This window comes from Selaginella moellendorffii, unplaced genomic scaffold (genome assembly GCF_000143415.4).
Source record: "Selaginella moellendorffii unplaced genomic scaffold, v1.0 SELMOscaffold_9, whole genome shotgun sequence".
Taxonomy (NCBI): domain Eukaryota; kingdom Viridiplantae; phylum Streptophyta; class Lycopodiopsida; order Selaginellales; family Selaginellaceae; genus Selaginella; species Selaginella moellendorffii.
Genome location: NW_003314270.1, coordinates 1,365,689 through 1,488,317, shown reverse-complemented (window position 1 = coordinate 1,488,317; position 122,629 = coordinate 1,365,689). Strand labels below are relative to the sequence as shown.

The following is a 122,629-nucleotide window of genomic DNA, read 5'->3' as shown; positions in this document are numbered from 1 at the left end:
GCAAAGACCTAAACACTAATAAGTAGTGTCATAAGGGTAGGCTCGTGGGGCTGATGGTGTGGAGACACCAAATGTGCCAAGGTGTGATACCTTGAGGTTATGATGGTGGGTTCATAAGAACCCCTTGCCAAGGGAATCCTAACGGAAGCAGAAATGGCATGGCCTAAGCTAGAAGGCATGTGGTTAGAGTATGGTGACCCAAATAATGATGGAGGTGTGGAAGCACCAAGTAATGAGTTGTAGGACTTGACAACTATGGGGCAACTAAGCAAGAGGTGTGAAGATAATTGGTTAAACAGGTAGAAGATAGATACTCAAGACTTCTTAATGGCATAAAGAAGTTAGATATACCCTTACAGGGGATAAATTGCTTATGTTGCGATATAGTGAGTTAATGTCGTAAAAGGAAATATTCATTGTCAAGGAGACCATCATTGGGACACCCAAACACTCTGGAACACCAGGAGGTGGTATTTAGTGTCGCGAGGGCAATAGATAATGCCCAAGGGACTAAATCCTTAGCGAATGATGGATAGAAGGTGCTATCCAAATGTCCAAGGTTGCAGAGACGGGAGAAAACTGTCTACCCGAATTGGATAAAACCAAAAATGGAATTTTGGCAAGGCTAGTGAAGGCCCATGAGCAACAACGTTAATCCCGGTGTGTGGGATTATAAAATGAGTATACCTGGATTGAGGAACCACTCCTTAGGCTATCAGGTAGGTTCATCCCTAAGAATACTTGCTAAAGCATGATAAAAAGTGCGAAGCTATCCTCCTAGTCTGGAGGAGAATGACCGAAGGAAAGGTGTGAAGCCAAAAGCAAGTAGTAAGGGGATAGAACCGAACCGTAGGAATCGAAGGGCATGACCAAGGTTGGTTATGCCAGCTGGGAGTGGAGAATCAAGTGGGGGCTCGAGGGTATTGTTGTTAGCAACCTTGATGCTATAGAGAGTCTAAAATATGGAATTGTCCATGTTAGACTATATAGCAACTAGAAAGCTTGCAAAAAGGGAGGCCTAGGCAAGCTAAGGGATAGAGTCCCTTTAAGGTAACCTTGATAGCCTTGCCTCCTGGCAAGTTTCAAGACCACACTTTTGCTGCGCTACTTTGGTTTCATGCGTTCCATGAACCATTTACACTTGGCCTTTCTAGGTACTAAGCTACCTAGAATCGTCTTTGGGAAGGGAAGTAGTTCCTGAGTGTTCAAAGAGAGGGCTTTGAATGAAAGTCGATGGTCAAGGACTTTCACGCTTATGCAAGAACCATGTTACGGTGGTTGAAGGACTTGCCAAGCGAGATTGGCAAGTCGGGGGAACAAATACCCTAATTGAAAGTGATAACTTCATAAAGGGGGGCCATGGGGCCAAGTGTGGAGGAGTCCATGCATGATCACAAACGTGTCAAGTGAGAGGACTTAGCAGTGTGGAGGAATTAAGTTCCTAAGCTGTGATCTATAGCGCGCTTTAAGTATAAGTTGGTGCACCGGCGTGGGGAGTCACGCCAGGCATCCTGGGTGATGCCGTCCGTAGATGCATATACAGAGTGTAAGCAACCAAAGGGAACGACTTGAGAGACGATCCATAGGGGTTCAAATATAGAGGGAAAGGGCCTATGAATAAAAGTGCACCCCCTTTTCCAATCAGTTAAGGGTCTTGGGATAGTTGGAGTTAAGCGTCCTTGGGTTTGAATAGTACTGGGTTGGGTGACCTCCCGGGAAGTCCAAACTCAGGAGCTTACACAGAGGTTGGGTTCGAGTCCCGACCCTTTAGTGCTTGGGTTCGAGTCCCAAATCACTAGGGTGTGGTGATGGTTTGGAATATGAGGACACTCATATTTCGGTGGTCATGGACTCTCAGTGAAGAGATTGGCTTGGGCACACCGCCAAGCGGGGGATGCTCCGGAGTCATGATGCACAGTTAGATTGCTTAGTGTGGCTCAGCATATCTAACTTGAACACTTTGGTGCGAGTAACACTGAGGACGTGGTGAATGAGATGGGGACACCCAGTCTTAGTTGCTATGGATCCTTGGCCAGAAGGGCTGGCTTGGGTGCACCGCCAAATGTGGGGGATGCCCCCAGGGTCATGGTCAACAAGTTAAAGGTCTAGAAGACCTAGTACCTATTGGCAAACTTGTTAAGGTGTCAAGATTAAATCACTAGGTGATCGTACGGCTAAACAAGGACGAGGTCCTTGTGAGGCTAAGGAACAAAGTTCCTAGTTCAAAACGTTGATTTGAACTATTGATAATGGTGTGGCTTGGTCAAGATGACCAAGTGGGAAGGACACCTAAGGGAAATGAACTATGACGATACAATGGTATTGTGAGTTCAAGAAAGTAGTCTCTAGAAAGGACCTATGGGAGGGTCACAATGTTGGGCCGTGGAAGGGGCCCATTGCAGAAGTTGCTAAAGAGACCTACTAGGGGTGAGCACCCTCTAGACTTGGTGAAGTGGAGCTTTGCCATGGAACTAAAAGAATACCTCAAGGAGGGAGGTATGTTGCTTGATGCAACAATCAATGAATAGGAGCAAAAGACTAGTGGCCAAGTTTGGGCCATGGAATTTAATGGGAGGAATCCAAATGGCAAGGTTAGCCAAGGAACACTAATGTGTTTGATGTTAATGGATTGCGGGAAAGGAAGTGGACTTCTAAGGATAGATTCCCAAGTGCTCCAATTTGGCAAAGTAAAAGTTCCATGTGAGGAGCAACAAAGTAACCAAAGGATAGGGCTGTGGACAGCTCTGGCACAAATGATGATAATTGGAACATAGTGCCAAGGGTGGCACAAAACAGAAAAGAAGATGATGGTGCCCTCAAGTAAAAAACTTCCTAGGATAGGGAAGTGGACTTGCACAATATGTGCAATGCAAGGTGTCGGAGACACCTAGGAAATTGACTTCAAGAAGTCAAAAGTAAATGTTCCAAAGTGCAAAGGTTATGTCGATGGAAACTGAGACTACTTGAGAAGTAGCAGGATTGAGATATAGACGATATCTTTAACAGGTTTAGCGAGAACTAAACCAATAAAAGGAGAGAACCACTACAAGTGGTCTAATCAGTCTCTAAGTTGGAGAGACTATCCTCCTTAGAGGATGGGCAAGGCATGGCAAGCCTTCAATATCAAACCATTGACGAATATTGGTGAGGGGCCAAGGATGGAAATGGTAATACAAGTTGATATTACTTTATAAAATAGTTTATCGTTCGATGAGGACATCGAACTTCGTCTATGGGTGGTGGATTTGTGAGACACAAAATCCCTAGGCCCCAAAGTGGAGCCAGAAAGGGTGCCACATGGTAGTGGCTGAAGCAAAAGCCAAATGAGCGTAACACGTTTGGACTAAAAGCTCTGACTTAGAAGGTCGAGAGCGGGAGTGGAACTCCCAACAAAGTGCTCGACAAGCGAGCATGAGGCAACCAATAAGCAAGGCTCCAAAAAGGGACCCAAAAAGGACCAACACATGACACGTGGAAGTGTCTGAGATGGATCCGAGATAGACCCAAGACAGAGTCCAAAATGGAGTCCGAGATGGAGTCCGAGATGGAGTCCGAGATGGACCCGAGATGGAGTCTAAGATGGAGTCCGAAATGGAGTCTGAGATGGACCCGGGATGGAGTCCGAGATGGACCCGAGATGGAGTCCGAGATGAAACCCGAGATGGAGTCCGAGATGGAACCAAGACCGAGATTGAGACTGAGATCGAGACCGAGTCTGAGTCCGAGTCCGAAACCGGGATTGAGACCGAGTTCGAGTTCGAGTTTGAATACTAATACAAGCAGTTGGGTGAATGCCCAAAGCGATCGTCCCTTGGGCAGGGGAGGGGGGGGGGGCGGCTGTAGGGGGTTCCAAAAGTATAGTAGGGAGAGTGTGGGGGTTGGAGCCCAGTGGAGTCAGTTTGGCCAGAAAAGGCTAGTTTGGCCCAGGAAAGGCTAGTTTGGCCCAGGAAAGGCTAGTTTGGCCTAGGAAGGCCATACCTAGTGTTGGGTGATGAACTGACCATTGGGAAGTCCAAGACTAAAGTGAATACGGACCAACAAGCGGGGTAGCTTGGTGCAGTGTTCAAGAGCCGACTCTAGTTTCTTTGGGAGATCGACTGGCCGATGCTCCCAGTCCAAGTGTGGGTGGCACTACCTACTTGGATACCTGGCGTGGCTCAACAAAACCTCGCTCTAAGCCCATGGCTAGAGCACCCAAAGGCAGAAGGCGGGGAGAGTACCCATGAGGCCCGCGTAGGGCCACAGTATTCCGAAATGTTGTCCCAAAGGCCCAGATTGTGGAAAGGAAGAGGAGTAATCCTCTAGTGTAGTGACTAAGGATACAGTCAAGTGGTGAGGAAGTCCCAGAGGACCGTGGGACTTAGTGGTCGGGCCTGTGGGCCTCGATCCAGTGGCAGTGTTGGCAAACATGGCTATGGCGAACATGGCTAGGTTTTAATGTTCTTACAATCAATAAATACACTGATTTAGATCAATAGTGAATGCTCTCCATAAAGATTGGACAGAAGTAACCATTCTCAATGATATATGGGAGAGGATTTCTTGAATCATGTTATTTGTCTTCTTCATGCAATTTTGGGCATGGATTTGCTTGGACATCTCCCAGATCATGCTTGCTCTCGTCCTATCAAACTTTTACTTGAATAGCATGCAAAAGTTTTTGCCTTCTTTGATTTGAACCCCATACCAGACCTTGTCTCCCGTGCATCTTCTAGAGTTGCAAAGGTCCTCGAGTTGCCTCATCATGTAGCATTTTGTCCCGCCAATCACCACCAAGAGCTGAGCATTCCTCTCATCATCATCGTCGCGATCTCTTCTCTCTTGGATGCAGTAGAGCTCCAGCACAGTGGAGGTAGTCTGGTGTCAATAGCTTGGACATCGGTCGTGGCCAGAAGTTATAGAAATCTTGATGCTAAGTGATATCTAACTCATCAATCTCCTTGCTGCTCAGACTTTTCTTTGGGATGGCTATTACTTCCTACTTGTCCCTCCTCCTCTTGCTGCCACTTTGTGTTCTTTCCCTTCTTGATCACGTTACTGTTACCTTTAGCCTTCTCTCCAATCTTTTCACCAATTAAACCCACAGTTTAAGCTTAAATTAACAAACCAAAGCCACTGACCTTTTCAAAGTCACCGAGAGAAAAGAAATACATGGTACTTGGCTATCTCTCACTTGCAAGGGATGGGCTCACCTTCTTTGTCTGTGAGAGCTTTATAAGCGGCTTGGATCCTCGCGACGTGAGCTTCCAATTCGTCGGCCATCGATCTCTATGACCTAGATCATCAGGAGTTTTGCAAATTCACACATGAAAGGATATGGAAAGCTAGTAAATACCAGTGTGAGCTCTCCCATTGTTCCCGTTGTCCACACCTATAGCGTTGGAAGAACACAACTCTTAAGTCAATCTAGATGATGACGGGTTTACTAAAGCTACCTCGTCTGCTGTGTGAAACTCTGTCAATGAAATCCTTCTCTCGATCATTGCGATTTTTTCTTGTTTCACGAGCTCAATAACCTGGACAAGGAGAGTCAAGGAGTTAGTGAGATGAGAAGCTCAGTTGGAAAGTTGTTACGGTTTCTCGTGTGATTCCTGGTAAGCAGTAATCCGCCGAGGGCGTCAAAACACGTCCCTTTTTCACCATGAACTGTCAAACAGAAGAAACGATAAGAATCTAGAATCGCAAATCGTTTTCCCAGCTTAACTTTTTAACTTATGTTGCGTCCCTTTGTTGTAAACAGTGCCTAGATTCGAAGATTCACCATAACAATCTCATCAACAACATACTTGCGAAGGTCTGTTTTTCTGTGATGTCCTTACTTACGTTTGGAGAGTTTCTACGGGTTGAAGCAGTGTGCCTCTCCGGGTGGGATCGTCGAATTTTTGGAAAGGTAACGAGCTCCGGGGGTCGTCGTTGCTGCTGCAGCTGTTGTGGGCGGCGAGCATTGCGCTCCAGAGCACTAGATCTTGATCTGGGCTCGTGTCAAATTGGAGAAGAAAGCAACCACCATTCACTACACTCACTCAAATCACTCCTCCACTACTGCTGGCTGGGGAGATCTTTGCTTCTTCTTCTTCTTCTTCTTTTTTTTCTCCTTTTTTTTCTTTCTTCCAAGAAGGACAAACTTGCAATTAAAACCATGGCCTTCACAGTGTCCAAAGAGGCCACAGAGCTTTGTTGGCTGCCTGGCCCTTGAGCTGGGGCTGGGGCTGGGGATGCTCTTGCTCTACTGCTATTCTACTACTCCTGAGCTCTCTGGCCTCTTTGTTGGCGCTGGACTGTGAGGAAATCTCTGTGAGCGAGAGATTTTTAAAGGCTGTAAAGAGATTTTACAAATCTTCTCTAGACCACCACAAGCTTTGAATGGTCGATCATGAAATGCGTAGCAAGGACCACCCACACACAGGGGGCTGTAAAGCAAAATGTTTTGTATGGTGCTATGATTGACTTAAAGCTCTAAGTTTTATTCTCTAGGACTTCTAAGTTTCTTCTCTAGAGCTTGGAGTGCTCTAGATATAACTTTGAAAGTTTATCTTTTCTAAGTTCTGAGTATACTTTCTTTTGACAGGTTAAGGTGAAGTCTGCCATGAAATCCCAGAGCATGACAGGTTAAGGTGAAGTCTGCCATGAAATCCCAGAGCAAGACGCGCTTGATCGGACCAAACTGCCCTGGGATCATCAAGCCTGGAGAGTGTAAGATCGGAATCATGCCGGGATACATCCACAAGCCGGGTCGCATTGGCATTGTTTCTCGGTCCGGTACACTGACTTACGAAGCGGTACTGAAACATTTTCTCGTTTTATCAGAGTTAGCTTATGTGACATCCTTTGCTTTTCTCTTTTCTTCTTTTGCAGGTTTTTCAAACGACTGCTGTTGGTCTGGGCCAGTCGACCTGCGTTGGGATCGGAGGCGATCCATTCAACGGAACGAATTTCGTGGACTGTTTGGAGCGTTTTGTCCAGGACTCACAAACGGAAGGTATTACGCTCTCTTATTTACGCTGCGAGTGTCGGTTCAAGTCCTTTCCGCTTTGCCAGGCATTATTTTGATTGGAGAGATCGGTGGAACCGCGGAAGAGGATGCTGCGCAATTTATCAAGGTGAAACTCGATCTCTTAATTTGTATAACGCCTTGGACATAACTTGAGGAGGAAACTCTTGCAGGAGAGTGGGACGGAAAAGCCTGTAGTGTCCTTCATTGCAGGATTGACAGCCCCGCCTGGGCGTCGAATGGGTCACGCTGGAGGTAAGCTTGAAATCTCAAGCATAAAAGATAAATGGTGTGTTCCTTGCAGCTATAATCTCGGGAGGCAAAGGCACGGCCCAGGACAAAATCAAAACACTGAAAGCTGCGGGAGTCACGGTTGTAGAATCACCAGCCAAGATTGGTGAAGCGATGCACCAGGAATTTAAGAAGCGAAACATGCTTTGACAATGTCGATCGATCGAGAGAGAGAGAGACGAGAAATAACACACTATTTTTTGTTCTCCATTTTGATAGTCATTAAATACACTGTTTTAGATCAATGGTGGACGCTTTCCACACGGATTGGAGAGAAGTAACCATTCCCCGTGATATGGGACAGGATCTCTTGGATTGTGTTGTTTGTCTTCTTCACGCAGTTTTGGGCATGGATTTCCTTGGACATCTCCCGGATCATTCTCGCTCTCATCCCATCAAACTTGTACTTGAATAGCGTGCAAAAGTTTCCACCTTCTTTGATTTGAACCCCATACCAGACCTTTTCTTCCCTGCATCTTTTAGAGTTACACAGGTCCTCAAGTCGCCTCATCATGTGGCATTTCGTCCCGCCAATTACCACCAAGAGCTGGGCGTTCCTCTTGTCATGATCGTTGCAATCTCTTCTCTCCTGGATGCAGTAGAGCTCCTGGGTGAGGAGCCTGTAAAGCTCTTGAGCTCCAGCGCAGTGGAGGTAGTCCGGTGTCAGTAGCTTGGACGTTGGTCGCGGCCAGAAGTCATGGAAATCTTGATGCCAAGTGATATCTAACCCATCAATGTTACATGCTACCTGATTTTTCTTTGGGATCCCAAGGCGCTTTCTCTTTGGGGCCCTGGCCGCTTGTCCTTCCTCCTCTCGCTGCCTCTTCGTGTTCTTTACCTTCTTGATCGCGTCGCTGTTACCTTTGGCGCTCTCCATCGCTGCCACGCTATGAGCTTTGGCCTTCTTGTCCAGCTGATAATCCTTTTCGTCAAACCTAAAGGGTCTATTTAGATAAAGCAAGAAAAGGCAATTCACGGAACCCATGGTTTAAGCCTTTTCAAGAAATTATGTGATGGCAAAACTCACCAAGAACCAGTGTGAGCTCTCCCATTGTTCCCGTTGTCCACACCTATAGCATTGGAAGAATGTTCCATCTAGATGATACGTCATCTGCTGTGTGAAACTCTGTTAATGAAGATGTTATGGTCAGCAGTAATCTGGCGAGGGTGTCAAAACACGTCCCTTTTTCACCATGAACTGTCAAACAGGAGAAATGATGTAAATCTAGATTCACAAATCGGTTTGCCATCTTAAATATTTTTGTAGCATTTTTCTGTGCGATCTCTTTGTCCTTCCTTGCCTTGGTCTTTCTTTGCCACTTTGGCAGCCCTTGAGTCTGCTATGCTGAAAGACAAATCATTGAAAAGGACATCACAGAGAAAACAGCTTTGCTTAAGTTTCTGAAGTATCTTGTTTATGAGATTGTTATGGTGAATCTTCAAATCTATTCATTGTTTATAACAAGGGACACAATATAAGTTAAAAAACCAAAAATTACACAAATGTGATTATGGGTATCAAAAGTTAATTGTATATAATTTTTTTTTTAGATATTCTTTTTTTACTGTCACAATGGCAAAAGATCAATATTGTTTAACCCTTTATTAGTTTCTGAACCATTCAGCAACTAAAAATATCTTTTGTCATTCACACTATTTTTTATTCTCCATTTTGATACATTCTGTTATGTTAGTTTCAATTATAGGATTGTTGTGTTCTTATAATCAATGGTAAACACTCTTGGAATACTTAATTACTATATCAACCAACCCAACTTTGGACATTACATTCTTAAGTGACACCCTTTCAACTTGCTTTAATCCCAATGGATCCCTTGCTAGAGTTCATATTGATACTAACATTGGGTAGGCAAGAATAACTTCTATAAAAATTACAAATTTTCTCTTTAAAAAATTTATCATTTTTTCAATTAATTATAAAACGGTATTATATAAAATAATAATATAATATATTCTCATTAAAATAAATAAATTTTTAATTATCCATGAATTTTTTTTATAAAGTTCAAAGTAATCACTTTTTTGAGAAGGTTGCCAATTATACTCAATTTGTTTACCAATTGTTTATTTGCCTGGAACACCTGATCATACCAAATTGATTAGTGCCTTCCACAGCAAACCAGATTTCATTGACATTATAAAGGTATTATAATTACCAGACCATTTACAAAGGTGCCATGCACAGAAAGCTCATTATCAATTATCCATTACTGACAGACAGAGTTTCAAGTTTGAGCTCCTATACAAAGATATCTAAAATGAGCTCTAGCAAAATCTATACACTTGACAATCTTACCTTTGTAACTGTTCGACTTAGCCAGGAAGAACAGAATAAATGGGAAAATAGAGGTGAGATTAGGTGAGTTTTTTTTCCATATTTTAATCTAGCTTTAATCTAGGGACCCTTTCCTTACAATGGATTGGCATTCACTAGCTTTCACTTTTGACGTAAGAAACTTCATATTTTCTTTTCATTTGGGCATGCAAGAGGATCACATCATTTTAGAATAGAAGATAGGGGAACTCCAAAGAATCAAACTTGTAACCTCTGGCAACTAAAGCAAGAATCATAGCACTAGACTAAATGTCTATTTTGACCAAAAGGATCAATTAGCTACACTAGCTAATTAGAAACAATTATAACTTTTAATTAATGACAAAGCAGGAAACTACTTACATTGCTCAAAGGAGCCATTTGTTATAGCATGGTCCTTTTAGTTGAAGGTAAGATTAAAAAGCAAAACACAGAAAGATAGAGATGAGGAAATTTCATACTCTCCATTTTGATACATTGAAAGGTTTGTATTACAAAGGTTCTAATGTTCTTACAATCAATAAATACACTAATTTAGATCAATAGTGATTGCTCTTCAGAAGGATTGGAGAGAAGTAACCATTCCCAGTGATATATAGGAGAGGGTCTCTTGAATCATGTTATTTGTCTTCCTCATGCAATTTTGGGCATGGATCTCCTTGGACATCTCCCAGATCGTGCTCACTCTCGTCTTATCAAACTTGTACTTGAATAGAATGCAAAAGTTTTTGCCTTCTTTGACTTGAACCCTATATCAGACCTTGTCTCCCGTGCATCTTCTAGAGCTGCAAAAGTCCTTGAGTTACCTTATCATGTGGCATTTTGTCTTGCCAATCACCACCAAGAGCTGGGCGTTCCTCTCATCATGATCGTAGCAATTTATTCTTTCCTGGATGCAGTAGAGCTCTTGGGTGAGCCTGTAAAGCTCTTGAGCTCTAGCGCAGTGGAGGTAGTCCCGTATCAATAGCTTGGATGTCGGTCGCGGCCAGAAGTTATAGAAATCTTGATGCTAAGTGATATCTAACTCATCAATTTTACATGCTACCTTGCTGCTCAGACTTTTCTTTGGGATGGCCATTACTTCCTGCTTGTCCCTCCTCCTCTCACTGCCTCTTCGTGTTCTTTCCCTTCTTGATCACGTTACTGTTACCTTTAGCCTTCTTGGGCACGCTCTCCATCGCTGCCAATCTTTTCAGTCGAGGCTTAAAAGGTCTATTTATATGGAACAAGAAAAGGCAATTAAACCCACAGTTTAAGCTTAGATTAACAAACCAAAGCCACTGAGGAAGTGGCCTTTTCAGACGGTGAGAAGCGAGACTAAAGTCACCGAGAAGGTGGCTTGAGAAAAGAAATACATGGTACTTGGCTATCTCTCACTTGCAAGGGATGGGCTCGCCTTCTTTGTCTGTGAGAGCTTTATAAGCGGCTTGGATCCTCGAGGTAATGCGACGTGAGCTTCCAATTTGTCGGCCATCGATCTCTATGACCTGGATCATCAGGAGTTTTGCAAATTCACACATGAAAGGATATGGAAAGCTAGCAAAATACCGGTGTGATCTCTCCCATTGTTCCTGTTGTCCACACCTATAGCGTTGGAAGAACACAACTCTTAAGTCCATCTAGATGATGACGGGTTTACTAAAGCTACCTCGTCTGCTGTGTGAAACTCTGTCAATGAAATCCTTCTCTCGATCATTGCGATTTTTTCTTGTTTCACGAGCTCAATAACCTGGACAAGGAGAGTCAACGAGTTAATGAGATGGGAAGCTCAGTTGGAAAGTTGTTACGGTTTCTCGTGTGATTCCTGGTAAGCAGTAATCCACCGAGGGCGTCAAAACACGTCCCTTTTTCACCATGAACTGTCAAACAGAAACGATAAGAATCTAGAATCGCAAATCGTTTTCCCAGCTTAACTATGTTTGTAGCATTTGTTTCAGACACAAAGCCGTCGCAGTCGAGCATTATAGCATCGTCCACACCAGCAGTGTTTCCCTCCACCTATGAAAAACGCTATGCGTGAATCTTCGAAAAGGACATCACAGAGAAACAGACCTTCGCAAGTATGTTGTTGATGAGATTGTTATGGTGAATCTTCGAATCTAGGCACTGTTTACAACAAGGGACGCAACAGAAGTTAAAAAAACCAAAACCCGACGACCTTACTTACGTTTGGAGAGTTTCTACGGGTTGAAGCAGTGATTAATCGAATGCCTCCACTATTGTCATACACCGGTGGCTTCCATTCAGCGACAACTGGAAGAATCTCCTGTCAATTAAGTATTTGTATGTCGAGAAAATTCGTACCTAGAAGTGTGCAGCCATACAAGTTGAATGCAGGACTCATTCCAGACGTAACCTATACAAAAGCACTGCGTACGTGTTTACAGCCTCCTAATATTTCAAAAGCAAGAAAAAAAACCTTCATTCCTCTTGTCAGTGTGAGACGAACGTGAGCGTTGTCAAACATCCCGTTTATAATCAATGTCGAAAACAAGGCTCGTTTCACCTGCAAACTCACGCGTTAGTAATCCGAGTCTCGAACAAGGTTTCTTACAAAGTCACGGCTCGGAAGGTTTGTGAATGCCATCGCCTTGGCCGAATCAAACAACCTGTTCAAGCATGGATGTCAAATTCGAAAGAAAAAGAAATTCTCTAACCTGTCTAAATGCTCCCCCAGCTTGAAAACCTTCCCTTTGTAAATGCGGAGCCCTTCCCAGACACCGTCTCCACCTTGCACGATAGAATCAAACACAGAAACCTGATAGGACGAGAATCTAAACAAAAGAAGCTCCAGGTTAGAAAAGAGGTTTGTACCTTAGCGTCATCTCGGGGAACTATCTCGTCTCCGACCCAGGCAAAGATATTCTTGTTGGACGGCACCGGCAATGGTGGAGCCTCGGGTGCCTGTGGCTGCAAAGCATGCCGCTTAAGCATCTTATAAATTGGTCGGCATTCCTCCAAGAGTGTATATAAAGCCTTTGGGAAAGGCTGCAAAAGAACGAAGAAATATCCAGTATACTTAGACAGGATCTCTCAAAGGTAAATACAGACCTTTCGTGGATGGAGCGGCAATGGCGAGAATTCCGTAGACCTGTGAACAGAGCTATACCACCACTTTGCCCACATCCCATCCTCTGGTTTGGGACCAGCATTCCACCTAAAAGTTTCACAGTTTGAGTCAACCAAAAGAAAAAACTAGAGAAAAGAAAGATCCAAGTTACTTGAGCATGGCATGTTGGAAGTCCATGCCAAGTGCCGCGCACAAAGCTCGTAGAACGCCCTGTAGATAGAAAAGCAAAAGAGAGCACCAATAGTAATCTGTGAGAAGCGTGGAAGATAGAAAAGAAAAAGAGAGCACCAATGATAATCTGTGAGAAACGTGGAAGTCATACCTCGGGATCCTTTTGAAGGTCTGACGCGTCAATCACGGGTGGACTTTCTCCAATGCTTTGGAGGTCACTGTACATACTGAGAAGCGACGACCATTGGAGATCCTTGAGAGTCGCGGGAACAACATCATCGAAAGAAGGCTGTACACAAACACGAAGCGTGAGACACCGACCTCAAACATTCATTGTACGAGGAACTTACGAGAATCGCCAGCGGATCTCTGATAAGAATGACATGCTTCCCCTTGAGAATGTCATCTGTGAGACAAGGTGTCCGGAATTTGGCCATTTGCTGCAAGAAACTCGAGCGAATTGGATCGGTGGATGCTCACAAGGAGTGAGCTTTCTCGTACCTTGCAGAAGCGATACTTCATCTTGCATGGACCGAAGATCGCCTCCACGACTTTGCTCCCATCCGACTCCTACTCACACCAAACTTCGAAATAAGGGGCTCCAAGAAGAAAGAAGAGGCGAACTTCTCACCATTTCCGTCAAGAGCTCGTCCCGATATGGCCTCTCCGCGCCGCTGACGCGCAGGTAATGCGCATAGAGCGGCTCATCCAGCACCTCGGTATCGTCTCGCTGGCATCACAGCGATGATAAATATCGCGAAATTACTCACGGGAGCAAAGCAAGCTCAAGAAATCTAGATCTCCACCTGCGCGAAGGAGTACATGAGGCTTGTACTCAGCGATCTCGGCCCCGTCCATAGCTGGATCACCTCCACGGGCTTGGCATTCATCTCGCCCCCATTTCCTTCCATCGCCGCGAATGTATTGCCTTAGCCTAGAAAAAAAGAAATACCAAAAACTTTGTCGTCATGCCCGGGACAACCAAAGTAAAAGTTTTTGTAGATAAACTTAGTCTAGGTCATGTTTAAAGATAATAGCACGAATCTACTATTATCTTAATCCTTGGAACGTTTATACATTGATTAACAAAGCATGCTACTCCAATTGCTTTATCAGGCTTTGCATCTGCAGGAACAAGAGTTGATTAACGCGATTTTTTTTTTTTTACCACATTTTCACAAGAGCTACCGACCTGTTCCTCAAGCTCTGCAATTCTTTGATCCTTAAGTTTCAATGTTGCCGATCCCCTGCGAGGGTGTCCCTGGATTATAGCTTGCTGGAACATGGAAATAAAAACTCACCTTTCCTCCAAGTCATGGCACTTGTTCTCCCATTTCTTTTGGTTATCAGCGAGGCACTGGTTCAGCTGTAGCACACGGCGAGTGTTAAGATCAAGGCGGAGTGTGGTATGACAAAACGTAACCTGAGTAAGGAAGTTCTTCTCCTTTTCCGCTTTATCCAGCCTCAGCTGGAGCTTGTGCAGCCGAGCCGACGCTTGCCTCTCAATCGCGGAGGCTATTTCATATTCTTGCTCCTCCACAATCTGGACGAGTCGTCCCTCATAGTACTGGAAGAAAAAATGCGCTAGCTTTTTAAGATTCTGCGAGAACACTTACTTTGCTCTGGCTTTCCAACTGTTTGGCCTGGAGGATTTCGTATTCCTTCTTTAGCTGCAAGTCAACCGGTTGCGTTTTCACATGACGAGCAAAACACGAAACGAAACATGACGTACACTGTCGAGCTTGGTGTCGCACGAACGTTCAAACGCGTCAGAACCACCGCTACACTCACAGCCGCTGCATTCATCGCTCGAGGGAGCCATTAGCTCCATCAAGTTTCCATCTGTTTTAGACAGGATAAAGCGGTGTACGTAGTTGTCCCCCACGTAGTCCCACACTCTCTGGCTCTCGAGCTCTAGCGAACAGCAGTGCCTGGTCTCCTTCCAGTGCCTTATAGCGTGGCCTTCCTTGTACCTAGTGAAAGGAAGAACGAAAAAAAAGAGAGTCATTGGTTTGAAGCGTATGATCGAATACCTTCCGCAGCCTACGAAACCGCATATCACACAGACCCAAAGGTTCTCACTCGTGGGACAAACGGAGCACGTCGTATTCTCCGATTGAAGACTGTACCAGCAGACCTGCCAAGAACTTAGCGGTGTATAAGCACACAGTGAAAACGAGTAGCATACGAACTAAGCAAGAGGAGTTTCGCGGATCAAAAGAGTCAACTTTTCTCGCAGGAACGCCGCTTATGTGCTCGTCAAGCCGCTCTGCAAGCAAAACAGTGTCAAATTCTTTCTAGTTTTTGAAACACTCACGGAGACAAAATGTGCAAGTCGGGATTTCTGTCAATCCAGGAGGAGCTTCGCATGCGTCTTGTAAGGAATTCGTGAAGTAGACATCCGTTGTGTATAGTACGTGGCAAATGGCATTCTATCAAACAAGGAGGAAAGGTCAGCAAGCGTGAACTCAAGCAAACTACATGTATCACCTTCAATGGAAGAAGATCCACATCGAAAGAATGGTAGAACGCATCAGCGGAGCTTTGAGAGTCGAATTGGAGCACCATAGTCTGGCTTGTATCATTCCTGGAAGATTGGAAACACTAAACTTCACAAAGGTAAACGCAAAGAAGGCATTCATTTTCCCTCAAACCTGATGCATTGGAGTTTTTCGATCTTGTCCGAGAAAGAGCTCGCAATCTGGAAGAATTCAGCGGGCTCGATCGCGCTGGGGACGCCAAGGACGCACAGATTCTCGCTGCGCTCGTCCTGCCACACGAACTAGGGGGATTTTTAAGCCAGGGAACACAAGATAGGAGCGTACCGGCAGGCTGCCAAAGGAAATGCCAGGTCTCTCGAAAACATCGCGAAAGAGATGCACAGCGCCTCGAAAGATTGCTACGCGCTGCTCGATCTCCTCCTCGCCATCGCAGCGCGGCTTCTCCTCTCCCTCCAGGAAAACCCTGAGAGTAAACATTTTGTCCCAAATACTTTGACCTAATCGAAGTATTTCTTGGGCATTTTGATTGATTGATGATCAGTAGAGGGCAGTGGCTGGAGACGATTTCTCGATGCACAAGCTACTCTGAGGCGAAGATCATCGACCGGAGTCTCCGATCGCCAGCTGCGGCAGCCAACGACGTCTTCTTGCAGGAAAAGCTTGTGGAAATGTACGTCAATTGTGGCGGCATCGATGCCGCGCGAGAGATTTTCGACACGATTCACTCGAGGTGTTCGATCTTTACGTGGGATTTCATGATCAACGCCTACACTCAATCAGGCCACACCGATCATGCCAAGGCACTTTTTGACAAACATCCTGAGCCGGATCTCGTGCTGTGGACGAGGATGATCACGGCATTTGCCAAAAGGAGGGATTTGGATCAAGCGAAAGTAATGTTTGATGGCGTGCCACTCCGAGATCTCGTTTGCTGGAACTCCGCGCTCGCTGCTTTTGCTCAAAACACTCCCCTTGATGGGTTTATGCTTCTTTTCAACGAGATGCCGGAAAGGGATTTGCTGTCTTGGACTACAGCACTTACCGCCATCGCGCGTGCCGGGGACTTACAGCTCGCAAGAGAGTTTTTCCTAGAAATGCCGCAGCGGAACTGGTTGTCTTACAACATTTTTCTTGGCGTGTGTGTATGTTCTGCCTCTCTTGAATGTGCTAAAGACGCGTTTTATGCTATGCCAGAGAGGGATTTGTTCTCTTGGATGTCAATCTTAACAGCATATGCTCAAGCCCGGCATGTCGAAGGTGCAAAGAAGATTTTTAATATGGTGCCGGAGCACAACCTCGTTTTGTACACGGTTATGATCACAATGCTGTTTCAAGTAGATCTGTTTGAGGACGCTCAAACGTTGCTTGAAAATGTGTCTCACGTAGATCTAAAACTGGCATCTGCTGTTTTAGTAGCATATGCCCAATCAGGGCATATTTTAGAGGCAAAACAAATGCTGGAGAGCATGCCGGCATTAGACTTGGATTCTTCGGCTGTCATGGTTGAAATGTTAATAGAATCAGGAAATGTTGTCGAAGCAGAGCGTATGTTCTATGGGATGCCCGAGTGGAATCTTCTCTCGTGGACATCACTTGTGTCTGGATATGCCAAAGCTCGGTACATTGCAAAGGCCATGCACGCATTCGAGAGCATGCCGGAGAGAACTATCACGGTCTGGAATGCTTTCTTAAACGGAATTTCGAGTCATTTTCTTGTGACAGAAATCAACAGAATTCTTTTGCGTATGCCTGAATGGGATCTAGTCACGTACTCTCTGATGCTCACTGCATATGCCCAAGCTGGTGATTTCAGAGAAGCCCGAGTTTTGTTTGATAGCATGCCTCAAAGGAATCTTTGCTCATGTAACGCAATGCTTTCGGCTTGTGTAGAAGCAGGGAATCTCGAATACGCTCAAACCATTCTCAACAACATGCCCGTGTGTGATCTGGTGTCATGGAACACACTCTTAGGAGTATACAACCAGTTGGGGCATATTAACGATGCAACGAAGTTGTTTGATTCTATTCCAGAGTTAGATCTCATCACTTGTAATACCATGATATCAGCTTTTACAAGGCACAGGTTTACGCAAAGAGCTCGACAGATTTACGAGGAGATGCCATCGAAGAATCTCCTAACTTGGAACTCTATGCTTTCTCTGTATGCCCAAGATGGGCATGTGGAGGATGCCAAACAAACGTTTGATAATATGCCTGAGAGGGATCTCGTCTCGTGGACATCGTTGTTAGCGGCGCAAAAATCCCAGTCTCTTTCAGCCATGGCCAACACTTTCTACAAAGGAATGCCAGAGCACGACGTCGTCTCACGGACCGTAATGCTTGCGGCGTTTGCCCAGAAAGGAGATTTCAGGCGATCCAAGAAGATGTTTGACACGAGCCCAGATCAAGATCTAGTGCTCTGGAGCGCAATGCTCGCCGCCCACAACAGCTGCAGCAGCAACGACGACCCCCGAAGCTCGTTACCTTTCCAAACATTCGACGCCATGAAGGCAGCGGCTCTGAAACCAGACCCCGCTTGTTTCGTGTCGGTCCTGATCGCTTGCAGCCACCACGGCAAGCCCGCCGAGGGGAGGCATCACTTCGTCTCGATGAGAGCCGACTTTGGCCTGGGAGCGTCGAAGCAGCACTACTCCTGCATGGTGGACGCGCTCGCCCGGTCCGGCTACCTCGATTCCTGCCAAGAGCTCGTGGAAACCATGCCTTTCGCGGCCGACGTTGTGGACTGGACGTACTTGCTGGGTGCTTGGGTGAGCTACGGAGACGCGCAAAGAGGACGAGCGGCGGCGGCACGGCTGCTGGATCTGGATCCTGGAAAATCGGCAGCACTCTTGTTAGTACAAAACTTGCGACAAAACAAGAAGTTAACTCCTCACTGTAAGATTGTCTGTTCGCTTCCCGAGGAAACAGTGGCTTGTTAAACAATTGCGAGGAGGTAAACTTGAAGTTGGCCACTACTGTGCCATAAGAGCTACAGGCTAAAGTCAAGAAAGACGACTATATATTAAATCACTCCACTACCTTGATTTCGCCCCAAAAAATATCGCCTCCACAGGTAAGCGCTTAATCTCTTTAGATCTCTCGATCCACTTCGGTTGACAAGCGAAAAAATGCATTGCAGCAACCTCTGCTCGGTCTCCCCGCTACCAATGTCGATGTCTAAGCCAGCAGCAGCAGCGCCATCAGATCCATCGAAGCCAAGCAAGCCACTGAAAGAAGTACCTGGAAGCTATGGCTTGCCGGTCCTGGGAGCCGTCAAGGACCGCCTCGACTTCTACTGGTTCCAGGGAGACACCGAGTTCTTCCGCATCCGGATGGAGCAGCACAAGAGCACCGTCTTCCGCGTGAACTACTCCCCGGGGCCTCCTGGCTACCCGGACTCCCGCGGGATCATCCTGCTCGACCAGAAGAGCTTCTCGGTCCTCCTGGACAACTCCAAGGTGGACAAGTCGGACACCCTGCTCGGCCCCTACATCCCCAACCTGGCCTTCACCGGCGGCTACCGGGTCCTCCCATACCTGGACACCTCCGAGGCCAAGCACACCGCCTACAAGGACCTCATCTTCGAGCTCCTCCACGTAAACTCCTCGCGGATCATCCCGGAGTATAACAAAGTCTTCGCCGAGACCGCCGGATCCTGGGAGGAGCGCATCGCCAAGTCGGGCAAAGCGGAGGTGTTCGCCTCGTCGGACGCGATGATCACCAGGTTCTTGCTGCGCACCATCGTCCACAAAGATCCCGCGGAGCCGGGGCCGGCGAGCCTGGGACCGAAGTTCCGGGACACATACCAGCTATGGACGGGGGTAAACTTCGCCGGGATCGCTCACACACCGCTTCCACACTTCTTGGAGGAGCTGCTGTTCCACACCTTCCGGCTGCCACCGTTTCTCGTGAAGAAGCAGTACAAGGCGCTCGCGAATTTCTACCGGACGCACGCCACCGAGGCGCTGGATCTCGCGGAGAAGAAGTATGGGCTGGATCGCGAGGAGACTGTCCACCAGCTCATCCTCATCCTGGGGATCAATGCGCGCCTCGGCCTGCACAAGATGATCCCGGCGCTCATCTACTACCTGGGCTTGCTGGGCGAGGATTTCCAGGCCAAGATCGCTGCGGAGGTGCGATCGGCTGTGCACAAGAACCGCGCCCAGGGAGAAGAGGGCGTGAATATCACCACCCAGGCGCTCCTGGAGATGCCGCTGCTGCGATCCACCGTGCTCGAGACCCTGCGGCTCACGCCCTCGATCTTCTACATGTATGGCCGCGCGCGCGAGGACATGGTGATCGAGTCCCACGACGCCGCGTTCCAGATCAAGAAGGGCGAGCTCCTGGGCGGGCACCAGTACTTCGTGATGCGCGATCCAGAGGTCTTCGAGGAGCCGCACAAGTTCGTGGCCGATAGGTTCCTGGGGGAGCGCGGCAAGGCGGTGTTGCCGTACCTCGTCTGGTCCAACGGGCGGGAGACCGAATCGCCGGCCTCCAGCAACAAGCAGTGCCCCGCCAAGGATGTCGCGGAGCTCATCACGATGCAGTTCGTGGCGGAGATGTTCCTCAGGTACGATTCGTTCGAGATCACCAAGGATTCGTTCATCAACACCACCGAGCTCAATGTGCACCTCAAGTCGCTCAAGAAACGAAGCGTGTAACAGAGGAATATGCTTGTTTTTTGGTTTAATATAAACTTTGCCCTAAACCGTTTAAAATTGTATCTACAAGATGAGATCGCGGCCTTGATGGTGTGTTGGCAGCAATGTGGAGAACCAACCAAAAGAACATGGTAATGGAATCAAATATACAGTGGAAGAGGAGATCACATCATTGCCAGGGAGAGAGACTGAGGCTTGGCTGGGTATAAAAGGCTATAATTTTATTGAAGTGCTTGACATGTGATTGTAAACATTTTATATTGAGTATAAGTCTTTTATATCAATTTCCAGATGAAATAAAAGTTTTGCCACCACCATAAACACCCCTCCAAATCCATCATCTCCATTAGAACCTTCATTGATAGCATCCTCACCATCATCCATACCTTTTCCATTGCCTTGGCTAAAGGACCTTCACTCTCTCACCCATGCAAGGTCCTTTAAAGCACTTGGTGTTTTTGAAGGCACCTTCCTTCTGAAGTACCTCCTTCTAGCCAAGTTCCATATGTTGAAGCACAAATGCTAATCTACCTTTATCACTTGCCGCATCACCTTGCCAGCATCTAATTCGCCATTGCGTCCATTGGAATCTGACAGTATGCATTCCTGGAAGATCTTGGTTGGCTAGAAAACTTTGGTGCTGACGATTTTTCTTGACTGATTGATTCTATCGCAGCGTCTGCACTGAGGCTCGTCCATCACTCTCGCCCACAGCCATCTACGCCTGAGGCACAGTCCGGAACAGATGCAAACCATACTAAATTATGTCATTTTTCTTATCAGTCTTCTCACTACAGGTCGGCGAAACAGTTCTTTTGGAAGGCGACGGTGATATATTGAGGGCTAGTGAAAGTAAGCCTCGTTTCTCAGCAGCGCGTCTTGCACCTGTCAAAACTCCTCCTCGCCAACCAGCCCAATCTACTCAAGAACATTATTTTTTAATTATTGTAGATTCATGCCTGGCAAAGATTGATTGAGATCGATTCTTCTGTCTCTAGCAATGAAATCACGTCGTGCAAAGCATCCTTTTTAGGCTGCTCGCCAAACCTCGGTGTCAAGGAGATATCAAGATGGACTGTGGAGATCCGCATCAAGTAATGACGTCCCATTGATAAAAGGATGAGCATAGCATGGTAAGATTTTTGTGCGCAAACACGCGCCACATGTTTGGGTCCCATGGATACCAGCCACAAGGCCAATGGGCGGCTCTCAGCCGTCGGATGCTGCGATCGGACGTTGGAAAATGCGCCAAGTCTGCATGGGCTCGATTGCGGTTGCGATGCCTTTGGGTCCATCCACGTGGGCTGATGGTGGAGCTGAACTCCCAGGTATTTGTACTTCATGACCTTTATCATCGGGAAAGGTGGTGAGTTGATCCAAAGACTAAGTCTTTTCCAAGTTCACCTCGTCGGCATACAGTAGAAGGAGGTAGAGTGTCCGAGCCTTAAATGCGTGCCTGCGTCACGTCCACTACTCCTGCGGAAGGAGGATGAAACCATTCAGTGCTTTTGGACAAGAGCCTGATACCTAAGGGAAAAAAACAAATCATTGTAAAGGAAAAACGAAACATAAGGAAAGGTGCTTCCAGCTCAAACATCGTCTCTCCTTAGTAGATGCACTACAGCCACGGCAAGTCGATCTCGAGCTGTCGATCTTTTCTTCAGCCGAGTTTGCGGACGAAGAAATGGAGGGGTGTGAGCCGGACGTAGCCCAGGGTTGAGCTTCTGGAGTCTCAAAGTGAGCACTTGGCTCGTTTCTCGTTTTGAAGACACAGCCTTCGAGCTTCTGATCCCTAAAGTATACAAAGAGGAATTATACCTGTTAACAACATTTACTAATAAAAATAGTTGTTTTTATCATTTATATCATCATTACGGCTATTGGATAAACCCAAGCCCGCATCGTCACCGTTTCAACCAACGGCTGCGATGGCACCACGGGAATGAGGATGGCATGTAAGAGAAGGGGGTGCTGGATTGTGCATTTGTCATGCTCCCAGCCCTGAAGCATCAGCAGCCAAAATCCTTGATCTACGTCCTAAAGATCAACAATTCAAGATTGATTTGAGCCTTGTTGGGAAAATTGGAGTTCAAAAGCATGCTTTGGTCAACTCACGTAAAATCTGTAATGACGGACATGGGATTGGAGCAGTAGCTTCCACATCATGGTTCTTTTCCTCTGGCGTTGATCCCTATCCAGTACTTCATCGTCTGCTTCGGACCTTATGAATGAAAACTCACCTGATTTTCGGTACTTTACTTCAAGAATGAAGAATGAGTGAGCTTTTTTAGTCGGCTCTCGCTGCACATAAAGTATATAAAGAGGAGAAAAAAGCAAGTCCGCAAGCTGATGCTGCTTCAAGCGCTTGGCATGCAAGATCCCAAAGGCAAAGAAGCTTTTCTCAGAGCCTTGATTGGCAAGCTTCAGAGGAATTTCTTCCGAGGGCATCCATATGTTTGCGACGGCGCTCACTGCAAGTGTAGTTGTGAGCCATCGTAAGTTGATGGCCGAAGTTGTCCAACACGTCATTGCTAGAACTGAACTCCCCCATGTAGCAGGCATCACAAAAGAATCACAAAAGAGCACCAGTGAGGTGGTGTCGCTGTTGTAAACCAGCTTGAGCCGATCCGGAGTTGTGGCGATTCCGCAGATAGATCGGCCTGCCCTTGCGATCGTTTCTAGAGAGAAACATGAAGAACCACTTTGCTCGAGTGCTCCACTTTCACTCACAATTTAGACACCCTGAAAAATGGGCCACCGAAAAACCCTAAACCCTGGTACAAATCATCTATTTACCTTTTGCGTGTCCGGGAATGTGCATTGTGCTCTCGGAGGCACAGGATCTAAATACCATACAGAGGAGAGATGTGGCAAAGAAGCGGCAGCATCAGCAGTGATTTTCTACAGCCCATGCACACGAAGTTCGTGAAATCGGGTGATTGATTGTCCTGTCTCTCTGCGTGCGCGCTAGCTCATTCATTCACTCATTCCAATCCATTCAGAGTGTCCTTCCCAAGCTTGGTCCAGTCGTCGTCGTCGTTCTCGTGTTTACCTTAACTTTGCCTTGCTTATCTCAAATGTCTCGGATGCGTGCTTGTCCATCGTGTTGTGGCGCGCCGGCATCTACTACTTCGCAGAGAAAAGCCAGTTTAAGCCAGGGAGAGCCCATTGAAGGTCCAAGTCACGCACAGGATAACAGGCAACTAGAGCTTACCTCATTGAACACGCTAAGTTGGCTTCTCGGTTGGCTGGATAATTTTCCCGAGTACCAGATGAGAGGTCACAAAGCTTTCACCCGTTTCCTGGTTGTTGCAGGATGGTCAGGGTAATGAAACGAACATCGCTACCAAAGGTTACAAAAAAGCCCCGTGCAACGTGGAGACCGCGTTTGGATTTTCAGGTACGTGAGCTAAAGAGCTAGAAACCCATTCAGAAAAAGGAAGCGAGCTGGTTTCCATTCCCAGTGATCTTGCCAAGCCTCCAACGAGTGATTTCATTCCATCTATGGCTTCACTGCTTCTCATTTGCCTCATTCGCATGAGGTTTATCCTCGGGACTACGGAGTCCAGTAACTCAAATAATCACCATCTCAATCACCAAAAGTTTGAGTACCTTCTCAAGCACCAATCACCACTTTAGATCTATTACCCATCACCTCACTTTCACCTTCACATCTCTCTCCTCAGCTCCAAGTAAAAATTGTCAGCCATGAGCTTTAACTCCATTACCTTGAATTAAACAAACCCAATCTACGTTAAATAATTGTGAATAGTTTTTGACTTGACAATACTGTCGATTCTTCTTGGCAAAGATTTGAGCAAAATGCGCTTTCAGCTCTTTCTCCAGCAATTTACGACTTTGCGTGTACCTCATCGCAACGACAAACCTCCGCGATGAGCTCCTTGCCACCCTCGAGCAAATAGCTGTTGTTGTTGGATTACAGATTGAGATCGATTCTCCTGTCTCTACCTCGATGCAATCGCGTCGTGCTATCCATCCTTCTTAGGCTGCTCGCCAGCTCTCCATCAACCTCGGTGTCAAAGAGATAGGCCAAGAGCGCCATTTGATGCGCTAGGACGCTGTCTTCTTCCCATTCTGGGAGCTTCTCCAAAACCTGGCAGTTTATCTGCGAAACAAATCCAGGGATCACATTGGCGATGGAGCAAGAAAAGAAAACGAGAGCTACCTTGCCTTCCATTGCGCGTAGCTCATTGAACCAGTCCGAGCCTTGAATGCGTGCTTCCGTCACGTCCAATACCCCTGCGGAAGGAGGATGATGAAAGCATTGAGTGCTTCCGGACAAGAGCCGCAGCTGGAAAAGTGGAGGACGCGCGGGGTAGTCCATAGCTATCGTCACCTAAGGGAAAAAACAACCATTGTCATAAGAAAGAAACGAAACAAAAGGAAAAACGTCTACCTGTGCTTCGAGCTCAAACGCCCGTCCTGAAGCATCGTCGTCTCTCCTTAGTACAGCATTGAAAGCACGAGAGCCATAATCCTTCCAGTTCTGCTTGGAGCAGCTCAGATCTACCTCCTTTTCTTCCGGGACATTCGGCTCACACTCCTCCATTTCTTCGTCCGCAAACTCGGCCGAAGAATAGATCGACAGCTCGAGATCGATTTGCCGTGGTTGTAGTGCATCTTGCCTTGGGGCCGCGAGCTGAGCTTCCGGAGCCTCAAAGCGAGCGCTCTTCTTTGAGCTGGCTCCTTTTTCGTTTGAAGACGCCGGCTTCGATATAGCGGCTGGAGGAAGCTCGCCATCCTCTCTACCAGCTTCACTTTCCAGTGCCAGTGTCTCCACGACGGACGCTTGCGTCCAGCGCTTGAGCAGGCATTTTGGTACATGAGTTGCCCAATGCACGGCCTTGAACTTGAGAGGCGGAATAGCCAATTTTTCCAACGAGTCAAGTTGGCCCCTGCATACAAACAAAGAGTTCTAGAGATCACAAAAGAAAACGCGACACACACCTTCTAGAACTCACTTTAAGGCCAGCTGGGACTTCTTTCTGTTCCGAAGTTGCTGCAAAACAGTTTGCACGCGATGCTGTTGCCTGTAGACGGCTAGCCCAGAGGATATGGACGTCTTGATAACCTCTGCTGTCTCCTGATGACATAGATATTGTGGCGTCTCAGAGAGGAAGTCAATGCCTGCCAAATGTTGAGCCCACTTATACCATCTTGATGTTCGTTTTGGGTCCTCCACCAGCTTATTTTCAGCAAGAATTTTTCCGGCCTGAGAGAAAGTGCAATGGTCAGCCAGAATAAACTTACCAAAACAAAACTTCTACCTGGTTCGGCAAGGTGACTCCTGCATCGTCGGGGAAAAGGTTGGCAAGGAGATGAACATCACTATCTTGATGTCCTTCAACTCCAGCACAAACGACGTTTAACCTGGGGAGATACTCGAATTTGAGAGTAAGTAGCTTAGCGGCTTTCTCCCCTCCTCGATCGTCATCGTCATAGATCTGGAGAATGACTGACAGGGGATGGGCGTGCAGTACGCCCGCATCAGCAGCAGCTTCCACATCATGCGTTCTCTTAGTTCTTTTCCTCCGGCGTTGAGACTCGTCATCATCATCCAGTACTTCATCGTCTGCTTTGTGTTGCTCATCGAAAGACCCAGGACCTGTAGTTACAAGTCATTAGCTTCTGAAAGAAAACAAAAGATGTTAAAAATAACCTGATTCTCGGTTTGTACTTTGCTTCAAGAATGCTTGAGCTTCTTTAGCGCTTCCCATGATCTCGACGTCAATCGGCTCTCCAAAGGCCTCTTTATACGACATGAGCTGCACGTAAAGTATATAAAGAGGAGAAGGAAGCAAGTCCGCAAGCTGATGCTGCTTCAGGCGCTTGGTATGCAAGATCCCAAGGTGTTGTTGGACAGGCAAAGAAGCCTTTTTGAGAGCCTTGAGTTGGGATGGCAAGCTCGAGAGGAATTTCTTCCGGTTTGCAATGTTCTCTTGCAGCATTTTCTTGCGAGCTTCTAGTAGTTCCCGCTGCTTGCATAGTTGCTTTCTCTGAAAAGAGAACCAAGTTAAGAGAAAGAAAACAATGCGAAAACTTCCTTACCTGATGCATCTCAAAGTTGAGACGCTGCAGCATAAGCTTGTGTGGATCATTCTTGATGGCAGGATCAGACAGGAGCTCCTCCGGCGCATCCCGGAAGAACTCTTCCTCGGGCACGAGCTCTATGTCGGGATATTTCGACTTGAAATCCTTACAGGTCTTAATCGCCTTGAGGTAATGGTTCTTCTCGTAGAGCAGATTATGGAGCTGGAGCGTAGTCCGATCCAGCGGACTCTTGGCGGCCTCGGTCTCGACCTTGACTCTGTCCTCCTCTTGAAGAATCACTCGATTTATCTACAAGAATCCACATTGCGACTTATCAAGAGAAGGAGAAGGCAAATTCTCACCTGGCGCAAGTTGAGCAGGAGAATCGATGCCGCCGTCGTGAGCTCCGGAAGCTCCACTCTTGCCGTGCCGGCTTTCTTGGCGTGCAGCATCCTAGCGAGCGCATCCTCGACGTCGCCGCGAGCCTGCGCCAGGAGCTCGTACGCCATTGCCTAAAGCCCTAGAAAAAGGAATCTTACAAAGAATCAGATTAGATTCACCCTATATCCAGGAATAAATTCAAATTCAATTTTCTCCCATTCCCTCGCTCGCGATCTCCACTGCTCTGGTGGGCGCTCTCGCCTTGAGCAGCATCTCCTCGTACTCGCTCTCCGGATCCGAGAGCGCGACGATGGCTCCTCCAGCGCCCAGAGAGATCTCTCCCCCCTGGATCACCAGCGTCCGGATGACAATGCTGAGATCAAACGAGGAGCTGAACGAGAAGAACCCAATGGCGCCCGAGTAAACTCCCCTCGGGCAAGTCTCCACGGCGTCCAGGATCTCCATCGTTCTCAGTTTCGGGGCTCCCGTCATGGAGCCGCCTGGAAACGCAGCCTTTACGCAGTCGATCGGTGTCACGTCGGCCCTCTTCTTGCCTCGCACGGTGCTCACGAGGGTGTGAACCGTGGAGTATGTTTCCACCGCCATCAGATGTGGGACGTGGACCGAGCCCGCGGTGCAAACGCGACCGAGATCATTGCGTAGGAGGTCCACGATCATGAGATTCTCGGCCTGGTCCTTCTCGCTGCACAACGACCCAAAGTTCACGTAGAGATCGTCAAAGAGTATGTACCTTTCTCGGAGTTGCGATCGTAGCATCTCGTCTTCCAGAGATGACTTCCCGCGAGGAACTGTTCCTTTGATCGGCTTTGCTTCTAGAGTCCCAGTCCTGTCGAGTTGGAGGAACCTCTCCGGCGATGACGAGCAAACACACGGGCCTTCGTCGCCAAAGTGTAGCCACGAAGCATAAGGTGCCGGATTTGTTCTGCGTAACACGGAGTACAGCTCGAGTGGATCTCGGAAGAGTGCTCTTCTCTTCATTTGCGCCGTCAAGCAAACCTCGTAGCTTTCCCCATCGGCAATGTACTTGAGACACCTTTCAACGTCGTCCATGTACTCGTCTTTCGTTCTCGACAGAGTGAAGTTTTCTGTGATTGTTAGGTTGTTCGAGTGCTCCGGATATTTTTTCTCACACTTCGAGTTATCTCTTATGGAACTTAGACCAGCAATTTTCTCGGCTGTTTGTTCGACCCAAGATACCGCAGCTTCAGTGGATTCTCTGGTTTCTTCATGTACAGCAACTGTATAAACATCGCCAGTCAAGTGGTCTATAGAAATGAAACGATCGGCCTTAAAAAATGCAGCATCCGGAACAGAGGATTTGTGACGATTGGATAACGGACCACATTCACATTTCAACTCGTATCTGTTGAAGGCCTATGTAATGTTTTCGAAATGGAAAGAAGAATATTTTGCTTACCCAAGATAGCCAACGAAACCACCAACAAATTCAAAAGGCAGCTGCTGGTAATCCTCTTTTCTGCAGCTGTAGCGTTGTGTTTCCTGGAGAGAAAAAAAAAGAGAGATGAAGTTATACATAGAAATCGTCACACCTTGTTCATAAACTCAAAGAAGCCGTCGCACAGCGCTTTCTGAAACACATCACCATTTACATCTTCAACTCGTAGAACACCTCGGCTTCTGTAAACACACCATGAAAAATTCATGCAGTTAAAAAGTAAGAAACTTACGAGTCGTTTGACAGGCAATATGTGATCTTTTGCCACAAACAACCACCCTTCCCGCCCATGTAAGAAAATCTGCATCTATTCTGGAATGATAAAAGAGTCTTTTAGTGGAAGAAAGACGTCGAACCATAAGCAACCTTGTCCGCAGTGGCGCTGTCCAGCCAGAAAGTGTTCTCAACTGAGTTCCGGCCATAAACTACACGAAAGATATTCTCGGATCCGCCAACAGCAGTTTCAAGGCTTCGAAGTTTTTTAAAACAAAGCCTTAAAGGGACACGCGCAACAGGCTTGAACGTCTCCGCGATCCTTCCCAAGGCACCGGTGGTTGCTCGAACCTACACAAAAAGTCTGCCACTTGAACCGAATTAAGCTCGTCTAGAAACACAAACACATACCCGTGAATTTGCTCTCAAAAAGCAGCGTGTGATTTCAGCGAAGTTCTCCAAAAGTTGCCTTCCATGTATAGTAGCAATACTCTCTGGATGGAACTAAAACAACAATGTGGTCAATAAAGAGAACAGGATAATAAAATTTACCTGGACTCCATGATGCGGCCATTTTTTATGTGAAACGCCCATCAGCAAACTATTTGAGTGATAAGTAGCCTCAAAAGTTTCATCTGTTTCCAACAAGCTCCTACGTTCCTCTACTGTTCGGCCACACGGAACAGGCTTCTCAGACAATGTCCACGCAGTAGGGATCAAACTCGAAGGAAGAGAAGCACTCTCTAATATCAACGAATGGTACCTTACGACCTGCCAGAGGACTGTACAACATAAAAACGCAGAAAACTTCGCGAGCTACCTTAAAACCGGAACCGGAAGGAATGTTTCTGAAAAGTGGATGGTGTGTATGTTGAATAGCACTACAAAGCAAGCCAAACAAATAACGATACCGAAACTCTATAAATGAATAAGAAAAACCTCAAACGCCCATGAACTGGCTCTGGTGCGTGTATAATTCTCATTCCGTGTGCATATCCCAAAGCCTGAAGATAAGTCTGTTTACCAAGAGAGCGAAACCAGCAGAAGAAATAATAAAAACCTGATGTCCCATGCAAACTCCCAAAATGGGAATGTCATGACATTCTTGCAAAAGCCGCACACAAACACCTGGACCATAAGAAAGCTAAAGCCGAGCAAGAAAGTCACAAAACAAAAGAACCTATATCAGAAGAACGATCCGGCGATCCAGGACCAGGTGATATGACAACGTTGTCAAACTCGTATAGGACGCGCTGGAGCTCACGGAATGTTAACTCATCGTTTTTCAGCACGACGGGAGCCACTGCAAAGATAGACAATCTTTCGTGAATGAGAGCACTTTCAAGTTCCAAGTTCTTACCTCCGTTCACTATCGAAAGCAACTGAAAGAGATTGTAAGTGTAGCTATCGTAGTTGTCTAGTATCAAAGTTCTAAGCGACCGTGATAATTTGTTATCCGGTTCCTGTGGACGTCCTTGCTGAAAAACGCCTTCTGTCGCTTTAAAGTTCCTGCCATCATAATCGTCACTACCAGATCAATCCATTTACCCGGAGTACCTTGGAAGCGAAGCACCATTGAGAGTTTCCGCTCGCTCCGCTTTGAGCTGCGCCACGAGCTCGCCAGGCAGCTTGCATTCCTCCTGGCGAGGCGTTGATCCACGCGTGAAATTCCAAAGAACGCGAGAAGATTACCTTGTCGGCGTACTCCGAGAATCCGATTCTGGCGCATGACAGCCTTCCATCGCCAATGCGATCGGCGCGCCGTGTCGAGGGAAAGAATGGCGATGGCCCCTGAGAAGGCGGCAATACAAGAGCGCGCATTCTAAAACCCTAAAAACAGGGGTGAAAGAATGTCGTGTTCTATTTGAGTAATAAAACTTTCCTTTCTCACTTGGGAAATATTCTCCGTACAAGGAAACCGCAGGCGGCACTACCAGGTTGACCAGCCAGTCAAAACGAGAATCTTAGCGCGAATCTTTCTATTCGATTTTCTTCTTGCAAGAGCTTGAAACGAGAGAGAAATGAAAGAAGAAACTTATGGGGTGATTGAGGATCAAATTACAATGCGGGACGATCGGCAACGCAAAATCTTTGTGACGGCATCCATTTGTGCCCCCATTTTGCCATTCTATCCCTCCCTATTTACAAATGATCTTGTTCTTGCGTGTTCTTCACTGGCTCAGCAGCGAGGCAGACGCTGGATTCATACAAACAATCCCCAGGCAACATACCCTGACGAAGGAGTGAATCCACGACAAGAGGCTCTGCCTGTCCAAGCCCAAGAACAAGCTACGGCCGCGCATTAGGAGATGGGCGGATCCAAATCGAGCCAGCCGAAACATCTTGAGCGCCGAGAACATCTTTGCCCGGTGGATCACGACGCCATCGCCCAGAAAATTAGGGCAGAAGGGACTCTGTGATATTTTAGGGTTTATCCACTATGGCGACACTGTCGTGGGGGCTGGCGCCGAATCCATGCCGCATTGGACGCCCCAGGCCGCGGCGATCGTCGGGCGTGAGCTGCCAGCACTGTGCGAGGTAGAATTCTCTCGGCTCTGACCGGCATTTCCTGACGATTCAGCAGGCTCGCAGGATCGAGTTCTTGCATCGCGGCATTGCAAAACGGGAGCAATGTAGCTGATAGCTCGCAAGAATCCGCTTGGATAGCCGCCCTAGATGGTCTGGAATACGAGGAGGAGCAGCAGGGCAGCTATGACAGGAGGAAGGATGAGAAGGACCGAATTGATGCATCGTGGAATCCTCTCAAGTACAAGGCTCCATGGACGCATGCCGATGAGCAGCAGCCGCGAGTGGACGAGAGAACCTGGCGGAGGAAGGATCCGGTTCTCTCGACGATCTCTGGGTATCCGCTTGGATACAACCAAACCAGCACGAATCCCCCGCTAATAACTTCTTACGAGCAGTTTCAACAGCACGAGGTAGCCGAATCCACGAGAGACTCTTCCGCAGTGTCGCAGATCGCTGACAACTTACGCAGGATAAAAGCTCCCCAGAGAGACATCGTTCCCCAGAGGAACGAATCCAGGATTGGGAATCTAGTGAACCGGCTAGTTGGTCCAGCAATCACTCCTCCTGGCGAAAGCTCCATGTTGTCTACGTTTCCATCACAGACATGGAACGCCAACTTGCCAGCAATGGTTTTGGAGGAGCCGCCAAAGCCTGCTCCAAAGTTTCCGTGGGAAATGGAGGATTTTTCGAAGGCTCTGTCTGGAGAAGAAGAACAGCCGCAGCGAAGAGTGAGACCACCATCGCTTGCCGAGCTCGTGCTTCCGGATGCCGAGCTTAGGAGGTTGAGAACGATGATTATCCACACAAAGGAGCGGATTAAAGTGAAGAAGCTCGGCATCACCCGCAACGTTGTGCAAGCGATTCACCAGAAATGGAGAACCAGTGAGATTGTCAAGCTGAAGTGTGACCAAGAGGTGGCCATGAACATGAGGAAAGTACATGAGGAGTTGGAGGTAAGTACCTTTCTTTTATCCTCACAATTGGCCTGATTTGTTTTTCCTTTATTACAGAAAAGAACAGGAGGCTTGGTAATCTGGCGAGCTGGAACTGCGCTCGTGATCTATCGTGGGAAAGACTACGCTGGTCCTCCCAAGGAACGATGGATTCCAACCGAAAGCGTGTCGAAACCGAAAGAAAGTGTGGAGAAACCAGAAAAGTCACACGTATCGGGAGAGTTGCTAGGCATCGATACACAGTTCAAGGAGTTCGTGAACCACATTCCGTTCATCGAGGCGGAGTACGAGATGCAGATGGATCGATTGTTGGCCGAGCTTGGTCCGAGATATGCAGACTGGAAAGGTGATAGACCCGTGCCAGTTGATGGGGATAAGTTGCCTGCAATCGATCATAACTTCAAGTCACCATATCGACTTTTGCCATATGGGATGGAACCCAAGCTTAGCGATAAGGAGTTTACGAATCTGGTGCGGCTTGCAAGACAAATGCCACCGCAGTTTGTTATTTGTAAGCTCTTTTGTTTTCTTCTTTTTCTCTCCCTCTCTCTGATGGTTTTTTTTTTTCGTTTTTGTAGCAAGAAATAAGGGGCTCCAGGGTCTGGCCAAGGCAATGGTGAAGTTGTGGGAAAAGACAGAAATCACCAAGGTTGCGATCAAGCAAAGCGTTCAAAGTACAGACAACGCAAAAATGGCTGACGAACTTAAGGTTGTCAATTCGCTTTTGTAAGTCAGCACGGTAGAGTTCCTGAAGTCTCATCTTACACTTTTTTTTTTGGTTGATGCAGCGGCTTACAGGGTGTGTACTTCTTGGAAGAGAGAAAACCCACATGATATTTTACAGAGGAAAAGATTTTCTTCCTGCTCCAATTGCTGCTGCATTTGAAGAGCGAGAAGCCATGTCTTTTGCAAACAAAGACGTTGAAGACAAAGCAAGAATGCTGCCTACGGGAAAAGTTACCGAGAAGATAGTCCACGTTGAACAAAGGCCACAGGAAACAGAAGCAGATATTAAGCTCAAGGAGTGGATTAAGAACCAAGAAGAGGAGAAACGCAGAGCGATCGTTATGAAAGCTGCCAGAGCAGCCAGAGCAAGACGGATAGAGAGGCGGCTCGACATTGTAAGTAGCTTCGTTTTCTTTATGTTCTTTGGTCATAGTGCGGTATTTGTTGTAGGCCATTCGTAAGAAGGAAAAGGCAGAGGAAGCACTGTCTAAAGTTGAGAAGCTTATGAAGCCGCGTGAGCCTTCAGAAGACCGCGAAACGATTACGGAAGAAGAACGCTACACCCTGCAAAGAGTCGGGCTTAAGATGAAAGCATTTCTTTTGCTAGGTAAGTCTTCTGGAATTATCTTCTGTGTTCGCTGATTCAGTGCGTAAACAGGACGGCGAGGAGTCTACTCTGGCATTATTGAGAACATGCATCTGCATTGGAAATACAGAGAACTCGTGAAAGTGGTGTACAAGGGAAAGGACAGAATGGACATTGAGGATACCGCGAAAATGATCGAATGCGAAAGTGGAGGCATTCTTATTGGCATATATCCAGTCTCCAAAGGACAGGTGTTTTTGTACTATCGTGGGAAAAATTACAGACGGCCAGAGGAGCTTAGGCCGCACAATCTTCTGACGAAAAGAAAGGCCTTAGCAAGATATACGGAAACTCAACGACGAGAGGTTTGTTGTCAACTGCTATACTGGCTTGCCAATCTTGATTTTCTTGTAACTGCGACAGTCTTTGTCTCGCTACATTTTAAGCTTGGAGCATGACATTCGATCACTGGGTTATATTCTGGTATGATCTAGCTTCTCTCAAAGTGTTGTCACCGATGGCTTCATTCACAGGAAAAGGCTAAAGCTGACGAAAGCGAGTCTGATGAAGATGCTGGGTCTGATGAAGATGCAAGTGACGCCGACGTCCAAGACGACAACAGTGATGACAAGGCAGTTCAGCTTTTGTCGACGAAAGGCGCCACTCAGGCTGAAATGCCTGTCGCGCCGCCATTAAAACGATACCAAAGGTCGAGGCATCTTGATCTTGGTCCGATTCTTCGGGCGGAACCTCTCTCTAACAGAGAGAGGTTGATACTGCGGAAGCGGGCGCTACTGATGGGAAAGCCTTCGCATTTTCATATTGGTAAGGACGGTCGTTGAAAGCTACGCTTTGGTTTATTAATTTCGTGATACAGGGAAGTGTAATCTCGTTGGCGGCCTTATAACATCAATCAGGATTTTCCTAAAGAAACGTGCGCTGGTAAAGATTGGGATGAAAGGTCGTGCTTTAGGAACATCTGTCCAAGAGCTGGTAAAGCTTATCGAGGTAACTAGCCACAACTTTGTCCTTGTGCCAATCTTTAAGCACTTCTTTTTTCTGCAGGATGGTACGGGAGCAGCCTTTGTATGCCAAGAGAAGCATAAATTGATATTCTATCGTGGGTGGCCCGAAGGAACGAAGCACCCAGCGTACATGGACGAGGATCTGTCCGCCGATCTGGTCGCAGCGGTTAAAGAAGAAGACGGAACGGATTATGCTTTTGCGGATGAAAGTCGCGAAGAATCAAACACGGACATGGAAGGCGACTTGGCAAATGATAGTGGAGATGAGACTGCAGGGGAAGTTTCCGAGCCTGAATCTAGTAGTGACGACGAGAGCTCTGAAGAGGATTACAGCGATGAAGCTGACTTCTGCAGCGGCGAGGCTGACTTTGGAAGGGATCATGCAGATAACTCGGCTCCCAACTACAGCTACAGGAAGGCCGAGGAGGAATCGGCTTACAGCACTGGTGAGGAAAGCGATGATGAAGTCTGGAGTGTATATAACAGCCAGGATCAAGAGAAGCCGCGTCCGGCTATAGTGGACGAGTTGTAACTCAGTCAATCACACTGGTGAGTTCTTGCTTCGCTTTCTTACTCGTAACTTCTTTGTTTTGTTTATGCTGCAGTGCGATTTTTGTCGGACGAGCCTGACGTCAACGGGATTACGTGTTGAAAACTCGTAAAATATTCAAGGGAAGGCGAAGAATCTCCATCTCGTGGTCTTTGGATCATCTTTTAGCTCTCGCCAAAGCTCATGGTGCCTTGCGACCCGTAGGCTGTATTGTAAGGCGGCTTTTCTCTTTTTTGTTTCGTTTTTCTCTCTTCTCCATCGGTACGCTGATGCAGCACCTAACGTTGGTATTTTATCTGCAGAGAAAACAAAATTATTCTTCGACCGTGCAGCAGGCAAAGTGGCAGAGGTCACTCCGCAGTAAGATTTAGACATTGTACCCGTCCCAAGAAAAAACAAAGGGACTAACCTCTCTAGTTTTTCTTGGTTCCTGTGCAGTTCCAATCAATCGGTCTTCTGCAAAGAAAGCGAAGATAAGAAGCGAGAAGAAGCCGCCTCTTTCCAAGCCGAAAAGAAAATCCCACTTGGCGTGGGACCGAACTGTCGATGGCTGTGGCTAACAACGATTCTTCCCTGCACAACGAAAGCGTCCCGGTAACAAGCACCAGCTCTCGCAACTGTCTCGAGTCGCTCCAAGCATCCGTGCTGCAAGACTGTATCTCGCAACGCAACAAACGAGTAAGTGCGTGGTTTTTCTCTCGACCCGGACGAGGATCTAAGCGTGTTTTCTCCTCTTCCAGCATGATTTGGAGCCCCGCCGCTGTCATGTATGATCATCCCAGCAGGAGTGAATTCGTCCCCCGCAACAGGATTTTTGGAACGCTGGCGACCAACACGCTGGGACCAAAGAGTGGTGCCCATGTCTAGAGAGGAGCTCTGACGAGAGATAAGAAGCCGCAATCCTCACGAGAAAACAAGCAAGCAAAGTCATGGACCACAGCCTGAGAGCGTAGTAAACACGAACAAACGTCGTGCCACGATCGGAAGCCATTTTTTCAAAGACATCCGCCCGCGAACTGGACAGCGGCTGGGATGGCGCCACGCGGCCGCCCTAGCCCCCATCCAACGGCTACAGTTTGAAGTTTCTATTTCCGCCGTAGATGCGCCCCATCGAACGGCTGCCACTGACGAGTTCTTTCTCCTGTGTGGGCGGCTGTGTGTTTTTATATTTCGTTTGGAAAGCTAGAGAGGAGGAGGAGGAGGGCGAGGAGGAGGAGGAGAATGGCATGAAAATCTGCGCTCACAGGATTCCTTCCCAGCGCGCGCGCCTTTCCTCGTCGCAAGGCAGAGATCTTCTTCGTGTCCCGTGCGCGCCGAGGAGGCGGTACTACATTTCTACTTTGCTTGCGATCTCCTCCAAAGTGGCCGCGGATTCATCACGCCAGTCACAGGATCTGGCAGCCGCATTGGGAATTCGGTAGCGCGCGCGCGCGCGGGCAATCCATCCATCGATCGGCTTCGCAATTGCCCTCTTTTTTCGTCTCTCTGTCTCTTTCTCTCTCTTGTTCTTGGTTGTTCTTGGCCGGGGAATTTCGATAAGAAGCGAGCAATCATGCGCGGGATTTCCAGATTCCTCCTCTCTCTCTCGCTGATAATCGCTGCGGCGATCCAGCAGGCATCGAGCAGCAGGATCAATGCTGCCGCAGCGCATTCACACACGCACATGAGGTTCCAGCGCCAGCGCCGGCTCGAGGGCGCGTCCGAGGCATCGATCCGGAGCCTGTGGGACGCCTACACGGCGCTCCAGGCGTGGAAGGCGGCAATCACCAAGGATCCACTCAACATCACCGCGACGTGGATCGGCGACGAGGTTTGCAGCTACAAGGGCGTCTTCTGCTCGGCCGCCCCGGACGATTCCTGCGAGAGGGTGGTCACCGGCATCGATCTCAACCACGCCTACCTCAGCGGCAAGCTCGTCGACGAGCTGGGCCTCCTCTCCTACCTCGTCCTCTTCCACATCAACACCAATTTCTTCTGGGGCACCGTCCCGCCCTCCTTCTGCAAGCTCGCCCACCTCTACGAGCTCGACCTCTCCAACAATCGCTTCTCCGGCCCCTTCCCCAACGTCACGCTCGACCTCCCCAGCCTCCGCTACCTGGACGTGCGCTTCAACCGCTTCCGGGGCGCCATCCCTTCCCGCCTCTTCGATCGCGGCCTCGACGCCATCTTCGTCAACGACAACGATTTCCAGTGCGCCGCCCCGGCCACGCTCGCAAACTCCACCGCCTCGGTGCTCGTCCTCGCCAACAACATGATCCAGGGCGAGATCCCGAGCTCCATCGGCGCGCTCAACGGCAGCGTGGAGGAGATCATCCTCCTGGGCAACATGCTCACGGGCTGCATCCCCGACTCCATCGCCAACCTCACGCAGGTCACCGTGCTCGACCTCAGCGGCAACCAGCTCGGCGGCTACGTCCCGGACGCCATCGCCGCCATGAAATCGCTCGAGCAGCTCAACCTCGCGGGGAATCTCCTCTCGGGGCCGCTGCCCGAGGGGATCTGCGAGCTGCCCAAGCTCCAGAACCTCACGCTCGAGGATAACTTCCTCACGGACATCGCCCACCAGTGCCTCGCGCTGCCCGCGTCCAACGGGACGATCGTGGACACGGACCGGAACTGTATTCCGTACCAGCCCAACCAGAGACCCCACGACCAATGTGCGGACTTCCTCTCGCAGCCGACGAGCTGCCAACCAGAGCCGCTGGTAATGGCGCCGCCCGTGCTACCACCGCCGCCTCCATCGCCGCCGCCACCATCACCGCCGCCACCGTCACCGCCGCCGCCGCCGCCGCCGCCGCCACCCGAGTACCACTACGAATCACCGCCGCCACCTTCATACCACTACGAATTACCGCCACCTCCACCGTACTGATTGATTGGATTTTAGTTTGTCAGCGAAGCTTGAGACATTCGATTCTCGGTTTGTTCGCGAGTTAACTGGAAACAAGGAGCAAAAGAAAAGAATGTTTGCCTGTCTGGTTTGATTGTCGGCGCTGCTCACACAGGATCCACGGCCATGGGCTCGGCAGCCGCCACTGGAGCTTCCATCGAGACAAAAGCGCCGCTGCCGCTCGTGTCCTGCTCGATCGCGCTGCTCTGCTGCTCGTCCTCGAGCGTGGTCTGTAGCGAATCAACCTGGAGTGAAACACAAGGCCAAGTTAGAACAACTAGGAGGTTTAATCGCGACAAAAAAAAAATGAAAGGATGGATGGATGTAATGGAGCTTACGGCGTGTAGCAAGAGGGCGAATTGTTTCTTCCGGAGCTCCAGTGTCCGAGTGGCGGTCATGTTCTCGGCCTCGAGCGTCGCGATCTCTTTCTCGAGCTCGGTGATCACGTTCTGGGTCTCTGATCGCGGAGGTTGAGCGGCTATCAGCCGACGAATGGCTTCGCACTCCTCTTTGTGCTGCCTCTCGATCTTGCTTTGCTCGAGTTGGATCTTCAAATCTTCGATGTCATTCCTAGTCTTTGAAAGAAAGGAAAAAAAAAAAAAGGTTCTTTCAGCCTCAGTGCGAAAGTGAGCTCGAGGAGAACAAAAGAAAACACGAACTCGATCGAATACCTGGATGGTTTGCTGGTCGAGCTGCTGCTGCAAATCCTTGAAACTCTGCTGCTCGCGCTTGTTGGCATCGATCACGGCCCTCGTCTTGAGCAGCGGGAGCTCGAAAGTGCTGAGCTCCTGCAGCAAGGATTTGTAGAGCTTCTCGCACTCCACCACATTGTCGGAGCTCTTATCCACCTCGGCCACGAAAGCGACGAACTTCTTGAGCAACTTCTTGAGTGGCGGCTCGCCCCGGGTCGTGGTGGTCCGAGTGAGCAGCCGCTGCCGGATGATCGCATCGTCCTCGGCAGGCCCAAACGCGAAATGCCCGGTCACTTCTTCGCGCTTCCCAGCTACCTTCTTCACCTTCGTCCCCGTCCTAGCTCCTGTGAGAAGATCACCCGTGAGCGAAGAATGCGAGAGATCTAGCGAGAGATTCCAGTAGCGCCTAGCTACGATGATAAAGAAGAAGGATGGGAGCTACTTGCCTGCCGGCTCTGTCGCCATAGCGCTTTCGCGCTCTCCTAGAAACCCATATTAGGGTTCATGCTTCTTCTTCCTCAAGCCCTAAGCCAGGAGGAGAGATTCCTGTCTCGATCTCAGCTAGCGTGCCTCATCCAATCCTGCGCCAGTGCGGGCGATCTTTCCTCGACGCGGCAGCTCCACGCGCGAGTTCTCGCATCGCAGGACAGATACCTTGCCAATCTCTTGATCCAGGCCTACGGCAAATGCGGCAGCGCGAGCGACGCGGCCGATGTGTTCGCGCAGCTCATCGATCCAAATGTCTTCTCCTGGAATTTCATGATCTCGGTGTACGCCCAGAACGGTCTCGTCGATCACGCCAGGCGGCTGTTCGATCGCGTCCCGCAACCCAACGTCGTCACGCACACGATCATGGTCCAGGTTCTTGCCGAGAATGGGCATCTGGACGAGGCGGAGGAGCTCTTCGATAGAATGGCCGATCGAAACGTTGTGTCGTGGACGACGATGCTGGCGGCGTATGGGCGGAGCGGCAATGTCGGCAAAGCGGAGCATTGCTTCCGCCAGATGCCCGTCAAGAATGCCGTGACGTGGAGCGCCATGCTCTCGGCATATGCCGCAAATGGGCATCTTGAGCAAGCTAAAGAACTTTTTGACCTAATTCCAGTTAAGAGCGAGGTGGCATGGACGGTCATGATGCAAGCTTTTGCGCAGTGCGGGTATCTTGAGGAGGCCAAGAGCTTGTACGATGCAACGCCTGTAAAGAACAATTTTTCGCAGAGTACGATTATCTCGGCATATGCTCATTTTGGGCATCTTGATATGGCCAAGAGAATCTTCCATCGCCTGGAGTCTCCCAATGTGGTTGTGGTGACCGCTATGTTACAAGCGTACTTACAGCACGGATGCCTTGAGGATGCCCGGAATCTCTTTGATACTATGCCCTGTAGGAATATTGTGTCCTGGACTGTCATGGTCGTGGCATATGCCGAAGCGTGGCAAATTGACAAAGCCAAGGCTCTCTTTGATGAAATGCACGAAAGGAATCTAGTGGCCTGGACTGCCATGCTCAAAGTCTATGCGGAACTTTGCAGCATTGACAATGCCAAGTCATTTTATGAGAGAATGCCCGAGTGGAATTTAGTGGCAATCACCTCAATGGTGGCTGCATATTCCCACTCCGGGCATCTTGAGGCTGCGAAGCATCTCTTCGACTCCGTTCCTCGGGACGAACGGGACGACGTTATCTGGAACACAATGCTACAGGCCTACGCCGAGAACAACGAACTCGCATCAGCGAAGAGCTTGTTCGATCACGGGATGCCTCAACGAACCGTGGTAACTTGGAGCGCCATGGTTCAAGCTTACGCTCGAAACCGTGAGCTGGAAGCGGCAAAGTTCGCGTTTGATTCCATGCCGGAGCGTAACACGACATCGTGGTCGACCATCATCGGGGCCTACGCTCAAAATGACAAGCTGGTGGAGGCCAAAGAGCTGTTTGATCGGGTACTGGCGCGAGATGTTGTTACCTGGAACACCCTCGCTGCTGGCTACTGTCGGCTCGGCCACTGCCAAGACCTTCTAGATCTCTTCCGGGCGATGCTCTTGGAGGGTCTCACTCCCACAGACGTCTCGGTCTTGTGCGTTCTCGTTGCCTGCGCGCACAGCCACGCCGGATCGTTCTTCCGAGAGGGACGGAGACTGTTTGTCAGCTTGGAGCTTGATTACAAACTGGAGCGAACGATGCAGCACTACTGCTCCATGGTGGATCTTCTCGCGAGGTCGGGACAGGCGAAAGATGCCCAGGAGCTGATCGACACAATGCCATTCGTGCCCGATAGCGTCGCGTGGACCGTGTTGCTCGGTAGCGGCCAGTTCCACCGCAGGTCTATATCTCCCAGTGCAAAGTCTGCTGTTGCTAAGCTCCTCGGTTCTTCCAAACTAGACTTCGGCGGCTCGGCCTCTCACGTTTTGCTCTCCAACATCTACGCATCTAGCAGATGATCGGACAAGATCTTTCACGACCACCTTGGTTAAGCTTGCTGGATGCAAGTTGGATTACAGGGATACGCACAATCAATAGCTTGTTCCGGCTGGGCAGTCCTCTCGAAGTACCAGTCGCCAACACTTTGCGCTGGAGACTGCAAAAACTCGGAAGTCGATCTCATCAGTAAACTCCAAACTCGAGGAGATCTTGTCACGCGACAGGGGAGACTTGCCTTGCCATTGATTTTGGGGATGTTCCAAGTCGCATCCCAGGTTGCTTGGCAGTGCGTGAAGCATGCGTTGATGTAAAGAGCCAGCGAGCTCCATCCACCTGAAAGAGCATCTAGCATGCTTGCTCGAAATCCTTGGAGGAGTTCAACTGGTGGGCATGACGAGTAGCTGATGCAAGAGTTGTATGAGTCCCTCGAGAGATTAAGGCCGTGCTCGAGCTGTGTAAATTATCAAAAGCACGAAATTCTGAGTTTGTAAACTACGAAGACGAGCGCTTACTTGCCAGGAATCGTAAGCAGCATTCAACAAGAACAATGGTGGTTTGACGTAAGCTTTCATGATCTCAGGAAAGAAACACTGGCAAAAACAAAGAACAAATCAAGCAAAAGAAAGCGCTTCTTTTCGAGAGTACCTTCGTAGCATCACCGTTTGAGTCACCAATGCAGGATTGATCCAGCGTGTTTTCGAGCTTGTGTAAGCTGACCACGTCCTTGTAAAGCTTTGACATGAGGTAGTGACCACCAGGATCGGAACTGTACTCCAGCCAGATTTCTAAACGGTCTAAAAAATTCTTTGCAAGTTCTTACGTGTTTATGAAGAACCCAGCATCACTCAAGCATTTCAGTGTCACGCCTGGATCGAGGAGGCTCTGGACATCGTTGCAATGGAGTATAGTCGAAAGCCCTCCAGCCGAGCAGCCCGATAGAAGAACCTGATCAAAAATTCGAGAGGTAAGTTCTAGAGTAGCCTTTCTTTTCGACAAACCTGTGTCGCGTTGCTCAATCCTTTGCTTCTCAAGTCATCAATGACTGCTCTGAGAATCCTCTTCCCTCGAAAGTACAAAACCTGGAGGACTCCAGGAAGAACAAATAAATGATCGATATCGCGATTGATCTCACAGCTTTTTGCCGCGTTTCTTACCTGGCCGGAGGATGAAACGAGGGGCTCCTCGACATCAGCAGTGAAAGAAGCTCCATCGCAGTACCTGACGAACACTTGTGTCCAGTTGAAAAAGTTCGGGTTTACGGAAGCGTCGTTGCTGAGCGAGCCTCCGAATCCAGTCGGGCTTTGCATGTAAATGGAGCTTCCCCAGTGACCTTTGGCGCGGTTAGCACAGGATACCACGGAGTCACACCATCCTCCACCCTTGCATTTCCCAGAAACCAAAGCTATGGATCATCATCCTATAACTTGATCGAGCAATCGATCTTTACCTCCAAAGAAATATGCCATGAGTTTGAGGCTCCCGGTAGAAGATGATAAGCCGGAACGCTTCCATCCAGGCAAACTATATAGCATTGTCACACACAATTTAGAACATGGATCTAGATCGCAAATGGCCTACCCGCTCCTGACGAATTGGACGCAGCTAGATAAGTTATTGGAACCAGAACGGCATGTACAATAACTGGAAACGCAAGAAGCGAGAGAACTTGGAAGAACATTGGAAATGAGGGAGCTGCTCAATTATGAGACAAAGTGTGTCAGGATGACCCGTGATCAGTTTTCTCCGCTAAAAAGATCTGTCCACTGGAGTAACTTATGTTGGATTGTTTTTTCGCGGTGCTTTTCACAGGCACGGGCCACACGTTTGATGGAAACAGCCATGCACTCAGAGCTCCACTAGCAGGGGATCCATTGTTTCTCAATTGCGTAAAGATCTATTTATTCTGCTAATCAAAGATAGATACGCAAGTTGGATTGCAAGGATAGGCGCAATCTATGGCTTGTTGCCCAGCTTCACCATTTCTCTGAAAGTACCAATCGCCCACGGCCTGAGCTGGGGACTGCAGCAGCATCAACTTGGTTAGTGCACTTCCAGAGATTATAATCTACTTGCTTTGCTCTTGATCTTTGGGATGGTCCATTGATCATCGCTTCGAGTGTGGCAGTGAGTGAAGCAAGAGTCTATGAAGACGCTCAGGGATTCCCTGTTAGACAGCGATCCAACTCGAAGCGCATCGATCATACTCATCCGCAGCTGCTGAAGTATTCGAATGGGTGGGCATGATGAGTTGGTCATGATGCAAGGTTTGTAGATCTCTCTCGACAGCTTCTTGACATGCTCTAGCTGCAATAGTTAACTTTGTTTGACAGCATAAAGAAGATCTACGTACTTGCCAGAAGTCGTAAGCAGCATTGAGAATGAAGAGCGGAGGCTTGACGTAATCTTTCATGACTTGTGGAAAATAACACTACACAGAACACAAGTGCCAGCTGAAACACCGAATAAAATCTACTATTAGTACCTCTGTACCATTGTTGCTTGAATCGGACACACAAGATTTGTCAAGTGTCTCGTGCAACTTATGAAAGCTGACGATGTTTGTGTAAAATTTCAATATGGAATTGCTTCCCTGGATGTCCGAGCTGATAATTTTTTTCATTTTGAGCTCCAAGATAACATTAAGATCCAACTTATAGATTACTCACGCATTGACGAAGAAGCCTCCATCACTCAGGCATTTCAGCTTGACACCATGATCAAGAAAGCTTGCCATGTCGTTGCATCGATGGATCGCGGCCAGCCCTCCGGCAGAACAACCGGACAGAAGAACCTGATAACATTTACAACGAGAAATCAGCAGATTGTGAGAATCTGAACTTATGTATAAATACCTGGTTAGCGTCGCTCAACCCTCTATATAATTTGAGTTCCTCAATCACAGCCTCGAAGATCCTCTTCCCTCTAAAATACAAAACCTGCGTGCTCGAGGAAGAGAAAAAGATGGTGGGATTAACATAAATGCCACTTGAGGAACACCTTTCCAGAAGGAACTGCGAGTGTGTCGCTAACATTGGCGCTAAAGGATGCCCCGTCGCAGTACCTCACTAGAACATGAGTCCAGTTGAAAAATTCGGGATTCACTTGGACCGAGCTGCTAAGCAGGCCATCAAACTTTACAAAGGGCTTCATGTACTTGGAGCTTCCAAAGAAGCTCTGGGCTCGGTTAGCGCAAGCTTCCAGCGATTGGCACCATCCGCCACCCTGCATTTCTCATACAGTTCACAGTTTGTTCTCTTCTTGTACCTCGAATGAAATGTGCCACGAGCTTGGATCTCCTTGCTGGAGATGGTAAGCAGGAACGCTCCCATCTAAGCACACTGCAAGGCATCTTGAAAGTAGTTTCAACCAAGAATCGGGAACATGTATAATTACCAGCTCCAGACGACTGCGCCATGTTTCCAAGATACGTTATCTGGACATGCTGAGCCGTGTCCTCGTCGAGGGGATTCGCATCCAGAGAAGGAACCGAAAGTGCCGGGGCGAACGAGAAAAGAGAAACCATCATCCACAACAAAGTCATGGCCAAAGCCGAGAGAAACCAAGAGGGAAGTGCGCTTGTATACCCTCGTCATGTCACGCGCTACCTGTGTAGTTAAATCATGGTTCTCATGCATTATAGTGTGAATCATGTGTCAATTATACTTGCCCTAAATCCGTCCTTTAAGGGAAGAGGTAGTTTGGCTCAAACACTTGATGGAATACTTTTATTTAATTATTTGTTAACTTGTTGGGTTGTATGACCCGTCTGTGTAAAAAAAATTCTTTGAAGATTTTAGACTTTAGCGTTTTGAAAGCCATGGGGAGAGTGGAAGCTTCTTTTGGGCATATCCTCGAGAGGTTGTGTGGCACCACGTCTCATCGTTCTTTCCGGCCAGCCCAGACACCTCGGCTGTTACGCACAATTTTAGTCACGAATGGCTTGAGCAGAGACCTTTGCAAATGGCTGGAATTCCAGTTCCGCGGGTGATTATCCTGGAACTGGTTCTGCTCGCAATTTTACAAGCTGGTGCTTGTGCTGGAGCTGGTGATGCTACCGGTGCGAATTTGAGGGTCTCGGGGAGGTCTTCTTTTGGTTCCATCACAAGGCGGGCATTGCTGGAATGCCGGGATCCAAATCCATACCTCAACTTGATGCTTGACACCGCAGGCCCTCTCGCCAGTGTCCAGACAGTGGTGACGACCGTGAGTGGTGTTCTTCGGCCGAGTTCCAGAGATTGGATTGGAGTGTTCTCGGAAGCAACTCACAAGTAAGCTCCCAATTTTCCGAATAACCATCTTTCTCTTCCATTTTCTTCTGTCCATTCTTCTTTCTCCCTTATTCCCTCTTGCTCCATATTAGTTTGTCTGCTTGCTCCATTTGATATCTGGTGATTCTTCAATGCGGAAGCTCCGAAAACCCGCACTTCACATCGGTCGTTTTCGTTCTACAGCTACTCTGACTGCCTTGCAAACAAAGCACTTTATCTGCAGACAGGAGACTTTTCCAGCCTGCCTTTGCTTTGCGACTATCCCCTCAAGGTTGTTCTACAAAAGCAAGAAAGATAGCTCTAATGATCTTGATCTTAACTTGGCTCTTGATCGATTTTGATTTCTTCCAGTTCAAGTTCCTCAGCGATGATCCTGGCTACATTAACTGCTCCAACAAGACGTGTGTCACTGATTCATGTAGCGTGAGGACTTGCTCTGGATCACTTGCTTTCCGTCTTGTCAACATAAGAACCGCCGTCACCTTTGTGTTCTTTGGCGGCGGGCTTGTAACTCCCTGCATTCTCAAGATCGCCCCACCGCTTTCGTTTGCGAGGCCTGGGGCCCCTTTATACGGGCATTTGTCTCTCAAGGACTCTTCTGGCACCTCTGTAAGCTTTTAAATCTTTTCACAACTTTACTCTACTAATTTCTTTAACTCAAGATGGTGGTAACTTGGATCAGCAACGATAATGCCACTCAGAACGTCGAGTATGATGGTCGGAGCTCCACAAGCGAAATCACAACTTTCCAAAAAGAAGATATGTGTGGTAAAAGTTAACATTTTTTTTTTTTAACTTTATTTTGGGTAATTCTTTTAGGTTCGCCAGCTACAGATTTTGGATGGCACACTCCTGGATATATGCATCATGCAACAATGACAAGTCTTTCTCCTGGCAAGAGTTTTTCTTACAGATATGGAAGGTAAGAAAACTATGTGGGTTTCAGCAACATTAGCCTACGTTTGGTTAAATCCATAGTGAGAAAGTTGGCTGGAGCAAACTCAAGAATTTTACCACTCCTCCAGGGGATGGATCAAACAGTGCAAGCTTCATTGTTTTTGGAGACATGGGGAAGGCTGAACGAGACAACAGCTTAGAACACTACATACAAGTAATATAGACTTCTTGAAAATTCTACCTTAGCAAGTATATATTGCAGCCTGGAGCGTTACAAGTGATAGATTCTCTTGCCAACCAGACTGTGGACACCATATTCCACATAGGCGATATAAGTTATGCCACTGGCTTTCTCGCGGAATGGGATCACTTCCTTGAGATGATTGAGCCTGTGGCTTCCAGGATCCCTTACATGACGGCCATTGGAAACCACGAGAGGTACCGAAATCTATATCATTTGCTCCAAGTTCTTGATTTACTATGATCGCCCAGGGATCATCCTGGCTCAGGATCCAAATACAACTCCACAGACTCGGGAGGCGAGTGTGGAGTTCCATATCGATCTTACTTCCCGATGCCTGCCCAAGGCATCGACAAACCATGGTACTCTATAGAACTTGGTCCCGTGCATCTCACAGTAATCTCCACGGAGCACGACTGGACTCCAAACAGTGAACAGGTAAAAGAAAATTCCGTTTTGCTTTAAGTTAGGTATAGTATCATTCCTATAGTATTCTTGGATGGAACACAATCTTGCTTCTGTAAACAGAACTCACACACCATGGCTGGTATTTGTCGGGTACATAACTCACCATTTATTTCTAAATTATTTCTAATTATTTTCATATTATTAGGCATCGCCCAATGTACTCTACGCAAGGCGGGCTTCTCTCCAAAATTTTACCCGCAATCGATCCTGATTTTGTAGAAGCTGTAGAGCCTCTTCTAGTGAGTAGCAAGGTAAATATAATATATATAGATGTCTGGCAAGCTTTTCAATTCTTCTCTCTAGGTTGATTTGGCATTGTGGGGACATGTTCACAACTACGAGCGCACCTGTGCTGTGAATCAAAGCCGCTGCGTCCAGGTCCCAGCCAAAGATGATACTGGGGTCGATGTTTACGTCAGTAATGGATCAGCTCCAATTCACGCCGTGGTTGGCATGGCTGGATTCAGCCTCGATCTCTTCCCAGCGAACGTAAGTTTTCAATAGTTCATAACTTCGAAACTATATGCTGCTTCAGTGGAGTTCATGGAGCATGGTTCGAGTCTCTGAATTTGGGTATAGCCGGATCTCAGCCAACAAAAGCGAGCTCCTGTTCGAGGTACCATAGTTGCAAACATTCCTAAAACCTAGCAAACCTGTTCTTCCAGTATATAATAGCGAAGGATGGAGCAAAAGCCGATCGATTCAAGATATTGAAGAACATTAATCCCTAAGCAACGGCGTACCACACCTATCACACGTAGGGGACGACTTGTAAGCAGCGTCCGGGTACCATGAGCGATCCACTCTGGAACCGGCAGCAGTGAAATTTCGAAAAACAAAAATCTAATAATATTGCTTCGCCCCGATTAAACCTAACATTCCCTCTGCCACGTGGATCCAAAGAAAGTCAAATATCATTGACCCGATCAGATCAAACTGAGACCTCGCACTGCGTCGAGAAAAGATCCCTCGCATTCAGGATTGCGATCGAGACAAGAATCTCTGGCATGCCAAAATACAGTATCTCTGCTCTTCTCTGGAGCTTAGGGTTCTCTCACTCTTGTTCACAAGTTTCATGCTGCCGAGTGGAGAAGGGATGATGAATTATTGCCCGCATCTTCCCTGACAATCGGATGGCGCGGCCGCTGCAGCGGGTAGACTGGGGATCCGTTAGGATAGAGCAGCCCGAAGTGCCTCTCCAGCTCAGGCCCGCCCTTCTGATTCTCGTTGAACAGAGCGAACACCCAAGCGGCGAGCCCTCCCGGCTTCCTGGGCGTCCCGACTCCGCTCCTGGTGCGTCGAATCAATCTGCTGTTGAACGCCTTGGCATTCTCCACGGTGGCGCCTGGCGCTCCCCCGCTGGGCCAGCCGGATTCCCCAATTGCCAGCGGCAGGTTCCCGTAGCCCTTCCTCTCCATGGCCGAGTAGATCGCATCCACCATGGCATCGAAAAGATTCGTGTAGCCCTTGCCGCCGTCCCAGACCTTGACGTCGTTGCTTTGGAAGAGGGCGTATTCCAGGCTTATGTCGCGGGGATTCCCCTGCCAGGCGAAGAAGGTGTACACATTGGCCATGAACACCGAGTTCGTGGAGGACAGGAAGCCCAGCAGCGAATTCACGACTGAGTCCCTTCCGTTGTCCGATCTGAATTCTCCCGCGGATGGCGGGAATGATTCTTTCAGGATGTCCGTTGCGATTGGCGTCGTGACCTTGATCTGGTTGAAGCCAAGCGAGTTCAGCGCGTTTCTGAGATTCCACATTGAAGGGACTAGATCGGGCCAGGGGAGCCCGGGATCCGAAAGGACTTCGTTCCCCACCGCGATGAATTCGACGTTCGTTGCGGGGTAAATCGGCGCGATTCTATTCCTGACCCAGTCCGACGCCGCGTTGGAGCTCCTGGCGATGGAGCTGAACTCCTGGTTGGTCACCGCGACTGTGAGCCGGATCCCCGAATTCGCAAAAGCCCGCAAAACTGTTCGGTCCGTGTCGAAGATCTTCACCCTCTTGAACTGCAGGGACTTGATGAGATTCACCACTTGATCCGGCTGCGGAAGATTGTTCGCAACTCTCCCATAGTTGACCCCAATATCTTGGCAAGAACAAGAAACAAACATCAGCGATCAAACCAACTTCAGAGAAGATGAAAGTTCTTTCTACCATTTGCTCCTCCGTCGCCGCCACCCCCTCCTCCTTGGCACCAGTTGCATTGGCCCTGGCATCCAGCTCCGCAAGCCGAATCGCACCCGCACCGTCCGAACTGGCTGCAGCACATATTGTCCGGGCATGGATCGTTGGGACCGCATTGCTGGGCGATTGCCGCAACAAGAACGTTCATCAGAACCAAGAACCCCACAAAGACCCTGATGTTCTTCATGGTTGCTTGCTTCTTCGTCTTGATGGAGTCCATAGCAAGTTCTTATAGTCGAAATAAGATGGTGTTTACAGTCCATTTGTGTGAGCATGGGACCTACGACCACGTAAGGGAGTGCAAGTCGAATACGGCTTTACGCACTAATTATAATTGCAAGTTGGGCCGCATGGTGCGGGGAATGAGCATTATCCATACAGGAATTATAAGTGTTCAAGTCCGTGGGGCTTGACAAATTGAGGAGTTTGTGGTTGTTATGACTTCCTTGCGATGTTTTTTTGAACCCTATTCCAAGGTTGATTCTGCACCTGTGTAAAATTTCATTCAAGACAACGAAATGACCAAGCATGTTGGCGATCGTCACCCGGTCACGTCAATCCCAAATGCCACGATCTCATGCCATCTTGATTGTAAACATGAGCTCGTATCATCAGCAAAATTGATCTCAGTGTCACAGAACACTAGAATTAAATCTATTATATTCGAGGTGCTATTGGACTGAAAAGACATGCAATAATATAAAAGCTGACGATGTAGTGATAATTTTTTCATTTTGATAGTCATTACTCAGGCATTTACTTATGCCCTTTAAATGTTGGATGTAGCCTTTGTTCTTGAAGGGCAAGTTTCGTCACCTTTACCACTTCCAGGGAAAAGGATCAACACACGACTCCCTCATCCGACGGCTGAAGCGTTGCCAACTGGCCCCATCCAGGCCGTTGGGCTTTCAAATGCTCGGTTTCTGGACGAGCAGCAGCGGCTCTGGCGTGACCGCGCAACAGCCGCAGGCGCAGTATCTGGTGCTCGCGGTCGAGGCGGCGGCGCTAGGCCCGTCGTGGCCGCTGCTGCGATCCGAGTATCTCGACAAGATCGCCAGGTAATTTCTTGCTTGTTGGCGAGGATTCTCGTTCCTGATCGGTATTTTAGAGCGTTCTATGGTCAAGATGGGAATGTCCGGTGAGAATTTATTTTTTCTCTTTCGGTGGTTCTCTCACGGTCGTGGCTTTCTAGAAGGACAATGGGCGCTACTCTGGAGATGGCGCTCGTGGTCTTTCGCGGCCATGATTCCTACAGTGGTAGGCAAAGACTTTAGAGAGCTTTATCCATCTATCACAGGCTGCCTGCTCCAGAGAAGTGGCCGGACGCCGAGCTTGGAGCTGTTCCAGCTATGGCTATCGTCCATCGATTTCTCGGGTGGTGGATTTGGTGAAGTTGCTGTGGCGGAGGGATTAGCGGAAGCTCTTGTGGTAAGCATATATAAGTTTCACTTTGAATAGTGAAGCTGAGGATTTTGAGCCTTGCCGACTCAGCCGCCAAGTAACCAGGCAAGCCAGAGACATTGTATTTTGGTGGCAGCTTCAAATCCTCACAGGCTTCAATCCCTCATCCGTGGCGCGGACGCGAAGCCGGGCCATTGGTGGCTTGCGGATGCTGAAACCGTTTCAAGGGCATTCTCTCAGGTTTCTTTATGCATTTTCTCATAGACGATTGTTTTCTCACATCGTGTTTTCCTTCAGTGCCATATATCTCTTTCAGTCTTTCAGTTGTTTGTCCGCGGCAGTGGTATGCTATTGCTAATTCTTATATGTCTTTCCTTAAGGCTTTTGAGATCAGGCCAAGCAAAATCCTCGAGCTTCTGACCCTTCGAATGAGATTGCCAAGCACACGCAGCACCTTGTCTTAAAGTACCTGCAACTGCGGTGTCATCAGTGTCCACCGGCACAGACCTCCTTAATTTTAATTTCGTGAAGGCTTGGCTAACTTCTTTCTTTTGTCTCGCAGTGCCTACAACCTCTGGAAGGCAATCACGTCAACTGTAAAAATTGTAAGAATTTTTTTCTATGTTTCGTTTCTTACATATGAGGTGCAGGAACACGTCTCGACCTCTGGTCCGCCGCCGCCTATGGTATTCAGGACTTTAAGAGCATCAACACTAATCCTTTGCAATCGCATCGTCCGGTTCCTGCTGCGAGCGTGCTGAATCAAATCAGGCAGGGAGCAGGCTCAGCAGCGGTATCAAGCATTCTCTCTGCTAGATCTTTAGCAGTGGGACAAGTTGGTATGGGGATCACACGACCAGTTAGTCAGCCAGCCAGCATGGCACACGGACTTAGTGGCGATGCAGGTAGTGCAAGCCTGGGACCAGTACAAGGAAACGCAAATACTAGCAGCATTCTGCCGTCGAATGCTCCTGCGGGGATGATGCAACCAGCTAGTATGCCAAGTGGCTTACCTCCGGTGGCGAGCACGGTTGGAATGGCCCAGGGTTTGCAAGCTGCAAATCCTCTCGTGGTTGGGATTGGAACGGCGCCTTGCGAGCAGGGAGGTGATCAAGCAGCGGTCGCTGGTTCCGCTTGCTTCCCAGTTCGTGGCAGGCAGTGCTCCATTTCTCTTGCGCTTGCTTGCAGGCTTGTTTGCTGTAGTGGGCCTACAGCCACCTCAAGAACATCCACGACAGCTTCGTTCCAGATCGATGCCTCGAGGAGCTCTACTCGCAGACCTTCAGACCTTCGAGCGGAAGGCCTCCTCCGTGGGAACTGCTAGAGGATACACCCAAGCCGCGGGGCGCAGCCCAATCTCTCCGGCTTTCGGCCTCTCGGCGGACAACTTTCTCTAGTACGAGGTAGAGCTCGCGGCCGCGAACGAGTGCCGGGATCTCTTCTGGGCACTCCGGGGCGGCCGGGGAGGAGTGGTGGTGGCGGCGACGCTCAAGACCCATCCCGAGCTTCCTCTCGGCGGTGTACAACATCACCGCCAAGAACGAGCCGAGCTTCCTGGGGAGGTTCGGGCCAGTTCTTCCGATATCTCGCGCTACAGTACCTTCCAGAGGTCGCTGGAACCACTGTTGACTCTCGTCCGCCGGGGCTTGACCTGGTCAGCGTATCGTTGACCACGTTTTCTTCCTTCGAGGAGTGGCAGGGCGATCGAGCTGCGTCGACAACATCACTAGCTTCGTTGGGAGCCTTTCTCCGGCTTCCAGGCTGATCCACGCACTCTCCTGTTGCCGGTCGCGAAGTGGCGCACGAATCCAGCATGTCTCTGGCAGGTCATTCTCTCGACGAGCTGGGCCGAGATGTCACAGGCTGTCCGGGATGAAGCTGCGACAAGTGCAAACAAGCTGCTGAGTGATCTAGCACACGACGAGACAAACTGGGAGCAGTCGTTTGTTTGAAGAGCACTATCTACGGTTGTATGGTGTGTCATCGCTTCTGCGCATCGAAATCTCCGCTCCTGGAGCTTTTGTTTCTCAAGATAGGTTTGCGAGGCAGTGGAACAGGATCCTGTCGAGAACCGTATTCACTAGAGACCAAACGAGAGTACTTGATCGAGGAAAAGAAAAAGAGGAGAAAGAGGCTCCAATGAAGCCCCGGGCATCGCCATACGTCCTCGCAAATGCCAGCTCCCACGATAGCGCAGTATTCGCCGCCAAGACGACGCTGTCGCGGTTCCGAGTCGAGCTCCAACGCCGCCGCGACACCAACTTCCCCGGCCAGATTTATGGAGAGAAAAGGAGCTCACTCCTGTTCACTCCCTCCGTCAGGTTCAGCGACCGGCTGTCCTGCCAACCATCGCAAGCATAATTTCCGACCATCTTTGCCTCGTCCGAGGACAACCACACATTGTAGAAGATGACTTCCTCCTTCGGATGCGACGGTTTGAAGTCCTTGACAGCAGGCCGTCCGTCCAGGATAAAGTTGAGCATGTAGACCACACAGGAGTGCATCTTCGCATACATCTCGGATTTCTCCCAGTGCTCTTCCAAGCTTTTTAGAGTCCCTTGCCTCAGAAGCTCTAACGCAAACCATCTGTTCCCGACACCGTCTTTGACAAATATATCCAAGCGACTCCTCTTATCGTCTTTCGTTTTTGGCTCTGGTATCACAATCCAGTTCTGATGGGGATACGCTCCCAACAAAACTGCCTTCAGCTTGACCAACATTTCGATCTGGATACTGTACTCCGAAGCAAGCGAATCCTCATTCTGTGACTCCGCTCTTTCAAAAATGCTCCGGTCCAGCCTTTCAATGGTCCTGCTGATCACCCAAGCGTGATCCAACCTTGGTGGACGTGGACCTGCTTCCACGCTATGGCTTAGACGAACATAAAGACCATAGAGTAGAGTCGACATGAGCAGCAGAGACGAGAACTTCAAGTCACATAGCACGCCATCCGGATTCGTATCAACCACCACACCTTCAGACAGCAGAAGTTCCACAGTTTCATCGTAGGGGACTTTGACGTTGCCACCGGCTCTCAATAGCAACAAGAGCAGCTCCTTTCCACGGGGCTCAAGAGCCTTGCAGGTGGAGATAATAGCATAGTACGTAGCCTTGACGAAAATCTTGCCAATGAGTTTGTCCTTGCGCAGTTGCAACCACATTTCAAGAGTCCTCGTGCTCTTGTCGATGAACTCTCGGTGCAGCAAGTCACAGCATGCGCCTACCAGTCCCTTGTGTCCCGACGTCAATTCCAGCATCGATGCAGCTATAGCTTCCCTGTCAACTGAGATGAATGTATCCTTCTCGTACTGCCACAGCAACGACTCTATGTCTGACAGTGTAAAGCCGGTGGAAGCCATTCGGAACTCGTCCGAAAACGGAGAGTTTTCAGCGCCCAGCGAGGGAAGATAGAAACCGGGAGGAGCCCCTTGGATTCTCTTTCGACGAGCAAGTTTCAGCTCCAACAGCAACGAATCTGTGCCAATAGCTAAGACCGAGAGCAGCCGATTCTTGTACCGGTCCTGCTTCAAGTTCCGCACTGTGGCGAGAAACGATTGCTTGAAATCTTCAGACAGCTTCGAAAAAACGTTCAACTCGTCAAAGATGAGAATCACCGGCCTGTCGTCTTTCCCTTTACCCTTTCTGAACATGCTCATAAACTTACTGGAGCCAAAAGCCATAGTTGGATCCGGCTCAAGGTCCCCACTCGAACGCAGAAACTCCACAACCATGTCCCAGCGATCGCGATCAGTAAGCTGTGGATCTACAATCTGCCGCGGAAAACTCACGTAGATGCTGCAGAACTTCTCTTCTAGAAGGCGCCGTACATAAAGAGCCGTTGTTGTTTTTCCACTCTGCCTCACGCCGGTGAGAACACAGTACTTGCCTTGCTCTAGATCGATGGCAAGTGTGCTCACGTCAGGCTTGACATAGTAATTGAGAATCTCGTCACAGCCATTTGCGGGAGCAAACGATTTTGTCCCCTTAGGCAGCGTCCTCTTGAGCTCTCTACTGAAATCTTCTTCTGAACCTGCCCTCTCTCTCTTAAGAGAATGCTGGGGTCTAAAACCTTCTGTACTTCTACTGCTACTTCCATAGCGTGTATGCTCGTAATCGTCGCCATACTGATCACCGCGAGAACGGCTGTGCCCGGAATGACGATGATCTTCTCTGTGCCGCGACACACTTCCATGATGACGTTGCTCTTCTCTGTGCCGCGAAACCCTGTCTCTGTCACCTCTCAGCTTATACATACCCTCCCTAACCCTATGGCTGAAATTTCAGGTATTTCTACTTTTATCCTCGATTTTCCGATGCAGTCAGGAAATAATAAACGACGACATATTCTCCCTCACCATAAATTTTTATAATTAAACTAGAATGGTGATCTCAAACAAAAGATCATCACACACATTTTACATCCTCGACTCCAAAGATAACAGACATACCTTCTTCCTCTAGCCACGCTACCTTAGCAATCTACCCAGCAGGCGGCGGGAGGAGCATAGGCAGTTGGAGGAAGACATTTCTTCTAGGGTTAGAGTCATGGAGCCGTGAGAGCGCTAGCAAGCCGATCGCGGGGCACTGGATGACGCATCTCAAGCTCACGGCAGGTGATATTTCGAGTCTTTGTCCCTTGATCGCTCGAAGAATAAGCGTGCGTCAAGAGTAACCTGGAAATCGCGGTTTGTATTTCCAATTCCCATTCTCGACAACGGCATCTTGTTTGCCAAGGCGGAGGAGCAGCTACAGTAGCATTGAATGTAAGATCTCCAACGAGAATGCCATGCTGAAAGTAAAGCACAGCAAAGACACAAAGCTTGAAAATCAAGTCTATGTCCTTTCATCGTTTTGAAACCATTTTGTTCTAATTTATGTGAACTAGCTGAGGTGATGCTCTTTTCATACTGCTTTTTTTTTCTTGCAGGCGATGCTTGAGATTAAATGCTATGAGGTGAGCAAAAACACATGAGTTCTCTCGAAATGTTCTGAGAAGTTTATCATCTTTCTTCTCTTTCACACAGGCAAAACATGGAGCACCAATGTACATATCCAAGACATCACGCTAGTCTCTTTGATGGAAGCCTTCATGGTTCTTGGCATTTTGGTAAGCAAGCCACAACCTTCTTTCATGTTTTAAATCACTCTTTGCAGCTTGGATATCTAGTGTAGAAATCTCTTCTTCTGCAAAGAGACGAGTTGAGAGGCCGTCAATGCCACGTTAGTTGAGACAAGCGGCAGTGAAAGGCTCAAAAAGAAAAAGTCAAAGAGCTGAAATCCAGATGATTACACTTGCTTGTAAAGTACCTCCACAATCCCTCAAACTTCTTCTCTATCTCCTTCACTAAGGATCACAATAAGTCTCTTTTCATGCTTCAATCTATCCTTTTCAGGCTTATATGGTACATCAATCTATCCTTCTCACAGGTTTGGGTGACAAAAAGTGAGCCCCATTTACAAGTCCATCAAGGCACTGTGGCATGAACATCATTGAGTCCGAACAAGTACTAAAGCACCATTTGTGGCTGCCATCCCATAGGAGTTTCTTCTTCATGTAAGCTCCAGCTCGAAAGAAACTCTCATTTCTTTACTTCTTTTGTCCGTACAGATGATACAACATTGTAGCACCAAAGCTAACAAGGATGGTCCTACATTTTACATTCCCACAGAATTCAAGTCTCTAGCCAGAGTAAGCATTTGTCAGGGATGATCTCAAGTGAAACGAACTAGATCAAGAGAGTTTCCTTTCAAAGAGAATTTTTCTTTCAAAGCTGGACTGGTAGGATTTTCATGAAAACTCACCGGTTGGTCTCATTGGAGTGAATTGCTACTCCAAAGATCTCTGGCTCTCTTGGTGTCACTGTGTTCCATTTTGTCTTGCTGGACACACTATCACTGTAAATTTTCTGTCAAGTATCACCAGTTCTTTACACTTCGTTTTTTTTCTTCAGTGCACCGCCGGCTCACCACTGCACGCCCACCCAGCACCGAACTGTACCGCCTCCCATGCCGCCCACCACGCCGCCACCACCGACCGGCCGGCCACCGGAAACTAACTACTTTGTAAAAAAAGGCTCATGACGAGGGAAACTCACTCGATCTATCTATTCTTCCAGCCCTCGCTCTTGACTTTCTCAAAGCGGGGTTATTACTTCTTTATCACCTCTTTGTCTTGGAACTTTGCCTGGTCTTGTAGATCATGGATCTTCTCCTGGAGAAGCAGCTTCTGGGCTTCGAGCTTCTGGATCTCATCCTGCAGCGACAACCTTATATTCTCCAAGAATGCAATCCAAAACTTGATCTGACCTTGTACTTCTCCAGCTCCTCGTTCGCTTCTACAAATGCCTCCCACACAGCTTCCTCGGACGAAGGGAAGTGGACTCTCTGGCTTTGAGATATGGGCAGGGCTCGCGCACCGGCGCTGGTCAGCTGCTGCTCGAACGCGTCCATCTCCTCCTTGGGCCTCAAGAGGCACAGATAGACGGGCCATGCGAATCGCGTCCAAAAGGGGAAGAAGACGAGGCAGACCTGTGAGACCGTCAAGAGGCATCTGCCAGAAACAAGACGGCTCACACTCGTCAGATACGAAAAGACATATATCACGAGTATGGCGATGAACAAGGCCAGATAGTCGAAGGTGTCCATGTACTCAGCAGCCAGCAATGGATCCTGTTGGTGTTGCAACCTCCACATGACGACGGTGGCAAAGAGCCAATATGGAAGGTAAACCAAAAATCTGACGATCTGCAGTTCCTGTTGATCCTACAGTAGTGTATGCTATAGCCAGATATTCCAAATTCAATCAACAAGCGTTAAGTCGGAGAGTCTGAAACAAGAAAAGCTTTTGCTTACCCTCCATTCTCCATATTGAAGTTACTGAAGATGGCAACGGTTGACATGCCCACGATGGGAACAAGACAGATGCCCGCAAAAGCGTAGTACTCCCAGCGCCATCTCTTGACGTGGTGGCTGAGCTCGTACATGCGGCGGAGCCGAAAGGCGGTGAACATGAACCAGAAGCAGAAGCTGAATCCTTGCAGCCAAAACAGCCAGAGCTTGCAGCTTTGCAATGGCCCGACTGTGCTGAAGTGCCCATTGTTAACAAACACCGTTGCTATCCAAGCCAGCCCAGCCACGGAGCTAATAAGTATGAAGTAAATCCCACCTGGGCAAGAAAGTAGGAGCGCTGGCGATGGACAAAGAGCCATTTGCTATGGTGAAGGGTATTGTGGCGGCAATGCCAAAGCCTAGGAGGATGTAATCTATAGTAGAATCCGGGCGATTGGTGACCATCTCTTCCCAGTGCCCCAGTGATCAATTGATTTCTTGGGCAAGCTCGATCAATCCTTCAAGCTACAACCACTGAAAACTTTCAAAGTCCAGTGTAGCTAGAAGAACTAAAAGCAAGCGGACTGAAAACTTTCAAAGTCTAGTGTAGCGTGGACACTTTCAAAGTCTTTAGAAGAACTAAAAGCAAATAGAACAAACTTAGTCAAAGTTTTGCTTGCTTTTGGTTCTTCTAGTTATGTTGGACTTTGAAAGTTTTCCATGGCATGTGGAATTCACTCTGATTGTCTTACACTAGGATAATAGAAATGATGGATCACTTGATAATTTTCTTAGTCTTTATCACTTATTTAGTTTGATGTGGTATTTTACTTATTAGTTAGGGTGATACAATTGAGCAATTAGTAACACTTGTCTATGGCAATTTGGAACCCAACACTTCTATGGCTTTTAAATGGTTCATCAAGTATGACTTTTATATGGTATTTGCATTTAATATGGATGGCCATTTCATACACATTCAACCATATTATGCACGGACTATAAGTCGTTAGTGTTATTATTCTACCATCTGAACAAGTTTTGAAATTTAACAAATATTTTTATCTAATGGATCAGAATTTTCTAAAGGGTAATGAAAATTGTTTTGACAAAAACATTCGTCTAACCTGCCACATTAGTGACAAATTTTGATAATGTGAAGAATCAATGGAAATTTTATTCTTCTTGGGTATTTTTTCCCTCTGGGAAAATATTATTCCTAAAAATCAGAATTTTTTCCAATGGCAGAAATAATTTCCAAAAGGAAATTAATTTTTTATAGAAACCCTTAAATTCCTATAGGATAAAAGAAAGAATCTTCATTCAGAAAATTAATTCTCTTTATGGGATAAACTTATAGAAAATTTATCTTTACATTAGTGATAAGTTTTTTTGCTTGTAAGAAAAAAATAGTTCCCAACTGATATATTTTTCCTTTAGGGACTACTTCCCAAGTAGGTTGAAATGTATTATTTGATTTTCCTTAAATATACAAAAAAAGGTTATTTTATTTTATTTTTATAAATCTAGTGCCTTAATAAAAACTTTGTCCATATGCAATTAGTATATAATGGACTCTTCAGGCAAGGGAATCAAAGCAAAACACTTATGAAACTAATCACAATCACCAAGCAAGTATAGCAAGAGCTTTGGCAAAAACAAACATAAAAGCACTAAAAGAGACCAAAAAAATCACTTACCACATAAATGAGGACCCTCCCATAAATATATGTTTAGCACTTCCCAATGAAAAATAAGTGTTTCTAACATGAGCAAAAAGATATTCTATAATAGAAGAGAGAAGATTATACATTAGAAAATAATTATGAAAAAAAGTCTAATCAACCAAAAATAATATCGTTAATACATGAACTACTTCTATGTGATATGCAAAAATGCATGGGATTGAAATTACACCTCCTAGTAATTTGAGATCTCAATCACTACCAAGGGGTTGCTATAAGAAAAAAAAATATATATGAAGATGATTCCCAATATACCAAAATGAAGGAACATTTACTTTGTCATATACATCCAAATTTGTTGTCCAAGTTGTTTAAGTTATCCCATCCCAATTGATCTTTATTCTAAAAATCATGGAGAACCTAAAGCTATGTAAGCTCAACTTCACCAACTATTTCTTTATGATACCTAAGTGCTTGTCTAATGCATAGCTCATGTAGTGGTTGTTTGGCATAGAATTTCATCAAATGAAGTGGTCATGAATATGATCTTATAAACTATAACATCTACATTATATTCTAACTTGTGTAGATAGTTTGTGAAAATGAGCATGGACATCTTCACCACCTCTATGCATTGCATATAGCTTGTATATGAGACGGTCTTAGGTAGTAGGGACTATATGAACTTGCTCATTTATCTTGTGTACCATCAGATCTCCATACTATACCTAGTGAGTCTAATATGAGCCCAAAGACCATGTAAACATGGTTGTAGAAGACATAGTCATAGATAGAGCACTTACTATGTTCATTTTTTAGAATTGTGATGAAGCACAATAGAAGGATCACATGCCTATAGCCATACAAGTAGACACTCATTTATCAAAATCTTAGTTGTAAATGAAGCATAATGTGTTAAGCACTGTGTTGTGTCAAAGAGTTGCAGCTCATTGTATTTTCTTGAGTAGATATGTCTAGGATACTCATGATGATCACTTCCAAGTCTAGGATCTCTTACAAAAGGTACAGGTGTATAGGTGGTGGCAATATTATCCATTGGAAGAGCTTTGTCTAATGTAAATTTTTCAATCTTCTGATCCTTGGCAAGGTTAGTGGCATTAACTTGTGTTAAGGTGTCTATAAACATTAGTGGTTGATCACAAATTATATTTATCTTCTATTCAATTGTCTCCTCTCATGTTGAAGTTTAAGCCAACTTAGCCTCCATGCCAGCCACTTTCTTTGCCATATTATCCTTGGATGCATCCATTCTAACTTGCTCACCTCAGTCTTTGGCTTTTTGGAGCTCTTTTAGGTGGCCTACCTTCTTCACAAGTCCTTGTGACCATTCCTTCACCAAAGCTTGGCTCCCTGCAAACATGGTGATAAATGTTTAAATATTTTCATTAGCTTGTTAACCATTATTGTGATGTAAATGTTATCTAGTATCTGACTCAACACCTTTATCAACTAATGCTATTTTGTTATCCTCTTCTTCACTCGTCCAAAAGTGGTAGTGATGGCTTGACCTTAGATACTATTATGATTGATGACCTTGTCCTTCACCACCTTTTAAACACCTTCTTTGCCAACATCTAGGATACTTCAAAACTATTTAATCATTTCCTATGCATCTATAAAAACTTATAATCAATCAAAGCTACACTAAAAAGCAAAAGTACCTAAATGTATCACTAGAGGATTTTGTTCCTTAGCATTTTTGCGTTGCCTTTATTGTCATTTCCCCTAAACTTTAAAGAATGCATTCCTTTGCAATGTGGTCTAAGAAGAAATTAAACTTCATTATCATGCATAAAATCTTGAACATCCTTGTTGTCTAGGATTATAGGAACTATTGCTCCATATATGGTCGCCATTTCATTATTGCATTTGCAGGAAAATGTTTGCTATGCTTATGGCCTCATAAGTAAGCTCACTCAATTGGTTGAGTTGCAGGTGCATTATAGCTATAGTGAGTTTTGCCTAACATAGTTTACTATAGCTCAATCTAGAAGAAAAAATTTAAGGTTGATTCATAAATAACAAAAATATACACTCATTCACTTTTTCAAAAGTAAGGTCGCTCACTTCTTCTTCTCACTTCTCCTTATTAATTTTTCCATTTTATAACCCCATATTTGACCACTTAGAGGAGTTTTATTCACAACCTCCATAAGTTTTATTATCAACTTAAAGACTTACTAACCCCGTAAATGATTTCTATACCTTGCACTAAATCCAAATGTTCCACGTGTTTGATCCCACTATAAACACCTAAAGGTACCACTAGCACTTCAGCCTGTTATGCTAAAGCTATGTCTATTCACTTTTGTCTCATTAGTAATCCATGATAACTTGTGCTATAATCCTGTCTCCCAAATATTGAGCTATTTATTTATGAGTGGTTATCATATAACCACACATTTGTATTTTTAGGATGCCTAGAAACATAAGGAATGCCCTTCCCTAATATCCCTTCTTCAGTCCCCACCAAATCCCTCGTTGTCCACAACTATGCTTGCCAACACCATTGCTAAGTCAGAGCTCGAAAGCTTGACCACTAAGTCTTATTGACCACTGGGACTTCCTTACCACATAACTATATCTTTAGTCACTATATAAGAGGATTGCTCCTCTTCCTTTCCACAATCTAAAACATCGAAACATTGTGGTTCAACACAAGTCTTGTAGGTACTTCCTCACCTTTTGTCTTTGAGTGCCCTAGCCATGCGGTTAAAATGAGGTTTTAATGAGCCATACCAGGTATCTAAGTAAGTAATGCCACCTACACTTGGATTGGGAGTATTGACCATTTGATCTTTTGGAAGTTCTAAAGTTGATTTTTAAACATTTCACCAAGCTACTTTATTGGTCTATTCATGTTCACTCTAGCTTCTTGAACTCCATCTTAGATTCAATCTTGACACTTGTCATATATCAATCCTTTTTGTGTCAATTCATAAATTGTTTTCCATAAATATGTTACTATCTATGGTGGGAATCAAACCTTAAACCTTTACTCATAGGATATAACTTAATATTTGTTATGTGATTTATTCCATTACCCCTTCAAAAATATGGTTTTGAGGGATTTTATTTAAAGTTTTTAACATAAATCCATATTTTCTTCTCTAATGTTTTAGTATTTTATTAATTGTTTCATCATCTTTCATTTTCTCTAACAGTTTGAACACTCTGATATTAATGGCTTCCTCATATCCTTTTCTTCAACTTCAATCAGATCTTAATACTCTATGAAAGTTATATTAAACATTGGAACACTCTAATATAACACTTCACTCAGATCTTTAGCAAATTAATAGTGGCTTTTTAATTTAGAGCCAAAAATTAGTATATTAGCAAAGTTTGATGGCACATAGGTAGTTCCATGGTTTCCTCAACAAAACTTTGAATCATCATGCAACTTAATTGATTTTCTACTTCAACTTTTTGTATTGGACTGATTAGATATCTTATTATTGTGACACATTTTTTCTAGTTCTTTACCCTTTTTAAAAAGAGTGATCATGTTTTTTGGGATTTGATCTTTTTGCTCAATATTTCATCAAATGCAACTATCAATAAATTATAGTGATTGTGTCAAAGCTCCAAATTTGCATCTGCCTATGCATTAGAGTTCTAGATAGTCACAACTAATATTTTATAGGATGATGCAACTTTTAAGGAATATTTTCACCTCGGCTTTATAATAATGTTAAAGATGTCATGCTTTCTCATTTAAATCTAACATCTCTCACAATTATTATTGATATTGTTGTTCAATATGACAATCAATTGCAAGAATAACAATTAGAGCATTATTATTAAACTTTTATTCCTGGTGTAATAGCCCTAGTTTTGGAGTAACTAACATATAAGTAAGGTAAAATTATATAGCATCAGGCATAGGATATTTCATAAATATCCAATCCTTATGCCACAGATTATGTGATTTCACCTTTTACCCTATATATAAGATAATTATGGAGTGGAATCTAAACCCTTGGATATGTGGGCCAAAGGCAACAAAGCGGAATAAAGCTTTAGGTCATTAAATGAAAGAATAAAGCCAAACTCTCAAGTATATAGACAAAGAGTGAAAAAACCAAAATACAAAATGATTTATAAATTTACATCATTAAGAGTGAAAAGACAAGAGTACAAAGTGACATTAGAATAGTTTTAAAGCATTTTTCATTCCAATGCCAAGACTAATATGTCAAATGGAGCCAAATAGAATTTTGTATTGTTTTGGCATACTAATGGTTTAATGCGAGAATATAAGTACTTAACTAACTAGTATAATATGGGCTTAGGTTGCAAAACAAGGAGATATATGTAAGCAAGGGGCTAACCTATTTTTTAAATTGGTTCACTATACTCTACCTACCCATTATCTTTATTATACATTAAAAACCCCTCACAACCAATGCACACTTTGGGCTTTCACCTAAGTTCTAGAAGTTAGTCTTTCGGATAATCATAAAAACTTACTAAATATAGAATAATGTTAAATTGCAAATTTAACACCATTATATTCAAAACAATTTCTACATTCCATAAATATGCTTCATTAACAAATCTAGACACTTTCCATAAATAGTAAATAGAAACAAGAAATACATAAGATTATGCTTATCTAGTTAAGTGCAGATGCTAAACCAAGTTTACTAATACTTGAACAAATATAATTACACTGTATTATATAATTGGGTTTAATGTTATACTTTTAAACATGTACTAATAGTATATTTAAAATTGGTATTAAACTAAAGGATGTATTAGAATATTTATTTTATCTCAATAAGTGAAGATTTTTTTAAAAAAAGGTATAAAATCAAATCAATAATTGAATAGAAAACATTAATCATTTTCAATTATTGGATCCTAAATTCCTTTAAAAACCTCATCAGCTTTGGCACAATCAATACAATGGCATCATTCAAAATTGAGTTTATCATTTACTTGATATACTACTTATTCTTATGTGCGGAATCATATTCTCATCAAGCTCATTCCAAATGTTACGAGGTTGCTCAAGTCAATCCCACTGTGGAGCAAATAAATCTCGCAAGAGAAAGTGCTTGGAATGCTGCTACAAATGGAAGGTTCTTGCCAGGTGGATACTTTGGTAGGGAGGGCCACATCTTAATTAACATTCATATGTTTCAACGTAAGGACGATGATGTTATCATGCTCAGCGATTTTGATGAGGCTGTAACCAACATCTATCTCCAATGTATGGCAAGAGGACATGTTGGGGGTTACATTTGGTTTGAGTTACCCTTATACATGATTGTAGAGATGGAAAGTAGTGAGGGAATGACCTCCTCTTAGAAACTAAAGCTCTTGGACATGCAACTATCAATGATGCACTTGGCAATCTCAAGGTTGGTCTCGTTCCTCTTGAGATCAATGTCCCTCATCAGCTCTAGCTTCTTCTCCTCGAATTCTAGCCTGTTCTTCTCGATCCTCTCCACCGCCTGGATCAACATCGCCACCACCTCTGTCGCATGTCGATTCAGTGGCGATGCCCTGTGGTGCTGCTTCCTGATCGTCTTGTCCGAGAACTTTGGCAGGCTGGGCGGCGATCGAAAGTCGGCAGATCCAGCAGCAGCAGTGGCGGCAGCGGCGCAGATCCCATTGAGCGTGAGATTCAAGCCGCTGTCGAGAAATCCCGGCCTAAGATCGAACAGGAAGCTGGAAGGAGGCATTCCCTCGTCTTCCTCTTGAGCTTCCTCAGCTTCTTCATCATCATCATCATCTTCTTCTTCTTCTCCTTCATCTACTTCTTCTTCATCCCCGGAATTGGCAGCGCCCACCTCAACATCGTCGTCGGTGGCATCGTCCGCCGCTGCCAGTGGCCCCAGCTTCTCCCCGCTCGTGATTCCTCCCGGGATCCCTTTGGCGCCGCCGCTGCCGCTGCTCCGATCCATGAGCTTCTCCATGTGATCGTACCACTTCCATTTTGCGCCCGTTCCCCCTTTGCTGCCGCTGCCCAACTCCCTCTTGCTCTTGATGACCTTGAATTTCTTCTTGAGCGCGTCCAGCTTGTTGCGGCAGCGCGCGTAGCTGTAGCCCTCGCCGCACGAGGACGAGAGGCGCGCGAGAATGTCCTGCCAATCCTTCTGCCGCAGATTGCTCCTCTGGAGCTCCACGAACTTGGCGGTGTAGCTGTCGATGAGAATGCGCACCGCATCCTCGCTCCACACCCCACATTCCTTGCTCGCGCCCTCCATCTCCGCGAGCCCTAGATTCTACATGGAATTTTAGGGTTAGGTCGCGAGCTTTTTCCTTTCTTTCTTCATTGATAATTGCGACCATTGGATTTATGAACAACATGCGCGTAATAGTCTTCTATCGTCAATGGTTTTGGGCCACCAAAGAAATCGATGAGAAAGATGTCTAAGATTTCCAGTTTGTAGAAATAGAAGTTGTGACTCTTTGGCCAATCTAGAAATCTCCAAGATGAGAACTCATTGTTAAAATCATAGGAAAGAACTCACTGGGCATTTCATGGTGCTTGGAGAACAAAGCCGAGGCCGCGAAACGTTTCTCGTCATCGCTCACCAGTTTCACCATCTGCGAGTGAGTAGCGAGTGAGCATTCCCATGAAGATCAAAGAGAGGAGAATTCCATACCTTTCCAGAGAGCGTGATCTTGGAGCAAATTGGACTCTCCGCGTCCGCTTTGCCGCAAGTTCCCAGCGAGGCCTCGCTGATCGTGAACGAGCAGCGCTCGTCCGCGGCCAAGTCTCTCGCTGTTGGATCCAGCTCGGTCAAGTAGAAGTATGGAGTGCCAGTGGAATTAAACGCGGGGCCATCGCTGAAAGAGACAATGTTCCTGCAAGAACCAATCCAGAGAAAGAAGAATGAGTCCTCGAAAGAAAATTCTCCAGTGAAATTCTGGAAACCATACCCGAAAGGAACACCCTTGAGATGAATCGACACTGTGCTGCATGTAGGGATCAGGACTTAGATTATAGAAATGTAGAGAAATTTCTATTTTCTCCTCACCTTACAACGCCCCACAAGCCGCTGGCGACGAGCCATCTCGCGAACGCCGCGGATTCTGAGGGATCTGGCCTCCTGCTGCCATGAATCGATACCACCAGAAGAACGAGAGCGCATCCAAATGCCCAATGCCAGTGTCGTAGCGCCATTTCCAGCAAGAACCCTAAAAATCGATTCCTTAGGGCAATGCGTGCGGTGGTGCAGCGAGTCTTGTCGGGCAGAGTTGAAGTAAGCTCCTTCTCTTTCGCGCTCTGATCTCTTCTGTCGATCAGGTCGATGGCCAAGTTGTGTCACAGATCGGACAAGGCTTGCTTGTGCTCGTCGGCATTTCGGAATCCGACACCAAAGAAGATGCAGATTTTCTGTGCGTTTATTCTTTTTCCTCTTTTTTTGAAACGCTTGATCGATCGAAGTATTCTTGTGTGTTCTTCGCAGCTGCAGGAAAATTCTAAACATGCGCTTATTTGTGAATGACAAAACCGGCAAAGCATGGGATCAGAATGTAAGAAATTGCTTCTTTTTCTATTTCCCACTCTCGAGATACTCAGAAAAAAAAGTTTTTTTCTCTTTCTCGAACAGGTCATGCAAAAGAACTTCGACGTTTTGCTCGGTATTGTGTGAATGTAATGCAACATTAATCTGTTTTTTTTTTCTTCCACTGTCTAGTGAGCCAGTTCACGCTTTATGGATTTCTCAAGGGGAACAACCGGACTTCCACTTGGCCATGCCACCACTCCAGGCTAAGGATTTCTACTCCAATTTCGTCAAGGCTGTCGCTCACTCCTACTCTAAGGACAAAGTTAAAGGCAAGCATTGTGTGATCTCCATGAATCCCTCCAAAAGCTAAGCAGTGCGAGCTTGACAGATGGTATATTTGGCGCACTGATGCAAGTATGATCTTAAAATTGACGTGATGAAAACTTTATCTTTTTTTTTTCCTGGTTTCTGGATTGTTGACAGGTTCATTTGGTTAATGATGGACCAGTGACGCTGCAGCTCGATTCTCGCAAGCCTGGCGACGAGAACAATCACAATTCTTCTTCTTAACTCCCAGGTTTATAATTGAACGATCATCACATTGGCTCCTTTCGCATAGAGAATTCTCTGGCTCCCTGACCTCTTTCCCTTTTGCAGTGCACAACTAACGTACTACTCCACAGAAAGACAACCAAATTCGTTTGGAGCGATGGTACCAAAAGCGCCTGGGTCACAGGTGAGTGGGCCTGTCGCTGGGACGAGACAGTAACAATTTTCTTTTCTTTCTTTCATTTTTTTGCCAGCGGATTTCACATTGTGGAAAACGTACTAGCAGATGAGCGGTGCCGGTTGGTCCTGGTTTCATCAATATAGCTGTCCAACAATGTTCCAGTGATCACTAGAAAACTTAGGCCACCTTTTCGTCGTCTTCACCACTCAGCGGATGGCGTCTGGACCATCGTGAGAGTCTCGCTTCCGCAAATTTGCTCCCTCCCGGCCCGTCGATTGCATGGCTAGGCAACTTGGTGCTCACATTCTTGGTGTGAAAGTGAAGACAGTTGGGGATCAGTTGGAAGGGGGTGATTTTCCGGGTGAAACTTTTCTTTCCATCGAAGAAGAAGAAGAATGAGAAGCTAAACACAGGATTTTTATGAGTCATGGGACTGCTCTTGCTGCTGCTGCTCACTCTTCGTCTTTGTTCGTCAAGGTTGCTCGCCACCGAAGCCAGTTGCATTCGGGGACAGGACGGAGGATATCAGGCTCAGTAGCATCCGCGATGAACAAACATGCTAAGAACTTAGCGCTCTCTAAATCTTTTTTAGTTTTTTCGAAAGATCTTACCGCGTGTGGTGTGCAGAAACAATTTCGCCAGACCCTTCCTCGCTGCCTTCTTTTCAATGTAATCTGCCCAGCAGAAGGAAGTATTTGAGAAGTCGAGGACGAAAGACAAGCAGGCTATCTCCTTGTCCGGGAGCTACTGCAAATGCAGCCACTTCGCCTGATCTTTTAGCGGGATATGAGAACAGAGGCGATCAAACACCCGTCTCTTTCCACACCTTGTGAAACAATTCAGCAAGTCCTGAAACACGGGAACAGACTTTCTGAGTGTTTCCATTCGTAGCCACAGCCTTGACATAATCCGCAGCAGTGTAACTCTGACGCGTTCTTTTCCTGATGGCCTGGTCTGCTTGTTCATCAATCTCACAAGGCTGTTGCTTCCAGGCCCACAAGAGCTTATCCGCCTTCAAAGTTGTTGGGCAGGAGGTTGCAACTTCACGTTGCGAATCACAAAACCTTTATCTATCCTGGGAGTACTTGCATTTCACACTTGCACAAGATTTGGAATAAACTAGTCACGAAATGTTTACATAGTTTCTAGTAAAATAGAAAAAGCTTTGAACACATATAGCATTTTTTAATCATTCCAATGAAAAAGCCTTTAAAAATCTCACAAATGAACATTGAATTTTTTTATTTCTTTGGTATACTGGGAGCTTTTTTATTTATCAGGCAGCTCATTTCAAATGTTACGAGGTTGCTCAGGTCAATCCCACTGTGGAGCAAATAAATCTCGCATAAGAACATGCTTGGACTGCTGCTACACTTGGAAGGTTCTTGCTGGATGGATACTAGGGAGAGTAATACTTTAGTAATTATTCATATGATTCAATTCAACGTAAGAATGATGATGTTGGTGATTTGATGAGGCTGCAAACATCTATCTCCAATGTATGGCAAAAGGACATGTTGGAAGTGACATTTTGTCAAGGTACATGATTGTAGAGATGAAAGTAGTGAGAAGCTCTTAAATACTAAAGCTCTTCTGACATATAACTATGAATAGTACACTTGACAATCTTGAGATTGGTCTCACTCCTCTTGAGATCGATTGACGATTGGCAATGTCTCATCACTTCTAGCTTCTTCTCCTCAAATTCTATCCTGGTCTTTGGTAGATCCAGTATGCTGGTGGGGACATCGCATCGAACGTGAGATTTAAGCCACTGTTAAATGAATTGTGGTCAGGCCACTTTATATATATATATATGTATTATACTCCATGTATATATAAAAGGCTTGAAAGATTAAGTGCTTGTGACCACCATATACTTGTTACATACACATGTCCAAATCCTGCCCAATCGCAAATTTTGGGCATGGCGGCATAGCATTGTTTGGTAATGCAAGCAAGCTTAGGAAGGAGCTCTAAATGTATATTCATTTGGACCCGCTAATAAGAAGGTATTTCAAAATTTAATTTGTCAATTGCCAAGATAATCTAGAAAACAAATTACCCCTCCCGAAGGGGAGCCCTTAGATTTGGGTGCTGCTGACGATTTAATCCTAACAATGTCCTTACTTTCCAAGGGCACTTGGGAAGGCTACTCTACTTATCAATGCGATGCGTGGGCAGGGAGGTGTGTTTTTCATCCCGTGTGTGTGTGTTCCCAGGAATTGGGCTCTGATGAACGAGTTAGAGAAAACGATGGAACGGGAAATTGTTACCAGTCTTTTCCAGGAGATATTGTCAATGTAAGATGAATAGGTCAGCTTTTACCGAAAGCGGTTAAGAACACAATTAATCATTTTGCACGGGTTAAGTTACTCAATAACAGGAAATTTTTAGGGTTAGGGCTGGCCCTTTATTAATTGGATCCAAATATTAGAATGCATGACAGCAAAAAAACTTTCATGGTGCTTGGAGAACAAAGCCGAGGGCAGTGAGTTAGCGAGTGTAGTAAATCTTGCGATGAGAACAAGGAGAATTCCACACCTTTCCAGAGAGCGTGATCTTGGAACAAGTTGGGCACTCTGCGTCCGCTTTGCCGCAAGTTCCCAGCGAGGCCTCGCTGATCGTGAACGAGCAGCGCTCGTCCGCGGCCAAATCCCTTGCTGTTGGATCCAGCTCGGTCAGGTAGAAGTATGGAGTGCCAGTGGAATTAAGCGCGGGGCCATCGCTGAAAGAGACAATGTTCCTGCAAGAACCAATCCAGAGAAAAAGAAATCAGTCCTTCACCAGTGACATTCAACGCCCTTGTGGAGAGAGCTTATTTTCTCGCATTTCTCTCATCTTCGTGATCCCTGCAATGCAGCACCCTTAAGCCGCTGGCGACGAGCCATCTCGAATGCCGCGGATTGGGAGGAATCTGGCCTAGTGCTGCCATGACGACACCACCAGAAGAACGAGAGCGCGCCATTTCCAGCAAGAACCCTAAAAATCAAGTCCCTACTCGAGGGGTGGTGCAGCGAGTCTTGTCCGCCAGTAAGCGCGAGAGTCCTTCCCTTTTGATCGCTCTGAGCGCTTCTTTCGATCGGGTCGATGGCCAAGTTGTGTCACAGATGCTTGCTTGTGCGTTTTTTCCTTTCTTCCTTGAAACGCTTTCCCTGCAGATTTCCTAATTGAGCTTCGGATGGGAAAGGAGATACAGTTTTCTTTGGTGTGTTCTTCGCAGCTGCAGGAAAATTCTAAGGATGCGATTTGTGAACGACGAAACCGCCAAAGCATGTGTAAGAAAGAAAGTGCCTCTTTTTCTATTTCCCACTCTCGAGATTCTCAGAAAAAAAAAGTTTTTCTTTTGTGTTCTTTACGAACAGGTCATGCAAAAGAACCTCCGACGTTTTGCTCGGGATTGTATGAATGTATTGCAACATTTATCTTTTCTCTTCTTCCACTGTCCAGTGAGCCAGTTCACGCTTTATGGATTTCTCAAGGGGAACAAGCCGGACTTCCACTTGGCCATGCCACCACTCCAGGCTAAGGATTTCTACTCCAAGTTCGTCGAGGCTGTCGCTCACTCCTACTCTACGGACAAAGTTAAAGGCAAGCTTTGTGTGATCTCCATGAATCCCTCCAAAAGCTAAGCCGTGCGTATATTTGGCGCACTGATGCAAGTATGATCTCCTCCCGCTCTTGTTCATGAAGTTGACGTGATGGAAACTTCTGATAGCTGACAGGTTCATTTGATTAATGATGGACCAGTGACGCCGCAGCTCGATTCTCGCAATCCAGAACTCTTCCTCTTAACTCTCAGGTTTCAGTATAATTGAATAAGCATTCGCATTTGGATCCTTGCGATTAGAAAATTCGCTGGCTTCCTGACATCTCTCCCTTTTGCAGTGCACTACTAACATACTACTCCACAGTTTCATTGAAAGACAACCAAATTCGTTTGTAGCGATGGTACCAAAAGCGCCTGGGTCACAGGTGAGTGGCCTGTCGCTGGGACGAGACAGTAACAATTTTCTTTCATTTTCCGCCAGCTGGGATTCCACGAGCCGAAGCTGCCGAGCAGATTGTGGAGAACGTACTAGCAGATGAGCGGTGCTGGTTGGTCCTGGTTTCATCAATATTCCGCACCGGCTGTGCTAATGTCCGTCCAACAACTGTTCCATTGATCACTAGAAAACAATTTCCACCTTCATTAGCACTCCGTCGTCTTCACCACTCAGCGGACGGCCTCTGGACCATCGTGAGAGTCTCGCTTCCGCGAATTTGCTCCCTCCCGGCCCGTCGATCGCATGGCTAGGCAACTTGGTGCTCACAGTCTTGGTGTGAAGTGAAAACAGTTGGGGATCAGTTGAAGGGGGTGATTTTCCTGGTGAGACTTTCCTTTCCATCGGAAGAAGAAGGAGAACAAGAAGGATGAGAAGCTAAAACAGGATTTTTATCGAGTCATGGGACTGCTCTTGCTGCTGCTGCTATGGCTATGTGCTGCTCAAGCCCGGGACTCTTCGTCTTTGTTTGTCAAGGTTGCTCACCACCGAAGCCAGATAAGGAGGAGTTTCAAGTTTCCACCTCGAGCATTCGGGGAGAGGACGGAGGATATCAGGCTCATTGGGAATGCGGCAGTGATGGGGGATGGATCGATAAGAATTCCAGCTCAGGACGCGCAAGCCAATCAAGCGGGACGAGCGCTCTTTGCATCGCCAGTCCGGATGTGGGATCCAAACACCAGCATCCCGGCCTCGTTCGACACTACCTTCTCCTTCGTCATCCAGAGCTCGTCGTCGTCCACAAGCCATGAAACTGGTGGAGGCCTGGCTTTTATCATAGCTCCGGATGAACTGACGGTTGGTCGAGACGCTGGCTATCTGGGAATGCTCAACGATGCGTGCGTCCACCACCGGCGAGGCAACAGCAGCGAGGGTAGGCGTCCCGTGATCGCGGTGGAGTTTGACACTTTCAAAGACGACGAGTTTGGCGATCCCAATGACAACCATGTTGGCCTGAACTTGGGAAGCGTCATATCCAACGAGACGGCCGATCTCTCCAACGCGGGAGTGTTCCTGAGGAACGGCTCGTCTGTGACTGCCAGGATCAGCTACGACAGCTCCATCCAGCACCTCCAAGTTCGAGTGAGTTCCACTCCTTCCTCGCGCGACCCCGAGTTTGATCCGGCCAAGCAAGACAGCTTACTCGACGACGATCAGGTTCTTCCACTGATTTCCACGCCGGTCGATCTCTCCAGCTTTCTCAAGGAGTACATGTTCGTCGGCTTCACGGCTTCCACCGGTGCCGAGGCTCTCTCCCACAGCATCCTCTCGTGGACCTTCTCGTGTGCCAGCCACGCCGTCCAGAGGTTCCCGCCGGTGACTCTCAGCAACAGCAAGGAAACCATCTCCCACCGAGAGGAATGCGAAGACGCCATCGTGGAGGACAAGTTCGACCACGCCAGCGGCAGAAAGGGCCATCCCCCGGCCATCTTCTTCGTGTTCGTCAGCGTAAGTGCTACCGTCCTCTCGCTGGTTCTCATCGTGCTCGTTTCTTGGCGAAGGAACAGAGCTCACTCGAGCAAAACCATTAGTGCTAGTATTAGTGGCGGTGGTGGTGGCTGTGGTGGTGATCCATGGAGCATGCCAGTCGTGATGCTCCCAAGGCCGAGGCCGCTCCACAGGCCCCGAGAGTTTGATCTTCCTGAGCTGGTGGTAGCAACCGGGGACTTCGCCGAGAAGCAGAAGCTCGGGCAGGGGCCGCTCGGAGTAGTTTACAGGGGAAGCTTGCAGGATGGCAGCTTGGTAGCGATCAAAGTTCTCAGCAACGTCTGGCCGGTCTCGTCCTCAGGTGTGCTGTGCGTGCCGAGCTTGAACATGAGCAAGAACAGGAAGCGCAAGCAGCAGCTCATCTCGGAGATCCTCCCGGCTTTCAGCAAGCTCAGGCATCCCCGGTTGGTTCCAGTCCGGGGTTGGTGCGAGTCAGGCCCGGATCTCATGGTGGTTTACGAGTACATGCCCAACGCGAGCCTGGATAAGTGGCTCCATCCCGCGGAAGCTCTCCTGGCGCTGCCGTGGATCCACCGCTGGAAGCTGGCAGGGGACGTAGCCGCGGCCCTCCTCCATCTCCACATGTCGAACTTCCTCCACGGCCGCGTCAAGTCGAGCAACGTTCTCATGGATATCACCTTCCAGGCCCGGCTCGGTGACTTTGGCTTGCTCGGCTCGAGCTCCTCGCGAGCTCCAAGCTCTTCGGATCATCATCCTCAGCCAGAGTATCATCTTCCTCCGGAGGCGAGCTCCTTCTCGGATCCGTGGACCCGAGAGATGGACGTCTATGGATTTGGGATCGTTTGCCTGGAGCTCGTCTCCGGGGGTCCTCCAAGTTCCGAGGAGGGTGAGTCTCTGGTGGATCGAGCGTGGCTGCTACACGAGCGGGGGTGTGGAATTGGAGAGCTGGTCGATCCGAGGCTTGGGGGGAGCTTCGTGTTTGATCAAGCAATGACCCTCTATGGAGTTGGATTGCTTTGCTCTCATCCGGATCCGAGATCCAGGCCCGCGATGGAAGGCGTGGCGCGCTTGCTGGAGCGCAGGACGGACGTTCCCCCTATCCCGGCAAGAACTCCCGCGAGGTGTGATTAACGTGATTAATGTGTAAAGGTTGCCATGCAACTCTGCAAGGAGACGCATTTCTTTTCTGATCCATTGTGGGAAAGGAAACAAAAACCGTTAATGGATAGTGTTTTCTTCCTACTAAAGTAACGTGTAAGATAAAAGGTGTTCTAGGGCACATTTCTTTTATAAGGGTTGTCATTATCTTAAGCTTCTATCACTGTAACCCCTACCGTCAGATTTTGGGCATCCAACGGTGGCCATATGCCCTAAGTCCTGGACGGCCTAGAACCCTAAATCTTCTTCTTCCTAGGAAACCCTAGCAGCGGCGGAGGCGGAGGCGGGGGCGCGATGAGGTGAGCGTCGTGTGCGCGCTCTGTTTCTTCCCTCCTGACTCTCGCTCTTGTCGATGTGTGCAGTAAGCTCCAGGCCGATTCTCTTCGGGAGGCCATCTCCCAGATCTTCACGGAATGCCGGGAGAAGAAGCGCAAATTCCCCGAGACGATCGAGCTCCAGATCGGTCTCAAGAACTACGACCCGCAGAAGGACAAGCGTTTCAGCGGCTCGGTGAAGCTGCCTCACATTGCGCGGCCCAAGATGAGAGTGTGCATGCTCGGTGATGCGCAGCATGTAGGCGAGGTAAGATTGAGCGCCCTCTCTCCTTTAGTTGCCGGATTGAATCACTGGTCCATTGCTTTTTTGCACAGGCCGAGAAGATCGGTCTGGACTACATGGATCTGGAGGGGCTGAAGAAGATGAACAAGAACAAGAAGCTCGTGAAGAAGCTGGCAAAGAAGTACCACGCTTTCCTGGCTTCTGAGGCGGTGATCAAGCTCATCCCTCGGCTGCTCGGCCCGGGCCTCAACAAGGCGGGCAAGTTCCCCACTCTGGTGTCGCACCAGGAGAGCTTGGAGAGCAAGCTGAACGAGACCAAGGCCATGGTCAAGTTCCAGCTCAAAAAGGTTTTGTGCATGGGAGTAGCAGTGGGCAACATCGAGATGGAGGAGAAGCAGGTCTTCCAGAACGTTCAGCTCAGCGTTAACTTCCTCGTCTCGCTGCTCAAGAAGAACTGGCAGAACGTAAGTAGTAGGAGCGCTTCTCTCTTTTCTCGTGGCTTAACTTCGATTGTTTCCAGGTGAGGGTGCTTTACTTGAAGAGTACAATGGGCAAGCCAGTTCGTATCTTCTGATCGATCACTCACTTTCTACTGTGCAAGTTTTGTAATCCCGAAACCAAGAAATGCGAGAAAGATGTTTGCAAAGTGTGTATTCTAGGATATTTATCTGATGGATATACCCAAGAATAATCACCGGACGGTAAAGGATATACACAACCAAGAAGAGTAACAGGTACGGTAAAGGATATACTCTAGAATAATCACGTAATGAATATACCCAAGAATAATCACCGGTTTGAACGAAGGTCTATGATTTCTTCCTGTAGAGGCTGGCGAGCTCGACGTAGCCCGCCGGATCGCCGGGGCGGAGATCCAGCAGCCGGCCAGCGGCGCGCTGCCCTCGCCCGCGATCGCCAAATGTCTTGCAAGCTCCCAGGTACGCCCTCCACAGCCGAGCGTCCGACTGGAGGTGCTCCACCGGGAGAGTGGCGATCATCTCCTCCGCCGCGTCCAGCCACCCGGCCCGCCCCAGCAGATCCAGCAGGCAGCCGTGGCACTCGGGCGTGGCGGCGATGCCGTGGTCCTGCGTCATGGCCGCGAAGTAGTCGAGCGCCTGGGCGGTGAGCCCGGCGTGGCTGCACGCCGCCAGCAGCGACACGAAGCTCACCGAGTCGGGCTCCACGCCGTGCTGCTGCATCGCCCGGAAGAGATCGAAGGAGCGCTCGACGTCCCCGGCGCGCGCCCAGGCGGAGATGATCGCCGTCCAGGAGATGACGTTGGGCGCCGCCATGGTGGCGAAGGTGGCGGCGGCGGCGGCGGGGCTCCCGCAGGTGCCGTACATGTGGACGAGCGCGTTGGCGACGCGGACATCGGCGTCGAGGCCCGCCTGGGCGATGGCGGCGGCGATGGCGGCGCCGTAGGGGAGCGCGCTCTCGTCCGCGCACGCCGAGAGCACGGTGATAGCAGTGATCTCGTCCAGCGCCTGGCCGTCGAGGAGCATGGCGCGGCACAGGCGGAGCGCGTCCTCGGCGCGCGCGTGCTGCGCCAGCATCGCCATCATCGCCGTCCACGCCACCTTGTCCCTGGCTGCGATGGCGGAGAAGACGGCCCTCGCGTCGTCCAGGCTGCCGCAGCGCGAGTACATCTTGAGCAGCGCGGTGGCGACGATCACGTTGGATTCCTGGAAGCCCAGCTCGCGGATGAGCCCGTGGATCCAGCGCCCGTGCGCCAGGAACTCCGCCCCGGCGGAGGAGCACATCGAGAGGACGTCCACGAAGGTGATGCTGTTGGGGCGGACGCCGGCGAGGAGCATGGCGCGGAAGAGCGCGAGGGCGGCGGCGGGGCGGTGGTGGCGCGTGTAGGCGGCGATCATGGCGGTCCACATTGTGACGCTGGTGACGCGGCGGGAGAGCTTGTCGAAGATCTCGCGCGCCTCGCCCAGGCAGCCGCATTTGAGGTACATGTGGAGGAGATTGATGCGGAGGTGGATGTGCTGCTCCAGGCGCGCGTGGAGGATGAGGCGGTGGATCTTCTTACCGGTAGCGCCGTCGCGGGCGGCGGTGCACGCCTGGAGGAGCCGCCCATACTCGGCGGCGCTGGCGGGGCGCGTTGGCAGCGGCAGCGGCAGCGGCGGCGCTTGTGGCTGCGGTGGTAGTTGCTGGCGATGGTGGTGCTCCAATTGGCGCCCGAGCTCTGGATTTTGGAACTGTGGAGAGGAGGAAAGGAGCATCACAGAACATTAGGGTTCTTGGAATGATTTGATACCGGGAATATTCCAAGTATGAACATAGAATTTTTCCAGTGACACTAAAGAATACTTTTCTTCTACGAGAAGAGAAGCTCGAACTCGTTTAGCCGGAGGTTTTGCTTGTCCGTCCGAATGCATCCCGCGACATCCAGTCCAGCCTTGCCCGTCTTGGAGCCTCTGGAAATCATCCATTAGAGATCGTGGAGAAGATTCTTCCTGCCTTGTTCTACTCACCGGTTCTCTCCATCCGGCGACAGAGCCGAGCTCCCGAAATTTCTACTCCGGAAGAGCTTTAGAATGTTGGCTTCCACGGAGTTCTCAACGTAGAGCCTGCGAGGAGATTAGACTTCTAATGATTCGTGGATATGGCGAAATACCTTTTGATTACAACGGGGCGTTCTTGGCCCATCCGCCAGCACCGCCCCACAGCCTGCTCTTCGAGCTGAAGCAACGAAAACGCTGGACGCGTGAGCGAGGCAGCGAAGGAATGAAAACTCTTACCGCTGGATTGAGGCATGGTTCTAGCTGCAAGCAGCAAGGAAACGTTAGTTGGATCATCCAAAGAACATCGAATGCTCGTACCATGTAAACGTGAGAAGCGGCCGTGAGTGTTATGCCCACGGCACCGGTTCGTATCGACAACAAGAAGACGGTGGTAGGAGACTCCTGTTTCCATTAAGTCAGTTCCAATTCCTTGTCGTAACAATCCAAACCTTTTGAAAAGCTTCGATGGCTTGTGCTCGCTTCTTCATTGGCATGTCCCCACTGATGAACCTATAGTTGATTCCTTGCTTCTTGAACTGACACTTGAGCCATGCGACTGTTTGCATGAACTGGCTGAAGATCAACACCTGCAATAGTAACACCCGGTAACCAAGGTTCTCTAGTTTGAGTCAAATTCACCTTGGCGCCACTGTTGTCGGCTCTAATCGCAGCCAGATCCGCAAGCAGCGTCCTCAACTTGGACTCCATCCGGACACCTTTCACAGGGGCGGGTTCTTCTTCGCCACCTTCTCCAGCAGCTCCAAATGGAGGAATATCCGTGGCAGGCGAAGAAACAGTAGCTGCATTCCTCAGGTTGTTCACGGATATGGGAGTGGAGCATGTTGGACAAGGTTGGATCCCTACACCAAGAACCGAGATCACGCACTCCGAGCAGAACCTGTTAGAAAAGAGCTATAAAGATAAGTTTTTTTCATGATTCAAACATACCAGTGACCGCATGGTGTTTTTGTGGGGCACTCCATCAATTCCGAGCAAATCCCACACTCGCCAATGCCATGCGTCTCCGGCAGTGATCCTATGCTAGGATCAACGAAAGCACCAGCCGCCTCCTTTTTCTCCATGGGAACAAGCTCTTCATTGGACACAAAGCCTCCGCTACAGAGCCTGTCACGAGGAGTTCTTAGTAAACAACACCAGACATGGTTTCAAGCTTTAAAGTCTCACCTTCGAAGTGGTAGCAGGAGCGACATTATCTGCAGGATGTTCTTGCTCACGACTGTCGGGCCCCAACATCGAAATTGCTCGAACTTTGTGATCACCTTCTGGTACACCGCATCGTAGACAGCCCGCTCCTCGGGAGTGAACGTGACAGGAAGATCCTGCTCGGTTTTGGGCGGTAGCATCAGCAGCTCCCTCCCGTTGAACTTCTGCTGCTTGGTGTGCCTCACCATAATCTGATTATGAAGGAAAGATGGCAGGGGTTTGGGTGTCGTTAATGGAAGATGTTGGTGTTGGTTCCTTTGTTATATGATAAATCCCGTCTTCAGAACTCAACCGTTAAAGAATCTTGTACCTTGTTTAGCGTCCACAACAATGCGGTCTGGTCGTCGTTCTTACAGTGCCGCTCGTACGGACGCCCGATCTTTTTCCTAAAAACGTTCTTATTGTCAAGAGGTTCCAGCTTCAAGAACAAGAACTACGAAACATAAAATCAGTAAATTCAGTAACGCATGTGTAACTGCACGAATGTAGCTGCTTACTTGGCCATACAAATCGTATATGCTGGTGTTGATCGGTGTTCCTGTACAGCACCAGCGGCGGTTCGCTTTCAGCCTAGTGCAGGCGCGGGAGTGCAATGGAGCTGGATCTTTCACCTTGTTAGACAAAGAGAAGGAAAACGAAAAAGAAAGAAAACAAAAACGAAGATGAGAACGCCTGTATACTTTGTAAGAACTACAAGACTTACTGTGTGTGATTCATCTAGGACGACTCTCCACCAATCCACGCTGAGAAGAGGACAGAATTGTTCCGCAAAATCTGAGCCATGCCGCGTTGCCTGCGTTGCTTTACTGAAGTCGCTTCCTAGTGTTGCATACGTCGTGATTACCTGAGAAATGTAAACAACAAAGCTTATCAACATACTCTTTCTCAAGATCATACATACAAGATCAAACTTCGCAAGTTTCTTAGGATCACGAATCCTTTTCGAACCATGGTACATGTAAATGCTGCGATTGCATGCCGGATCCAATTTGCTCTTCACCTCGTTCGCCCATTGTCCAACAATCGAAACCGGACAAACCACTGGAGATGAAAAAAGCAACACAAATAAAACACAAGAAAGCTACACGAGACGAATGATCTGACATGGAAGTCACCTAAAGTTCCTCGCGATGTTAGAGGTGTGTCACACCGATCAACAGGGCAAGGATTTGCAAGAATGAGCGCTAGAATCTGTCAAACTAAATCAAATGTTACTCCGGAAAAAAAAAAAAAACAAAAAACGATGCTAGTACCTCGATAGTTTTGCCAAGCCCCATCTCCTCGCAAAGAAACCCCCCACGGATCTCCCCTTCCTTGAAGTCCATGAGGTGCGCGAGCGATGACGAGTACATCAACTGGCTTCCATCTTGTGGGCAATGGAGCTCTTGATAGTTGACGCTCAAGAGCCCGCCTTCTCGCTGCTCCGCGTCGAGCATGAACTGCAAAGATTGGAGCTGGTAGGGGCGCAGCGGCACCGTCAATCCGCTGGGCTGCTCCGCCTCGCAGTAGACGTTGTTCTCCAGGTCGCGGAGGAGCCCCGAGAAGGACATCCAGTCGGTGCTGGATCGACCCCACTGCCGCATCTCCTCCACCTCGGCCAAGCTCTGCTGCAAGTAAAGATCCCCCGGGAACATCCTCTGGAGCGTTTCGTTGAGGACGAGCGGCTCCTCGCCGCGTTCTTTCTTCAAGAACACTTTGACCTCCACCCTGTCGCTCAGCTCCGTGGCGATGGTCGCCATTTGCCCCTGCGCTTCGTTGAGCCTGGATCGGGCCATGGTGGATCAATAGGAGGGGAGGGAAAAAGAAGAAAATCCAAGGCGCGAGAGATCCTTACGCGAGCTCGTCGAGCAGCGCCTTGTGCTGGCCCCGGATGAGATCCAGCGGGTTGTGATCGCCGCCGCCGCCGCCGCCATCGACATCGAAGCCCGGGAGCCGGAATTCTTTGCCCTCGCCCTCGTCGATTGGCACGCAAATAGCCCCAAATTCAAACCACCTGTTCTTCGCGCCCGCGCCACAAAAGAAAATATTTCCAGCCATCAGCTCAACTGCGATGATCCATCGCAAGAACTTACACTGGATCGCTAGACGGATCCTTGCGCGGCCTGCCACCGCCACCGCCCACCGCCCCGCCGCCTCCGCCGCCGCCGATCGACGAGGGCGAGAATGGCGGCACATCACAGAAGAGGAAGTGGCTGTCATCGGCGGTGGCGGCGCCCACGAAATCGAGATCGCTGCTAAAGAGGCTGCTGTCGAGCGTGTCGTAGTGGATCCGTGGCTTCTTCTCGGGGAAGAAGATGAAATCATCGGAAGCTGGAGAAGAAGCCATGGATAGAATATACCCTCCTCCGTGCGCAGTCTTTTATACAGTAACGAATACAAAGTATATACAATGAGTAATACAGATCCGGTCCGATCCGCGAAATCCGATATCCCGTTAACAAACTCTCGCATCTCGCCACGTGGCGCAGTTACTGTCCGGAGCTCAACTGAAGTAATATCCCCGAATCTTTTCGTCGCATGGGTTTCCAATACTCGCAACTTACCATATCATATCATAGATTGATTGATCAGTGAAGACCATTATAGAAATTTTTGCTTCATTAGAAAGGAGTTACAAAGCTTATTTCTCTCTGCCTGGCGTGATGTTACCAACATTTCTCGTTTTCACTCTCATGATCTGGTAGAAATCTTGCCAATCTCCACTTCTTTTCTTGGATCTTCTACTTTGGGCCGACGCTGGCAGTCGCGACTTGGACATCAAACGTCTTGGGCTTGTGAGGCTCCGGCGGCGGTACTTTGGGCACGGTGACGGTGAGGAGACCGTCCTGGCACGACGCGGACACAGCCTCGAGATTGGCATTGGCCGGGAGATTGAACTTCCTCATGAACTTCCCCACTGCTCGCTCCACTCTCACGTACTTGACGTCCACATTGGGCCCGTCCTCGCGCTTGCGCTCGCCGCTGATCTTGAGGATGCTGTCATTCTCGATTTGGACCTATGATTGATGATCACCGCAATGAACCAACCAAGAAAACCGATCAAAATCATTTTTTTTCCTAGAGAGTACTAACCTTGATGTCGCTGTTCTTGAGGCCTGGAACGTCCGCGACGAAGACGTAGCACGCGGGGAGCTCTTTCACATCCACCGAAGTGTTGGCCATGGAAAGCTCGGGGCCAATCCCAGAGATGTTGCTAGCGCCCGATCCGGAGCTGACGTTGTTCACCTCCTCCTCCTCCGGGATGGTGGAGTAGAGATCCGCGTAGTCGGTGTCGACGTAGCGGTTGTAGTCCAGGAAGCAATTGTGGACGTAGTGGAAGTGTTCGCCAGGCGAGCGCGAGCGCGAGCGCGATTTGCTGCGCTCCCGATCGACGAGCACGCCGGTGCCCTGGTAGATGCTGCGCTTGCGGTTGTCGGCTGTCCAATTGGTGCGCTTGGTCGCGAGCTCCCTGCGAGCTGCGTTCTGCCGGGCCTCGCGCGACTGCTGTGGCGTGACGCGCTTGAACTCGTCGAGCGACTCCGTGGTGTGGTGAGGGCGAGATCGCTACCTGTGAGCGCCGATGGCGTCAATGCGGCGTTTTGCGCCATGGATCAACAGTCGCGCCCTCCCGCGCCCCCCGCCACGACCCTCAAAGCCCTACCTTGGTCTGGAACCCTAAGCTCCAAAGTGGCGGGAAATCTCATTGGATTGGCGGGAATTTGGAAAATTTAAATTAGTTTGGCGGGAGTTCCAAGGCCACAACAACGGGAGACTCTCGAGAGGTTGCTTCATAACAAAGCAACGCTGTGGCGCAGTTGCCAGTTTCTTGGATGGAATCGAACACGCGACGTGACGCGTTGCCCAAGTGCGGTCCTACGTCAGCGCTCCATTATAAATCACCCGCCACCATCTTTTTGAACTCGGTTAATTCCAGCCGCACACGTGGTATAGCTGGAGCTTATCTGACGGTGGCAGTGAATTGAAAGCACTAGGAGCGTTTGTTTTATCTTTCCACCATTCCACATTCCTTCTTCCATCGCTCCTAAAGCGCGCTCTAGGGGCGATAGGGTTTCTCTCTAGGGCCCCGGGGCTAGGCACTGTTTGATCGTCATTCTCGTCCCAGGTGAGATCATTGCTCCTCTGACCTTGGCGGAGGATTCTTAGGTGGCTTGTGTTGATCAGAATGCAGAAGAGCACGGACGGTCGCCTGGGGGCTGCGCGACGGCGCTGGAGATCCTTCTTCGTCGGGAGGAGTGATCCTGAGATAGATTTCATGGAGGTGGAGGTAGAGGCGGGGGGCAAATTGCCCTGGATTGGCAAAAATGAGAATGCCAAGGACGATAGCACAGGGGGCCCCAGCGAACACACTCACGGGCGGTCCCGGAGATCGTTTGTGCAGGGAATTAGTCAAAGAAGGATCCGTGCAAAATGGCTTCCTTCCAGTGATCAGGTAATCATAGAACTTTGATGTTGTAAGATCTGACGTGACTGAGTCACAGGAGAGCCGGGGTTTTGGAGAGATTTCTTACGAACAATCTCGAGCGGCTGCAGAGAAACTCCGAGAGGAGAACTTGAAGAAGCAATTGCTTAACGCTGTTGAGAAGGGGGATTGTCCACTCGTCAGATCTTTATCCTTGAATGGTGCTTCATTGGAGGTATTTTCGTGATTTGTTTGCTCTAACTAGTGAGAACAAACATAGTGGACAAATGCTGAAGGAATGACTCCACTCATGGTTTCGTGCACCCGAGAAGATCTCTTCAGCATGGCACTGACGCTAATAAAATTGGGATGCCTTCCAACAAGTTAAGTTTTCCTTGCTTGTGTGATGTTAGTTGATTCTTCGAAATCTGAAAGGTTCCGCGGGAAGATACGCTTTGCACCATGCTGCAAGTTCTGGGCTTATCAACACAGTGGCCTTGCTACTTTCTTGTGGAGGTCTAACGTAATTTAGTTATAATGCTTGCTGAACTTTCTAACTAGTCTTCCTTTCTTCCTTCATTTTCTTTCTTTGCAGCCGATTCTCTGGTGGCGAACGATGAAGGTCAAACCCCTCTCGACATAGCTAGAGAAAAGAAACATATAGCAGTGGTACGAATAATAGAGGTATGTTTCACGCTTTGCTTTCAAATCAATTGCACAAGTCTGGTTTCAGGATTGGGTTTGCTACTTCGGAGGATATTTGCGTGAGCTTTACAACTCCAAAAGCAGCAAGAAGCTTGTCTCCAAAAAAGTGTAAGCACTCAGCCAAGGAAGATTGCTTTTCGGTCTCTGACATTACATTGAAAACAGCTGGGCCGTCGTATTGCCGACATGCTCGACAGAAAATGGAGCTCCAGCAAGGAACGAGCTTGCGTTGTATGCTTCAAGAAAGGTAATGGTCTTGTAGCAGATCTAAACAATACTAGAGAGGAAATGCTGTGGCAGGGAAATTCGCCAACAAGAGTGGTCTGGCTAGGAAGCTTTACCAGTGAAATACGAGAACCAAACATGGATGCGGCTGATCCTCATCTGGTTATTTTGGACAAAGTTACCAGTAAGCGATAGTTAACGTATGGTTTTATGTTTGTATCTCTTGTTGTTTCAACAGAGCAAGAGCTTCGATTTCGAGCCGAGATGAGAGGAGATAAAGATCAAGTTAAGAGATTGCATGTAGCTTGCACACAGGTAATCATTCCAAGTCAGAAAAAAAAAACCGAAAGAACAGCTAAAAAAATCTGTGATGCCTTTATCTTTCAGGGCGGTGAAGCGCAAATGTCTGTGTATCACAACATAGCTGGAGTTCGTTCAGCTGATGATATCTCTCTTGAGATTGCCATGCAAACATCCATCCAAACAGCATTGCAAGAGGGAATACCACTCTCGAAAATGGTTTCTTTGGATCTCAAGAAGAAGAAAATGGTTTTGTAAAAAACTTTTGATCAAATTAATAATAAAAAAATAATCCAAAAAATATTTATAAATACAAAGAATATCTCTATTACACTTCAACTAATCAAAGACATATATGATATAGTTACACTAAAATGTCTTTGATATCTCAAGGGATATATATTTAGAGATTTAGACTATTCAATGTTTCATCAATTTAAAACAATAAAAAACATTGAAAAAATTAATGAATTTAGAAGTGTACAATTACAATATTATATATTATTATTAGTGTAGTGGGATTTTGATAGCTATCAAATTAATTTCAATAGAGACCACTTGTTTTTATAGGTATATTATTGTATTTCAATTAGTAGTAGCTTTAATTGCCCCTAAAGAATGTTTAGATTTATGCTTTTTTAAAAGATTTAGCTTTTTATATTATCTAGATTTCTCTTATTTTTATATGTGAGTGCATGGAATATAAAAGGGAATACAAAAAATATGCATATCAATTAGCCCAAAAATTCTAATTTATATATAGGAGTGAGTGGTCTGAATTAAAACCAATCTAATAGCTACCAAAATCCCACTACGCTGTCAAGACCCCCAACAAAATCAAGACTGGAAAATGCAGAAGATAAAGAGAAAAGCTAGTGGAAATAAAGAAGAGGCCTTTAACTGGTGTTAATTCAAATTGTGGAGAAATGGAACAAGGCTAACTTATATATACTATAGGTTGATGAAGCTCCACCACTCTTGGATCTAAAACGACCTAAATATAACTGAGGTCGAGGAGGTGCCATATCTGTGAGACACAAAATCCTTAGGCCCCAAAGTGGAGCCGGAAGGGTGCCACGTGGTAGTGGCCGAAGCGAAAGCCAAACGAGCGTAACACGTTTGGACTAAAAGCTCCGACTTGAAAGGTCGAGAGCGGGAATGGAACTCCCAACAAAGTGCTTGAGGAACAAGCACGAAGCGAGTAATAAGCGAGGCTCCAAAAAGGGACCCAAAAGGACCAACACATGATACGTGGAAGTGTCCGAGATGGAGTTTAAGATGGACCCGAGTTGGAGTCCGAGATGGAGTCCGAGACGGAGTCCGAGATGGAGTCCGAGGTGGACTCCGAGATGGAGTCCAAGATGGAGTCCGAGGTGGAGTCCGAGATGGAGTCCAAGTTGGACCGAGATGGAGTCTGAGATAGACCCGAGATGGAGTCCGAGATAGACCGAGACGGAGTCCGAGATGGAGTCCGAGATGGAGTCCGAGGTGGAGTCCGAGATGGAGTCCCAATTGGACCGAGATGGACCCGAGATGGAGTCCGAGATGGACCGAGATGGAGTCCGAGATGGACCCGAGATGGAGTCCGAGATGGACCGAGATGGAGTCCGAGATGGACCCGAGATGGAGTCTGGGATGGACCGAGATGGACCCAAGATGGAGTCCGAGATGGACCAGAGGTGGAGTCCGAGATAGACCCGAGATGGAGTCCGAAGTCGAGACCGAGACCGAGACCGAGACCGAGACCGGGACCAAGATCGAGACCGAGACCGGGACCGAGACCGAGACCAAGGCTGAGGCCGAGACCAAGCCCAAGTCCAAGTCCAAGTCCAAGTCCGAGTCCGAGTCCGAATTCGAGTCCGAGTCCGAGTCCGAGTCCGAGTCCGAGTTCAAGTCTGAGAGGGTGAAAGCCCAAAGCGTTCGTCTCCCAGACCCTGGAGGGTTTGGTGAGCTCCAAAAGTATAGTAAGGGGGAGGACTGCAGTGAAGCCAGTTTGGCCCAGGAAGGCCAGACCTAGTGTTGGGTGATGAACTGACCACTAGGAAGTCCAAGACTAGAGTGAATATGGATCGACAAACGGGGTAGCTTGGTGAAGTGTTCAAGAGCCGGCTCTAGTTCCCCCGGGAGATCGACTGGCCAATGCTCCCAGTCCAAGTGTGGGTGGCACTACCTACTTGGATACCAGGCATGGCTCAACGGAACCTCGCTCTAAGCCCATGGCTAGAGCACCCAAAGGCGGAAGGCGGGGAGAATACCCAGATGGCTCGCGTAAGGCCACGGTGTTCCGAAGTATTGTCCCAAAGTCCTAGACTGTGGAAAGGAAAAGGAGCAGTCCTTTGGTGTGGTGGCCAAGGATACGGTCATGTGGTGAGGAAGTCCCAGAGGACCATGGGACTTAGTGGTTAGGCCTGTGGGCCTCGGTCCAGTGGCAGTGTTGGCAAACACGGCCAAGGGCAGAAAGGGACTTAGTGGGGACAGACAGAGGGATATTGGGGAAGGCTATTCCCCTTGTCGGTGGGCATCCTAAGGATGCTAAGGAGTGGATCTGGGATGACCACTCACGGATGGTTGGCTCAGTCTTGGAGAGACAAGACTGTGTTGCAAGTGGTATTGGACTACCAGTGTGGCAAAGGTGATTGGGCATGGCCTTAGCATAACAGGCTGCTATGTTGGTGGTACCTTTGAGTGTCGGCCATGGGATCGGACATGTAGAGCACTTGGACCAGGTGCAAGGGTGGAATGGCATGGATGCCACTCTTGGGGCTAGCAAGTCCCAAGTCCTGAATTAGACTTATGGAGGTTGTGAATGAGACTCCTCTAAGTGGTCAGAGGTGTGGTTAAGTGACTAAAGTAGAATGGAAAATTTAATCGATTACAACTTGGTATCGGAGCTGTTCCTTAGTCCGACTTTTATTGGTGTTCAAGTATATCACCATTGACATTGGCATTGGAAGGTCCTAGGAGTGGGCCTATCCTTGAGGAGTAGCATGTCGAGAGGACACGGCTCTCCACTCAAGTTCATGCGTGGGCGTGATGTGGTGAATAGAAAAGGGGCCAGTAAGGGAATGACTTTGGGATCTTGGGAACAATATAAAAGTTTCCTTAGAAAGTTGAGGATGTGATCCAAATAAGCGTTTGACTTAGCAAACGAGCTAATGTAGTTGTGGTAAACAACTATAGTTGGGATCACGGGAAAGATGCAGACTCCAAAACAATAAAGGAGTCACAAGATTACCTTTATATGGTTGAGGCTAGTACTCATAAATTTGAGACCAGAATTGTTGACCGTGGGAGGTCAAATACAAAAGAGGACACCAGTCCTTGAAATAGTAGCCGGGGCTACCTCTAATAAATGCTGGAACAACCCAAAGAGTTGGGGGGTGTACTTAGAGATGAGTTGGAATTCTCATCACATGGACAAGTAGTCCTAAGGGGCAAAGGTTGCCCCAGAGAACAAAATCAAATGTCAGAGTAACACTTGTGAAAATAGTCCTTGTGAGTGGGACATGAATGCAAGAAGTTGTATTCCAATGAGCTGGTGCCTGACAAGTAGGACCTTATGGGTCCGTGGATTAACCAAATCCAAAACTGCTGGATGACTCAAGTAGAGTCAAGGAATGGTCCTAAAGGACTGATAGAAGCATTTGGACTGAGGTGTGTTGTACCCCACGAAGGATGGGGGGGATTATAGGATCTAAGGATGAGAACAGAGGGTATCTCATCGATAGCAGAATGTGCCATGCTAAAGTTGTGGGAAAGGTGTTCCCTAAAAAGAAAGCAACTTTGGCATAGAGTTGTGTGTGCACTATGGTGTAGTGCTAATTGATAGTTGGCATGAAAAATGACTACTTTAGACTTGGCAAAGACCTAGACACAAGTAAGAAGTGTCACAGAGGTAAGCTCGTGGAGCCGATGGTATGGAGACACCAAATGTGCCAAGGTGTGATCCCTTGAGGTTATGATGGTGGGTTTATAAGAACCCCTTGCCAAGAGAATCCCAATAGAAGTGGGAATGGCATGGCCTAAGCTGGAAGGCATGCGGTTAGAGTGTGGTGACCCAGATAATGATGAAGGTATGGAAGCACTAAGCAATGAGTTGTAGAACTTGACAACTATAGGGCAATTAAGCAAGAGGTGTAAAGATAATTCGTTAAATGGGTAAAAGGTAGCTACCCAAAACTTCTAAATGGCATAAAGAAGTTAGATATACCCTTACGAGGGATAAATTGTTTATGTTGCGATATAGTGAGTCAATGTCATAAAAGGAAATGCTCATTGTCAAGGAGACTATCATTGGGACACCCAAACACTTTGGAACACCAGGAGGTGGTGTTTAGTGTTGCAAGGGCAATAGATAAGGCCCAAGGGACTAAGTTCCTCGCAAATGATGGATAGAAGGTGCTATCCAAATGTCCAAGGTTGCGGAGATAGGAGAAGACTATCTACCCAAATTGGACAAAGCCAAAAATGAAATTTTGGCAAAGCTAGTGATGGGCATGTAAGGGCCCATAAGCAACAACGTTAATCCCGATGTGTGAGATTATAAGGTGAGCATGCATGGATTGAGGAACCACTCCTTAGGCTGTTGGGTAGGTTCATCCCCAAGAATACTTGCTAAGGCATGGTAGAAAGTGCAAAGCTATCCTCTTAGTTTGGAGGCGAATAACCGAAGGAAGGTTGTGAAGCCAAAAAGCAAGTAGTAAGGGGATAGAACCGAACCATAAGAATCGAAGGGCATAACCAAGTTTGGTTATGCTAGCTGGGAGTGGAGAATCAAGTGGGGGCTCGAGGGTATTGTTGCTAGCAACCGTGATGCTATGAAGAGTCGTCCATGTTAGACTATATGGCAACTAGAAAGCTTGTGTAAAGGGAGGCCTTAGCAAGCTAAGGGACAGAGTTCCTTCAAAAGTTCCTAAAGACGATTCTAGGTAGCTTAGTACTTAGAAAGGCCAAGTGTAAATGGTTCATGGAACGCGCAAAATCAGAGTGGCACAGTAGAAGCGGGGTCTTGAAGCTTGCCATGAGGCAAGGCTATCAAGGTTAGGGAAGTAATTCCCGAGTGTTCAAAGAGAGGGCTTTGAACGAAAGTCAATGGTCAAGGACTTCCACGCTTATGCAGGAACCATGTTACAGTGGTCGGAGGACTTGCCAAGTGAGATTGGCAAGTCGGGGGAACAAATACCCTAGTTGAAGGTGATAACTTCAAAAAAGGTGGGCCATGGGGCCAAGCATGGAGGAGTCCATGCATGATCACAGACTTGTCAAGTGAAAGGACTAAGCAATGTGGAGGAACTAGGTTCCTAAACTATGATCTGTAGCGCGCTTTAAAAATAGGTTGGTGCACCGACGTGGGGAGTCACGCCAGGCATCTAGTGTGATGCCGTCCGTAGATGCATATACGGAGGTTGGGTTCGAGTCCCGACCCTCTAGTGCTTGGGTTCGAGTCCCAAATCACTAGGGCGTGGTGATGGTTTGGAATATGAGGACACTCATATTTCGGTGGTCATGGACTCTCAGTGGGGAGACTGGTTTGGGCACACCGCCAAGCGAGGGATGCCTCGGAGTCGTGATGCACGGTTAGATTGCTTAGAGTGAAAGCTCGGCATATCTAACTTGAACACTTTGGTGCAAAGGGCACCAAGGACGTGGTGAATGAGATAGGGACACCCAAGTCTCAATTGCTATGGATCCTTGGCCGGAAGGGCTGGCTTGGGCGCACCGCCAAATGTGGGGGATGCCCCCGGGGTTATAGTCAACAACTTAAAAGGGTCTGGAAGACTTAGTTCCTATTGATAGACTTATTAAGGGGTCAAGATGAAATCACTAGGTGATCTTGTGGCTAAACAAGGACAAAGTATTTTTTTGGGTTAAAGAATATGATTCCTAGTTCAAAGTGTTGATTTGAACTATTGATAAAGGTGTGGTTTGGTCAAGGTGACCAAGTGGGAAAAACACCTAAGGGAAATGAGCTATGTCAATGCTATGGCATAATAAATCCAAGGAAAGTAGTCTCTATAAGAGATTCAAGGGAGGGTCTCAAAAAGTTGGGCCATGATAGAGCCCACAATAGAAAATGTTAAAGAGACGTACTAGGGGTGAACACCCTCTGGACTTGGCAAAACAAAGTGTTTGCTATGGAACTGAAAGGAAACCTCAAAAATGGAGGTAGCGATCCTATGTTGCTGGGGGCAACAATCAAGGATAGGGGCAAAAAGCTAATGGCTAAGAAAAGAGCCATGGGAATCATGGGAAAGAATCCAAATGGCAAAGTTAGGCCGAGAACACTAATGTGTTGGGTGCTAACGAATTGTGGGAAAGGCAATATTTCCCCAAGGATGGATTCCCAACTACTCCGATTTGGCAAAAGTGGATGTTCCAAAGGGAAGTAGCCAAATGATAGGGCCATGGACAGCCCTAGCACAAAGGATGATAACTGGAACCTAGTGCCCAAAGGTGGCATGATATTGAAGAGAGGATGATGATACCCTCAAGTAAAGAACTTCCTAGGATAGGGAAGTGGAGTTGCACCATGTGCAACGTAAGGTGTCGGAGACACCTAGGAAATTGACTCGGAGAAGTCAAAAATAAAAGTTCCAAAGTGTAGAGGTTATGTCAATGGAATTTGAGACTACTCGAGAATGAGTAGTGGAAGTGAGTTAGAGACGATGTCTCTAACAAGTTTAGCGAGAACTGAACCAATAAAAGGGAGCAAACCACCCTAGGTGGTCGAGTGAGTCTCTATGTTGGAGAGACTATGCTCCTTAGAGGATGGACAAGGCATGGTGAGCATTTGGGGTCAAACCATAGACAAATATTGGCTGGGCGCCAAGGATGGAAATGGTAATACCTACGGGTGTTACTTTATAAAAGGGTTTACCATTCGATGAGGACATCGAACTTTGTCTATGGGTGGTGGAGTTGTGAGACACAAAATCCCTAGGCCCCAAAGTGGAGCCAGAAGGGTGCCACGTGGTAGTGGCCGAAGCAAAAGCCAAACAAGCGTAACACGTTTGGACTAAAAGCTTCGACTTGAAAGGTCGAGAGCGGGAGTGGAACTCCCAACAAAGTGCTCGAGGAACAAGCACGAAGCGAGCAATAAGCGAGGCTCCAAAAAGGGACCCAAAAGGACCAACACATGACACGTGGAAGTGTCTGAGATGGAGTCCGAGATGGACCCGAGTTGGAGTCCGAGATGGAGTCTGAGATGGACCGAGACAGAGTCCGAGACAGAGTCTGAGATGGAGTCCGAGATGGAGTCCGAGGTGGAGTCCAAGGTGGAGTCCAAATTGGACCGAGATGGAGTCCGAGATGGACTCGAGATGGAGTCTGAGATGGACCGAGATGGAGTCCGAGATGGACCCGACATGGAGTCTGAGATGGACCAAGATGGAGTTCGAGATGGACCTGAGATGGAGTCCGAGATGGACCAGAGGTGGAGTCCGAGATGGACCCGAGATGGAGTCCAAAGTCGAGACCGAGACCGAGACCGAGACCGGGACCAAGACCGAGACCGAGACCGGGACCGAGACCGAGACCGATGCCGAGGCCGAGACCAAGCCCAAGTCCAAGTCCGAGTCCGAGTCCGAGTCCGAGTCTGAATTCGAGTCCGAGTCCCAGTTCGAGTCCCAGTTCGAGTCTGAGAGGGTGAAAGCCCAAAGCGTTTGTCTCCCAGACCCTGGGGGGTTTGGTGAGCTCCAAAAGTATAGTAAGGGGGAGGACTGCAGTGGAGCCAGTTTGGCCAGGAAAGGCCAGTTTGGCCCAAGAAGGCCAGACCCAGTGTTAGGTGATAAACTGACCACTAGGAAGTCCAAGACTAGAGTGGATACGGACCGACAAGCGGGGTAGCTTGGTGAAGTGTTCAAGAGCCGGCTTTAGTTCCCCTGGGAGATCGACTGGCCGATGCTCCCAATCCAAGTGTGGGTGGCACTACTTACTTGGATACTAGGCGTGGCTCAACGGAACCTTGCTCTAAGCCCATGGCTAGAGCACCCAAAGGCGGAAGGCGGGGAGAGTACCCAGGTGGCTCGCGTAAGGCCATGGTGTTCCGAAGTATTGTCCCAAAGTCCCAGACTGTGGAAAGGAAAAGGAGCAGTCCTTTGGTGTGGTGGCCAAGGATATGGTCACGTGGTGAGGAAATCCCAGAGGACCATGGGACTTAGTGGTCAGGCATGTGGGCCTTGATCCAGTGGCAGTGTTGGCAAACACGGCCAAGGGCAGAAAGGGACTTAGTGGGGACAGACAGAGGGATATTGGGGAAGGCTGTTCCCCTTGTCGGTGGGCATCCTAAGGATGCTAAAGAGTGGATCTGGGATGACCACTCACGGATGGTTGGCTCAGTCTTGGAGAGACAAGACTATGTTGTAAGTGGTATTGGACTACCAGTGTGGCAAAGGTGATTGGGCATGGCCTTAGCGTAACAGGCTGCTATGTCGGTGGTACTTTTGAGTGTCGGCCATGGGATCGGACACGTGGAGCACTTGGACCAGGTGCAAGGGTGGAGTGGCATGGATGCCACTCTTAGGGCTAGCAAGTCCCAAGTCTTGAATTGGACTTATGGAGGTTGTGAATGAGACTCTTCCAACTGGTTAGAGGTGTGGTTAAGTGACTAAAGTAGAATGGAAAATTTAATCGCTTACAATATCATCATCAGGAATGTGGCTCAAGACTTAGAGATCGTACGGGAAATCAGAGAGTTAGGAATAGGGAAGTGTCTCGAGAGTCAGGAATAGAGAAGTGTCTCGAGAGTCAGGAATAAAGAAGTGTCTCGAGAGTCAGGAATATGGTCTGCAGATCAGGAATCCGGTGAGAGTTAGGAATGTGGCAAGAATTGGGGGGAAGCCATGGGAGATGGTGATGTGGGAGAGACGAGGTATAACTCCTTCCAACAGATCTAAGGCTGATGTAGTTGGAACCAAGGAAGGCCGAGCACCACAGAGGAGGACTTGCTGCTGATGATGTTGAAGGTGATATCGGTGACGGTGGACCTGATGTGTACTCGAACAGGAAACATTTCCCTAAGTCCAGAAAATGGATACACAAAATGCCTGCCGATGCCTTCAACCCTCAGATCCTGTATGGTAGGAGAAAGAGGAACATGATGTCAAGCAGCAAAGTCTGCGTCCATGAAGTAGGAAGTTGCACCCAAGTCCAATAGCACTAGAGCATTGAGTTCTGATTGCCCGGTGAAAGAAAGGAGACATGGGACGCGAAAGTTGCGGGAATTGGTAGTGGCTTTGATGAAAGGTGGTGAGGAGCTTGATAAAGAAGAAAAGTGATTTTTATTTGGGGAGTCCAAACAAATAGCTCCTACTCTATTTGGACAGGTCGTTTCCCAACTACAATAGAGGTGGACTTTGGGGTAAAGTGAACTCGAGAAGTCAGGGAGGCTTCTTGGGACACACAGCTGCTTTGTGATTAGGATCAACACAGTAGAGGCAAAGATTATGAGATATCCGACGTTGCTTCTCAGCAGGACTCAACTTCCCTCTGATGAATCGGGGAGTACCAAAAATATCCATTGGGACCAGAGTAGTAGGTTTAGGAGTATGCCCTGAAGACTCAAGCTGGGATTCTTGAGTCTGGGACGGGAAAACGGTGATGCGGCAACTTTCCTGACAACATTCAAAGAGACAAGTGTTGCATTGAACAGCTTTGTTGATGGTGTCTGACAAGTCCGTGGGATCCTCTATGGTGAGCAACAAATCCTTGACACCGTTGTTAAGGCTGAAACGAAATTGATCAATCAGGGCCTGTTCATCCCACTGTGTGTCCAAGGCAAGGAGTTGGAACTCTGTAGCATAGATCGAGGCAGGACGAGACCCCTGAGAGAGACATCTCATCTTTGTGGTGGCAGCCCGAACCTGATCCATCTCACCAAAACATGCTTCGGGCTTCTCTTTGAACAATTGAAGATCCATCAGCTCCGGAACCACAACCCCTGGAGAGGAGAAAACCATGACAAAGCTGCACCTTCGAGCAATGTCCCAATCGCACTGATTTGAAACTCGGGAGTGGGGTACCGCCGATGTTGAAGTGCGAAGATTAGCTCCATCTGGTTCAAGAATCTACGAAGCTCCGAACACTTGCCTGAAAATTTCGCCGGAAAACTCACCTTTGGTTCAGGAACTTTGCTGGATCCTTGAGCTAAAAGTGAAGCAAGCTCCTGCTGCATGTGAAGAAGGGTTGCCTTCAACTCGGTATTCTCATACTGGATTTTTGGAAGGACTTTGGCAAAGAAATCAAGATGGCTTGGAGATTCCATCGGCAAAGAAGAAAGAAAAAAGGGGGAAAAAAGGCAAAGGCAGTCAAACAATCAAAATTAGCTAAAGCAAAAAATGAAAAACCACAATATGAATCAAACTGTCAAGACCCCTAACAAAATCAAGACTGGAAAATGCAGAAGACAAAGAGAAAAGTTAGTGGAAACGAAGAAAAGGCCTTAATTTAGATTGTGGAGAAATGGAACAAGGGTAACCTATATATACTATAGGTTGATGAAGCTCCACCACTCTTGGATTGAGGACGACTTAAACATAGCTGAGGTCGAGGAGGCACCACATCATCATTAGGAATGTGGCTCGAGACTCAAGGATCGTACAGGAAATCAAAGAGTCAGGAATAGGGAAGTGTCTCAAGAGTCAGGAATATGGTCTGTAGGTCAAGAATTTGGTGAGAGTCAGGAATGTGGCAAGAATTGGGGGATTCCTAACATACGCTAATATTAGCATATAGCATCATAACTATACACTTGGACCTCACATCATCTCCTCCTCTCGAAATAATGGAAGACTATTAGGTTCTTTAATAGACGGGCCGGGATCTGGAGGAATATTAAAAGAAGGTATTGGTGGATCTATATGTGGTATCAGTTGTTCCTGATCTCTTTGTACCAAATGTTTCAACCGTCGTACATATATAATTTCTAGAGGATTAGCCTACTGGACATCATATTGAACCTTATAAGCTTGTGGTCTAATTTGCCACAACACCTGATATGGTCCTTTCCACTGAGCAAAGAGTCCTTTAGATGAACCGTAAGATAGAGAAAATAGACTAACACCAAGTCATCAAATTTATACTCCGTAGGTGGATGATGATAAGAGTTGTAGTGCCATTGTTGTCCCATTTATACGCGGCCTAAATGTTTAGCAAAATCTACTCAAACAAATGGAAGAATACTTGTCAAATATTGATCCCATGACCTAGTATCAACCACTCGTAACAATCATGAAGGTAAACCCAACTCTGTTGGTAATATTGAATCATAACTATATAGGAGTTTATATGGTGAAGCACCAATAGAACTTTACACCCCTGTGACATATGCATACTAAAGAAATGGTAAATAACCATCCTAATTTGAATATTGAAAGTTTACGTATTTTATGATCATCCCTTTGAATGTCTGAACATGTCATTCCACCAAATTGTTTAACTGTGGATGATAAGCACTCGTGAAAGTGTGGCATATCCTCAACCAAGACACTAATGTGAGACACAAAATCCCTAGACCCCAAAGTGGAGCCGGAAGGGCGCCACATGGTAGTGGCCGAAGCGAGAGCCAAACGAGCGTAACACATTTGGACCAAAAGCTCCGACTTGAAAAGTCAAGAGCGGGAGTGGAACTCCCAACAAAGTGCTCGAGGAACGAGCACGAAGCGAGCAAAAGGTGAGGCTCCAAAAAGGGACCCAAAAGGACCAACACATGACATGTGGGAGTGTCCGAGATGGACTCTAGTTAGAGTCCGAAATGGAGTCCGAGATGGAGTCCGAAGTGGAGTCCGAGGTGGACCCGAGATGGACCCGAGTTGGAGTCCGAAGTGGAGTCCGAGATGGACCCGAGATGGAGTCCGAGATGGAGTCCGAGGTGGACCCGAGATGGACCCGAGTTGGAATCCGAAGTGGAGTCCGAGATGGACCCGAGATGGAGTCCGAGATGGAGTCCGAGATGGAGTCCGAGGTGGACCTGAGATGGACCCGAAATGGAGTCCGAGATGGAGTCCGAGATGGACCCGAGATGGAGTCTGAGATGGAGTCCGAGATGGACCCGAGATGGACCCGAGATGGAGTCCGAGATGGAGTCCGAGATGGAGTCCGAGATGGAGTCCGAGATGGAGTCCGAAGTCGAGACCGAGACCGGGACCGAGACCGGGACCGAGACCGAGACCGAGATCGAGATCGGGACCGAGACCGAGACCGAGGCCGAGGCCGAGACCGAGCCCGAGCCCAAGTCCGAGTCCGAATCCGAGTCCGAATCCGAGTCCGAGTCCGAGTTCGAGTCCGAGTCCAAGTCCGAGTCCGAGTCCGGAGCCTGAGAGGGTGAAAGCCCAAAGCGTTCGTCTCCCAGACCCTGGGGGGTTTGGTGAGCTCCAAAAGTATAGTAGGGGGAGGACTGCAGTGGAGCCAGTTTGGCCAGGAAAGGCCAGTTTGGCCCAGGAAGGCCGGACCCAGTGTTGGGTGATGAGCTGCCCACTGGGAAGTCCAAGACTAGAGTGAACACAGACCGACAAGCGGGGTAGCTTGGTGAAGTGTTCAAGAGCCGGCTCTAGTTCCCCCGGGAGATCGACTAGCCGATGCTCCCAGTCCAAGTGTGGGTGGCACTACCTACTTGGATACCAGGCGTGGCTCAATGGAACCTCGCTCTAAGCCCATGGCTAGAGCACCTAAAGGCGATAGGTGGGGAGAGTACCCAGGTGGTTCGCATAAGGCCACGGTGTTCCGAAATGTCGTCCCAAAGGCCCAAACTGTGGAAAGGAAGAGGAGCAGTCCCCTGGGGTGTGACCAAGGACACAGTCGTGTGGTGAGGAAGTCCCAGAGGACCGTGGGACTTAGTGGTCGGGCCTGTGGGCCTCGATCCAGTGGCAGTGCTGGCAAACACGGCCAGGGGCAGAAAGGGACTTGGTAGGAACTGACAAAGGGACTTTGGGGAAGGCGATTCCCCAGGTCTGTGGGCATCCTAAGGATGCTAAGGAGTGGATCTAGGATGACCCCTCGTGGACAGATGGCCTAGTCTTGGAGAGCTAAGACTGTGATGCAAGTGGTAATGGACTACCAGTGTGGCAAAGGTGATTGGGCATGGCCTTAGCGTAACGGGCTGGCATGTCGGTGGTACCTTTGAGTGTCGGTCATGGGATCGGACACGTGGAGCACTTGGACCAAGTGCAAAGGTTGAGTGGCATGGATGCCATTCTCGGGGCTAGCAAGTCCCAAGTCCTGGATTGGACTTATGGAGGTTGTGAATGAGACTCCTCCAAGTGGTCGGAGGTGTGGTTAAGTGACTAAAGTAGAATGGAAAATTTAGTCTCTTACAATTTGGTATCGGAGCTGTTCCTTAGTCCAACTTTTATTGGTGCTCAAGTATATCACCACTAGTGTTGGCATCGGAAGGTCCGAGGAGTGGGCCTATCCTTAAGGAGTAGCAAGTCGGGAAGACATGGCTCTCCATTACAGTTCATATGTGAACTTGTAGACGAGGTGGTGGATAGAAAAGGGCCAATAATGGAACGACTTTGGGATCTTGGGAACAGTGCAAGGTTTTCCTCATTGAGTTGAGGATGTGATCCGGATGAGCATTTGTCTCAGCAAATTGGCTTAGGTTGTTGTGGTAAACAACTAAAGTTGGGATCACGGGAAAGATAGAGACTCCAAAACAATAAAGGAGTCACAAGATTATCCTCATATAGTTGAGGTTGGTGCTCATGAATGTGAGACCAAAGGTAATGACCGTGGAAGGTCAAATACGGAAGAGGACTCAAGTCCTTGAAATGGTAGCCGGGGCTACCTCTAATAAATGCTGGAACAACCCAAGGAGTTGGGGGTGTATTAAGTGGATGAGTTGGTATTCTCATCACATGGACAAGTAGTCCTAAGGGGCAAAGGTTGCCCCCAGATAACAAAATCAAGTGTCAGAGTAACACTTGTGAAAATAGTCCTTTTGAGTAGGACCGGAATGCAAGAAGGGTATTCCAGTGAGCTAGTGCCTCACAAGTAGGACCTTACGGGTCTGTGGATTAACCAAGTCCAAAACTGCTGGATGACTCAAGTAGAGTCAAGCGATGGTCCTAAAAGGACTGATGGAAGCATTTGGACTGAGGTGTGTTGTACCCCACAAAGGATGGGGGGGATCATAGGATCCAAGGATGAGAACAGAGGGTATCTCATCGATGGCAAAATGTGCCATGCTAAAGTTATGGGAAAGGTGTTCCCAGAAGAAAACAACTTTGACATAAAGTTGTGTATGACCTCTATGGGGCAGTGCTAACGGATGGTTGGCATGAGAAAGAGCGGTGTTGGTCTTGGCAAAGACTTAGACACGAAAGGGAAATGTCATAGAGGTAGGCTCGTGGAGCCGATGGTGTGGAGACACCAAATGTGCCAAGGTGTGATACCTTGAGGCTATGTTGGTGGGTTCATGAGAACCCCTTGCCAAAGGAATCCCAATGGAAATGGGAATGCCATAGCCTAAGCGGCAGAGCATGCAGTTGGAGTGCGGTGACCCAGATAATGATGGAGGTGTGCAAGCACCAAGCAATGAGTTGTAGGACTTGACAACCATGAGGCAACTAAGCAAGAGGTGCAAAATAACTAGTTAAACGGGTAGAAGGTAGCTACCCAAGACTTCTAGTATAGGGAAGTCGGATATACCCTTACGGGGGATAAGTTGCTTATGTTGCGATATAGTAAGTCAATGTCAAAAAAGGAAATACTCATTGTCAAGAAAGCCATCATTGGGACACCCGAACACTCTAGAACACCAGAAGGTGGTGTTTGATGTCGCGAGGGTAATGGATAAAGCCCAAGGGACTAAGTCCCTAGCGAATGATGGATAGAAGGTGCTATCCAAATGTCCAAGGTTGCGGAGACAGGAGAGGACTGTCTACCCAAGTTGGACAAAGCCAAAAATGGAATTTTGGCAAGGCTAGTGATGGGCATGTAAAGGCCCATAAGCAACAATGTAATCCCAGTGTGTGGGATTATAAGCTGAGCATACCCGGATTGAGGAACCACTCCCTGGGCTATTGGGTAGGTTCATCCCTAAGAATACTTGCTAAGGCATGATAGAAAGTGCAAAGCTATCCTCCTGGTCTGGAGGAGAATGACCGAAAGAAAGATGTGAAGCCAAAGGCAAGTAGTATTGGGATGGAACTGAACCATAGAAATCAAAGGACATATCCAACAGTGGTTATGAAAGTTGGGAGTGGAGAAGCAAGAGGGTGCTCGAGGATGTTGTTGCTAGCAACCGTGATGCCATGGAGAGTCTAAAATATGGAATTGTCCATGTTAGACTATATGGCAACTATAAAGCTTGCGAAAGGGGAGGCCTTAGCAAGCTGAAGGACAGAGTTCCTTCAAGGTTCCCAAAGACGATTCTAGGTAGCGTAGTACCTAGAAAGGCCAAGTGTAAATGGTTCATGGAACGTGCGAAATCAGAGTGGCGCAGCAGAAGCGTGGTCTTGAAGCTTGCCATGAGGCAAGGTTATCAAGGTTAGGGAAGTAATTCCTGAGTGTTCAAAGAGAGGGCTTTGAACGAAAGTCGATGGTCAAGGACTTTCACGCTTATGCAGGAACCATGTTACAATGGTCGGAGGACTTGCCAAGTGAGATTGGCACGTCGGGGGAACAAAGACCCTAGTTGAAGGTGATAACTTCAAAAGGGGTGGGCCATGGGGCCGAGCATGGAGGAGTCCATGCATGATCACAGACATGTCAAGTGAGAGGACTTGGCAGTGTGGAGGAACTAGGTTCCTAAACTGTGATCTGTAGCGCGCTTTAAAAATAGGTTGGTGCACCGGCGTGGGGAGTCACGCCAGGCATCTAGTGTGATGCCGTCCGTAGATGCATATACGGAGGTTGGGTTCGAGTCCCGACCCTCTAGTGCTTGGGTTTGAGTCCCAAATCACTAGGGCATGGTGATGGTTTGGAATATGAGGACACTCATATTTCGGTGGTCATGGACTCTCAGTGGGGAGACTGGTTTGGGCACACCGCCAAGCGAGGGATGCCTCGGAGTCGTGATGCACGGTTAGATTGCTTAGTGTGAAAGCTCAGCATATCTAACTTGAACACTTTGGTGCAAGTGGCACCAAGGTCGTGGTGAGTGAGATGGGGACACCTAATCTCAGTTGCTATTAACCCTTGGCCGTAAGGGCTAGCTTGGGTGCACCGCCAAGTGTGGGGGATGCCCCCGGGGTTATAGTCAACAACTTGGAGGTCTAGAAAACCAAGTACCTCTTGGCAACTCTGTTAAGGTGCCAAGGTGAGATCACTAGGTGATCTTATGGCCAGAAAAGGACAAGGTCCTTGGTTGGCTAAGGAATGAAGTTCCTGGTTCAAAATGTTGAAATTGAACTGTTTAAGGTGGTGTGGCTTGGTCATGATAACCAAGTGGGAAGAGCACCTAAGGGAAATAAACTATGTCCGTGCGATGGCATAGTGAGTCCGAGGAAAGTAGTCTCTATAAAAGACCCATGGGAGGGTCACGAAGTTGGGCCGTGGATAGAGCCCATAGCAGAAGATGCTAAAGAGACGTACTAGGGGTGAACATCCTCCGGACTTGGCAAAGAAGAGTCTTTGCTATGGAACCGAAACAATACCTCAAGGAGGGAGGTACAGATTCGATGTTGCTTGGTGCAACAATCAACGGATAGGAGCAAAAGATGAGTGGCCAAGATAGGGCCGTGGAATCCCTTGGAAGGAATCCAAGTGACGAAGTTAGGCGAGGAATACTAATGTGTTGGACGCTAAAAAGTTGCGGGAAAGGAAATGTGTTTCCAAGGAGGGATTCCGAATTGCTCCGATTTGGCGAAAGTGGAAGCTCCAAGGGAGGGAACGGTAAGGTAGCCAAATGATAGGGCGATGGACAACCCTAGCACAAAGTGTGATAAATGGAACTTAGTGCCCAAGATGGCACGAAATAGAAGAGAGGATGATGGTGCCCTCAAGTAATGAACTTCCTAGGATAGGGAAGTGGAGTCGCACAATCTGTGCAATGCAAGGTGTTGGAGACACCTAGGAAATTGACTCCAAGAAGTCAAAATTCAAAGTTCCAAAGTGCAAAGGTTATATCGATGGAAATTGAGACTACTCGAAAAGGAGTAGTGGGATTGACTTAGAGAAGGGTCTCTAAAAGGTTTAGCGAGAACTAAACCAATAAAAAGAGAGAACCATTACATGTGGTCCAATAAGTCTCTAAGTTGGAGAGACTACGCTCCTTAAAGGATGGACAAGGCATGGTGAGCCTTTGATGTCAAACCATAGACAAAGATTGGCTAGGTGCCAAGGATGGAAATGGTAACACGTGTGGGTGTTACTTTATGAAAGGGTTTACTGTTCGATGAGGACATCAAACTTCGTCTATGGGTGGTGGAGTTGTGAGACACAAAATCCCTAGGCCCCAAAGTGGAGCCGGAAGGGCGCCACATGGTAGTGGCTGAAGCGAGAGCCAAACGAGCGTAACACATTTGGACCAAAAGCTCCGACTTGAAAAGTCAAGAGCGGGAGTGGAACTCCCAACGAAGTGCTCGAGGAACGAGCACGAAGCGAGCAAAAGGTGAGGCTCCAAAAAGGGACCCAAAAGGACCAACACATGACACGTGGGAGTGTCCGAGATGTACTCTAGTTGGAGTCCGAAATGGAGTCCGAGATGGAGTCCGAAGTGGAGTCCAAGGTGGACCCGAGATGGACCCGAGTTGGAGTCCGAAGTGGAGTCCGAGATGGACCCGAGATGGAGTCCGAGATGGAGTCCGAGGTGGACCCGAGATGGACCCGAGTTGGAGTCCGAAGTGGAGTCTGAGATGGACCCGAGATGGAGTCCGAGATGGAGTCCGAGATGGAGTCCGAGGTGGACCTGAGATGGACCCGAAATGGAGTCCGAGATGGAGTCCGAGATGGACCTGAGATGGAGTCCAAGATGGAGTCCGAGATGGACCCGAGATGGAGTCCGAGATGGAGTCCGAGATGGAGTCCGAGATGGAGTCCGAAGTCGAGACCGAGACCGGGACCGAGACCGGGACCGAGACCGAGACCGAGATCGGGACCGAGACCGAGACCGAGGCCGAGACCGAGCCCGAGCCCAAGTCCGAGTCCGAATCCGAGTCCGAATCCGAGTCCGAGTCCGAGTTCAAGTCCGAGTCCGAGTCCGAGTCCGAGTCCGGAGCCTGAGAGGGTGAAAGCCCAAAGCGTTCATCTCCCAGACCCTGGGGGGTTTGGAAGTATAGTAGGGGGAGGACTGCAGTGGAGCCAGTTTGGCCAGGAAAGGCCAGTTTGGCCAGGAAAGGCCAGTTTGGCCCAGGAAGGCCGGACCCAGTGTTGGGTGATGAGCTGCCCACTGGGAAGTCCAAGACTAGAGTGAACACAGACCGACAAGCGGGGTAGCTTGGTGAAGTGTTCAAGAGCCGGCTCTAGTTCCCCCGGGAGATCGACTGGCCAATGCTCCCAGTCCAAGTGTGGGTGGCACTACCTACTTGGATACCAGGCGTGGCTCAATGGAACCTCGCTCTAAGCCCATGGCTAGAGCACCTAAAGGCGATAGGTGGGGAGAGTACCCAGGTGGCTCGCGTAAGGCCACGGTGTTCCGAAATGTCGTCCCAAAGGCCCAAACTGTGGAAAGGAAGAGGAGCAGTCCCCTGGGGTGTGACCAAGGACACAGTCGTGTGGTGAGGAAGTCCCAGAGGACCGTGGGACTTAGTGGTCGGGCCTGTGGGCCTCGATCCAGTGGCAGTGCTGGCAAACACGGCCAGGGGCAGAAAGGGACTTGGTAGGAACTGACAAAGGGACTTTGGGGAAGGCGATTCCCCAGGTCTGTGGGCATCCTAAGGATGCTAAGGAGTGGATCTAGGATGACCCCTCGTGGACAGATGGCCCAGTCTTGGAGAGCCAAGACTGTGATGCAAGTGGTAATGGACTACCAGTGTGGCAAAGGTGATTGGGCATGGCCTTAGCATAACGGGCTGGCATGTCGGTGGTACCTTTGAGTGTCGGTCATGGGATCGGACACGTGGAGCACTTGGACCAAGTGCAAAGGTTGAGTGGCATGGATGCCATTCTCGGGGCTAGCAAGTCCCAAGTCCTGGATTGGACTTATGGAGGTTGTGAATGAGACTCCTCCAAGTGGTCAGAGGTGTGGTTAAGTGACTAAAGTAGAATGGAAAATTTAGTCGCTTACAACTAACACATGAAATGCCTCAGCCATAAATGCGGGATTATTATCCAAAAGAATCCTCTTTAGACAAGAATGTTGAAACACCACTCAATTGAGGAGGAAGTATCTAACAATAGTTGCAGAGGCACTAGTAAAAGCACCAACTTCCACCCAACGAGTCAAATTGTCAAAAGCAATAATAATATACTCATTGTCAATAGTCAATTGTGGAAAAGGTCCCATAAGATTAAATACCACAAACTCAAACGGATAGGAAATTGCAATTGATTCCAATTGTCCTTTTGCAGCACAAGGGGGAGTATTATGAGTTTGGCACCAAACGTAATTATGCACATACCGAATAACATCACGTTGTATCTCTGGCTAATAGAAAGACTTGTGCAACTTCTCGATCACACAACGATGTCCTATATGCTTGCCTAGAACAGAAGAATCATGGTAAGCATAAAGAAACTGTGGAATAAATATTGAAGGCACCACCAATTGTAAATGATCATTAGGATTTGTCCCCACAAAATAAAAAAGGTTGTCTTCAAGGTGATATTGAGAATGTAAATGCTGAAATGGTAAGTCATCAACAAGTGATGTAAAATTTTTAAACCCATCTTAAAGCCTTCAAATCCATAGCTCAATCTTTTGAGTCTCATTAACCTCATCAAGAGAAGGTAGTGTGAGACACAAATCCCATATCCCCAAAAGTGGAGCTAAAAGGGTGCCATGTGGTAGTGACCAAAGCAGAAACCAAACAAAAGTAACACATTTGGACTAAAATCTCCAACTTAGACAATCGAGAGTGGGAGTGAAACTTCCAACAAAGTGCTCAAGAAATGAGCATGAAGCAAGCAGTAAGTGAGTCTCTAGAAAAGGGACCCATGAGGATCAACATATGACATATGGAAGTGTCAAGATGGACCTGAGATGGAGTTTAATATGGACCCAAGATGGAGTCCAAAATGGAGTCCGAGATGGAACCGAGACCAAGACTGAGACCGAAATTGAGACCAAGTCTGAGACCGAGTCCGAGACTAAGTTCGAGTCCGAGTTTGAGTTCGAATACTAATACAGGTTGTTAAGTGAAAGCCTAAAGCAATCATCCCCTAGGGGGGGTGGGGGAAAGCTATTGACCTTGTCTGAGTTTCATATTGATATAAATAAAATTTTAAAATTTTCTTGTGCTCTATGGAATTAAATTTAAAGTATAAAAAATATTGATTTAGAAACTATGTAAAACATTTTAATAAAAAATGAAATTAGATTTGAAATTTATTTTTTAAACATTTTAAAAAATTTATTGAGTGTGTAAGGTTTTAAATTTACATACCTTTGAAAAAAGTGAATATAAATTTGCTAAAATATTAATTTTTATTTATGAATTCTGTAAAATCAAGTTAGTATTAAAAACACTTATGTTGGCAATTTCTGGCAAACACTTATACTTTATGGGACATTATAATATAAAATAAATATGAATTATTTGACTTACTTTTCTACCTTTAACATTATATATAATTTTTATCTTAAAGTATGGTAAGTGGATTACTTTCACACATAAATATTACATAACTATATATAACATAATTTAACTTAAGTAACTAATGAGTGGGTGCAGTTGATTCAAGCACAGCTGTGGCACTAGATTTGGCTGTGGTAGTGCAATTTTGCATGGTGAGGGAAGTGCTCCTAAGAGCCATGCTGAAGAGAGCTATGCTTTGGCTTGGGCTGAAAGCCACTCTAGTCATATAGTAAGTTCTCCCCTTTAAAGTTTTCCCCTTTAAAGCATCTAGTATTCCTACCCACATCCAATATAGTTGGAATGTACACAACCCTCATACACTTACAAAAATGACCCCTACAAGCTGATGGAATCCCTCCCAATCACATCATGCTCATTGAGATCCTTTCAGCCTGCACAAATCTCCATTCTATCTACCTGGGCAATTGCTTCCACAAGTGGATCATTGATTTAGGCCTTCATTGAGATTCTATCCTTGGCACCACACTCACTACTTTTAGTTTTAGTTTTAGTTCCAGTTTTAGTTCTAGAGGAAGAGTTTTTATTTCCAGTTCTAGTTTCAAACATTCTAATTTTCAAGCTAATCACTTTGGGATTTTAAGTGAGCTTTGAAACAGGAGTCTGGCTGAGATCTAAGGGAAAAGTAATTGGACACGAGGAGAAGTCATGGCTTTGATTGAGTTCAAAGTCGTGAAGTATGTGGAGTGGAGAGTTATGACCACCATAAGGTATATGATATAGTTTTTATATAAGTTTTATTGTTTTTACTCATGTTTAAAACTTATATGAGTTTTGATTTTTAAAAAATGTGAAACTAATATGTATTTTATATAACAGTTTTATTTCATAGTTTGTTAAGTAGTTTGGTATGCAGTTTACATAATGACAGTCTAAATTACTTGTTTAATATATAGTGTGTATAATACTTTCTTATAATTATAGTTTTATTCACAAAATATTAAAAGATGCCTAATGCCATAGCAATGAGATCAATCTAAAACCACCACACCACCACCTTCAGTTCATTTCAAAATGATGAGAGGTTGTTGCTATCCAATACTTGGCTTGGTTGCCTTGAGCTAGAGATATGATGCAAGATCTGGCCATCTTGATCACCAACTCTAGAAAAGCACTCAATCTCCTGATGCCTAGAAATACAAAAGAGTGTTGTGAATTTTACATGCACATAAAAAACTTCACACTTGCATTCTTGTCAAGAACTTGAATTAGACATTAATTGTGTTTTTTTTTTAGGAGTCAAATTACATTTATTGTTTTCAGGTCGTGTTCATGATATGTGAGTATGGCATTATAAGTGAACATATATTGTACAAATTTAAAATATAAAACATAGTGAATGCTATCATATAAAAGCTAGATTTTAATATTATCATATATATTTGGTTTACTTAAGCAAACCAATAGATGGTTAAAATGTAATTGGATATTTTGGATATTCTATCATTTAATTTTTATTTTTTATTTAAATCTATATTTATATTTTATAAACATGTTTATAATTCATTAACATTTTATTATAATGGTTATTATGCACTAAGAATAATTTTTGTTTTTGGTTTGCTTAAGCAAACCTTATACCTAGAATATGCTTGGATATTCTAGGATATTCTACCATCTAACAGTTGTTATTCATTTAGGTTAGTCTTGTATTTATAATTTATAAACATATTTATAATTTATAAGCTTTCTTAAACCCTTTCTACTATATTATTTTTTATTTTATCATCTAAAAGTTGATATACAATAAGATTAATCTTATGTGTATAAATTACAAACCAAGCGTTGCTACATGCAACACATAGCAATATGCACCTATAACTATAAACTTCTAATTGATCATTTGGATTAACAACAAATAATTTAGCTACTATTAACTCAGCAAATTATTTTTGAACTTGTTTGTTTTAATAATTATATAACTGTATCTATTCTAGTTAAAGTCAAAATCCACTAAAGCTTATTAATGTATAATGTGAAAGTTTATACTATACTTTTACAATAGTTTTCCCAAATTCATCCCTACATTCTATATGGACTTTCTTCTGAAATGCTAAAGCCCTGCACACAGCAAGTGTGGCAACGAAAAAGATTATCTCAAGATCCTTTAGTTTTGATGGAAATATAATAACCATGTGCTCCAAGGGGCATTTCTTCTGTGAGATCCCTTGTCCTAAATATAAAATATATTAAGAGAAAATAAAAATAAAAACTATTTACACTGAATAATGACAATAAAATGCAAGGTAATCGTCCAACCAGACTTGATATTCTAGTTTATTTATTCCTTTGAAAACAAATGCCAATAAAATTAGCATAATATAATATATTATACAACTCACCACGACCATGAAGATATGAGAAAGAGTTTCCCAAGGCAACTGATAATATATCTACTGAAACAAGTATTTTCTCATGTAATTGCCTTATTATACATATAATATAATAAGTAAAAAACGAAAGGAAAAAAAAAGCCCAAACATCATCGATAAGAGACCTCCTATTTTTCTGTAGCTCTGACACAATGTTACCATTTTGTGCAAGGTGGTTTTCTTCAAAAATATTTTATAAAATATTGCTGAATATAAAGAAAGAATGTGAAAACTAGAAATCTGCTTACCAATGAACACCCTTATATGTCCATGCGTGGCGGCAAACATAAGAACGTCCTTCAACCCTGAAAAGAGTTGTTCAAAGGAAGGCTGGCTAGAGAGCTCTTTATCACTAACACAAATCTGAAGTGCCCAACATCAACATGAAAATTAATCATAAACGGCATGGAGCTTACCAGGTCTGTTCTTGAGCACTTCTTCGCCTCTGTGACTTCTGTGCCTTTGTTGCTAACACAAACCTGAAGTAACATCAAAACTAATCACAAAGGCCATGGATTCACTCAGCAGGTCTGTTCTTGAGCACTTCTCAGCCTCGGTGCTTGTGACTTGCGCACCTTCGTCACTAGCAGGAAGTAGTATCATCTCCACAGTGCCCCCAAAGTCCTTCACCTCGCATATGGTAGCATGTTTGGTGACCTTGCCCTCAACACCAAGCGCGTCCCATAAATCATCGTCAAAGACCTCACCAGCTGCGACTCTCATCTCCGGGTGGAGCCTCCATGGCTCAAGTTTGCTTGTCATCTCTTACAAGCGCTGTACAGCATCTCCGGAAAAAAGAGCCCAACCTTGCTATACCCCGGAGATCCACCACCACGCAATCTGCGTCTTGCAGCTCCTTCACAGGATCACGTCTCCTGGAAGCACAAGCCGTCACCAGCTTCCTGACTGACAACGTCATTGGCATGCCTTTGTAGTCCTTGTAATCCACAATCCACTCCAGCGCATCGTACTCCAACAGCGCCCTGGACGGAACCGCGAGAAGAAGGTGGCCGGTGGATATCCGGTTCCGCCACACGGGCCGTTGAACATCAGTCCTCACAGCGCCGGCATCAACATCGTGATGGAGTTTTAGGACCTTAAATTTCGCCGGACGACAACTCCATCGCAGGCCAAGCTCGAACATGGAGATGAAGCCCAGGGCTTCGATGCTCTTGATCTGGCATGGCTTGAGCGGCTCCAGCGATGGTGGCATCTCGGGGTCGTAGAGAAAAGCCGGGTGGCTCCAGGAGCTCGGAGCAAAACTCCATATGGCCACAGTGATTGGTAGAACGCTTTCAGGGGGATGTAGTCATTCAATCGGCAAGTGAAGTCCCTTTTATAGCAGTCATCGCAGAAGAGAAGCAAGGAAGTGGTGTTGGCGTCGTAGACGAGATTGAGCGGAGGAGCTGTTGTGGCTTCGTTGGCGATTCCGCGAACACATCGAGCCTTGGGTGCTGCTGCTGGGCAGAAAAGAATGTTAGCCGAGTGTCTACACTGCTCGAATTTGACTCACCTCGGTACAGCAGTCGCCGCAACATGCCGTCACCTTGACAAAACCCTAAATCTTGAATATTCTAAACGAATCAAATTGATATACGAGGCTTAGCTAGGGTTTCTCTCAGAGCACGAGCGCCATGGTGAAGGGGCGGCTGAACGTCGCAGATGTGGCGGCGGAGGTGAAATGCCTGCGCTGTCTCATCGGAATGCGGTGCGCGAACGTGTACGATCTCACGCCGAAGGTAATCTTCCGTCGACAGGATCATCGGTCCATTTTCTCTCTCTCTCTCTCTCGCATTCCAGACGTATGTGATCAAGCTCGCCAAGAGCAGCGGCCTCACTAGTTCCGGAGAAGGCGAGAGAGCTCTCGTGCTGCTGGAGAGTGGCGTCCGATTGCATATGACCGAATTCTCCCGGTAAGAGATTTCATTCAAGCTTGGAGAGATTCGTGTCTTTCTCCTTTGCAGGGATAAGAGCGTTACACCTTCTGGATTTACTCTGAAGCTGAGAAAGCACATACGAACTAGAAGACTGGAGAATGTCCAACAGCTTGGTGTTGATCGGGTATGGTCACATTGAAAATTGCAAGTAATTCTCTATGATTCTTTCTAGGTGGTAGATTTCCAATTTGGCACTGGAGAACTCGCTCATCACATCATCTTGGAGCTCTATGCTCAAGGCAACGTGCTACTCACTGATGCGGACTACAACGTTCTTACTTTACTTCGTAGTCACAGGCAAGCTTGTAGATTTTTTTTGTTTTTCTTTGCGAGACATTGTGCTATTACATTTTTCTTCCAGGGACGATTATAAAGGCATTGCTATGATGGCTCGTCATCGATATCCAGTCGAGAATTGTCGAACCTTTCAACGAACGACGATGCAAGACCTGATACGTGCCTTCTCTCCGGATGAGAAGAAGGCCGAACAGCAGGAAGCTCAGCAGACCCCGCAAGATGCACGCTTGCAGAAGAAAAAGGATGACGAGGGATTTACTTTGAAGTCGATCTTGCTAGACAGCTTTAGCTACGGACCAGCGGTGTTTGAGCACGTAATTCTGGACGCTGGCCTGCAACCAAATATGAAAGTTTGTGACGCTTCCAACAGGTCGATGGTATCTGAGAAGGATCTTCACTCGCTACTGGAAGCTATCAAAAGATTCGAAGATTGGCTGGAAAGTGTGACGACCGGTGATTTTACGCCGGAAGGATATATTACGTTTCATCCAAACAAGACTGCCAAGAAGAAGAACGCAGAGTCCGCGGAAGAGAAGGTGGATATTCGTCTTACGTAATGGTCTGGAGTTGATTGTGGGCCTTTGCAGATGTTCGATGAGTTTTCTCCACTCCTATTGAAGCAGAGCGCTCACCGGGAGTATGTAAAGTTCGACACTTTTGACGCGGCGCTGGATGAATTCTTCAGTAAGATTGAGGGCCAGCGACTGGACCAGCAGCGAAAGACACAGGAGGATTCTGCCTACTCAAAGCTTGAAAAAATTCGTGCTGATCAGGTACCGACACTGCAATAAATTTTAAATGTTCTCAACTCGTAACTGGCATGTAGAGAAGTCGAGTGGAATCTCTGAAACGTGAAGTTGATCAAGCAGTACACACAGCTGAGCTCATCGAATACAACCTGGCTGACGTCGATCTAGCCATTGATGCGGTTCGTGCTGCGCTTGCAAATGGCATGGATTGGAAAGACTTGGGACGCATGATAAAAGAAGAAAGAAAAGCTGGCAACCCCGTAGCAGGACTCATACACAGTCTGCAGCTGGAAAAGAACCACATAACATTACTCCTAAGCAATAATCTCGACGATATGGATGACGATGATAAAACAAAACCCGCGGATAAGGTATGGCTTCAGCAAATCTTATGGTTGTTTGATATGTAATTTTGCAGGTGGAAGTTGATCTTTCTCTCTCAGCTCATGCAAACGCGAGGAAGTGGTTTGACATGAAAAAGAAGCAAGCGCTTAAGCAGGAAAAGACTGTTGCAGCACATGAAAAAGCTTTCAAAGCAGCAGAGAGAAAGACGCAGCAACAATTATCCCAGGTGCCAGACTTGCTATCGTAATTTGTTCTGATTTGAAGTTCTTTCACAGGCAAAGGCTGTTGCAACTATTTCGCACTTGCGAAAAGTCCACTGGTTCGAGAAGTTTAACTGGTTCATAAGCAGTGAGAACTATCTTATCATCAGTGGACGAGACGCTCAACAGAACGAACAAATTGTCAAGCGCTACATGAAGAAAGGCGATTTGTACGTAGTATGAAGTTGATTTCGCGTGTTTCATGTTATGCTTTTGGACCTGCAGGTATGTTCACGCCGATTTGCATGGTGCATCAAGCACTCTAATCAAGAATCATAATCCTTCTCAACCTGTGTCGCCTTTAACAATCAACCAGGCTGGATGTTTTACGGTAACGAGCTGTTTGTTTATCTTTCGCAATGCAGTTCCTTCGCTTTTTTTGTTTTTTTTGTTTTTTTTTTTTTTTTGACAGGTTTGTCGCAGTCAAGCATGGGATTCCAAGATCATTACAAGTGCTTGGTGGGTATATGATCATCAAGTGAGCAAGACGGCCCCGACGGGTGAATATCTCACGGTTGGAAGTTTCATGATACGAGGAAAGAAGAATTTTCTTCCACCGTATCCACTTGTCATGGGCTTTGGACTCTTTTTCAGGCTTGATGAAAGCTCCATCCCTGCTCACTTTAACGAGAGGAGAATTAGAGCTGAAGGGGACAACGAAGAACCAGAAGCAGAGATTCAGGACGATGAGGAGATTGACGACGCTAGTGTAGAGGATAGTCAGGACAAAGTTCACGAGAGAAAAGAAAGCGGTGATGGTGGAAGCACGATAGAGAAAGCTAGTGTGACGGAAGCAGAGGAAGCTAGATCGGAGGAAGCGGAATCAGAGGAAGCTAGAGCACCGGAAACAGAGAACGCAGCAATGGATGAGCAGGAGGAACAGGCTCCGCAATCCGACTCAGATATCGATAGCTTGCTTGATAAGGCGCTAGAGCTCAAGTCCGTTCTTCCGTCTCAGGTAGATACGAATAAGTACGGACTGGGTGAAGTTCAAACAGAAGACCAAGTTGATGACGCTGATCAAGAGACAAAGGTAGCCAGGGAGAAGCCGTACATATCAAAAGCAGAGCGAAGGAAGTTGAAGAAAGGTGGAAACACTCAGGAAGTGGCCCAGGAAAATGAGAAAGATGGCATAGAGGAGGGTAGTTCAGGAGCCAAGCCCAGTGAAGGGAGCAACAAGCAGGTCCGCGGGAAGAAGGGAAAGCTGAAGAAACTCAAGAAGTATGCCGAGCAAGATGACGAGGAACGGGAGCTGAGAATGTCCCTACTTTCTGTAAGTTTTTCTCTTTTGTTTTTGTTCTTCCTGGAACTGACTTGAAACGTAATTACAAACAGTCTGCAGGACGACAAAAACCATCAGCCAAGGAGCAACCAGAAAAACCGAGCGTGAAGAATGAAGGTTCGTCTTGTACTCTAATTTTTGTCCTTGAGTTTGCAAGCGTTACAGACGCAGCAAAGAAACCCGTCATTTGCTACACCTGCAAGAAAAGTGGACATGTTGCATCCGAGTGCCCGGACTCGAAGCAAACTGAAAGCGAAATTGCGGCGATCAATGCCGAGGAGAACATTGTGGATCTGGACGAGGAAGAAAGGGAGAAGCTAACGGAGCTGGACGCTCTGACTGGAAGGCCCCTCCCGAACGACATCCTGCTCTACGCGGTACCGGTGTGCGGGCCTTACAGTGCTCTCCAGAGCTACAAGTACCACGTAAAGATCACACCAGGGCCTTCGAAGAAAGGCAAAGGTAAATAGTTACGTGGCTTTCTTTCGCTTGGTGTCATTCGTTTGCTGCTTCCAGGAGCGAAAATGGCTATTGACTCTTTCATTCGTTCGTCGGACGTGCTTCCGAGAGAGAAGGAATTGATGAAAGCGGTGGCGGAGTCGGATCTGGTAGCGTGCATGATTGGAAATGTGAAGGTGAGCGCTCCGGGACTGGCGAAGCTAAAGCAGAGCCAGAAGAGCAGCAAGAAGAAAGCCGCGGTGAAGAAAGATAAAGCTTGAAGACAATTGTAAAGGTACTCTACGACCATTTTCTTCGTTGTTTTTCCCCATGCGTGATAGTTCTAGCTAACGTGATCTTTGCAATGTTAGTATGTGCCTGGAAGGTATTTGAGGGTAGAAACAACCGAGGAACGCAAATACAAAAAGGTGGCAAAGAGGTTTGAGAAAATGTCGAGGCTCCTGGCAGCGTGCATTCTAGCTGCTCGGTATCCCACATCCCAGCCTGGTTGCGAAGCCTGCGAACGACAGCAAGAGACATAGCTAATACCCTGTACAAGGAGCTGAAAGCCTTCTCACAAATGTGACGAGCCCGGGCGGTTGCCAAGAAGAAAGCATGAGCCGCTGGTGTATGTGAGGAGCTGCTACAGCAAAATCCTGCGCACAGTGAGACGTCAGAAGTAGCTTCTGTGGCTGCGCTGGGCACGCTCGATATCAGTGTTGGCATGGTTCATATCATCAGCTCATGATAATATTAATTACATAGTGTGTCCTCGTTATATAATTGGTTATCAGTTTTGATAACCTCTGGTTGATTTTATGATCAAGAGAATTGCCCAGGTCTCTACACATTCTGTCTCCATCGTCACTAATTCTTATCTCACATTGATTAGTGTATGTGCATCCACCTTTGTAGCCACCCTCACATCACATACTTCATCTATATGAATAAGAGCTTGTTCAAAAGAATGGTATGGCATTTTTTATGCCTCTACTACCACTCCTGCACTGTCAAACACTTTACATCTAGCCTGGATTATAGTAGTGATGGTCTGCTTTTGTTCCACAACCCACGTCACAAGACAAGACCTCAACTACATGAGGTGTGTGAAGCATACATCCATGTTTGAACTGTGGTACTTGCTAGGGAGTGCTTAAAGCAACAATTTGGAACAATAAATTGTGTGTTAAATGTTAGTATGCAACATTTGTGGCATATCCAATGATCAATACAACTTTTATGACTCAATTTGTGTTTTTGTAAATTCACCTATCTACTCCTATTAACTATGCAGAATTTAAAGAGGGCTGATTTGCCTGTTATAATGAAAAAAACCAAAAATTTAAAATCTTGACAAGATCTATTTATTGGATTTTACTGAAAATAAAAATCCACGCATCTAAATTATACTCAATTTATAATTTTTATAATATTAAAGGTCCTTCATACACATCAAGAGTCTCTTAGATATAAATTATACCACTTATCTCTATGCATCCACGTATATTGCTATTAGCAAGTAAGAATAAATGTTTTGAAAGGTAAAATTATGGTTATATATATTATGTTAGAAACATGAACAATATTTATACTAGTGAAGAGTATCCCTCTATGCAAAGAAGTGACAACCAATACAAGAAACGAACTCCCACCATAGATTGCATGATGTATGTGATGCCATAAGGCTACATAGTTTGTTGCATCTTAAATCTGGAGTATCAGCCCATGAGAAGAAGTCATAACTCTCATCATGTGGATGCAAGTAAACAAGATACCCACTGCCAGGGTTCTTCTCAAAATGTGAGACACAAAATTGCATTTCCCCACTGCCACATGCACATATTTTCATTTTGTGTATTGCTATAGGTTGCTTGAGCTTACATTCATCACCATGATTTGGAGGAGGAGGATGCAATGGTGATGACTTGCACTTGGAGAGGTTTATATTGAGATGGTAAGTTCATCCATGATAAGCATTAAAAATGGACTTTATGAAATTTTGCACTACAACATATATATAGAATCCATTTCCTATATTTTTTTAGGGTTTAAAAGCTCACAGATGGTCAAGACTATAGACATTCAGATTATATAGGTGGAGGTTGCATACAAAGCTTTTTATGAGCATGAGGTTCCATATTATGAGTAAGCTATGCTGCATAGAACTTGCTTGTTGGTGACTTTGCATTGCAATTAAAGTTTTTCTTTCACCATTTTGCATAAAGACTCCTCCTTCATCTCTTAGCCTTGCACTTCCTTGCATGGAGGCGCCTCCTCTATCTCCTCATGTGGAAGCACTTCCTTTTATCTCTCTATGTTGCACCTCCTCACATGGAGGTACATCCTCCATCTTTTTCCTTGTCCATCTTGTAATATGACACCTCTAATGAGCATGAGGCCTCTTATAATCATGGTTCTGATGAACTTTAAAACATTGAAATATATAAATATCTAGGTTGAAAGTTTCTATTAGATTAAGTTATTTAAAAAAGATAAAGTTCATGAGAACCTATCGTTTTTTTTACTTTTACAATTTTCATATTTTGATTTTTTTGCAATCCTTAAAAAAAAACCTTGGTAAAAGTATATATATACTATTGTATTGATCATTGCCATTGTTTCCACTGAAAACTAAATGAGGTATTTTTTAAAAATCATAGAACTAAAATCTTCTAAAATAACAAAGAGAGCATTCTTTTTCACCTAATTTATTTTACTCTTTGTAATTACATTTATTTCCAACTCGTAATCACTATCTTTATTATCCTCTCTTTTTATATCTTATCTAATTTGGTTGTGCTATGTAATGGTATGACTATTGCAACTCCTAACCCTTGAATTGCTACCCTAAGAAGAAAGATTTTAAGAGTTAAAGCTACCAATATTAGAAACTATTTATTTTATTATTTTTATGAATATACCTATAATAGCATATAGTAAATATTTTGGTGAGAATTCTCCTCCAGAAAAGTTTTATCTATATATAGTGTAAAGAGTTGTAAAAGTATAATACCTTAATTTTTTAAAATTTATAATATTTGTATTAAACTACAATTGAAAATTTAGCTTCACTCGTAAGCTTAACTTTTTAGCTCATATCCTACTACAAATTGAAGGGTCTTCCATGAAAAAACAAGATAAGGGAATTTACCCTACTTTCACCAGTTATTTATTCCACTTTCCACACCAAAAAAAAATTCTATAATAACCAAATCAATTGTATTGACTTGATATAAATGGATCAAAAAAGGTAGTGAATGGAAAGGCTTAAGTGATGGAGACAGAATGAGTATTTAAACTAGATGGAAAGGGTGTAGATTGATGATAGACTTTTTATATGAACATGAAAATAATCTTGTTGACTTTTTCTAGGTGGCTAGCAACTTAAGCACACACTTCACAGGGTTGTAGCTTCAAGAGGCCAAACATGCAAGCTTGTAGACATGAAAGCACATGCTAAAGGTGCTTATGGCTATTGAAGATATAGTAGAACATATTGTAAGCATACGCTATGAGGCATGTTTATGCCACCAATACTTTATCTGGGGCAGTAGGAAGCTCTCTCTCTTAATCTTGATGCCACAGCAGAGGAATAGGTGCACACTATTTTGTGGGCATAAACACTCCCCAACACAGATTCTTGGGAGCCAATACGTCTCTCCATTGATGCAAGGGTGGAGGATCTAGTCTATAGTATAATCATATAGCAAATTTCTAATGGAGGCTAGTAGTAGACTTAGAGGTGTTTCATATCCATTTACCTATTGCATAGGAGTGGGTTAATAAGATGTTCCTGGCATGATAAGAAGTGCATCCCACAGTATAGCAACTACTTGAAGTGGTAAAGTGCAAGGAGATAGCTTGGAGGGCCCATTACCATGATATAGTAATACAAGCCTTAAAGATACTCATAGACACAATGCATAATTCAAGGTACTTACTGGAGACATATCAAGTGAGAACGCATGATATGTTTCAAATATAATATAATACATGCATGTACAAGTTTGCCTTAGCTCTAGGTTTTGCATCAATGTTCAAAGGGATAAATCAATCTTCCCATAGTTATACTTTGTATATTGTAGGTTTGTTAATAGTAAATTGGTGGTAGATGATGATATATAAAACTTTAGGGGCCAACAAAACAGATGTTGGATGCTATGTGGAACTAGGTATAAATTCTTTTACAAGTATATTTTGATATGTGTGAGGAAGGGTAGAGTTGGCATGCACATGCTTTAGGGGTGCATGAGTTTCCTAATGAAGGCTTCAACAAGGTACATTTACTTTGACTATTTTCTTACTATGCAATTTAAATGCATCTTCATGTAGGTATATACTATTGAGATTTTGATATTTTAGATTTTTATAACATGAAGTATATACTATTGAGATTTTGATATTTTAGATTTTTATAACCAAGATGCAACTTGATTGTCCTTGCATAATTGTATTGCTCTACAAAGTTTATAACGAGTGTATGGATGCAATGCACATCATCACACTGCAATAAGTGGTGTTCATGGCCACTATGCTCCATGCATGTGGGACATGCTAAACTTTATATAAAATTGTGAACAACCAAAGAAAATAACTTGAAAGATGATCCATAAAGGTTCAAATATAAAAAAAAAAAGAGCCCATGAATAAAAATGTACCTCTTTTTTTAATTGATTAAGGGTTTTGGGATATTTAAGGTTAAGTATCCTTGGGTTTGAATAGTATTGAGTTGGGTGATCTCCTGGGAAATTTAAATTCATAAACTTATATTTGATATTAGAAAGGTCTCAAATCTGATTTTCTTGGCTGGCTATAGAAATTACACCACATGTTGATTGACATTTGACAAGTTTAATTTGCTTCAGTTGGGCTCAAACTAAGAGGTAGGGTTTCAAGAGAACGGGGCTCTCAAACACTATATGTTAATTGATATTTGGCAAGTCTAGTTTGCTTTAACTGGGCTCGACCCAAAGGGTAAGGTGTTAAAAGAGCAAGGCTCTCAGGAGAGCTGTAGCTCTTAGCTTTCATTTACAACAGCATGAACTTGTAGTGAAGTATGATAGATTATAAATAACCAAAGAGAACGACTTAAGAAATAATTCATAACGGTTTAATATAGAGGGAAAAGGTTTATAAATAAAAGTGCACCTCTTTTCCAATTGATTAAAGGTGGGATATTTAGGGTTAAGTGTCCTTGAATAGTATTAAGTTGGTGACTTCTAGGGAAGTCTAAATTCAAGAGCTTACAAAAATATGGCACAAAGTGATGTGGATAGTCAACATATTTCATGTTGAAAAGGTGCAAGTCAATGTTAGATACTAAGAGACACTTGAAAACACAATCAACTCCATTGTGGATTATATACTCTTTGTGGAGTTAAAGGCAATTGTAAGTGCTCTATATGTAGGCTTTTGCCATTCATTACATCTTTTAATATTTGTTTACAGATATAGACAAATATTTTAGTAGCCAAAAGTGGTTATATGCTTGCACTTGGAGAGTGCTAGCCACTGTAAGGGCATTTTTTTCAGTGATGGTGATGAACATTATAAAGTTGCACATGCTTCATTGCTTTGTGATAAATACAAAGTTCTTTACCAACAGATAGTGGATTATTATTAACATCTTCCCTTGTATTGGGCCACCACAACCATCACGGAACCACACCTTCCTAAGACTACGACTTGTTCATCCACTATAGAAGTTGAGGATCACCATTATGATGTGGAGCAATTTACATATAAATTAAGGTATGCCATAAAAAAATTGCCCCTTTTTGATGAGCGTTAAATAATTTAGGAAAGAGATAATATGTAGAGGTTTGCCAAATTTACATGATAACAATTTTGCAAGGTTTACATGGCAATAGTTTTGTGGGATTTAGGGGAAAACAATTATGTGTGCAACATTTATAAATATGTTGATATAAGACTTTTTTATATATATCATGGCATATTCACAAATTTGAGTAGCATTGTACATACTTCCATTTATTGTGCAGACAGTCTTAGGAACCTAATGATATGTTTTAGATACACGCTCATAAGAAGGGTGCTATGGGACACTCATCCAACCTCCAACATGAGTGTGTGATGTAACAACACCTTTTAATCAAACTCTAGGCCTTCCACATTGCTCTGATATATATTATAATGGAGGCATAATAACTCCTATAAAAAAATAACAACTTAATGAAGAGTTTAGCTAAATTATATGCTTGGTGATATCCATGCCTCTTTGTAACAGTCCGCATTATGTGTAAGTTCCATGCTTTTACATGCTTTTTAAGCCATTGTGAGAATCAGTATAAAGGACATTACATAAGTTATATGCATGTCAATTATCCCTTACATAGGTCATACTATGGTGCTTCATAGTCAATACCATTGTTTTCAAGTACCAAGCCACTTGCACCATATTTCCCTTCATAAGTGCTGGATCTTTTACAAACATACATAGAAAGGTGCAAGTTTTATCTAGTTATGAACTAAGGAACTATGCAAAAACACAGGCCATGCATTTGTCAAATCTATCTTTATTTCATTGAACTCCTTCATCCAATCACTACACATGTGTTTTAGCTGACCAAATTGTACTATTGTCATGTAGTAGCATTTGTTAAGAGTTAAACCTCTCTTGTTCATTGACACAAGTATACTTGCACTGTAGTGCATCCCTTCATAAACAAATAAAACCATATGCTCTTCAAACATACACAATATTGATAATTCCATATAAGTAAATATCTTAAGGCTCTATTTTGCAAAAAGAAAGTTGTGTCAAGAATTCATTTCATGTAGTAGAAGACACTTAGTATCAATGCACCACAGCTCCATAAGTGATTCCACATTGGTTTTAACTTCCTTTTCATAACTCGCTCCAGAAAAATATGGCTCGTGCAGCTCTTATCACCTCACGTTCAATTCTATATACTACATATCTTAGTTTTCCATTCGTTCATCAAGCCTCAAAAAGAGTCTAAACCCCATGACAAGTGGATACAGTGGAAGAAAATTCTTCTTTCCTCATATCATGAAAATTTCAACAGTGAGATATTCACCTGTTGGGGCCGTTTTGCTCACTTGATGATCATATACCAACCAAGCACTTGTAATGATCTTGGAATCTCATCCTTGACTGCAACAAACCTGTCAACAAAAAAAAAAAAAAAAAACTAAGGAACTGCATTGTGAAGGACAACAAACAGCTCATTACTGTAAAACATCCAGCCTGGTTGATTGTTAAAGGCGACACAGGTTGAGAAGGATTATGATTCTTGATTAGAGTACTTGATGCACCATGCAAATCGGCGTGAACGTACCTGCAGGTCCAAAAGCATAAGATGAAACACGCGAAATCAACTTCATACTACGTACAAATCGCCTTTCTTCATGTAGCGCTTGACAATTTGTTCATTCTGTTGAGCGATATTGATGCCTTACCTTTTACATTTATATCAATCATTTAGACCTACCTCCATGATATTTATGGCTGCAAGATTGTTACTGACACTCTCTATCTCAATGAGCAACTCAATACTTCTAATGACAATATTAAGCTCTATATTTGCTAATTCAAGGATTTTGTTAAGCAGATAGCATAACACTCAATCTTGAGAATTATTACGATAGCAAGTCTGGCACCTGGGATAATTGTTGCTGCGTCTTTCTCTCTGCAGCTTTGAAAGCTTTTTCATGTGCTGCAACGGTCTTCTCCTGCTCAAGCGCTTGCTTCTTTTTCATTTCAGACCACTTCCCCGTGTTTGCATGAGCCGAGAGAGAAAGATCAACTTCCACCTGCAAAATTACATATCAAACAACCATAAGATTGGCCAAGCCATACCTTATTATCGTCATCCATATCGTCGAGATTATGAGTCCCGCTACGTGGTTGCCAGCTTTTCTTCGTTTATCGTGCGTCCCAAGTCTTTCCAATCCATGCCATTTGCAAGCGCAGCACGAACCGCATCAATGGCTAGATCGTTCGATGAGCTCGGCTGTGTGTACTGCTTGATCAACTTCACGTTTCAGAGATTCCACTCGACTTCTCTACATGTCAGTTACGAGTTGAGAACATTTAAAATTTATTGCAGTGTTCGGTACCTGATCAGCACGAATTTTTTCAAGCTTTGAGTAGGCAGAATCCTCTTGTGTCTTTCACTGCTGGTCCAGTCGCTGGCCCTCAATCTTACTGAAGAATTCATCCAGCGCCGCGTCAAAAGTGTCGAACTTTACATACTCCCGGTGAGCGCTCTGCTTCAATAGGAGTGGAGAAAACTCATCGAACATCTGAAAAGGCCCACAATCAACTCCAGACCATTACGTAAGATGCATATGCACCTTCTCTTCCGCGGACTCTGCGTTCTTCTTCTTGGCAGTCTTGTTTGGATGAAACGTGATATATCCTTCCGGTGTAAAATCACCTGTCGTCACACTTTCCAGCCAATCTTCGAATCTTTTGATAGCTTCCAGCAGCGAGTGAAGATCCTTCTCAGATACCATCGACCTGTTGGAAGCGTCACAAACTTTCATATTTGGTTGCAGGCCAGCGTCCAGAATTACGTGCTCAAACACCGCTGGTCCATAGCTAAAGCTGTCTAGCAAGATCGACTTCAAAGTAAACCCCTCGTCATCCTTTTTCTTCTGCAAGCGTGCATCTTGCGGGGTCTGCTGAGCTTCCTGCTGTTCGGCCTTCTTCTCATCCGGAGAGAGAAAACTGGATATCAAAATCTTTAACGTCCGGGGTGATTTATGTAGAGAGCTCTACAACCGGACATAGAAGAACAAGCAGCTTTATCAAAGAAACGTGAATACCTGGGATCCGTGAGGACGCAGTTTGAACAACTAGATGAAAGAGAGACTTGACAAGAAACGCAACGAAACCGCACAGCTGATGGACGTGCTTCGTGACAAGGAATTTAAAGCGGCTGAAAAAGAGTCATTCTTGTTCGAGATGGAGTGCAAGTTCCTCAAAGGAATTACGCAAATCGAGAACGACGCTGAGGAGCTCAAGCAGCAGCTAAGAAAAGCCCATTCAGAACTGGATGCTCAGCGGCGTTATGTGGAGGATAGACAAAAGGCAGTAGATTCCGCTGTCATGTCTCTGAAGGAAGAGGCAACGAAGCTCAACACAAGAAAGCGAGAAAGAACAATCTCTGAAGGCGATGGAGGACAGACAAAAGTTTCTCGATCTACATAGAAGGGTGCGTGAAAACTACTACAAACTTATCATTTCATGTTACTTTGATCATTGCATTTCAGGATCTCAACGGCAGGCAGCTGCTACCTTTTAGCGACAAGATAAATGCAATCAAGAGCGCTCTTGAGGACAGGCATTCACGAAGTGAAGCGAGTAACCTCGTCAGGGAAAGAGAAAACTTTAAAACTCAACAACTTGTGATGGTAAGCATATAAAACACCTAATATTCAAGTCTTGGAACTTAATGCTTTGAACAGGAAAAGACGAAGCTAGCAGTGCATCAACTTTCACAGTCCAACTCAAGGCCAGTGGTGCGCAACCCGAGTGGAGCTATACTGGCGGTGGTGCGGTGTTTCAAGGAGAATGATGCATTCTCGGCCTCTCCCTTGGTGGATACTTGTGATGCGAGCGCGCATTTTTATTTTTCTTTTGTATCATATATTGTTTTATTTGAGATTCCCCTTAATTGGGCACTATAAAAACGCTAGGACTAATAGGGTTTGTGTGATGGAGTCGAAGAAGAAGGTGCTAGGGAAGTATAGTTTTTGTGATGGTATCCAAATTGATAGGTTTTATAATAATGTGAGGGTTGTAACCAAGAAGGCGATAAAGTCCTAATCAAGAAGATTGATGGAAGTAAATGGTGGTCACGTCTGGGTGATTGGCACGTAGTAAACAGTGTGTGTTCATACAACTATAATCATATGGTCCGAGAGGTTGAGCTCATGGAGGAGTGCAAGCATGAGAAAATAATGAGAGTTCTCGACATAGGCCAAGAAGAGGATTGAGATTATATGGTTCTAGAGCACTTGTGCGATTTCAGGGATCTCCAGTATGAGCGATTCTACTACAAACTCTCTGAGACAGGGTTGATCAAGGAAACCATAAGCTTGCACGAGCGAGAGGTTGTGCATCAGGACATTGTGCCCGCTTGTATCAGATTCGAGCTCAATCATAGCAACTTTGTGGTGAAGCTGGGAGATTTTCACTGCTCAAGGAGGCTATCAACTCCACCAAATGTAGATACTATGGGGGAGTCAATGGGATTCACTGCTCCTGAAGTTATCTCCCGGGAGACGGAGAAGATAGGGAAAGGTGTGGATATGTGAGGTGTTGGAGTTGTGTTTGCAAAGATGCTTTTAGGAGAGAAGGTATTGATTTGAGTTCGAGCTATGGTAAAAACAAGGCAAAGGTGATGGACAATATGAAAAAGTTCTTGAAGAGGGATTGGTATGAGATGATTGAAGACGAGGATGCAGTGGACTTGCTGCGATGTTTATTAGTTTGGGATCCAGACAAGAGGATTACTGCGGAACAAGCTTTGAAATCAATGTATTTCAAAGTGAGACCTCAAGATATCGAAAAGAAAAGAGTGGTGGTACCTGTTGTCAAAGAAGAAAAGGAAGAAGAAAAGGTGGTGCCGAAGAGTATTGATTATTTCAAAGAAGAAAGGGAAGAACTAATGATGGTGAGTCTTTTCATAATGTTTGCCATAGCTGTCATCATATATTTTAGTTTATATACAACATAAAGGTGGCAAACCCTTAAGTTGTAACGAGTTTTTAAAATCAAAACTATTTTATTATCTAAATGCTCCGGCTAGTTGTAACAAGTAAATTGGCGCCTAATGTAGACAATCTCTTCGAGCATGTCTTGGTACGTGAATGGCCTCACGGCGGCCTTCAATCCAGTCCCTGGCTCGAAGTTCCAGTTCTTGCTCTCATCCCTGTCATCGTCGAGCTGATCGAAGTGGTGGAAATAGAGCTCTCGCGGGTA

General features: G+C 46.5%; 25 protein-coding genes and 1 pseudogene across 29 annotated transcripts in view; 12 read left to right on the top strand and 14 right to left on the bottom strand.

Moving 5' to 3' along the window:
* Positions 1–5,120: 5,120 nt before the first annotated feature.
* LOC9632874 (branched-chain-amino-acid aminotransferase-like protein 2) lies at positions 5,121–13,834 on the bottom strand. 3 transcript variants are annotated; one of them, XM_024672489.1, is made up of 20 exons: positions 13,665–13,834; positions 13,490–13,588; positions 13,360–13,428; positions 13,209–13,298; positions 13,010–13,147; positions 12,839–12,897; positions 12,669–12,774; positions 12,432–12,605; positions 12,275–12,375; positions 12,172–12,226; positions 12,037–12,123; positions 11,922–11,973; positions 11,785–11,870; positions 11,670–11,723; positions 11,532–11,615; positions 11,405–11,476; positions 11,266–11,346; positions 11,166–11,201; positions 11,052–11,104; positions 5,144–5,230 (listed from the first exon to the last, which is right to left on the bottom strand). In XM_024672489.1, exons 1-20 carry the CDS (start codon positions 13,767–13,769, stop codon positions 5,170–5,172), a joined length of 1,662 nt encoding a protein of 553 aa, XP_024528257.1. In that variant the 5' UTR covers positions 13,770–13,834; the 3' UTR covers positions 5,144–5,169. The 3 variants fall into 3 exon arrangements, with proteins under 3 accessions (XP_024528258.1, XP_024528257.1, XP_002967648.2); XM_024672490.1 differs by lacking the exons at positions 11,052–11,104; positions 11,166–11,201; positions 11,266–11,346; positions 11,405–11,476 and adding exons at positions 5,336–5,371; positions 5,436–5,516; positions 5,575–5,646 and having other exon boundaries at positions 5,121–5,275; XM_002967602.2 differs by lacking the exon at positions 5,144–5,230 and having other exon boundaries at positions 10,849–11,104.
* LOC112345537 (succinate--CoA ligase [ADP-forming] subunit alpha, mitochondrial) lies at positions 6,584–7,492 on the top strand. Its single transcript, XM_024672494.1, has 5 exons — positions 6,584–6,779; positions 6,856–6,979; positions 7,039–7,100; positions 7,165–7,246; positions 7,296–7,492. The coding sequence occupies exons 1-5, from the start codon at positions 6,627–6,629 to the stop codon at positions 7,430–7,432; spliced, it is 558 nt and encodes a 185-aa protein (XP_024528262.1). The 5' UTR covers positions 6,584–6,626; the 3' UTR covers positions 7,433–7,492.
* Positions 13,835–13,851: 17 nt separating the features above from the next.
* LOC9630940 (BRCA1-associated protein) lies at positions 13,852–15,855 on the bottom strand. Of its 3 annotated transcripts, none has more exons than XM_024672491.1 (12): positions 15,684–15,855; positions 15,513–15,640; positions 15,349–15,445; positions 15,176–15,290; positions 15,051–15,127; positions 14,892–14,995; positions 14,591–14,831; positions 14,475–14,528; positions 14,282–14,425; positions 14,160–14,224; positions 14,051–14,105; positions 13,852–13,983 (listed from the first exon to the last, which is right to left on the bottom strand). In XM_024672491.1, exons 1-12 carry the CDS (start codon positions 15,834–15,836, stop codon positions 13,954–13,956), a joined length of 1,263 nt encoding a protein of 420 aa, XP_024528259.1. In that variant the 5' UTR covers positions 15,837–15,855; the 3' UTR covers positions 13,852–13,953. The 3 variants fall into 3 exon arrangements, with proteins under 3 accessions (XP_024528259.1, XP_002967647.1, XP_024528261.1); XM_002967601.2 differs by having other exon boundaries at positions 15,513–15,628; XM_024672493.1 differs by lacking the exon at positions 15,684–15,855 and having other exon boundaries at positions 15,349–15,462; positions 15,513–15,608.
* Positions 15,856–15,892: 37 nt separating this feature from the next.
* LOC112345627 (putative pentatricopeptide repeat-containing protein At1g77010, mitochondrial) lies at positions 15,893–18,298 on the top strand. The gene has a single exon (XM_024672783.1). It carries the CDS (start codon positions 15,893–15,895, stop codon positions 18,296–18,298), a length of 2,406 nt encoding a protein of 801 aa, XP_024528551.1.
* A 39-nt stretch (positions 18,299–18,337) lies between these two features.
* LOC9632873 (allene oxide synthase) lies at positions 18,338–20,082 on the top strand. The gene is made up of 2 exons (XM_002967864.2): positions 18,338–18,432; positions 18,499–20,082. Exon 2 carries the CDS (start codon positions 18,527–18,529, stop codon positions 20,018–20,020), a length of 1,494 nt encoding a protein of 497 aa, XP_002967910.2. The 5' UTR covers positions 18,338–18,432; positions 18,499–18,526; the 3' UTR covers positions 20,021–20,082.
* A 3,652-nt stretch (positions 20,083–23,734) lies between these two features.
* Positions 23,735–26,615, bottom strand: LOC9630939 (THO complex subunit 5A). Its single transcript, XM_002967600.2, has 8 exons — positions 26,434–26,615; positions 26,090–26,380; positions 25,701–26,037; positions 25,309–25,646; positions 25,003–25,253; positions 24,438–24,936; positions 24,207–24,377; positions 23,735–24,146 (listed from the first exon to the last, which is right to left on the bottom strand). Exons 1-8 carry the CDS (start codon positions 26,578–26,580, stop codon positions 23,958–23,960), a joined length of 2,223 nt encoding a protein of 740 aa, XP_002967646.1. The 5' UTR covers positions 26,581–26,615; the 3' UTR covers positions 23,735–23,957.
* Positions 26,616–26,621: 6 nt separating this feature from the next.
* LOC112345674 (probable aminodeoxychorismate synthase, chloroplastic) lies at positions 26,622–30,409 on the bottom strand. Its single transcript, XM_024672926.1, has 15 exons — positions 29,835–30,409; positions 29,700–29,782; positions 29,503–29,651; positions 29,323–29,445; positions 29,203–29,270; positions 29,082–29,146; positions 28,963–29,023; positions 28,695–28,913; positions 28,554–28,646; positions 28,296–28,493; positions 28,162–28,241; positions 28,024–28,111; positions 27,891–27,973; positions 27,204–27,836; positions 26,622–27,155 (listed from the first exon to the last, which is right to left on the bottom strand). Exons 1-15 carry the CDS (start codon positions 29,961–29,963, stop codon positions 26,657–26,659), a joined length of 2,571 nt encoding a protein of 856 aa, XP_024528694.1. The 5' UTR covers positions 29,964–30,409; the 3' UTR covers positions 26,622–26,656.
* A 141-nt stretch (positions 30,410–30,550) lies between these two features.
* On the top strand, positions 30,551–35,592 carry LOC9630938 (CRM-domain containing factor CFM2, chloroplastic). The gene is made up of 15 exons (XM_024672925.1): positions 30,551–30,680; positions 30,727–31,624; positions 31,682–32,135; positions 32,203–32,333; positions 32,413–32,745; positions 32,801–32,957; positions 33,009–33,301; positions 33,360–33,419; positions 33,470–33,761; positions 33,814–33,944; positions 34,002–34,510; positions 34,567–34,723; positions 34,814–34,871; positions 34,950–35,189; positions 35,252–35,592. Exons 1-11 carry the CDS (start codon positions 30,583–30,585, stop codon positions 34,491–34,493), a joined length of 3,339 nt encoding a protein of 1,112 aa, XP_024528693.1. The 5' UTR covers positions 30,551–30,582; the 3' UTR covers positions 34,494–34,510; positions 34,567–34,723; positions 34,814–34,871; positions 34,950–35,189; positions 35,252–35,592.
* Positions 35,593–37,359: 1,767 nt separating this feature from the next.
* Positions 37,360–38,621, bottom strand: LOC9632871 (THO complex subunit 7A). Its single transcript, XM_002967599.2, has 4 exons — positions 38,540–38,621; positions 38,073–38,437; positions 37,740–37,976; positions 37,360–37,646 (listed from the first exon to the last, which is right to left on the bottom strand). Exons 1-4 carry the CDS (start codon positions 38,556–38,558, stop codon positions 37,509–37,511), a joined length of 759 nt encoding a protein of 252 aa, XP_002967645.2. The 5' UTR covers positions 38,559–38,621; the 3' UTR covers positions 37,360–37,508.
* Positions 38,598–40,535, top strand: LOC112345626 (pentatricopeptide repeat-containing protein At4g02750-like). The gene has a single exon (XM_024672779.1). It carries the CDS (start codon positions 38,598–38,600, stop codon positions 40,533–40,535), a length of 1,938 nt encoding a protein of 645 aa, XP_024528547.1.
* A 15-nt stretch (positions 40,536–40,550) lies between these two features.
* On the bottom strand, positions 40,551–42,181 carry LOC9630937 (pectin acetylesterase 9). The gene is made up of 9 exons (XM_024672927.1): positions 42,094–42,181; positions 41,963–42,036; positions 41,670–41,917; positions 41,514–41,594; positions 41,336–41,460; positions 41,161–41,281; positions 41,028–41,105; positions 40,751–40,966; positions 40,551–40,672 (listed from the first exon to the last, which is right to left on the bottom strand). Exons 2-9 carry the CDS (start codon positions 41,979–41,981, stop codon positions 40,565–40,567), a joined length of 996 nt encoding a protein of 331 aa, XP_024528695.1. The 5' UTR covers positions 41,982–42,036; positions 42,094–42,181; the 3' UTR covers positions 40,551–40,564.
* A 240-nt stretch (positions 42,182–42,421) lies between these two features.
* On the bottom strand, positions 42,422–44,108 carry LOC112345625 (pectin acetylesterase 12-like). The gene is made up of 6 exons (XM_024672778.1): positions 43,944–44,108; positions 43,528–43,737; positions 43,368–43,451; positions 43,247–43,306; positions 42,866–42,943; positions 42,422–42,535 (listed from the first exon to the last, which is right to left on the bottom strand). Exons 1-6 carry the CDS (start codon positions 44,106–44,108, stop codon positions 42,422–42,424), a joined length of 711 nt encoding a protein of 236 aa, XP_024528546.1.
* A 231-nt stretch (positions 44,109–44,339) lies between these two features.
* LOC9632870 (nucleotide pyrophosphatase/phosphodiesterase) lies at positions 44,340–47,265 on the top strand. Its single transcript, XM_002967861.2, has 13 exons — positions 44,340–44,783; positions 44,967–45,054; positions 45,135–45,392; positions 45,446–45,551; positions 45,603–45,705; positions 45,762–45,894; positions 45,943–46,118; positions 46,173–46,359; positions 46,412–46,479; positions 46,535–46,640; positions 46,693–46,878; positions 46,925–47,005; positions 47,055–47,265. The coding sequence occupies exons 1-13, from the start codon at positions 44,476–44,478 to the stop codon at positions 47,118–47,120; spliced, it is 1,866 nt and encodes a 621-aa protein (XP_002967907.1). The 5' UTR covers positions 44,340–44,475; the 3' UTR covers positions 47,121–47,265.
* An 83-nt stretch (positions 47,266–47,348) lies between these two features.
* On the bottom strand, positions 47,349–48,773 carry LOC9630936 (probable glucan endo-1,3-beta-glucosidase At4g16260). Its single transcript, XM_002967597.2, has 2 exons — positions 48,547–48,773; positions 47,349–48,478 (listed from the first exon to the last, which is right to left on the bottom strand). The coding sequence occupies exons 1-2, from the start codon at positions 48,761–48,763 to the stop codon at positions 47,463–47,465; spliced, it is 1,233 nt and encodes a 410-aa protein (XP_002967643.2). The 5' UTR covers positions 48,764–48,773; the 3' UTR covers positions 47,349–47,462.
* Positions 48,774–49,774: 1,001 nt separating this feature from the next.
* On the top strand, positions 49,775–50,943 carry LOC9632869 (mediator of RNA polymerase II transcription subunit 25). Its single transcript, XM_024672732.1, has 6 exons — positions 49,775–49,833; positions 49,874–50,004; positions 50,068–50,217; positions 50,275–50,320; positions 50,372–50,582; positions 50,628–50,943. The coding sequence occupies exons 1-5, from the start codon at positions 49,776–49,778 to the stop codon at positions 50,395–50,397; spliced, it is 411 nt and encodes a 136-aa protein (XP_024528500.1). The 5' UTR covers position 49,775; the 3' UTR covers positions 50,398–50,582; positions 50,628–50,943.
* Positions 50,944–56,068: 5,125 nt separating this feature from the next.
* On the bottom strand, positions 56,069–56,670 carry LOC9632867. Its single transcript, XM_024672777.1, has 2 exons — positions 56,284–56,670; positions 56,069–56,230 (listed from the first exon to the last, which is right to left on the bottom strand). Exons 1-2 carry the CDS (start codon positions 56,668–56,670, stop codon positions 56,126–56,128), a joined length of 492 nt encoding a protein of 163 aa, XP_024528545.1. The 3' UTR covers positions 56,069–56,125.
* Positions 56,671–63,651: 6,981 nt separating this feature from the next.
* LOC112345642 (trihelix transcription factor ASIL1-like) lies at positions 63,652–64,780 on the bottom strand. Its single transcript, XM_024672835.1, has one exon. The coding sequence runs from the start codon at positions 64,727–64,729 to the stop codon at positions 63,824–63,826; it is 906 nt and encodes a 301-aa protein (XP_024528603.1). The 5' UTR covers positions 64,730–64,780; the 3' UTR covers positions 63,652–63,823.
* Positions 64,760–65,707, bottom strand: LOC9630935 (protein CREG1). The gene is made up of 5 exons (XM_002967594.2): positions 65,507–65,707; positions 65,409–65,444; positions 65,132–65,333; positions 64,997–65,072; positions 64,760–64,943 (listed from the first exon to the last, which is right to left on the bottom strand). Exons 1-5 carry the CDS (start codon positions 65,650–65,652, stop codon positions 64,795–64,797), a joined length of 609 nt encoding a protein of 202 aa, XP_002967640.1. The 5' UTR covers positions 65,653–65,707; the 3' UTR covers positions 64,760–64,794.
* Positions 65,662–67,139, top strand: LOC9630934 (annotated as a pseudogene).
* Positions 67,140–70,610: 3,471 nt separating this feature from the next.
* LOC9630932 (L-type lectin-domain containing receptor kinase VIII.2) lies at positions 70,611–73,490 on the top strand. The gene is made up of 2 exons (XM_024672638.1): positions 70,611–70,685; positions 70,742–73,490. Exon 2 carries the CDS (start codon positions 71,156–71,158, stop codon positions 73,331–73,333), a length of 2,178 nt encoding a protein of 725 aa, XP_024528406.1. The 5' UTR covers positions 70,611–70,685; positions 70,742–71,155; the 3' UTR covers positions 73,334–73,490.
* A 66-nt stretch (positions 73,491–73,556) lies between these two features.
* On the top strand, positions 73,557–74,564 carry LOC9632866 (60S ribosomal protein L10a). The gene is made up of 4 exons (XM_002967856.2): positions 73,557–73,659; positions 73,723–73,942; positions 74,011–74,382; positions 74,439–74,564. The coding sequence occupies exons 1-4, from the start codon at positions 73,655–73,657 to the stop codon at positions 74,490–74,492; spliced, it is 651 nt and encodes a 216-aa protein (XP_002967902.1). The 5' UTR covers positions 73,557–73,654; the 3' UTR covers positions 74,493–74,564.
* A 1,594-nt stretch (positions 74,565–76,158) lies between these two features.
* LOC112345618 (DNA repair protein RAD5A-like) lies at positions 76,159–79,981 on the bottom strand. The gene is made up of 17 exons (XM_024672759.1): positions 79,728–79,981; positions 79,490–79,648; positions 78,909–79,416; positions 78,771–78,846; positions 78,557–78,696; positions 78,359–78,499; positions 78,153–78,266; positions 77,966–78,088; positions 77,617–77,846; positions 77,380–77,556; positions 77,071–77,329; positions 76,881–77,018; positions 76,750–76,833; positions 76,669–76,692; positions 76,545–76,609; positions 76,402–76,497; positions 76,159–76,344 (listed from the first exon to the last, which is right to left on the bottom strand). Exons 1-17 carry the CDS (start codon positions 79,979–79,981, stop codon positions 76,245–76,247), a joined length of 2,688 nt encoding a protein of 895 aa, XP_024528527.1. The 3' UTR covers positions 76,159–76,244.
* Positions 79,982–80,260: 279 nt separating this feature from the next.
* Positions 80,261–81,197, bottom strand: LOC9630931 (17.3 kDa class II heat shock protein). The gene is made up of 2 exons (XM_002967592.2): positions 80,728–81,197; positions 80,261–80,651 (listed from the first exon to the last, which is right to left on the bottom strand). Exons 1-2 carry the CDS (start codon positions 80,815–80,817, stop codon positions 80,376–80,378), a joined length of 366 nt encoding a protein of 121 aa, XP_002967638.1. The 5' UTR covers positions 80,818–81,197; the 3' UTR covers positions 80,261–80,375.
* A 448-nt stretch (positions 81,198–81,645) lies between these two features.
* LOC9632864 (probable E3 ubiquitin-protein ligase XBOS34) lies at positions 81,646–83,576 on the top strand. Its single transcript, XM_002967855.2, has 11 exons — positions 81,646–81,757; positions 81,817–82,084; positions 82,134–82,289; positions 82,335–82,437; positions 82,490–82,570; positions 82,650–82,738; positions 82,788–82,867; positions 82,925–83,006; positions 83,060–83,168; positions 83,223–83,299; positions 83,372–83,576. The coding sequence occupies exons 2-11, from the start codon at positions 81,818–81,820 to the stop codon at positions 83,540–83,542; spliced, it is 1,215 nt and encodes a 404-aa protein (XP_002967901.1). The 5' UTR covers positions 81,646–81,757; position 81,817; the 3' UTR covers positions 83,543–83,576.
* A 24,386-nt stretch (positions 83,577–107,962) lies between these two features.
* On the top strand, positions 107,963–112,432 carry LOC9632863 (nuclear export mediator factor NEMF). Its single transcript, XM_024672486.1, has 15 exons — positions 107,963–108,085; positions 108,147–108,259; positions 108,311–108,407; positions 108,456–108,580; positions 108,645–109,116; positions 109,168–109,353; positions 109,407–109,700; positions 109,748–109,900; positions 109,950–110,104; positions 110,160–110,265; positions 110,347–111,207; positions 111,270–111,333; positions 111,382–111,678; positions 111,733–111,949; positions 112,026–112,432. The coding sequence occupies exons 1-14, from the start codon at positions 107,981–107,983 to the stop codon at positions 111,933–111,935; spliced, it is 3,231 nt and encodes a 1,076-aa protein (XP_024528254.1). The 5' UTR covers positions 107,963–107,980; the 3' UTR covers positions 111,936–111,949; positions 112,026–112,432.
* Positions 112,433–122,357: 9,925 nt separating this feature from the next.
* The window catches only part of LOC112345536, a 2,114-nt gene continuing 1,842 nt past the window's right edge, over positions 122,358–122,629 (bottom strand). Inside the window, exon 2 of the mRNA XM_024672488.1 lies at positions 122,358–122,629. This exon is cut by the window's right edge and continues 838 nt beyond it. Coding sequence (XP_024528256.1) covers positions 122,453–122,629 — 177 coding nt within the window. The 3' untranslated portion in view covers positions 122,358–122,452.

Coding starts and splice junctions, on each gene's coding strand:
- LOC9632866 (XM_002967856.2), top strand. Junction 73,943..74,010: donor ATGCGCAGCATGTAGGCGAG/GTAAGATTGAGC, acceptor TTTTTTGCACAG/GCCGAGAAGATCGGTCTGGA. Junction 74,383..74,438: donor TCAAGAAGAACTGGCAGAAC/GTAAGTAGTAGG, acceptor GATTGTTTCCAG/GTGAGGGTGCTTTACTTGAA.
- LOC112345627 (XM_024672783.1), top strand. CDS start 15,893: ATGATCAGTAGAGGGCAGTGGCTGGAGACGATTTCTCGATGCACAAGC.
- LOC9632864 (XM_002967855.2), top strand. CDS start 81,818: ATGCAGAAGAGCACGGACGGTCGCCTGGGGGCTGCGCGACGGCGCTGG. Junction 82,438..82,489: donor ATTGGGATGCCTTCCAACAA/GTTAAGTTTTCC, acceptor GAAATCTGAAAG/GTTCCGCGGGAAGATACGCT. Junction 83,169..83,222: donor TATTTTGGACAAAGTTACCA/GTAAGCGATAGT, acceptor TTGTTTCAACAG/AGCAAGAGCTTCGATTTCGA.
- LOC9632867 (XM_024672777.1), bottom strand. CDS start 56,670: ATGTGGAGGTTGCAACACCAACAGGATCCATTGCTGGCTGCTGAGTAC. Junction 56,231..56,283: donor AGGAGCTGGAGAAGTACAAG/GTCAGATCAAGT, acceptor TTGTCGCTGCAG/GATGAGATCCAGAAGCTCGA.
- LOC112345642 (XM_024672835.1), bottom strand. CDS start 64,729: ATGGAGGGCGCGAGCAAGGAATGTGGGGTGTGGAGCGAGGATGCGGTG.
- LOC9632871 (XM_002967599.2), bottom strand. Junction 37,977..38,072: donor TCGACCAGCAAACCATCCAG/GTATTCGATCGA, acceptor TTTCTTTCAAAG/ACTAGGAATGACATCGAAGA. Junction 37,647..37,739: donor TCGCCCTCTTGCTACACGCC/GTAAGCTCCATT, acceptor GTTTCACTCCAG/GTTGATTCGCTACAGACCAC.
- LOC9632874 (XM_024672489.1), bottom strand. CDS start 13,769: ATGGAAGGAAATGGGGGCGAGATGAATGCCAAGCCCGTGGAGGTGATC. Junction 12,124..12,171: donor ACCTTCCGAGCCGTGACTTT/GTAAGAAACCTT, acceptor GTGAGTTTGCAG/GTGAAACGAGCCTTGTTTTC. Junction 5,231..11,051: donor TCACGTCGCATTACCTCGAG/GATCCAAGCCGC, acceptor TCACGTCGCGAG/GATCCAAGCCGCTTATAAAG.
- LOC9630932 (XM_024672638.1), top strand. CDS start 71,156: ATGGGACTGCTCTTGCTGCTGCTGCTATGGCTATGTGCTGCTCAAGCC.
- LOC112345618 (XM_024672759.1), bottom strand. CDS start 79,981: ATGGCTTCTTCTCCAGCTTCCGATGATTTCATCTTCTTCCCCGAGAAG. Junction 79,649..79,727: donor GATCCGTCTAGCGATCCAGT/GTAAGTTCTTGC, acceptor CGCGAAGAACAG/GTGGTTTGAATTTGGGGCTA. Junction 78,089..78,152: donor TATACGATTTGTATGGCCAA/GTAAGCAGCTAC, acceptor TATGTTTCGTAG/TTCTTGTTCTTGAAGCTGGA.
- LOC112345626 (XM_024672779.1), top strand. CDS start 38,598: ATGCTTCTTCTTCCTCAAGCCCTAAGCCAGGAGGAGAGATTCCTGTCT.
- LOC112345625 (XM_024672778.1), bottom strand. CDS start 44,108: ATGACGAGGGTATACAAGCGCACTTCCCTCTTGGTTTCTCTCGGCTTT. Junction 43,307..43,367: donor GGTTGAGCGACGCTAACCAG/GTATTTATACAT, acceptor AAATGTTATCAG/GTTCTTCTGTCCGGTTGTTC. Junction 42,944..43,246: donor TCCATCGATGCAACGACATG/GCAAGCTTTCTT, acceptor TGTTCTGTGTAG/TGTTATTTTCCACAAGTCAT.
- LOC9630931 (XM_002967592.2), bottom strand. CDS start 80,817: ATGGCCAACACTTCGGTGGATGTGAAAGAGCTCCCCGCGTGCTACGTC. Junction 80,652..80,727: donor TCAAGAACAGCGACATCAAG/GTTAGTACTCTC, acceptor CATCAATCATAG/GTCCAAATCGAGAATGACAG.
- LOC9632873 (XM_002967864.2), top strand. CDS start 18,527: ATGTCGATGTCTAAGCCAGCAGCAGCAGCGCCATCAGATCCATCGAAG.
- LOC9632869 (XM_024672732.1), top strand. CDS start 49,776: ATGGGCGCTACTCTGGAGATGGCGCTCGTGGTCTTTCGCGGCCATGAT. Junction 50,218..50,274: donor TTTCAAGGGCATTCTCTCAG/GTTTCTTTATGC, acceptor GTTTTCCTTCAG/TGCCATATATCTCTTTCAGT. Junction 50,321..50,371: donor GTTGTTTGTCCGCGGCAGTG/GTATGCTATTGC, acceptor TTTTGAGATCAG/GCCAAGCAAAATCCTCGAGC.
- LOC9632870 (XM_002967861.2), top strand. CDS start 44,476: ATGGCTGGAATTCCAGTTCCGCGGGTGATTATCCTGGAACTGGTTCTG. Junction 45,706..45,761: donor TTTTCTTACAGATATGGAAG/GTAAGAAAACTA, acceptor TTAAATCCATAG/TGAGAAAGTTGGCTGGAGCA. Junction 46,879..46,924: donor TCGATCTCTTCCCAGCGAAC/GTAAGTTTTCAA, acceptor ATGCTGCTTCAG/TGGAGTTCATGGAGCATGGT.
- LOC9630937 (XM_024672927.1), bottom strand. Junction 41,106..41,160: donor CAAACGGTGATGCTACGAAG/GTACTCTCGAAA, acceptor TGTTTTTGCCAG/TGTTTCTTTCCTGAGATCAT. Junction 40,673..40,750: donor TCCCCAAAATCAATGGCAAG/GCAAGTCTCCCC, acceptor GAGTTTTTGCAG/TCTCCAGCGCAAAGTGTTGG.
- LOC9632863 (XM_024672486.1), top strand. CDS start 107,981: ATGGTGAAGGGGCGGCTGAACGTCGCAGATGTGGCGGCGGAGGTGAAA. Junction 109,354..109,406: donor AAAAAATTCGTGCTGATCAG/GTACCGACACTG, acceptor ACTGGCATGTAG/AGAAGTCGAGTGGAATCTCT. Junction 110,266..110,346: donor ACCAGGCTGGATGTTTTACG/GTAACGAGCTGT, acceptor TTTTTTTGACAG/GTTTGTCGCAGTCAAGCATG.
- LOC9630940 (XM_024672491.1), bottom strand. CDS start 15,836: ATGTTTACTCTCAGGGTTTTCCTGGAGGGAGAGGAGAAGCCGCGCTGC. Junction 15,291..15,348: donor TGGATCTTCTTCCATTGAAG/GTGATACATGTA, acceptor CTTGTTTGATAG/AATGCCATTTGCCACGTACT. Junction 14,106..14,159: donor TGCCATGACTTGGAGGAAAG/GTGAGTTTTTAT, acceptor ACACCCTCGCAG/GGGATCGGCAACATTGAAAC.
- LOC9630938 (XM_024672925.1), top strand. CDS start 30,583: ATGGCGACACTGTCGTGGGGGCTGGCGCCGAATCCATGCCGCATTGGA. Junction 32,746..32,800: donor TAGAGAGGCGGCTCGACATT/GTAAGTAGCTTC, acceptor TATTTGTTGTAG/GCCATTCGTAAGAAGGAAAA. Junction 33,945..34,001: donor AGCTGGTAAAGCTTATCGAG/GTAACTAGCCAC, acceptor TTTTTTCTGCAG/GATGGTACGGGAGCAGCCTT.
- LOC9630936 (XM_002967597.2), bottom strand. CDS start 48,763: ATGAAGAACATCAGGGTCTTTGTGGGGTTCTTGGTTCTGATGAACGTT. Junction 48,479..48,546: donor CGGCGACGGAGGAGCAAATG/GTAGAAAGAACT, acceptor GTTCTTGCCAAG/ATATTGGGGTCAACTATGGG.
- LOC9630935 (XM_002967594.2), bottom strand. CDS start 65,652: ATGGCGCTACGACACTGGCATTGGGCATTTGGATGCGCTCTCGTTCTT. Junction 65,445..65,506: donor GGCTTGTGGGGCGTTGTAAG/GTGAGGAGAAAA, acceptor CCCTACATGCAG/CACAGTGTCGATTCATCTCA. Junction 64,944..64,996: donor CAAGCACCATGAAATGCCCA/GTGAGTTCTTTC, acceptor GGAGATTTCTAG/ATTGGCCAAAGAGTCACAAC.
- LOC112345537 (XM_024672494.1), top strand. CDS start 6,627: ATGAAATCCCAGAGCAAGACGCGCTTGATCGGACCAAACTGCCCTGGG. Junction 7,101..7,164: donor ATGCTGCGCAATTTATCAAG/GTGAAACTCGAT, acceptor AAACTCTTGCAG/GAGAGTGGGACGGAAAAGCC. Junction 7,247..7,295: donor TCGAATGGGTCACGCTGGAG/GTAAGCTTGAAA, acceptor TGTTCCTTGCAG/CTATAATCTCGGGAGGCAAA.
- LOC112345674 (XM_024672926.1), bottom strand. CDS start 29,963: ATGCGCGCTCTTGTATTGCCGCCTTCTCAGGGGCCATCGCCATTCTTT. Junction 28,914..28,962: donor CTTCCGGTTCCGGTTTTAAG/GTAGCTCGCGAA, acceptor GTCCTCTGGCAG/GTCGTAAGGTACCATTCGTT. Junction 28,112..28,161: donor TATTGCCTGTCAAACGACTC/GTAAGTTTCTTA, acceptor GTGTGTTTACAG/AAGCCGAGGTGTTCTACGAG.
- LOC9630939 (XM_002967600.2), bottom strand. CDS start 26,580: ATGGCGTACGAGCTCCTGGCGCAGGCTCGCGGCGACGTCGAGGATGCG. Junction 26,381..26,433: donor TCCTGCTCAACTTGCGCCAG/GTGAGAATTTGC, acceptor GGATTCTTGTAG/ATAAATCGAGTGATTCTTCA. Junction 26,038..26,089: donor TCAACTTTGAGATGCATCAG/GTAAGGAAGTTT, acceptor TTCTCTTTTCAG/AGAAAGCAACTATGCAAGCA.